Source organism: Semicossyphus pulcher, unplaced genomic scaffold (genome assembly GCF_022749685.1).
Source record: "Semicossyphus pulcher isolate SPU_LCO1_2020_fin unplaced genomic scaffold, fSemPul1.0.p SCAF_21, whole genome shotgun sequence".
In the NCBI taxonomy this organism is placed as follows: domain Eukaryota; kingdom Metazoa; phylum Chordata; class Actinopteri; order Labriformes; family Labridae; genus Semicossyphus; species Semicossyphus pulcher.
This window is the reverse complement of record NW_027211695.1, coordinates 3,129,131-3,269,725: the sequence shown is the minus strand read 5'-3', so window position 1 is coordinate 3,269,725 and position 140,595 is coordinate 3,129,131. Positions and strand designations below refer to the sequence as shown.

The window sequence follows — 140,595 nt, the reverse complement described above, 5'->3', positions numbered from 1 at the left end:
GGTTTGGGTGTTAATTAGGATGTGTTGTCATTTCTATTCTGGAAAGAGGAATATGTAAATCATCAGGGCGATGCAGCAATAGCAGTTTTGAGCAGACAGAAGGCCCGCTGTCGTAGGAGTGAAAATGCTGGGCTGCAGGTTTCTAAATGAACAAATAGAAGACTCATAATGATACATGTGTAGCATTTAGAAAGATTTACTTGTATGCAAACTCTCGACATGACTTTTTTAGATAAGTATCATGATTTTTGCAACTAAACTGTTGACAAGGCACAACTACAGAGAGTATTACTAATGTGAAAACACTGCTTTCAATACTTCAGCAAAATTGTTTATTCTGAAACTTTCCTATCGCAAAGAAAGCACAATCGGAAGGTCGGAGGTTCCCCAGCTCCCTCAGTCCACCTGTCGAAGTGTTGTTTGAGTGGTCGCAAAGACTAGAAAAGCGCTAGGCCTGAATGAATTAATTTGAATGATACCGATGGCGGGGCTGCGCCATGGTGCTGTTGTTAGCGCTGTCACAGCTAAAATGTTCCTGGTTCAAATCCCTGCTCAGACGTAGCGGGCCTTTCTGTGTGGAGTTTGCATGTTCTCCCTGTGCATGCGTGGGTTCCCTCCGGGTTCTCCCGCTTCCTCCCACAGTCCAAAGACACCGAGTGCGTGAAGGCTCTGATGCAGACTTTTCAACACCAAATTACGGACTTTCCGTGAGTCCGCATATCTGCATATTCCCGTGGGACTTACCCAGAGTTCAAAGCGAACTTGGTGACGTATACCAACGTGATTGTCCAGCCCCCAGCTACATGTAGACAAATGTTCGTACATTGAAGTAGTATTCAATAAAGTTTGAACCGTAAGTAATGAATGTAAACAACGGTGACGGAAACCGCAAATACGTAATATTCGCAAATGATTAACAATAATGCCTTTCTCACTTTTGATAGGTTGTTAAAATATGTAAACACTGTAATGTAGGACACACAAGTAATTGCGGGGGTCGGCTTTTTTTCTTATTACATTTAATAGCGCATCTTGTTTCCAGGCAACGGGTGATGCCATGATAGCGTCTCCCACTCCTGATTTTTATACAGTTCTCAAACCCTCACTGCACGCTAGACGCCATTAAAGTCCGTGAGAGTTCAGCGCTTATAGGCTTTAGGGTGGAGAGTGGGATTGGGCCAATGTGAGTGTAAAAGGTCGTCTGTCTCTATGTGTCAGATCTGTGATTGACTGGCGACCTGCCCAGTGTGTACCCCGCCTCTCGCCCAATGACAGCTGGGATAGGCTCCAGCCCCCTGTAACCCTGAACAGGATAAGCAGAATAGATAATGGATGGATGGATACATCAATAGAATCTTTCAAACATGTAATTATAATTCCTTTTAGCAGAGGAATGTCGGACAATCCACTGCGACTTTGCCACCTTTAAACGCCCCACCCACTTCAATCATAAGAGCCTGCTTACAAAACATCTTGTTTCAAGCCTCTAAGCTGTGATGAACAGAGAGCAGAATTGAATGGAAACCAATAAAGGGCTGTAAGGTATGTAATTAATCTTAAAGCTTATGCCGTAGAACACGGTCGGCAGTAAAGGGGAAGTACACACAATTAGCAGTTAATGGGGCAGAACATGATAAAACCCACATATACAGTAGTTCCCGTCTTGATATAAGTGAAGGATGAAAAAAAGATAAAGGGGCACAATGAAACAGAGAGATGTAGAGTGAGCGAGTAAAAGAGGGAGAGGAGGGCGGAGAGAGAGGACGCTGGCAGGACAGAGGGGGTGGAGGGAGCCCGAGATCAAGCGGGACGCGGGGAGCGCACGGACAGTGGGGGGAACAATGACATGAAAGGGCCGAGCTGCAGATCACACACCGCACTGGCACATCTGAGGAGGCACAAAATACCCTGACCTCTTCACACACACATAAACACACACAGGCCCAAACCTACATGCATGCATGCAAACGCATTCACATAAACACACAAACGACACACACACACACACACGCAGCGGGACGCCGTGAGCGCAGCCAGAGGCTCCACAACAAAGAGAAGTCAGTAACGAGGAGAACATCTAAACACAACTCTCATCACAGCTCTGCCTACACTGACTGACCTTTACTGCCTCTGGAACCTGAACAACACAATGCTCGACAAACAAGAGCTGCAAACACTCTGACTCGCTGTGTTCTTTGACTTTTACTCGGCTTTTTGAAGGATGTACTTCTGGCACTCGAATACGAGATTCTGATTGTTATTGTCAACTGCTGCTGCTGCTGCCAGCAGAACACATTAAATATTTAAGATGCACCCAGTGAAATATGTTTATATGATTACTAGTTTTTGAATCTGCAAGTTCTGTGTGATTAAATCAGAACTGGTGTAAATATATTTTCCAAGCAGTCTGTATTTAATAATAATTTTCTTACTTTAAAAGTTAATTTTAAATGAAGGGAAATAGTTCTTCAATTCTGTTAAAAGGCAATTCAGTAAATAACTTCTGTGCTGCACGTTGAGCAACGGCAAGTTCAGACCAATGACTGTATATATAGATGGACGACGCGTCTCCCTCTGCTGTCATTGTACGAAGTTGATGCCAGAATAGCCCCCGTGATAAGCGCGCCATCTTGCCATGGTCACGTCATTTGGAGCCAGAGTTGTGCAGTAGAGATCGACGGGTGGAGCCGCCGTAGCCACTTCCGCTAACCAAAACACACATTTAGCTTACCGAAAAAACAGCGAGAACAGCTTCTTTGTTGGTCTGAGGTTAACGTTCACAGATATGGAAACTTAAATGACTGTTTCCTCGCGCTGTTCGTCCTCCACTCTGCTAATCCTGATCGGCTGCAGGATCTGTATTTGTCAACAGAGCTGTCAATCATCCTTTTTACAGCATCAAATAACTAATTAAATATAAACTTGTAGAAAAATGAAAACTTGGATGTAAATCAGCATGATAAGAACTAACATTTATTTGGCGTGCATTTTGATTTTATAGTTTGACTCATGTCCCATCTGTTAACATGGAGGAGGCGGGCTTTATGAGCTATACTGCAGCCAGTCAGCAGGGGGCGATAGAGAGGGTTTGGCTTCACTTTTAGGGAGCTGTCATGTGGTCCATCTTTTTATACAGCCTATGGATCTGCAAAGTTATTTATATGTGACCAGGTAAGATTTGGATCTGTGTATCTCTGTGCTCTAATTATCATCAGGTATGTAACAGTCCCTCCAGGCATTTGCAGTGATTGATGTGTTCGAAAAAAAGCCTCAAAACCTCAACAGCAACAAACATCCACTGTGAGCGACTGTGATAAACACTCTAGTGAAGCCTCTCTATTGGCTGAGCGAGCTGTTTGTCTTCTGACGTCACATCCAGTCGATCTCAGTGTCAGGACTCCAAATGAAATGTGTAAAAATTGAATGATACTAAAGTCAATCGCCATGAAATGCTCATTTCTCGCTGCACATGCACATTCAATGCTATCAATACGCACAAGGGAGAATCTACACGTTATTTATTACATTCACGCTGCTCTACTCGATACTGCTGCTGCTGCGGCAGCATAAAACAATTGATAAGAGACAAGCTCCTAACTCCCTGTCCAATGACTATTTAATATCAGCGATAACACAAACACCAGTTACAAGTAAGTAAAACAGTAAAGGATTCCCTCAGATGTTTATACATCATTGCAGACATCAGGGGGTTAATATTTTGATTAACAAAGTGAGTCTGGTGACGTAAAAGACTTCCCCCACGCGCTGAAATCGGATGATTGGTCAGATTAGCAGAAAATTTGTCGGCACGTGGTTGAATTTGTATGAATTTGTATGAATTTGCATGAACGCAACTATGCAACTTCCTGGAGGGACTGATAGGATGCTTGGCCCATTGAAGACATATCTTGAGATAGAGGAAAAATGCCTGTGTTGTTGTGGTAATAATGCAGGCTACAGGCCTTCTGGTAAAACAGACAGCAGGGGTTAAAATCTGTTATATACACGAAATCTCCTCATAAATATTTGAAGAGTCCAGTCCACTTTTTATGCCTGCAAGGTCCTGCAAGGTGTGTGTAGGAGCTTCTTTTAGAGCATGAACAAAGATGATGTTGTTTTGCCTTTTATGCCTTTTTTACGTGAGAGGACAGCGGATAGTGTCAGAAACAGAGGAAGAGAGAATGGAGGATGACACACGCAGCAGAGGGCCGAGGGTGTAGCTTCTGTACATGGGCCACTGCTGGGCTTAACCAGCGCCCGTTCTGGCCCTTATTTTTGGTACACATTGTAATAATCGCAGGATAAAATGAAACCTGGTCCACAAAGTTTTGACTTCATTTAAAATAAACCGTCTGGAGAGGCTTTAGAAAATATCTTGCTCTATCTCTCTTAGTTATTTTCCTATTTTCCCTGTTCGATATGTGTTCATCTTGTTGTTTACAGCTCCATCATTAACCACATCTTTGCATGTTCATCTTCTAAAGAAATCTTTACCCCTGTTGAAACCACAGTTTCTTGTTCTTTCACTTACATTTGTGTTTATGAGGATCGCTGAGCTTCAGAGGGGAAATAGGCTATCTAACCCTGAGTGCGGGTTGTGGTTTCCCCCCTGATACCATAATGCTACTTACAGATATGAGAGTTGTAGTGATCTTTAAATAACAACAACGTTTCCCAAAAACTTTTCCTTTAATATCTTGTGATTGCTGGGGAAAGAAAGGTCACTGCAGTGTGTGAAAGACTCCTTAAAATTCCTCTTCCATGCTGAATGCGTTCCACAAAGAGGACTGGTTGAAAGGTTGAAAAATGTTGCAAAGAGAACATAAATTTCCGTCGTGCTCATCGTGAGCGGGACTGGAAGCAGGTTTTGTTTTGGCACACCCTCATCCACCGCCAAAATCTGCCACCCAGCAGGAAAAGGTCACTGAAACACGGCCATGGGAGGTTTCTGTTTCATACAGATGCTGGTCTGCTGTATGACCCTAAATGCACCAATCTATCTACTGTCTGCTTTTTTGTGAAGCATGCTTTCTGTAAGTTGAGTTAAAGGCTGCTTCTTCGTCTGATTCTATGAAGCTAAACTGTCAAAACCCCCAGAGACACGCTCATCACTCTCTGCAATCTGTCAAATAAAAGCGCTCTGAGCCTCCAGCTAAAAAAACGTGCTGTGCTCTCCTGAGATGCGCAAAAAAACAACTCACACTCCCGCTTTGTGCATTTAGTAAAACTCACCTGTGAGTCATTAATTAGGATGTACGGCGGCTGCAGGGAATACAGCATTAGATTGCAAGGATCCGTGTGAGGTGAGTGAACTCAGTGTTTACAGGAGGGCTCCTCCTCGGCTTGTACAACTTGTTTGAGACAAGTGCTGAAAAATGGGGCTGCTGGGAAAATATTGTTTTGGCGCAGGAGCCAAGAGGAAAGCACAAAGCAGGCAGAGGAGGAAGTGTCTCGTGTATCTACCTCTGCCACACACACATATTCAAAGGAAGAGGCGCGCTGCCAGAGCCCTTATCTCTCCCTGCTCTCTATTCTGAGTTTCCCCTCATGATGATTTAGCTTCCCCTGGAGAGTGTGTGTTTGTGTGTGTCCTAATGTGTGCTTCTTTTGAGTGTCTATGCAAATAATCTATGACACACTTCTCTTGTGAGCATTACACTTCCTCTCCAGCTTCTCTTTATATGCCATATACAGCAATAAATGGGTTGTCATTTCAGCGCTCAGTTCAATATGAGGGCCCTATTCCTGTTCTCATTACTGCTGAGTGCTGACTCACTGTCTGTGTCTAAACAACAGAGGCCCCTTCAGGGACTTTGGGGAATGTTAAGGGCCAGAGTACACACACGCACACACACACGCAAATACGCAATGCTTCCACGGAGGAGGGTTATCATCCCGCCCAATTACCTATCTCCCATATTTCCCAGAGTGCAACTTCAGCAGCGTGCGGCTGTAGCTCAAAGTAATTGGCATTGCCCTGACCTGACAGGAGGAGCCTCTGAGAGATGAGCCTATCACGAGCTGCTGGGACCAATAATGAAGTGCAGATAGTCTATATGGCTACATGGGTGTGGAACACATCTGACCTTCGACCTTTGTTTAAATAACCCACTACATGCGCCATTGACTGGGTCAGTGGGGGAATCAATGCATTTGGAAATTCCAAAGCAAACAACACAAAGATCAATATTTGTTTAAGACTCTTAAAGGAGCCTCAAGGGTTTTTAAAGTCCTACAGCTGTCTCGTATGAATTTTAAAAAGCCTAGACGATGCTTGTGAACCTTTTGAAGCCTGGGTTTGGCATTTTGAACGTCGCAGTCTTGTTTTTACGGAACCAGAAGTGACCATATTTGGGCAAAAGGGTGGATTCACATTGTTAAATCTCAATGCTTGGCTGACAGGCAGCCATAATAGAAACTTGTCTATCACAGGTAGCCCTGCAGTAAACACACGCCCTGCTTTATTGTCAATTTTACTCTAAATTGGAGGGGGCAATTAGCGCTGTTGCCTCACAGCTAGAAGGTCACTGGTTCAAACCCCGGTTTGGGCAAGGTGAGCCTTTCTGTGCGGAGTTTGCATGATCTCCTCGTGCATGCGTGGGTTCCCTCCGGGGTCTCCGGCTTCCTCCCACAGTCCAAAGACATGCTCGTTAGGTTAATTGGTGACTCTAAATTGCCCAAAGGTGTAGGTGTGAGTGTGAAAGGTTGTCTGTCTCTATGTGTCAGCCAGTAATACATTACCCTATTTAAAGCGATGAGAATTGTGCTTCACTCTCCATCATATGTAAGTGTTGCTTCCCTTGAGTTATTTTTCCGCTCACACCTCTGCTGTACCTGCACACAGCGTCTCTTTCTCCCTGATTGTATCTGCTCTGTTGACTCGCGTAACGTACAAAACCGACGTGGTTATTAACGTCACCGTAACTACAGTTCTTTTAAAAAAGAATAAGAAGGTCCATATTTAACACGGATATACAAGAAGTCCTCTCTCTCTCACTCTCTCTCTCTCTCTCTGTGTTTCTCTGACGACCATGAGTGGAGACGCCGACAGGGACAGCAGGTGCGCAGCGCAAGGGGAGAATTTTCAGGAACTATTCAATCGTGGATTAAGACCTTGAACAGATAAAACAAGAAAAGGGTGTTTCGTAGGTCATCGTTGTTGGGGGAAGTAAAATGTTTGTGTTTATCCCGGTAATGACGGTTTTGCAAAATCCATGTCGTGGCAGAAACTGGTATACCATCTACCCCTACTCTAAATGACATCATCATTTAGAAAATGAACCTTAGGGGGGGCATGTGGGACATGCTTCTCAAACGCTCTGTAGTTATGTGACAAATTTAATTCATAAACAGTTTCCTAGTAACTTTTTTGGACACAGTGTGACTCTTTTTTTCGTCGTATATCAGTTCGGCATACTTTTTTTGGACTTCGATTCAACAATGTCCTCCGCTTAGCAGAGAACCGATACATCGCGTGCAGGCCGCAACAAAGCCTCCCAGTTGACAGAACCACCGTCACCGCCAGGTGAAGCCACTAGCACTAGCATGGCTAACATCCCCGATCTACAGGCTCTACAGAAAATGAACCTCACACTATGTTTAAGACATGAAACTATCAATTGAGACCATAAACTCATTCGGAAAATGTTAACTAAGATACTAAATCCTCTGCTCTGCATTCATAAGGTTCTTTTTGCAACCAGTTGAGTCGCCCCCTGCTGGTCATTAAATAAATTCACGTTAAAGGCATCTTGCCCTTTTGAAACCAAAGGCTAGGTCCACTTCCTATATACAATCTGTGCTCTGGACTATTTCATAAGACTCTGAAGGTATGGCGGAGGACCTTTTGATTTGATTGCGTAGTTTTCTTTGACAAATATTCGAGCATAACCATGCCCATTTCAAACCAAATATGAGAAAATACAATTATGTACAACAGACCCTGACTTAGATAGTTAGAAGGCTATTGTATAAGTTTCAAGTGGTTTTAAATACAGTACAGTTTACAGGATCTTTGTGTAATGTAAGGATTAGCTGTGGTTGTAAGTCAGTTAATACACAAGCTCAAACAGCATTAGTGTCCACTTCTGAGTACTCACAAATCCGGCGCAGTGCTCGCAGAACGTGGGCTTAACGTAGGTGGCCTCAGTAAACGTGTGAATGAAGCCCATCTTGCAGTTGAGCAGAGAGCTGGCTTTCATAAAGTAGTCTATCATCTCCTCCCTGCTGATCTGCCCGTCTCTGTGAGCACAGAAGCAAAGAGAGGTGAGCATACGAGGAAGTTGGGTGGATTTCACACAACAGGGAATACATGTGCAAACACTCACTGGTTCTTGTCCAGTTCTCCAAACTTGCTGAGGTAAGGGAAGTTGTTCCTGATCGCTTCGAACTCGTCCCTGGAGATGTGGCCGTCGCCGTCTGTGTCGAAGTTCTTGAAGACCGACTGTGAACATGAGAGTTGTGCAGATTAGTTTTAGTATATTTAAATTCAAACAGATGAATATCTGGGGTAAGATTTTATTTGTGTCTAACGTGGAGGGGGCTACAACTTTGTGCATTGTCCTGTCTTGTACAATGACGATAAAGCTTGATAAATATACAATAACAAATAATACATTGCCTGTGTTTTTAAGGCATTCCTTACCAACTGATATATTTGTGACGATCACTTCAAGGAACCAACACTTTTAATTTTACTTTTTTCATATGTGACAAGCTAAAAGATAATATAACCATAGTACAAGAAGTTATGATTAATTAAAGACCCTCTCCAGTATAAATCCAGTGTTTAACCTTGTAAACATCTCCATGTGGTGTTCTTCATGTGCTACAAGACATATTAGGGACAACATCAGCATCATCTCCACGGCTGGGCCTGTCTGCTTTTAAACTGCAGTGTACCAAGGACAGGCTGAACAACACGTTTTCAGATTGGCAGGTTTGAGACGTCACAAACCTAAGGAACCAATCCTGTTAATGGACGGGGTGAAACTATGCATATCATTATGTGTAACCTATGGCAACTACTTCGGCAATTTGCTCACCACTGACAACTAACGTTTACGTACTACTACTAATTACTACATTTCAAGCTAGCTAAGTTTCAACAAGTTGCCACTTAAAGATGGCAGAGACGTGTTTTGTTTTTGCGACGGAGTGGGCGGTTGGAGATTCAGGAATTCTTAATGAGGGAGAAGGAGGAGATGCCTTGGGAGGATTTTTACAATTAAAAGTATTTTGCAGAAAAAAAACACAGTATCAGACAATTTATTATTTATAGCAGAGCTTATCTTTAAGTCCACAAACTTTATCAGTTGTGTCAGTTATACAGGATGTTTAGCAAGCTAGCAGTTAAGCTAAGATTAGCCAAATAAGCTACCGGTGATATCAGACAAAGTGAGCTGTAGCAGCAAAACACCTGAATGTATTTTAGGTGGGGTTAACATCTTAACAGATATACAAATTCTTCTTCTGTTGTTGTAATATAGTCAATAAAAAAACACGTGACAGTCGACCTGTACGTGGGAGCCCCAGGAGGGAAACACTTTGGACCAGTAACACATAAGAACAACATCCATAGTTCAATTTCAGCCCAGGACCTTTTGTTTCGTTTTATAACCACCTTTCTCTGCTCAAATATTTAAAATCAATAAGAAATCTTCACATTAATAAAAAGGAACTTCAGACCACAGTGAAGAATACTAAACTTTTTCTATTCCAGGGTAAACACATAAAAAAAAAGAGTTACAATAGTCTGGATGACCTCCCAGCCTTGGTAATTACGGTGAAAGATTACTCGCCATTCGGGCCAACAGCCCTTCACACTTATCGTGTCACGATGGCGGTGGTGCGGATAACAACAGATAATTCACCCTTCAACTGCCTCCCCATTGGACCCCACAGGTTATAATTAGCACTGCGAGAAGGGAACGTGTGAAGGCCGAGAAAACTCACCTCCACCATCTTCTCAATGTGCTTCTTGATGATGGTCGGGTCCGCGTTGGGCTTCACCGACACCGCCCACTCATCGATCATGGTGGGCTTGGGGTCAGGCGTGGGGGCAGGGCTGGAGTTCTGCTGTAAGCGGCGAGAAAGCAGAGAGCGTGAGATCAATATCAACACGGGGAAGCTGAAGCTGTCATTTTACAAAGGAGAGGAAGGAGAAGACAGCTGCAGCACAGAGCGGCAGTCAAGGGTTACTGCACCGATCAAAATGTCACGAGTGAAGGAAAACAAAGATTTCCAATATGCATTTGTGGCACTCAATATGGAGCTGTAGGGGAATCTATTACAGTATATGGGTTTTGAATATCTTAATATCTTTGATTTATTTCTTCCTACATAATTCAATACTCTGAGAGTTAAAGAATACATCATGGAGATCATCATGGGACACCAAATCTCTGTGAAATTGAGAAAGCTCGGGGATAGTAGCTTCATGAATTAGGGTGACAACTCTAAAGGTGCAGTGAAGATCAGACCATCCATCATATCCTGACAGGAGCAGACGGCGGGTGTATCACTGTCAAATATGGGATACATGAGAAGAGGCGAGTACGGGACATGAAGTGGATCAGTTCTGCTCACCGCCGGCTTGCGAGGTTCTCTCTGTAGAGACATCTGGTAGATCTCCTCCTCTGTGTGGTACTGGTCCAGAGATACCTGCACAGACACACAGGTCTTTTATTATCCATGCATTTTTACAGAGAGCTGTTTTTAATGTGGGTTAGCCTCGACTGCACGCAAGGGAAGGTCAGCAGTGTTCTGGTAAAATACTTTGTGACTACCGTTCTGATTCCCCTTACCTGATGTCACCTTCAGATGAGCTGCATAATATCTCTCAACGACTGAGGTAACACAATGGTGATTGAGCCTATGGCCCACTGATGAAAGCCTTTGCATTTGCAGTATTACAGACTGGGTATCAGTGGCGACTTTTGCGGAAAAAATCACAAGCGGCGCCCAGTTAGTGACGCGTTTTCCGTCAGCCAGCAGTGGTTTGTCTGCCAGAGAGGGTAGGCGGAGCTAAGCGGCTGCTTTTCCGCTCTCTGCAAGTGTTGTGAGTAAACAGTAATCTACTATGGCTGAACAAACAAAGAAAAGATGGATGACTACAGATACAACTTCAACAAGAAGTGAAAATCCAAAGAAGAAGAAACAAACTCGATGCTCAGATGAAGCAAACAGTCTGAAAAGGAAAGCGACCGTCAGCCAGGAAAATCAAGAGTTACAACCGGAGCCGACCGTGGACGTCACACATTCAACACTGTCTGGATATCTGGGAAATGTGCTCCAGCAATTACCGTTTATCGCCACAGGTGCCGCCAAAGAGAACCAAACTGAAATCCTCGAGATTAGCACTTTAAACTTTCACAATGCAAATATGCACTGGTTATAGTCTACCTATCTAACTTGTGAGATGTTTGGCTGTCAGTTGTACTTTAATTTTCTCGGTGATTTCTTGGGGACTGAGCTTATAACTTCTGCTGTGCATGAGACAGAAGCTCCAACTGTCACACCAAAGATGGGTGTTTGATTCCCTGACGGGGAGAACTGCACTGGTTTCAGACTGCACAGCAGCAGTGGATACCGCAGATACTTTGACACCCCCTCTCTAAACCAAACACACCTACTTTCCAAGGAGTCTGGCACTGTTTGGACAATCACACCACTCTTGATATTACGATATTAACCCTTTATTATATCCCATGCTGTACCATACTATACAGTATATTCCTTCATGCCATATCCAAACATGTAGCTTCTAACTGCAACTGTAATAGAAACTTTCAGACGCTCTACATTCTACATTCCTGCAGAGATTTCAGGCAGCATTCAGACCAAATGTAGTGACAAACTGAACAGTTACCAAATAAGGCTGTTGTGTATATCTTCACTAAAACAGCTGCCAACTATTTGTTTGTCTCTCTGCAGTTTGCTCACTCGGTACCACATGTTTTTCCGTTTGCACTGGAGGAGCAGGAGAGATTTCAGAGAGATCATTCTAACTTTCATGCATTTATTCAGTGAGTGAGTCTTTGTTCTCGTGTGGGTGACTTGACCCATTTAGAATAGAACAAAAGCAGTGTTTTTAGATGTCTGCATCTGCACCCAGCATGGGAAGAGCAATGGGAACAAGACGGCTAAAAAATGGTCTGACTGGAGGAAGCAGTCAGCTGTTGCACATCAGGTCGGATCCAAACAGACTTTAAGCTACAATGCTGCATTATTTTGAAGTCTTTATTTATTGTTTATTTTCAGTTGGGGGGGCTGTGGCTCAGCGGTAGAGTCGGTCATCTCCCAATCAGACGGTCGGCTGTTGGGTTCCTGACTGCTACAGTCGACATGTCAAGACACTGAACACCAAATCGTATGAATGTAGTAAGTTCCTCGTTGGAGATTGGCGCTTTGCAGTGAAGACTTTACCATAAGTGTGTGAAAGGTTGAATATATACATATCGTGTAATTGTGTGGTCTGAAGACTAGAAAACTGCAATATAAGTGCAGTCCATCTACCATTTGATTTGATTCTATTGAACTGATTAAATTGTTTTAAAGTGGGGCAGTCGTTCGCGCTGTCGACTTACAGCTAGAAGGTACCTGGTTCGAAACATAGTCAAAAGACTCCTTAGGTTAATTGGTGACTCTGAAATTGTCTAGCACTGTTGCTTCACAGCTAGAAAGTCACTGGTTCAAACCACGGTTTGGACAAAGTGGGCCTTTCTGTGTGGAGTTTGCATGTTCCCCCCAAGCATGCGTGGGTTCTCCGGCTTCCTCCTACAGGCCAAAGACATGCTCGTTAGATTCAGTGGTGACTCTAAATTGCCCGTAGGTGTGGGTGTGAATGCGAAAGTTTGTCTGTCTCTATGTGTCAGCTCTGTGATTGAGTGGCAACCAGTCCAGGGTGTACCCCACCTTTCACCCAATGACAGCTGGGATAGGCTCCAGCCGCCCCGCGAACCTAAACAGGATAAGCGGTATAGGTAATGGGTAGATGAAATTGTCTGTAGGTGCGAATGTGAGCGTCACTTTTTACACTGTGGTTCCGCCTCAGCGCTGCAACGAAGCTCCGCCGCTATGCCGACTTTGCCATTTTAGATTGAACAAAGCAACGCCGACGGAAAGCCATCTCAGTGTGTGTTTTTACATCACGTTCCGGCGTTGCAAAACCAAAACGTGCACGAGGTGTAAACAAACAGCTACACCTACACACACGACGCTGTCCCACCCTGCCAGCTTCTCCATATACACAGACGCAGTTACGTCTGTTACTACCTCTGATGCAGGCTCAGAGGCAGAACGGCTTCTCCCTGACCATTACGCCTCCGTGTGTTTTACATAGAAGGTGGAAAGTAGGAACAGCAGACTTTCGATAATGTACGTCATTCAGTCTTCACACATCTATCTGTTGTAGGTATTAAACATGAAGGCCACACAGACCTCTTCATTATATAAACTGTTAAGTAAAGCCATCTTTAACGTTAACCCTCTGAAACAGGTGTTTTTTGCTCCAGTTACTGCGGCAAACTGCCTCAAGCAATCATCCACTGCATCCATTGTCGGCCCCCCATTATTTCCCTCAGTTATTCTCTTACTGTAATTGTGTTTCCTGGCTTTCATTGAGTTAAAGGAAAAAGGCGCTTTTCTTCTTGTTTGCTCCTCTGATTTAGTGGTTAGCTGCAAAATGTTCGCCACATTCGAGATGATGAAATAGAGTCTCCGTCATTTGAAAAGTCGATGAATACGACTCAGGAAGAAAGTATTTTAACTTGTGATGTTTGCTTATGTGAGCGCTCCACACAGGCATGCTTTATTTTGGAGCATCTATTGACTTTCTTTCCATCTGCTTTGAGCCAAGCAGGACTCAACTTAGATCAGCTGCAATAAGCACTGGCATACGATAATTGGGTATTGACTACGTCCAGCAAACTTCCCCCGGTTGTCCCTCGGCTTCAGAAACCTGTCAAGTTGTTTTCTGTCATCTTCACGGAAAGAAAAAGAAGAACCAGCTGCAATCTCACATAAACACCTGACGCCGGATTGATCTCTGGGGGTTTCTTAGCTTCACTAAGCTTTCCTTCTCAAAGTCTTATCTGCATCTGCCAAAAAACTACTGACACACACTCTCAGGGGTTTAAGTGTGAAGTGTGAAAACACCACCTGAGCTTTCATGCTGGAGTGCAGGCGGCTACAAAGCTGAGATCAGTCTCACTAAGTATTCCCAGTTTAAGAGCTCGGAGTAAATAGAAGAGTCATCCTGTAATTCTGCCACATACGCCAACTTCCTGTTTGTCATTGAGAGGAGATTAATATGAAAAGTGAGAGAGCATATTTTGGAATTTTAAAACATATTATACCTTTATTTATGCACCAAAGTACTTTACAAAAGATAAGAAGAAAATCAGCATACCATTGTAATAGAACAATAGTTGTGTGAGTTTGTGTGAGAAACTGATTCTGATTCTTAGATCCTCTTTCAGGTCATTTCAAAGCGCCTTTAGTCTGTTTTTAGTCTTTGGTCAGGAAACAGGAACAGACGAGAGGTTTCAGATCAGGTTAAGAAAATAAAGTTCAGTAAAGTTCAATAGAGTGTCGTGAAATGGGGTCATGCTCATTTTCCCTGTATATCAGCATGTTTGGGGTGATACAAGACCTGTGGAAAGAGCTGCAGAATCTTTTCTGTGTCCCTGGTGAAGCTTCCATCCATCCGTTATCACAGGTCTGACACATTTTAAAAACTTTTCCATAATGTTTTGCCTCATTTTCATGACTTTAAGTAGTTTGAAAATGTGAAAGTTTGGCCTCACGTGTTAGGCCTAGGTTTTTTAACCTTCTCTGCACGCAGGGCTGTTTTTAATGAGCTAATGCAGCATGGAAGGGTTATCGAAAACACTAATAGCTGCACGAGGTTCTTGCATGCCCTAGGAACTCTGAGCCTACATACCGGGCCTTCACCTGCCCCCCAACCCGAATCAGGACACGCAGGTCCATCTGTTTGAGTTGGAGAACCAGTCTGCCTGGACACCTCTTTACTTAGCTCCACACAGAAAGGCAGCCTTTTGTCTGAGCCGGGATTTCCGTGAGGCGGCAGCACTAACCACTGCACCACCATGCAGCCCTGGAGGAGCTTTCAAACTAACATTTTAATTCATTATAATCCTACCTTCTTGTCTTCTATCTCTTTTTCAATAAAATCATCATCTCCAGCATCAGTTCTTTCTCAAAGGAGACGCACTGTCTGTTCTGAGCACATCTGCTGAAGATAATGGAACACTTTTGATCCTCATGCTTTGCATGCTTTCGTTACATTTAATCTCTGGCCTTTGCCTGCACACAGATTTTGTCCGAGCTTGCCAACGCGCACCAGCCAATCAACTCGCAGCAGAGCTAATTCTGTATATCACACAGCCTGCCTGTTACACTGGCAGAGAGGCACAAAATGTTCGTCCTTCTCAAAGTTTTTCCTCCTACTTCACTGCTGTCTGTGGGCTTAATTAGTGCTTTTAAATTCTGCTGCACTTCATGGTGAAAAACAAACTCGCAGCACCTGATCCAGGACCTGCGACTGGTTTTAACTCACGCCAAACACTCATGTTGGACGCTGCACACACACACACACACGTGTGGTCCAGACTTTTGCACTCACCGTGAGCAGGTTGAGCAGGTCCGTGTTGGCGTCGATGTTGGGCGGCGTGTTCTGGATCATGGCCAGCTCTTGGAGGATGGCGTGCAGCTGTTGGGTCTTAGTGAGGTTGACCCGTGTTTTCTCTTTGTCGGCCCAGTCTGGCAGCGCCACGTGCACGGCGATGAGGTCCTTCAGGTGCACGCCGAGGATGGGGAATCGAAAGCCCGAGCACTCGGAGAAACGTTTGCGATATTGACTGTAGTTTCCGCACGATGTCACCAGCTCGATGAGGTTGTTAAAAACCTGCAGGTTAAGGGGGTGCATTGGGGTGGCATTAATTTAAGAGGAAAGAGAGAGCGATTTGTTCAAAAGAGTCAGAAACATTCCAGAAAACTTTGCTCCAGATGGACTTTCATAACCGACGAGACACTGAAACTCCCCCAACTGTTGCTCTCAACTTTCAAGTTTTATGGCTCAAATTCATGCTTCTAAAAAGCCACTGAGTAGGAGTAATGGGCATGCATAACAAGGCTGGCAGCTCACAGAGGAAACGTGGATCACTGAATGAAGAGCCACTTGTTAACTAAGTGCAACAACATGCAGTCGACATTGAATTTTTGTAGTGCGGGAGCCAGAAATAGATCAGTGATGGTTGGGAGGACGGCAGCTATACAGCACCTTGTTGGTCTCTGCAGAGATGTGGGTCTGTGTGTCTTTGAGACGAGAGATGGAGCTGTTGCTGAGGCCGCCCACCACTGCCATCAGGGTGTTGAAGTTCTGCAACTGCAGCAGTTTCTGTGTACGAGAAGGAGGAGGAAATATCAGGAGAGGAGGAGGGTGAAAGAGAAACTTCACCAACACATCTAAAATAAAATAAGACACGTTCTTTATATATTTTCTGTGAAGCACAGCGGCGTGAGAACAGTGTTAACACTCCAGTGAAAACAGTGATGACACCGCTCAATAAGGATCTGCTGTTTATTTCAGTATATGGACATGTTGTTGCCTCCCTCCCCTGTTCAGAGGTTCGCAGAGATGTTGGGGAAAGAGGGGCCATCCCCAAACTTAATAATGCTGCAGCCCAATTAGAAATCTTAAAGAGCAGCTCCAGTCATGTTTTAAGACACATAAAATGCTCTGCTTGAAATAATAAATTGTGTCTGATATGCTTTTTCTGCAAAATAGGCATCTCCTCCTTCTTCCTCATTAAAAATCCAATCTGCATAGTCCCCGCCCACTATGCAAACAAAACACGTCTCTGCCATCGTTTAGAGGCAACTTGTTGAAATGTTAACGTTAGTGGTGAGTAGTGAGTTTGCAAAAATGATGATGGTTACAGCTGGCTCGCGCATCGCCGAAGTGGTTGCCATAGGTTACACATAACGATATGCATAGCATCACCCCGTCCATTAACGGGATTGGCTCCTCAGGTTTGTGACGTCTCAAACCTGCCAATCTGAAAACGTGTTGTTCAGCCTGTCCTTGGTACACTGCAGTTTGAAAGCAAACAGGCCCAGTCATGGAGATGACTGCTGATGTTGTCCCTGATGTGTCTTGTAGCACATAAAGAACACCACATGGAGATGTTTACAAGGTTAAACACTTGATTTTACCTGGAGTGGGGCTTTAAATATTCTGGGGCCTATCCAAACCTTCAATCACAGAACTGCGATCAAAACTTGATGAATTACTTCTTTCATATTTTTATTTCATTAACAGGAAAATGCAATAAAACAAGGTAACAATTTGTAAAGCAACAAGTGCAAAAGGTAAATTTAAGTTTTCTTTATATCGATTCATTGTAATTGACCTCTTGCGACCCACCTGCAGTACCTTCAGTGGCCACCAGTGGGTTGCGTCCCACACTTGACAGCACGTGTGCTATAGCTTTTTGGGCTAATTTTAACTTAATATTGAACTTGTTGAAGAAGGATTTATAGAGGTGTTTGGGCCTGGCAGAATTATTCTATCAGTGTTACTGAAAGAGCACTTTATTTATTTAGCATTTAGCATTAGCCACTTCGATTTTGTTACATATGATCGCATCCCCCATGTGTCCAAATGAGGAAAGATCAAGGCATAAGAAAATATTACACTTCCTGATCATTTAAACATCTAAACTAAAAGTAGATTAATATGTTCATGTTTGAGTCCTACATTTCTTTTTCAATAAAAATGTTGCTTTATTAGCTGCAAGAAAACGGCTCACAGCTCAGGTTTATAGGCCTAAAGGCCCAGCGTGTGAAAGGATTTTAGGGAGGGGCAAAAAAAGTAAAGGCCCAGGTTAAAATTAATAATAGTATAAGGTCTAAGAAAAAGCAGGAGAGAAAAGCTACAGAGGAGAAAGGAGAGGCTGTTGGATCGTCTGCAGCCCACATGCACATCCACACATGAATCTAATACCCAGATATTACTTAATGTTCTAACCTGTCTGCGTCAAAGCTAAGCTAACACTTTGTGAATGGCACTCTGCAGGGCTCCTTTCTGCCCTTCAGCCTGCCTGGCATCTCACTGAAAATCAATGCGGTCGCAGCTGTGTGGGAGGGCCGCCAGAGGGGATCATTTGATTCAGCTCAGACACCCTTTGCAATCAATCAGCAAAAGCAGTATGGAGGGCAGGCCGGCGTTTGAGGAGCAGCTTCAGTTAAACTGCACGTGCATGCGGCCGTGAGCGAGGCCTGGGAAAGGTTTCGCTGTCAACGTGCCAGAGCTTTCCGCCGAGCGTCGAATAAAGTGCTCATCCTCTCGTCGAACAACTGTTATCACACGGCCGATTGGGTGATGGGGTGTATTTGTCGACGCCAGAGGGCACAGACTCGCACACGGCACATATTGTGAAATGAATTGCGACAGAGCTTTGAATGCAGCCTGAAAGGGACATTTTTGCATTTTAAATTACAACCTAAATCTTTGCATTCAGTAAAGAGCTGTGTATATGAGTCATCTGTTCCCAACAGAGAAATGGGACGCAAATGTTTGTTTATTGTGTGTGAATGCAACAGTCTGGAATGACGTCTGTAAGCTCCATTTAGAGAGAACAACATTAAGTGGAGATACATAATCTCCCACTGAAGGCAGCTCAGACGAAGTAGAGGGAAAGTAATTAACAATATAAACACAATTAGGGATGCACGGTATTGAATTTTTGCTGATATCTGATATGCAGATGTTTAATTAATTCCGGCTGATTGCTGATGTCGATACTGATGTATGCACTTTTTTTAATCTAATTGGAGAACCTATTAAGTCTCATTTGTAGTGGAATTAAAATATTAACAGGCAGGCTTTTATTTTGAAGGCCCACAGGCAGATGCAAACATAAAATACAAAACAATTGACACCTCAGCTACGTCAACTTACATGTAGAAAATGCCTTTTTGTGCGTCGTGTGCAGCTCACATCCTTTGAGCATAATTAAAGTGACAACTTATCGACGTGTCTTATCAGCAGAACTGTCCCTCTGGGGCCAATCAAAGATGACATTTTAGAGCCTTTCTGGCCGATACTGATGTATTGCCCATATTGTTGTGACTCCCTGGACACAATGTGAATCATTCTTAGCGTGTCATGTTAACAGAACAAATAGCAGCTTTTAAATACTACTGTTATACTAGTTTTAAAGCTCCTGTGAGTTTTTATCTGGTTATGAAACAGACTGAAATTAATTCTGATGCCTCGATATGACCTACAAAAGCAAACCAGACCATCAGCGGCAACATTGATTATTTCTGTGTAGTTATTTTTAGGGGTAGGTGTCAGACAAAGCGATTAATGGCACGCTGCCTTTGTTTATATTTTCCAAGTGTAAAGTGAGCGATACATATGACTGTTTAAGAGAGATGAGAGGTACGGCTTTGTCCACAGGGGGCGCCAAAATCAACACAAACCGAAAGTTCCTCACAGGAGCTTTAAAGTAATAATCTCATTTAAATAAATGTCTGTTAAGTCTCTATCTATCGCCGAATGAGGTAACACAATGGTGATTGAGTCTATATGGCCTTTGCATTTGCAGTATTACAGATAGTATTAGATAGTATTGCAGACTGACCCAGCTGTGATTGGTCTGCCAGAGAGGGTAGGCGGAGCTAAGTGGATGCATTTCGGGTTTCTGTAAATGTTGCAGGTAAACGGTAATCTACCATAGATCCGTGACTACAGATACAACTTCAAAAATAAGTGAAATTCCAAAGAAAAAGACGTAGAGTCTCCAGCCATGTTAACTGTTTGTCACGAGCAAGATGTGTGATGTTGTGGCGTGTGGCGTCTGGCATCGTGGCCAAACCACAGTAAAGTGATCAAATACTGCCATGAAATGTGACACCAAAATCTTTAAAAACTATAGGATTATGGAAGAATGAAACTGCCGTTAATTAAATATAAATAAATTAATATGACATTAAACGCACCAAAAATATTAAAATAAGGCAAATTTTAGGCATTGATTAGTAATAAAGTGTGACTTAAATTGAATACAACTCATGTCAATCATATCTGTTTTCTACCATAAAATGACAGCTTGTTTGGTGTTCAACGTCCCGCAAAATGTTGACAGAAGCTGCCCAAAATTCAGCCCAACGCTACTTTCCCCAGCCCAAGGTCATCAAAAGAAGCCCAATTGGGCAACACTGGTTACATAGGAAGTAACGGTTAAAGTAGAAGATTGCTCACTTCTTAGGACAGCTTGACGCCACCACGGTGATGGTCATCTTATTTATATGTTTATGTTTAAGCGTCTGTTAGTTCTACAATGTAATGCATCCTCAAAGCCTCCTGTGCAAAGTGATTACAATGGTCGAATGATAGCAAATTCTCTATGTGTTTTATTAACCCAGATCCCAACACTATTCCAAAGTACAAAACTTTTCTAGGATGTCTCGATCCATAATAACAAAACATCATTTGATTGGATGTTCCACATCGTCTAAAATGGACTGCACTAGAGCTACACCTGCTCTTTCATCGGGCTGACTGTTGGGGAAGGAGGAAGCATATGGCACATTTGAATTTGTTGATATTTTCAAAATGCATCATTGGTGTTTAATCTGTTACATGTAAATTGGTTCTTAACAGGTGTGAACCAAAAGGTGATACTTTAGGAGATACCTTAGACGCTCATTTCCGTTGTGTTTGAAATTAAGGACCAGAGCTGCACAGAGAGTGATCTGGACCTCTGTACAGCATCTACAGTAAATAAACAATCTGAAGCTGATTCTGGGCACCGACAGTCAGAGGTTAGAAGGATGCTTATCTGCCATAACCATCATCCCAGCCATCACGGCTGGTCAGAGTCGGCATCTGTCTTCACTGCTACACTGTCGAAGCTGCAGGAAACAAGTACATACCAAGTAGAGTGAAACGCTTAGAAGATGCTCTGCCGGGCTCCCCAGACAAGAGCCCTGCTGAGGTGTAGGAGCTCTGGTGTATGAAGACGGAGGGAGGTGGTGAAACCTCGCTAAATAAATGATGAGGAGCAGAAGTTTGGTCTGCAGATAAAGAACACGGAGGATGGAAAGTTGGGAGAGAAATCAGACTCACAATGAGCATGAACATGAGGAAATTTCTCTCTCTGAGCTGTCTATGGTTTGCCGGACACTCCTTGAATGCATCGTCACATGGAGGCAGAACTCAAACGATAACATCAAAGTGAAATGACATCAATTATAGGGAGGTCCCGGGCGCCATTTAAAGGGATGTCTCTGCGGTGAAATAATGACATCACTGCAGACATATGGGCCTTATAAGGCAGCGAGCTGGCAGGAATCTGTGGGCAGAGGCCAGATTAAATTAAGATTAGGATTAGAGGCATCTTGACCAGTAGATGCTTGTTGATGATTTCAGGTCTCTGAGCGTATAATGAAAGAAAGGTTCATTTTAACTAGGCAGTGTTTCTATTTAAATACACTGTGGGTAAATCTTTGCAACAGTGTGCAACAGGCCAATGTGAGTAAGCGCTCAGTATCCTGCTGAGGGCTGAACTTGCAGGGAGAAGAGCTTGCAGCACAGCTCAGTCACTCTGGTCCAGACTGAAATATCTCAACATCTGCTGGACTGACTGGAATAAAATCTTGCACAGACGTGAACAGTTCTCAGCGGACAAATCTTTCTGATACACTTATTCTTTCTTTCCCTTATAAGGGCCGTTTATATTTATAGTTTATGATTCAACATTTACATAACTGCACAATGAAAGAGGTTCCAATATGTTAAATGTTCACCAAAAGATTAATTTGAAATATTTAACATGTTAAAAAAAATAACGCATTTAAAGCAGCTGTGTTTACCTTCTGTGGCAATTCCTGTGAGTGTTGCCAAGTTAGCGACTCTCTCTCTCCCTCTTGGCGACTTTTTTCTAAAAGCGACTCGCGACAAATTTAGCGTCTTTTCAGACCAGTGAAATATATCATATGTGATTCATCCCCATGTATGCTGCTCAGAGTAATCGCAGTTCACGGCTCCTCTGCCAACAGCTCCGAGTTGCTCGGCGGGGCCGGCCTGGGGCAGCGGGCAGGAAGAGGACAACGGTCAATCGGGCAGCTCGCTCGCCACGACAGTGCTGTGACAACCGCCACACCAAACCATCCTGGCTAAAGATGTTTAAGGACCATGATGGTTTTGAATTCAACTGGCAAATCACAGCAAATTGTGCGATTAAGTAGTTAATGTTTTTTAATCGATTGACAGCCCTAATAGACTTACAACTTAAATGCTTCTGCAGCTATTAAATGCAATAAAATATCTGATTCATCTCTTATTAAGGGCTGCACGGTGGTGTAATGGTTAGCGCTGTTGACCCACAGCTAGAAGGTTCCTGATTCAAATCCTAGTTCTTACGTAGGGGCCTCTCTGTGTGGAGTTTGCAAGCTCTTCCCGTGCATGTGTGGGTTCTCTCCGGGTACTCCAGCTTCCTCCCACAGTCCAAAGCCCTGAGTTAATTTTTCACTTTAATTTTTGCTTTTTGCTTTTATTAGAAAGGACAGCTAAAGAGAGACAGGAAATGTGGGGAGGAGAGAGTGGGGGATGACATGCACCATATGATCGGCAGACTAGTCAAACCTGCGATCAGTGCGTCGAGGACTGTAGCCTCTGCACGTGGGGCGCCTGCTCTACCAGCTGAGGTAAATCAGCACACTACACAACCGGCTGCATCGTGAACGTAACTGTTTACATTCTAGGGCTATGCGCTACCCGTGTTACTGGAGGACACCTCTAGAGGGGACTCCGTTTCTCCAACGTTTTCCTCCGTGCATGGAGCGGTAACGGTCCCGGACACGATTTCTAAAATCTATTCTGACAGGCATGTTTGTCGTTGTGCAGTGGCAATGACACATCCAAACAGATGCAGGGAACATGCTGCAGCCATCATGCGCACACGGACACATATCTCTGGCCTAAAATTGCCTGTAGGTCTCTATGTGTCAGCCCCCTGTCCAGGGTACACAGCCTCTCGTCCAATGACAGCTGGGATAGGCTCCAGCCAACTGTGAACCTGAAGATATAGATAATGGATAGTGGATGGATGGATTCGTCTCTCATATGGGCCTGGTGTCAATCTTTTTTTCCAAGTTAATACCGTAATTAAGTTAATTTCAAAATAGGTGAGTTGTGAGCCTTTTTAAACTTCATTCATTTTATCAGTTAATTATTCTTCATGTTTGTGGCCCTGGCCTTCATTTGCAAAAGAAGCACCGGAGCAAAAGAAAGCAGAGAATCCGTCCACCAAAGATTATCTGCACCAAAAAAAGACTATGTAGGTTGTGTTTTTATTGGTTTATATGTCACTAAAAATGCATCTCTTTTTAATGCAGCTGTGAGTCACGCCATCTTCAGACACTCACTGATTCCTCTGTTGTAGTTTGCATCATCTGTCTTCATTTCATAGTCTTTTCTCCTCAGTAAGTCGCCCATTCTCTCTCAGGAAGAGTTCCATTTTATTGTCTTGCTGTGAAAATCTCAGATTGAGTTGATTTTCATTATTCCGAATAAATTGAAGTTTTACATGCTCCTCCATTACTTAAGACAATTTTACAACCCCCGAGGCCGTAAAAGCCTGTGAGCAACGCCAAATATGCATCATCACCGAGCTGAAAAAAAGACCTTCCCCGGAGCAGCATTATCTTAGAGAGCTCTCAGCAGACATCATTAAATGCTAATACCGCTAAAGCTTTTTAAAATTAAATTCGCTCTTTCTCTCAATTTGTGCCACCTTATGTGTGTGTATGAATTCATCAAGGCTCCAGTGTGAGGTTTAATATCTAATTCTGCACACATCCCGAGCCCAACAACAAACTCTAACCACTGCTTTTAAACCTGAGCGGCCGGGCGGACAGACCTGAGCCACTCGGATGAAGTGGGAGATGACGGCAGCTCTCTGCGGGGCGGTCGGCTTGCTGAGCACCATGAGCTGGATCCACTGGGACACACTGTTGAAGAGGGTGATGAAGCGCTCCAGGATGGGGTTATCCACTGTGCAGCCGTGCATCACAAAGCTGTGGTAGTCCTGGAACTGAAGATGAAAGGAGCATTTGCACACTTTGTTTTATTTATTTGAACTGACATTTAAAAAATCAGACATTTTGCTCTTTACTTTTCACCAGGTGACCAGGAAAGGCGATGCATTTTGCTTATTTTATGATGCAAGTAAAAATGTGACATCAGCTTGCAGGCAGGTCAGAAGAGCAAGACAAGCACTTCAATCCAACCTTAAATGTTTTATGAAGAGCCACTCACATGTCCTCAAAGGCTTTTACTGAGCGTTTATTGTCTTCTGTGAGACTTGATTTTGGGTGTGAGCTGGTGAAACATTTACCAGGCAGGAAACAAACTTTAGACACTTTAGTTGCATTTGGGGAAAAGAAGGATTTAGTGTTTTAGGGCTTGACCTTTCAGACTAAATTACTGCTTTGAGGATTTTCTTAACATTGCTCTTGTTTTTTTCCCCAGTTATTTTGAGGTGCAACAAAACATTGTTTTAGTGCCCCTTGAAGGCCATAGTCACACGACTATGTGGCTGGAGCCAGCAGCTATTTAGCTTAGCTTAGCATAAAGACTAGAAACAGATGAAAACAACTAGCCTGGCTCTGTAAAAAAAAAAGAAAAATCGACTAAATCCACAATCCTATGCGACAATGATTTGAAGAAAAAATCACAAGCGGTGCCCAGTTAGTGACGCGTTTTCCATCAGTCTGCCAGAGAGGGTAGGCAGAGCTAATCGGCTGCTTTTCCGCTCTCTGCGAGTGTTGCGAGTAAACAGTAATCTACTCTGGCTGAACAAACAAAGAAAAGATTGATGACTACAGATACAACTTCAAAAATAAGTGAAAATCCAAAGAAAAAGAAACAAACTCGACGCTCAGATGAAGGCAAACTGTCTAAAGAGGAAAGCGACCGTCAGCGAGGAAAATCAAGAGTTACAACCGGAGCCAACTGTGGACGTCACACATGCAATACTGTCTGGATATCTGGGAAGTGCGCTCCCGCTTATGCCCCGTTTTCACCCGTTTATCGCCATAGGTCCCGCAAAACTTTGATCTTCGAGATTACAACTTTTAAGTAACAAAATTTGCCATAACTGAGACTTGCAAGCATCATTATTTCTTAGCTCTGTCCAAAGGATTTTTACCTTCATATTAAGTTTGTTTCCAAAAGTACTGAACATTTTTTTCGGCAGAAATGTAGATAAATCATTCAGCTGGCTTGTGTGAGTACAGAAAAGTATCATTAGTGCACATTTGGACCAGTGGGCTGGGCACTCTATATATCTATGTCTATTTTTTGAGGATATGATTTAGAAGAGAAGCAAAGCCAAGACAATTATAATCACCACTGCCCCCATCTCGCCACCGACGACATAACACTTGAAAAAATAGACTAAAAAATCTACCATTTAAGTCCAAGTCATTGTCCCAAAATAACACTCAAAGAGCTAAATGCTTCAAGACAACAAATATAATTACTGCCAGTAAATGTCGATTTTAAGTGCTATTGCTTAGCAACTACTACGAGCCTGCAGCATCATAAATTACTGACAATTTAAAGAATTCAGGAGCAGTAAACACACTTGATAAAACCGTTTGATATAGTGGGACTGCAGTTAGACTAACCAGGATCTTGCAGAAGGATTTGTACTCCAGGTAGGTCAGGTGTTCAGCCAGTTCACAGGAGTCCAGGTGGTCAAACAGCAGGGACATTTTCCTCTTTTTGGACACTGATGGGACACGCTGAGTCACCTGACGCTTCCACTGATACGATGGGCTGAGAGGGACAATAAAACACATGAAAATACAGAATCAATCCAGCTGTCATTGGGGCGAGAGGCGACGTTACACCTGGACGGGTCGCCAGTCAATCACAAGGCTGAAACATATACCCCTTTCCCACCAAAATTAGCATGTTGACGTTTTTCAGACCCAGGAAGAACAAATACCGATTGTCTCTTTTCCCATTGCCAGTGGAGTATACTCCTTTCGGTCTCTTTTCTGCTGCGTCACCGTCTGATGTCGCAAACGTGCCGGAAACAGAATTAGTTAGCTGCATGGAGGCCAGTAAAGATGTTACATGGTTAGGTCTTTATTGTATCTATTACGCATTCAGTCTGTTTATCAAACTCGGCAACGACAAATTTGGAACGATGTTCGAGCGCTGCTCGGACAGAGACGGGCGGAATTTGTAGCTGAGATGATAAACAAAACGGGTGTTAGCGGGTATTTTGAGAAAGGAGCTTTAGAGACAGACAACCAATCACGCCAACATTTACACCTACGGGCTATTTAGAGTCGCCAATGAACCTAACGAACATGTCTTTGGACTGTGCGAGGAAGCCAGCTGGAGAGAACCCACGCATGCGCAGGGAGAACATGAAAACTCCTCAGAGAAAGGACCCCTACGGCCGAACCGGGATTTGAACTAGGAACTTTCTAGCTGTGAGGCGACAGCGCTAACCACTGCACCACCATGCAGCCCGAAATGCTGAATATTTTAAGCTAACTAACGATTACTTTTACTAATCAATTCATCTGCCGATTATTTTTACCATTATTTGTTTCGTGTATAAAATGCCAAAAAATGTAAAAGTGCTCATCACAATTTCCCTTAACCCGAGGTGAAGGTTTCAAATAGCTTCCTTTTTCAAACCAACAGATCAAAGCTCAAGGACTTAATAAAAAAAGCAGAAATCCTCATAATAAAGAAGCTGGAACCAACAAATGTTTGACATTTTTGCGTGGAAAATCGCTTTGCATCAATGAGTCATTACAGCTCTACAAACTACAATCATCTATGCCTTCTACGAATGCAGACTTTTCATAGAAAGTCATTTCGCCATTTGCAAAATGTTCAGTTGAGCAAGTTAAAAATGTGCCTCACAAAGCCTGCTTACAGAGCACTAAAGGGAAGTTGAGGCCACACAGAAATGTCTTTTATGGGGAAAGGAGAAGTCACTGACCTCAGAATACCACAGCTCAGCAAAGTCTGAGAACAGGCAATAAAAAGGGTACTCTGACCTAAACACCCACACGCGGAGACATTCATTCACACTGTCAATAACACGCACAGCTTTCAGCAACCAGTCCACTCACACACTGTCGAGGTCAATGAGCTGACTCTGTCTCTCGTTGCCCTCGGTGGTCAGGAGGTCTTTAAAGCCTTTGATCTGGTCGGCCAGCTCCGGGTTCAGATTGAACTCTGCTGGAAACTCAGAGATCCAGTACCTGGAGGGCAGAACAAAGGGATGGAAAGAGAGGAAGATGATGAAAAATGCTGGAGGAAGAAAGACTTGTTTACATCCGCACAATGATGTGACTGTAGGCGGAAAAGTTTAAAAGCAGGTCATGATTTAGTTGGCTTACATGTTAAAAAGCAAGACAATCATAAGAGATGTTCCATTACCGATACATTAAAGCAGATACAGCTTAATGTAGGCGAAAATGGCAAGTACAGCATAGCACTAATATGAATTTATTAACCCCCAAAAACCAAACTATTTCCTCTTCTCTTAAATCATAGCCTTCACAGCAATATTATAACTTATGGATGCTACTAGCAACTACTGTTTTAGAGCTGCAAAGAGCAGTGCACTGCTAGCTAACGTAAGTCTAAGCTAGCAGAATGTCAACAATCACTTTTTTTCCAAACACACATTTTGAGGCTGTTTTTTGTTTCTGTTGTATTTAAAGTTAAGATAATCTTAAACGGTGAAAAGACAAAAGGAAGCAGTTACATGTTAAGAAAAAGAAAGAAAAAAAAACAACATTCAAGGGACACAAGAAGTCAAAAGAAGCAGCTAGCCGAGCTGCAGCTAGCGTTAGCTCAGCATTTTTCTAGTAGCTCAGCTTGTTTTATTAGGATTCCTTCAGCGTACTGAGCCAAGTAATTTGCAATCATGTCTCATCCAAAAAGGTTTAAGCTTGAGATATACTTGCTTTTCACTTCGCGTTCGCGCAATTAACGTTATGCCTACTCATGCAGTATGCACATGAACAGTAGGAGGAGTGTCGGGCAGAGGGGATGTGACAGGTTCAACACAGCAGCAGGGACAACAATGGCAGAAAGCTCTGAAGACAAACTGGAAGACCAAGTCCAGAATTATCCACATCTGTACGATGTGTCATTGCCACTGCACAGCAACAAACATGCCTGTCAAACAGCTGGCGATAGATAAGTTCTGTTTTAGAAGTCGATGTGGAAACCTAAATAGAGACAAGTCCAGGGCCGTTACGTCCTTGCACGGAGGAACATGTTGGAAAAAGCAAAGCTGTTTCTGCTGTGATCTCAGAATTAACATGATAGTGACCTCCTCAGGTGTCGCCATGTCTGTTCGGTTGTTGCATACAGCCTCGGCACGTTTGTGAACATGTTACGCTCACGACGCAGCCGGTTGTGTACGCGAACGGAAGGTTAAAAGCACGTATATATCTCCAGCTTTAGTTGTACGTCTGTTAAATGATGATGACAACATTTTTTTCACAACCTATAGTATCGAAGAGGAACTCAGTATAGCCAGTATTCAAGTATAGGGGTCAGAAAGGTATCGCGAAAGAAAGGAGTAACAGAAAAGTAGTACATTTTTAAATATCATTAATAAAGTTTATTACTTGACAAGATGGCATATTTTTGTTCGGCGCTCAGCAGAGCAGCTCTCCTCTTGAGATCTTATCCAAAAGTCAAGGTGCAAATATGTGGAAAATTTCTGCAAAACTATAATTGTTTCCACTCTGGCAGATTTAGGAAACATAAAAAAAAGACAGATACAAGACTAAAAGCTGCTCTTAGTCAAGGTCCATTATTTTTTGTGCACTCCAGAGCCCTACAAAAGGCTTCGATTCTTTCGCTCTGTGTAAGAGATAATTGCAGACAAACACTGAAGAATACATAATACATCTCTGAGCTCCCAGCAAACAAAGGAAAAGGATACTTGAGCACCAGATTCTTCATCATGTCAGTTGAGGGGATGTACCAAGGTTGCATCATGAGGAACATGCGGACCAAGTTGGTATCCTTCAAAGTGCCCTTTTCATCTAGAAGAAGAAAACAGCATGTCACTCATTATATAACAGCTACAGCGCAAGCAAGACATTTTCCTCATTTCAAAAAGTATACAGTAAAGAAATAGTGTTTAAATGACCAACCGAAGGCTTGGATGCACGCCTCCACCAGCTCGTCCACAGTGGCCGACTGCTCCGATAGTATGGACTCCATCCTTCCTTTCCTCTCAGTTTGTCCCTTCGTTTTTCTCTCTCTCTGGTTGGACTCTCGTGCCTCTTACTAAACACAAAAGAAGATGATATTCAAAGGCGAGTAATTATAAATATACCAGAGAGAAAATTAAATTCTTAGTGGCCGTGGCTGGATGTTTGGAATAGTTGTGTGGTCAGAAATGTTGCATCCTTCTCCGAGCTGCGCTGAGCGAGAAACTAAGTGGCTTTTCACACTCGCATTTAGAGGCTGCAAAAGTTAATTGGGATATCTGCCTGTCAGTGTCATCACCTGCTGATATGGTGGTTTAACCCAACAAATTCAAGGTGTCAAAAACCTGCACTGCAACTCGTTCTACTTGAAGGAGCAAGATTTAATTGGTCCAGCTTCCAGTTGAGAGTTTATAATGCCTTATTATGGACTGAAAAAGCTGAGAGGCTTTGTATTTATATTTGGTGAGCTGAAGGTCTGGAACTTTCTTAGAAAACTAAAACATAGACATAGTTTATAAAGAGAGTAACTTTTCAGCTTCCTGACGTTTACACAAGGCATTCAGAATAAACTGGCAAAGTTATGATTAGTTGGAAATATCTGATCAAACACAAATAAGTGAGGATGTTTTCATAGCTGTGATGCCTCTTTTTGACCTACAAATACAGACCAGACCATCAGCGATAAGACTGACTATTTCTTTTACTTACTTTTACTTTTATTTTCTGTCATCGCTGCGACTGGGTCAGACTCTGACAAAGCAATTTACAGAAAGCCCGCTGTGGACAAATTCCTACCCTGGACAATGTGAACAAAGGCAGCGTGCCGTTAATCGCTTCGTCTGACACCTACCCTGTGAAAAACAACTGCATAGAAATAATCAATCTTGTCGCTGATGGTCTGCTTTAGTTTTGTAGGACATAAACCACATTTTCACTTTTGATATGTATACTTTGCTGATAATGCATGCATACCTACTTTCACTTATAAGCTAAATTGTGAATGCGCTTTTATTTTAGCATTTACAAGTACAGGAGCTGTTGACTTCTTCTACCACTGAAGAAAGTAGTTTAAAAAAAAGAAAAATACCTTATGTAATACTGACCTACAATTTAACCTCAAGTTAAACTGTGTTCCTTAGGTCTTAAAAATGAAATACCGACTTTAAAGAAGTCTCCATTTTGACATCCCTTCTTTATGACTGTAAACCCAAATATGGTAATGGTTAACATGTGGCGTGCAGAATTAGCATGAAAGAGGGTCACTATGATGACAGAATTTGACAGCACGTGTACAGTTCGGCCTTTGACCTCAATGTGGCTTGTAAGAAACCCTGATAAAAAGCCACAAACGCTATAAACAGGAAACCACCATTTATTATCTACTGTTGACCGGCCTTCTATGCCTTCGTGTGAAAGGCATAGAACGAGACGAGGTTGCATTTCGTTCTGTCTCAGATGTGTGCAGAAATAAGTTGTGCAACCAATACTGGTATATAGGTGATAGAGGAAGTACTTGCAGCAGGGAACCATGACAACAACGTCTTATAACCCAGTCAATATTTCACAACATACACGCACCTCTGCACACAATGCAGATGCACAAAATGCATGTTTTCACAGCGAGAAGAAAGGTATAAGAGTAGCCTGAGGGGGTCTATTTTTATGCAATAATCCTTAATGCAGTTATTGTCTCTGCAGAGGCAAAATACACTAATCCTATCCTCTACACAGGCTGCGTCTCGATGTGGTGCTGAAGTAAGAGATAAAAGGAGCCACTGGATATTTTGGTTCATTGCTGATAAGCGTGACGGTAATGCTGAGGTTATGCTTGAGGAACAAAGTTAGGCCAAAAAAACCACAACAGCACACCCTGCTAATTGCTCCTGAATGTTGTGGTTCTTTCACAGAGAGCGTGAGACGGGTGTGATGATGAGTATGTGTACGCATCTTTTGTCCCCGACACAATGAAGCCTTCCACTGCGCTGTCTCTGCTGCAGCGCGGTGGGCGGACACACTCAATTACAGGCTTCGCGAGCTGTCTCAGGCACACACATACACATATACACATACACGTTTGTGCAAGGACAGAGGGAAATATAAACCTACAGCTTCAATAATACGGTGAGAGTGAGTGAAAGCGACTATGATAATGAGTAGGAAAGAGCACGAGTGGCAAATGTACACCCATTCATACTCAAGTGGAAGAACAAATACTTAAAATAGCCTCTGGTAAAAGCAGAAGTACGAATACTTCTTAAAAAACAGCCCACAAAAGGACTTTTCTGTTGACTGTTTCAGACCCGTTTGTCTTACGTCTTTGGAAGGTCATGCACAATAATGTTCAAAATAATTTAGGCAAGAGTTGAATAGTAATCTTGTGTACTTTTTATAAGCAATGTCAGAGATAAAGTGCAAAAAAGACCCGCAGACGGACCACAGCCAAAATGATGTGCTGTAGCTAAAGATAGACATGAAAGTTCCTGTGAGGGGTGCTAAGGTCACCACAGGAAACAAGTTTGAGCTACCTGCACAGAGCAGTGCTGTAAGTCTGCAACCTCAAAGAAACAGGGGAATAAATGTACAAAAATACCATGAAGCAAGTGGGTGGTACGTTTGTATTCGTCCAAGATAGAGACAACATCCAACACAGATTTCACACTAGATCTTTGAGGATTCCCAAATTTGGATTCCCAGCCGTGACATGTACATATAATAACCTAAAATTGTATCCACTTTAATCTGCAGATATTTTTATATGATCTTTTTATATAATAAGTGCTTCTGATGTGCATGATGATGTTTGGTACAGTTATTCCAAAATAATACCAGTATCTGTATCGGCTGCCAATGAAGCCAAAAAAGCAGTATCAGATATCGGGTACTGGGTATCAGGTATTAGGTATCAAGTTTCAGGCATCGGCCATCAGGTATTGGTTATCAGGTGGAAGGTATTGGGTATTGGTTATCAGGTATCGTATCGGTATCAGTTATTGGGTATTGGGTATCGGTCTCAGGTTTCAGGTATCAGGTATTGGTATCAGGTATTGGGTATCAAGTGGTAGGTATCAGGTACTGGTTATTGGATATCAGGTATCGAGTATCAAGCATTAGGTATCAGGTATTAAGTATTAGGTATCAGGTATCAGATATGTGGTATCAAGTATCGGATATTACGTATTAGGTATCAGGTATCAATTATTCAGCATTAGGTATCGGTATTGGGTGTTAGAGTACACCAGTCAGTGTACCAATCCCCTAAAATAATATATTAGCTCTGATAAAAATTAACTGGTTTCAGGTAAATGATGTTGTATTAGCAACATATTATGCAACAAACTAACAGTGTTATGTTGCCTTCTCTGACCTCTGAACTAGATCGGTCTTTTAAAGGTCTGCCAAATCAGTATTGACGGGCAGTGAGAATTTATTTTTATCAGTCATGATATGCAGTTGCAAATCCAGCCTGTGATGTTTTGTATTTCCACTTTTTATTGTAGATTCTCCCCAAATAAATACCACCGCTCACATCTCATGAATATCAGAGAAAGCAAAGTGGCTTTGGAGTCAGTCGTTGCCACACAACAAGAGTCATTATTACTGATGAGAGTCATCCAGACCTGAGCTGAATGGATGTCTCTCTCTGACAAAAGGGGCTTCAGTTTCACTTCAGCATTTTTTGCCAAAGAGTTCAGAACAGCCTGTCCTTAAGTTCCAAAAGAGGAAAAACAAAACTCTCTCAGGGGATGCAAGCACCTGCTGTATCTATCCCTCAGAGGCCTTAACAGTGCACCAAAAAAGAAAGACAGTGGGGTTTCGTTGCCACCTATGCAAAGGCCTGGCTGAGCCCGTTCTTGATGATGATACCATCTTGCCATCATCATTCATCATCCTGCCGACAGGAGCTCTTAGAGAAGAATTCTCTCTCTGCTTTCAGACTGATTCATACTTAACAAGCCCCCCCCCCCTCTGTCCTCTTTAAGTATTTCCCTCACTGTCTGATTTATAATACTGTTTCTTTGGCTGTGAAGCGGTAGATTGATTGTCAGGTAGCGCATGCTGTGAGAGCTTTGGTGTCATCCTTGGTTGCCTGGTGACGACGATCCAGGGCCATCGATCAGGCAGCTGAGGGGTGGGGTCGGGGCGCAGCGGGGATAAAGAGAAGCTGACGGGTGCCTGGTCAATCCTGGCTCGGCAGAATCTGCAGTGGGCACTGAAAATGTCACATCCTCTGGCAAGATACAGATGGTCACCTTCACGCTCCTGTCCTAATGCACCTGTTGCTTACTTGTGAAGAGTCATAGAGGCTGTCTATGCATTTTAACATAGAGCTGCAAATAACTACAGCTTCCATGGTAATTGATATGTTGCTTATTTTCCAGGATATTATTTAATTTCTCGATTTGTTTTGACAATATCAGGAAAAAAAAGTTTCACTGAGCTTGTTGAATATCTTCATAGCCTCATTTCCACCAAAAGTACCCAGAACCTTATTTTCAAAGAACTACAAGATTCCTCCAGCTAATTATCAAAGATCTAAGGACCTGTGAAGATTAGGCAAATTAGTCTGTTGAAAACCTCTTCGAAATGCTCCAAGTAATCAGTGTTGCAGACTGAAAATACGGCAATATCGTGCTGCATCTTTAAAATTATCGTACATATTAGAGATGCACCGATACCACTTTTTTTCAGACTAAGTACAGGTACTTACATTTGGGTATATGCCGATACCAAGTATCAATATGAGTACTAATATCATTACAGTTCTCATAATGACTTTAAAAACATGTTTAATTTTCATCAGATGTTCCTCACTTTCTGACTGTAACAAAGTAAATACAAATAATAATGCAACTGCAACTGTTGCTGACATTTTAACACTCAACTTTGCTTCACTCAACCTGCTTAACTTACAGGAGGCTAGCATCAAGCTGTAAAGTGGTATTCAAATGCGGTACTCATCGTAGTTTTACGAGTACGAGTACGAAACGAGAAAGGGTCAAAATACCAGACTGAATTGCAAAACTAGGCCCTGTGCACCATATTAATAATGTGACAACACGGAGGTCCCGTCCTTTGAACGAGACGGCAGCTGTATGCTTCACACAAGAGTCAGTTGCAGCCCATTACACAATCATTCCTTCCGTTATTACCCTTCAAAATAAAAGCACCATATCTACCCTGGTAGGTGAAGAACATCCTCGCACTTTCAGGGAAGCTGCTTGCAAACCGCACTCGCGCAGAGATGCTATGAGTGATAGATGCATCGCTGAACTGTTAACTGCATTATCGTAACAAATCAGATAGTTATCATACATCTGGCAACACTGCAAGTAATTGACCAATAAGTGTTCAGCAAGCAAGTCCCAACCCAACAGTCCCTGTACTTTCAGAAAGTACTACCCCCCTTGCAGGGACCTTTTGGGGTTAAAATCAAGTTCATGGGCCGATATTAGGACCTCGGTCCCCACACTGGAAAGCCACTGACTTCCTCCTAAAGTCCCAAGTCCCTGGGGAAAGTTCTTACACTGGGAAGGAAGGATTAAAATAACAAACCTACTTAATTAACTCTCTTATTTGACAATTAAAGCAGCTAATTTTCACGTGTAGAGTGAGGAGCAGCATTTTTTGGGAAGTTGAAGTTGGGAAGTAATAGAAAAGAAGTTCAGATTTAAGCTAGCACATTGAATACATATATTAGCATTTACTAGCACTAGCAAAGACAAACAAATTCAGGGCTTGATTGGCTTGTTGTCTGAAGTGAGTATACGTTTTCTGATTCTTTCGCTGATCGAAATCACATCAGACGATGCTAAGAAGGCCGTCGCACAAAGCCCACACGTTAGCAGGAACCTGGCGGTATAAATCTTTAACACCTTTTCATGTCTTAAAGTTGCCACCAGCCCTTATTGATGATGAGACAATGACAAACACACAGACAATGATATCCATCCTGCTATCGATATTCCCCTAATGAGCTCATTTCCATGCTAGAAAATCCCACGAGCTAATGCACAGTCTCCATACAGCCATTGATTTAGTGTTGTTCCCTCCCCGCTGGCATTTGAGTAAAACGCGTCTGATTGATGTTTTCACGGATAACGGTCATGAGTAAAAGATGTGGATGCATTAATTCACTCTGATTAGCTGACACATCGTCCAGTCATCCTGCTTTACACAAACATGTTAAAAGCTTCCATCTCCTAATGGCAGTGCTCGAGGCATGGGTGGTCAGCCTGGACCAAAGCGATGGACTGTACATGGTCACAGGGATACGTCTAATGATGATTATCTGACAGGAAAAGTCAGTAAAATGTCAGAGCAGAGTCACCACGAGGTCAAAACCATTTGTCTAAAGCTGCTTTATTGTCACTGTGACTGTGTTTGCATTAAGAAATTAGCATTCAGCTTAAGCACGACTCAGCTGAAGTCCTATGTAAGGCGCTACATCCAGATCCCAGAGGCGTACTTTTATTCATGACATTAAATGGTAAATGAATTGCACTTACATAGCGCTTTTCTAGTCTGTTTCACACTACATGTCACATTCACCGTTTCACACACACATTCATAAAAGCAAAGTGCCAATCTCCAATCAGGAGCTAACTCCAGTATTGGTCTGAATATAAGACACACATCAGACTGTGAAACACCCACAGAGGCTGCAGTGTGTGGGCGCACAGACAGACTCAGCTTTTATCTACCTCATCCTCACAGCACAATAAAGTTATATTCTCTGTATTCTATTTTTATAATGCTGCTTTATATTCTATATTTAAGTATATACTTTGTATTTTATTGGGGAGTTGCCAAAGTAACTTTACAAGACTCATTTTTTTGACCTTTTGAAGATCAGATGTTGTTTTTATGAAGACAATTTTATTTCACCTTTTGAATAAAATCATGTTTTCAATGTCTTTAAGATTAAATTGTCACGTTTAAATTAAATAAAATGGCTTTAGAATTTAAATAAATCATAACCATCACTCACACACTGTCCTGTTCGAAGCGGTCGCTTTAAGGACCGTGGTACAATTCTCTCTGTTATCATCAGTTTGGGTTGTACTCGAATCAGGAGTCTTTGAGTCGAATCGCATCTGGCCGTTCAATACGAAGATTTAACTATTCATTGATTTTTTTTTTCTTCCATATAGCTGTGTTGGGGGGAGTCTTAGGCCCTGTGAACACACAAGGAGCCTCGTTACCTTCATTAGACCTTAAAAAACATCGTATAATAAAAAGTGTGACGCAGACTCCCGGGTCTGGGTGATCATTTCATTCTGATTTAATCTTACTTTTATTAAGGCTCACATAACAATACCAACGTTATGAGAACATTTTAATTAGTTTGAGATTTTTAAACTATGTTTTTTTCAATCAGGCTGTATTTCTTTTTTAATTCATTCATCAAACTAAAAACAAACTCATTACTGTTTTAAACAGTAAAATAATGTTTGCTCGGAACAAGAAGATTTTTCTTGTGTATGTATTTAATGCAATGTCTAAAAAAATCCTCTTTTAACACAAGAGAATGATGTTGACTTGGTTTATGGTCCCTTTTAGTACCTTTTAAAACAAAGACCACTTTACCTGTAAAAGTCTCCGCTTCTTGAAACAAGGACTTCTTCCCTCTTATCTCTTATTCGCTGCTGTAACTCCACTTTCCTTGGATCACTTACGCTAAGAGTAAACTTAACCTTCTTTCATCATGTGCCACAAGTAGAAACTCTAAAAGCTTTTTATGTCCAACAACAAATCCAAACTTGTGGCGACTTTTAAAACCAAATTTATGCTAATTTATCGACTGTAACTTTCACCGAAGTTGCCAAAGCGAGGGCCTTCTCCGTCTCATCTTTCTGTCCTTGAGAGGTCATGTGGATAGAATTACAAGAATGCAAAAACACATACAAACACCACTTCTTCACATTACACTGACACCACCCTTATCTCTTGCTCAACACCCAAGAGTTTGTTTCAGGAAGTTGTAGCATGGGTGTTGTACGATGGGACAGATATAGTTCTCCAGAGGGGCCTACAGAGCGGCTGGTGGCAGGCTCTATTTACAGACTGCAGGGTACTGAGAGCAGGAAGGGGAACATTTCCTTTTCCCTGGACACGCAGAATGCCACATCGGTGGGGGGGCGCCGGCTGCAAGCGGAGATTAGCGGCTACAGTTGCTCCTCGGGGAGGGAGGTGGGGGTGCGGATGGAGGATAGGAGAATGGGAGATAAAGAGAGAGAGACTCTATCCTGCTTCAGCCCAGTCAAACATGGAAAGAGATTGTAGGCAAGGGAAGGAAAATGATCAAACAGGGAGGGGTAGCAATGATGGAAAACACAGGAAAAAAATGTGAGTTACATTTCTTGCGAAATCAAACAGAAGCCCTCCTACAAATATAAAACGCAAAGGGCAAGCAGCGCTTCTTCATAATGTTGACATAAGAGAAGAATGTCAAGGAGAAAAATATGCTGATTTCACGACGTCTCGCAGGGGCAGAGCAGCTGCCAGCGTCTAATGTTTTATTACGTCCTCCAAAGCGAAAAGAAAGTCACGCATCCTGTTCCACATCTGGCACACTCTCACATCTCGCATCTCCACTTTCTGACTTCAAATGAAAAGCGTAATGTGCGAGACAGAAAAGGGCATCGCTGCGGATCCCATGTGCTGCTGTAATATCTGCCTCCTGCCCCCACAGAAACAACAATGTATCATTGTGTCAGCCTGTTTTCACTGCTTTGTTTTCAGGCTTCCTGCTCAAACTTCTGTCCTTTTTACCAGATGTGAAAGTTTGCTACATAACAAATACCGGAAGGGTGTGTTGGTATGCGTGTGCGAAATGTGGCGAGCGTTTGTGTGCGTGTCCACACTTTTTTCTCACATGCAGCAGGATTAATTTGTCACATAATCTGTTCTTAAAATAATTTCTTTCTCACATTTTTCAGCTATCTCCCTGACACATAACTTCCTTCTCAAATTCTGGCTGTGTGATGAGTGAGAGACGGAGCCACATGGCACATTGTGTAAAGGAGAAAACGTGATCCATCATCTTTTGCAACAGAGCGTTACTCTGTCTTTCACGCGGCGAACACCCAGGCCATTCCTGCCAACCGTCATTTGTTACAGAGCATGCCGCAGTCAGGATTCAGTGTGTGCTTTCTCTGCAGTTCTCAAGTCAGGAGTCTCACTTCCTGTTGTGACCGAATGTTTCATCTCAGTGAGCAAATTCCATGTGAAGTCACACACTTTGTCTTTGTAAGATCAATGCATTTAGCAGATTGAAAATTTATGGTGAAAGTTTATTATTTATGAATAGCTGATTTTTATTGCTGCAAATTTAACAGTAGTTTGACAATTTGGGAAATACACTTATTTGCATTTTTGATCACTCTCTTAGATGGACAATAAATATGTCGCTAAAGCCAGCAGTTAGTTAGCTTACTTAATCTTGTGTGCTTTATCGGTACAAAAAGTGTTAATAACATTTCTTTAGCTGCTTAGGACCAGTTGATTGCTAAGCTAAGCTAGCTGTAGCTTCATATGAAGATGGCATACGTCTTTTCTTCTTGGCTCATCTCTCGGAATGAAAGTCAAAAGGTATGTTTTACCAACATGTTTAACATTTCCTTTAAAGTTGTAATCTCGAAGATCTCAGTTTCGTTCTGTTTGGCGGCATCTATGGCGATAAACGGTAATTGCAGGAGCACACTTCCCAGATATCCAGACAGTGTTTCCTTTTTAGACGGTTTGCCTTCATCTGAGCGTCGAGTTTGTTTCTTTTTCTTTGGATTTTCACTTATTTTTGAAGTTGTATCTGTAGTCATCCATCTTTTCTTTGTTTGTTCAGCCATAGTAGATTACTGTTTACTCGCAACACTTGCAGAGATCGGAAAAGCAGCCGCTTAGCTCCGCCTACCCTCTCTGGCAGACCAACCACTGCTGGCTGATGGAAAACGCGTCACTAACCGGGCCGGCTTGTGATTTTTTTCCACTAAAATTTCTTTAGCTACCTGGGACCAGTAACTTCCTTGAGGCTACAATGGTAAAGTAACAAATTTGTTTCTCCATGCTAAGCTAAGCTAGCTGTAGCTAGGCATACGTGTTTAATTTTCCGCTCATCTCTCGGAAAGAAAGTCAAGAAGCATTTTACCAGAATTAAAGTTTGAGGTTTCTGGTTTGATGATTACAGCAAATCATCCAAGAAGAAATAAAAAAAAAAGATAAAATTTGAGTCATTAAAACAAAACACTTAAGATTCCTTTCCCATGAATTTCAGCTAATGTCATTGCCCGTAAGCACAATCCTGCATGCAGAAACACCAGCGCTGCATGCAGAAACATAGAAGTACAGCTGTGTTGCTGCAAACATCCTCCTAAAAACAGAAACTGTTTCGACACGGACGCAAAGTAATGCTGAATCTCCAAAACTGCAGGTTTTCTATGAAACGCCTGTGGTTTGCAGAACAGTGCACATACTGTACATCTGGAGACTAATTTGTTCTTTGCAGTGCTTATCTGCTTCATTTCCTCCTGCCTGTCAGGGCTGTGCTCACTGAGCTACACAGTGGTTTCATTGTGAACTAGTTTCATGTTGTGTGTAAATGCTGGGAGTTTCACATTCACCCAGCCAGCCTCTTCCTTACCCCCCTGCAGGCTCGTTTTAACAGCGTTAGCTCTGGCTAGTTCCTGTTTATGTATTCCTCCCTAAAACTGCTCGCATCCCTGAGCCGACCACGAACCCCACAATTTCCTGTAGTCATAATACCCTATTCATTATGCACCTTCAGATAAAGAGCGTGCAAGATCACAGACTGCAAACTGATAGAAAACAAAGGTGGAGAAATGAATCTTTTGAAGCAGGTGCAGGACAACACAGGCATTATTCTTTTCGATTCCCTCTCTGAAAGTGAGGCACGCCTAACATGTGTAGCACAGAAGGATGTCAGTCAACTGAAACTTTAATTAATCACAGCGCTGCTATCAGCACCACAGCTAATTCACTGGCTTTAGTAATCACTACACTGGCTAAGATACAGCAGCCAGAGTTTCGATCCAGCCTCCCACCAGGCTAACACACCGCCGTGTTTGGCCCTGACTGATTTAATTCCAGCCACAGCCTGATTTATAGCTCTTCAGGACCAACACTTTCGCTCAGCAGCTCCTTTCCCCTCCTATGCATCCCACTCTTCTGCTTCTGGCTCTCTCGCCTGTGTTCCAGTCATACCTTTAAAGGTGAACAGAGCAGAGTGCATTGACAGACGGAGATTTTACAGGGTCTGTGCCCTTTCATGGGAACGGAACAATCCCAGCAGGGACAGAGAGAGATGAGAGGGGACTGTATTTCCGGACTAAACCATTTGGGAAACATTCAGTTTTTGCATTTTTTCAGTTAGATTCTAAAAGTCTGTGCAGAATTGGAAGTGACCCGTTTTTGAATATTTCAGTTGTTGCAGAAAATGAGAAAAGACTGAATCAGTAAAGAAGGAAGAGGAGGTAGCCCGCCTCATTCCATCGCCCCTTACTCGAGGAAAAAATTAAATAAAACATATCAATTTAAAATACTGAAAGATAAAAAAAAATGTAATTAAACAAATGGTCAAAGGAAAAAAGAAAAAAAGGAGGGTTTTTATGCTAATAAAAAACATGAGATGAATAAAGTAGATCCTTTTGTCATCGTTTTAGAATCACTGTTGTCCTGCAAAGTCTGTGGGAGTCAAACTGAACCTGAGTTACATTTCTGGTGTTGAGCAAGAGTTAATTATACTCCGGACGGACTCAAATGCATTATGTTTTACTCTCAGTTGACAAATAGTTGGTGTGAAAACGAACTGTACGTGTCAATGCAGCAACATTAACTCAGAAGGTTTTACTCTAAACTCCGAACCTGGCCGTGACACCCCGCCTACGTCGTCGCACATCACCGCCTGAAGCCTCGGAGTATCTCATGACGAGTGCAGAGCGAGCTTTTGACCCTGAAATTGTTCTGTAAGTAAATGAGCTACTTTCTGTTAACATTATGTTTTGAAATTAACAATCCTCTTCTGGAACCGTAGCTTACTCATACATTTAAGTTAGCTAAAACTTAAAGACTGTTGCTATGATAAAAGACAGTTTTCCTATTGAGCTGTTGACTAAGCTACGTAGCTAAGCTAACGCTAACTGAAGCCGTGTTTCAGTTGTTGGCTATTAGCATGTTGTTGTATGTTTTAAAAAGTGTTTGTTTATGTGGTGCACGTTTTAAAAAGAACGTGGCCTCTTTATTTTACCAAACTTTATTTTCCAAGTGATTTTTAGTAATTCAGAAGAGCTTTTTTACACCTTAGAGTGTTTATATGGCTTTAACACTTCACTGGCGCTGTGAACTTTCCTGCCGAAGCATGGTCTTTAAATTCTCTCTACTGATGTTTGGAATAATGCATAATTCAGGCATTTAATTGAATACTAATATTGTCGCTTGCACGTGATCCAAAGTAAGCACCCGGTTTTTAACGCCTTAATGAACCTGCTTGGTCTGAAAGCGATCTACGAGGTACAAAATAGAAAGGTAATAAGGAGTACAGCGCAGGGGCTGTGCGGGAATAAATGGGATTAGCTAATTAAAAGTGATAAAGGGAGGGCACTGGACCGTACACTCCAATGATGGCCAACATCCAGCACACGTGTCTGGCAGAGCTGCGTCTCTGTAATTATTGAGTTTTGCTTCACTCTTCCTCGCTACGTTCTGCCTCCCTTTGATTCCTTTCCTCTTGTTCTCCTCCTCCTCCCAGATTTTACATTTTGCTGTTGGGGCTTTTGGCATAGAGCAGCAGCTCTGCACAACAGATCCAATTATGGCTGGCTTCGCTGATAAGTGCAACGCTGCTGCAGGTGGAGGTGGAGGAGGTGATGCTAAATATCAAGGGTGGCCGCTCCAGAGGCCTGGAGTAATTGCACTGCGGCAGTGCAGGAGAGAAGGGAGGAACAGATGCAGAGGCTTTTCTAAAAAAATGTCTCCTACTTGATTTTACCTCTCTTCTGGAGGCGCCTTTAGTCCTTGAAATGCTTCCTTTTTATATCTAAGTCAAGCACCACTTCACTTGTTCGGCATGAGAGATCACAGAGGCCATGGCGTACTTTGAAGTGATCAAACAGAGTACACAGTCTGATAAAATGGACTTTGGACTAATTGTTTTATTGATTGGTGACAGATTTGTCTGTGTGGGGGCATGTGCATGATGACTTATGTTGAAGGCTGCCTTATTTGCATCCTCTGAATCAGATGCTGAGTGCACACAAAGCGAGCTTCTCCGGTATTCAAAATAGGAGCGGTTAATCAGCAACATGCAGCCAAATCAGCAACACTGAAAAATAGTAGTGAAGTGAAGTTTGTGCCCGACAAATACAGCCGCTAAGACCTCCAAATGTCCAAAGAGGCAGCATATCAGAGCTTACAAGTCAAATCCCACTGCTCTGACGCCAAAACATGGGTGGATAAGGCAGAGGGGGGGGGGTCTGCAAAGACGCAGCAGAGCGAGTAATCAGCAACCCCGGCACTCAAAGATGCCTCCTATAATCCCCGCTGCTCCGAGGGAGAAAATCACCTCGAATCACTGAAGTCAGACAGCAGCAGCCGCTATAAGAGGACAGGTAATGAGGGGGCTGATTGAATGGAAATAAAGTGGGCAGGGTAAGTCTGACCTCTCGCCTGTTTAATTCAGCAGCCGAGGCTTTCACACAATGCACCGGGATGTGGCCTTCAGTGTCATTCTCTTCCCTTATGGAGAGCTCTCATCACCATTCACCGTATGCACAAGGCCGCCATTTGCCTCTGATGTCATCGTCATGGTGGGAAGTTCAAAAGCTGTAGCTAAGTATGTTGTGCTGCTGTATTCAATGTTTGCAAATCATATAAGTGCTTTAATATCAGCACTTCTCAATTGATTAGCATCTCTAATGAGGGACATTGGGCCATATTACAAGGTAAACCAACATATTTAACAACCCATTACCGACAGCTAAGTCACAAACGCATTCAACTACCATCCTCCTAGCTAACATAACTGTTAGCTACCCTACATTTCCGTTAGCGAGGAATTGACGTCTTTCCTAATATATTTTGTAACACTTTGATAGGTAACGTTAGCTAGTAAGTGATTTAAAGCTAACATTAGTTGTTGTCTAATTGTAGCTAAATCAACTATGCTGTTTTAACTTGAAACATGGCCCAGTGTCAATTGAAAAATGAATCCATCAATTTTAGCTAACAGTTCTGTTAGCTTACTTACATCATGGTTAACTCGGAATTTACACCTTTTCTGTTGTATCTTGTAACACAACAGCTATGTCACAATCCACGGGCTGCAGCCTTCGAAGGACGCGGTCAACTGAGGAAGCGCCATTCATAGCCTGCGTAGACTGCTAAAGCCAACATGTAGCTAGTGGGCTAACTAGCTAGCATAACTAACTTAACCTATTATTTTCAAAGTAATTTGTTCGATTGAGTTGAAACCAAAAACTTTTACATTTAAAAGTTTATTCTTTCGGCCGCATAAGAGTCCGTCATCTCTTGTGCCGCGAAGGATGCACCTGATGGATCCTTCATGGCCCGGGAAAAAGAGGACGCATTTCTCGGCCGCGTCTGAAGAAACCTTCGAAATGGGACAGCCTTCCACGCAATCGGCCTTCAAATACATCCTTCGAAGGGTGCACAATACAGCTACAAAATGGTCATGTCAGCTAGGAAATGGTTAAATGCTAATGTTCGCTGTTGTCTAACGGTACCTAATGGATTTAACCAGAAATATAGCCTCCATATTTCACTATCCACTGCATCTTCAGATGCTCATCAATCAAGAAGCTGTGATTGATAACGATTTTTCAGACAACCTACATACTGTATGATTTGCAAACTTGGAACACAGCACTTCCACAATATAAAAGCTTTCCACCCTGAGGCTGATGTAAGAGGAAAATTGCCTCCATGTGAATATGGTAAATGCTGGTGTTAATGGGTTATTAGCAGTGCAGCCAGGGGTCTTTGAACATTTTATTCCTCCCCCATAAAATCTGTATTGCACAAGTTCAAATTACTGCATCTTCCCTCCTTCCCTCCTCTTCACAGATTCCATTACTCTGCAACAGGCTTTTGTTTACCATCATTCTCACATCATTCAAAGCAGGATAAAGAGCCTGCCTCTCCCAAATCTAATTTTAGGAACAGGCGTCCCTCCCTCCGCCTCCACTGTGCGCAGGGATGCTCCTCTGCTTAAAAATTGACTTCACACAGCCTCGTTATAATTCCCTTAGTTCAACTAGTACATATCTGTCAGCCACCACGAGTCAGAGCACAACAGCTGTGAGCATTCTTTCCAACACAAAGTAGTCACTAATGAGTCAACATGGAACCCTCTGGCTGGCATTGCTGCGGTTGATGGTGCAAGAAGACAAGTCCACGCCTGAGCTTATACTGTTGCAAAACAATGGCTAACATTCTTACTGATATTAACTAATCAGTGATCACCACAATTAACACTTCAATATAAGTGTGAGAAGACTAGACATCTAAAACCCGCCATGCGTAAAAACGTGCAAATGCGCAAGTTATGGCATATTTCCTACCTTTAGAGTTTGAAGGGTCCCATGCTCTGCAAGAGGAGGCTACAGTTGTAACAGTTTTGGAGTAAGCACTGAGATGAAACGCGTTACATCACCAGGACCACCAAAAGTCAAAACGCTTGCTTGGCGATGAAGAGGGGACAGCAGGTCACGCAGAGAGATGAACTCATCAGAAGACGCTCAGATCCTTCTTCAGAGTTGCTGCAGACGGTCCTCAGAAAGAGCAATGCGGGTATTTTTTTTCACGGCACATTAACCCCACAAGTCCCCCTCCCTCCTGGCGCACTTAGGCAGCAAGTTGTGGATGAGATGCGTGTTGGTGTTGCAGTTCGCAGCTGAGCTCAGTCATCTGGTCGCAGCTGGACCGCGTGCCAGCCTTCTGCTCAGGTTCCAGCTGTGCAGCTCACAGCCACACTGCAGATCCACAGTCCCGCCTATTGGTAGTATCACAGCAACACCACAGTCTGTGCACATGCTTGTTGTGTGCGAGCGGCTACGCACCGTTACGCACCGGAACAATCTGTCATGTTGTTGGCTGCTATGCGACATCAATGCGACATGTCAATCAAAATCGCTTCCTTAAACTCTGAGCACTTTTAGTGATGCCTTCAAATACACCTCTTGAACCTGAGTACCGGTAGCAGTGCAGCAAGTGCTCAAATGCTTTAGGCTGCATTACCTGGTGTTTTTTATCTTTATTTTTTCGGTAAACAAGAACTGCTGCAGAGGTGGAATGGGGGGAAATGCACTCATTCATTAAAATGTATTTTTTACGCTTTTTGATGAGAAGAGACGATAAAAGCTGTGTTACTGTTTTTAGGTTATGTTCATCAAAGGAGTTTCACATTGAATGCATCCTCTGTCATTGTCACACGCTGATCACACACATTGCACATACCTGTTGCTGCAGGACTGAGGTTCAACCCCCCTTCATTACGTCACATGTTGCATTTAGGTCATGCGGGATTAAGTAGGAGAAGAGATAAACCTTTAACAAATAGAATGTAGGTAATTTATCAGGATCAGAATCAGCTTTATTGGCCGGGTATGTACACAAACAAGGAGTTTAACTTTGCTCTATATGTACACTTAAGCATTAAATATTAAACTACTATGCATAAGCCTATGAACGACAATAGTGCAAATATGCTGAAATATATTTTTATTATTAAAATTATATTATATACTTTTTTTTCATATATTCATGCCAGATGACGAATGCTATTTATTTCTGGTAATATAAGCATGAAAATGATGCTAATCTTTTTTTTTTTATTCCTAACAAAAATCGGAAAATAATTAACAAGGTGTTTTTTATCTCTTGGTTATGCACGAACAAAAGTTCACCCTGTTATACATAAATCACTAAATAATGTACAGGTATCAATGACTTTCCTTACTCACATTATAATGGTAGTTTAAAATAAGCGAAACTTTTTAAGAACTTATTTGATTAAACCTGTAAAACAAATTTTAGTCACCTGGTGGGCACTCTCTTCTGATCATAAACCAATTATCCTGCTCAGGCTGATCGTTTAGTCGGACTTCCTTTGCTTTCTCTTGTTTAACTGCTGGGATTCGCGCGTCATGCGCGCTCAAGTTGTAATTGCAAAATTTCCGTCTGTACTTGAAAGCAGCATCGTATTGCACTCCCCTAACAGGAAGACGAAGGGAACTTCAGGACACGGTGGGTGCTGTTAAAATACAGTTTTATGATTGGACTTTGTAGCCAAAGAGACAGTCTTTTATAAGACTTCATCTCTTGTTCACTTATTCCTGGGGTTTGATTTTCATTGCCAAATCGTTGTACATTCTGTGTTTGGCATAACATCTGCCAATCTGTGGAGTAAATATAGCGAGCAGCACACTCATACTTGTGATAGCGTGTGTTCAGTCTAATGTCACTTGTTTTGCAAGTTGTTTTTAGACTTAGAGTAAGTTTATGAATTAAAAGTCATGGGCAAATTTGAAGGATACGTAAACGTCTTAAAGGAACATAACCCTATTGTTCGTTAGGTGGGAAATTCCTCACTGGTAACACACAGGCACATCTGCAAAGGTGTATTACCATGTGTATTACCAGTTACCAATAGTGTATTACTAATATTTCATAACGTGAAAATAGATTTTTATACAAAAAGAAAAATAAAGCCTATTAGTTGGATCTTCCTTGTTTTGAAATTACATCTGATTGTGCAATCCTTCCTCAACAGCAGCCTGGCCATTCAATGGGATTTCCCATCGTGAATCACTCTGATAAGAGAACACGGGGGAAGAGGCCAAGAAAGGAAGGTACTCCCCTCATCCCAGGGGACAGCTAAAACATCTGTTTACCAGAATGGACAGCCATGAGGTGGGGGATTTACTGGAGGAGTGTCTCAAAGTGGCAGCAGATTCAGAAGCCCAGCGGTCCAAGCAGCCCACGGAGGCAGAGAGGCTGAGCTACTGTAGCTGCAGAGGTCAGACACAAGATGGTGCTGTTTAGTCAGTTTTCATGTGGGCATGAAAGGAATTCAGATTAAGATTTGTGAGAAGAGATTTTGGGGAGGAGGATAATACATTTTACAAATTCTCTCCTGCTAAAAAGTTTACCAAGTATTTCCAGTTTTATTCATTTACAATGTTTCCAAGCTCATGTTTGAATCAATAATACTTTTCTTTGATAAAGGAGATACGGTTATTTCTTTGTAGACTCGCTGTGCGAGGAGCTGGCGTCGCTCCTGCAGGAGGCGATGGAAATGAAGTGGCCCTTTGTGCCGGAGAAGTGGCAGTATAAGCAGTCTGTCCTCGCCAATGACAAGACCAACCTCAGTGACCTCATCAGCAAGCACCTGTCCCAGCTCCTGGTAATAATCACTCAGCTAAGTGATGGTTTCCTTGTGGTGAAAACATGTTACATCTATTTCTCAATATGTTTGCCAGGCTGTTCTAAAGGCTTCCATCGTGGCTCAAGAGGCATGTACGGCACTGGCAGTCATTTTCTTAGTGGACCGCTTCCTCTACTGGACCGACGAGTCCAGCAGGCTGCTGAAGATCACCAGGCTGCTCCACAGACGCCACCCCGAGACCCCTGTGGCCCCCCAGCTGGTCATACGACAGGCCAGAGTCTACCTTAACTCTGGTACAGTGTAATGGAGGAGGTTCTGTTTGTGATAATTACTCATGTTTTGTGGGGAGCCATTTGTGCAGAATAAATGTAGATGGATTGGTAATACCTCATGCATCACCCTAATTGTTGTTCTGGGAAATAAATAGTGATTGATGCCGAGCCATAAAATGAAAATTATACATGAAAATGCTGTCATTACTTTGTCATAATTACACATTTTAATTAGAACGTTATTTGGTTTTGCTATACCGAGCTGGATAAATGTTAACATAATTAACTGTGTTCCCAACAGGCAAACTACAGAAGGCAGAATACATACTGAGCAGCCTCATTAACAGTAGTGGGGCCACAGGTACTGTAGGTTCCTTGCTACGTGGTTTTAACGGCATTTTAATGATGTGTAATGTTGTTTTTCACGAGCTAGATGGAAAGCTAATCTTTGTTTTATTGTACAGGTTGTTGGGCGTACCACTCTGAAAGTGAGCAGGCTCTTGTGCAGGCCGTTAGTGTTCAAGTGCGAGGAATGATTTTGCAGAAGCTTGGTAAGATTTGTTTCCTTCCTGGGAAAAAAAAAGTACTACCCGGATATATTGATATAAAGACGGCTTTTTCCTGATTTGTTTCAGGCCTGTGGTTGGGGGCTGCAGAGCTAATCTGGGCTTCTCTGGTTGGCTACTACGCACTCCCTCAACCTGACAAAAAGGTAGCACAGCCACTAGTACAACATTGTCACCTCTGCCACATCATGAGCTTGTAAACAAGCACACCCCTGTTTAACCACAGTTATAAACCTTTGTACATGTCCGTATGTTTTATAGGGCATTGGAACCTCTCTTGGCATACTGGCCAACATATTGGTGTCAATAAATGATGAGGATTTCATAACCTTTAGGTCTAACCCGGATATAGATTTGGTAAGGCGAAATGAGTGAAATTGTTTTGTTTTGTATATTATTGGCTTTGTATGATTTATTGTTTCTGTCCGTCTGATTGTTTGGAGCAGTCCTTACTCGGGGACAGAAGTCATCGTCTTCTGTCAGCAGCCCAGGCAGCCAAGATGGCGGTGGTGTACAGCCAGTACACGTCACTCTATGTGTTGACCAATGTGGTAAGTTCTTCTATTGGGACAACTGCGCCCTCCAAACATGCCCTTTAAGTTTGGCAGGTGTAAAAAGAAAGTTTAATGTTGCCATGGAGTCTGTAAATTAATGAGCTGCAACTTCAGCCTCTATTTCTTCACGTTTTGTCAAATTCACATTAATTATATTTGCAGTTCTTGTTTGCACAAAATACAAAATCCAGTCCCCTTGTACCACACCAGTCCAGTTGTTGGGGGTAATGCACCTATAAGCCATAGGCTGTATAAAAAGATGGACGACATGACAGCTCCCTAAAAGTGAAGCCAAACCCTCTCTGTCGCCCCCTGCTGACTGGCTGCAGTATAGGTCATAAAGCCCGCCTCCTCCATGTTAACAGATGGGACATGAGTCAAACTATAAAATCAAAATACACGCCAAATACATTTTTCTCAAACATGGTTTCTGTCATTATAGTTAGTTCTTATCATGCTGATTTATGTCTAAGTGTTCATTTTTATGACAAGTTTATTTTTAATTAGTTATTTGATGCTGTAAAAAGGATGATTGACAGCTCTGTTGACAAATCGGGCTCCTGCTGCCGATCTGTTCTGGATTAGCAGAGTAGAGGAGGAACAGCGAGAGGAGATGTAACTTAAACAATCACTACAGTCATTGAAGTTCACATATCTCTGAATGTCTGCTCTTTTGCTGTTGAATATGTTGCGTTTGTGATCTTTTTTTCCGTAAGTTAAGTGTGTGTTTTGGTTAGTGGAAGTACAATGACAGCAGATAGAGACAAGTCGTCCATCTATATATACAGTCATTGCTCTAAGCGGCTTTGCAAACTGCAAATAAACTCAAGGAGAAGAAGATGAAATCCATGCCCCTTCAATTTATGTTTACAAGTAAGAACCTGCCAGTCACAAGATGTGGACGTATTTGGGAAAACAATAGTTGCTCAACTTCTTATGAAAAGAAAAAATAACATTAAACAGCTCACAAAGCAACAGAGCCATAAAAATCAGCTCCTTTCTAAGAGCCCATCGCTGGTTATGACTCAAACTTTGAAAAAATATTGATGCGGTTTGTGTCGTCATGTCTTTCCCTCTTTGCATCACTTTGGAACGACAAGCTTCACAATGTCAAACCTCTGACAGAAACGAATAAACTCATGGTCTCACAGCAGGGACAAGTAAGGTAGCTTGTGAGCGATCATAAATCTTAATTATCCTGTAATTGTCTCTCTACCTTACTCTGACCTCTCTTCCCTTAGGTAACTCAAGGGACCTGCTTGTTATCGTACAGTTTCTCAATGCAGTGCCCAGCCACTCAGAGGCAGTCTTATCTCCAGCAAGCTTTGGAGGCATTTGAGATTGGTCTGCTCACCAAAGCAGAGGGCGAGTTGGTCACAAGCAAGCAGGAGCTTCACACCTTCATTAAGGCTGCCTATTCCCTCACTGTCACTCACAAATGGCTTGGCACTCCTCAGGAAGTTGTGGCGCAGGCTTCTCAAACTTGTCAAAAAGCTTTAGCAACTTTCTATGAATACTGCCAGGCAGGAACTCAAGACAAAGACGGCCTCTGTGTTGAAATCATGCATCTGGTCGCCCAAGTCAAGCTTCTGTTGCGAGTGGAGCCTTTCCTTAATTCAGACAAGGGCTCTTTTATCCCTGACAGCTACAGAAACCTCAAGGACACATCGGTTAATTTTTCTCTAGATGGTTTTGCTAAGGTGATGCAGAGATTCAAAAAGTATCATGCATCGCTGTGTGAGGCAACCAACACAAACTGTAAGCAGACTAATGACAAGATAGATGGGGCGAGGACGGGGATCTGTATTACTGCACTGGGGACAACTGTTGGTGTGCTAAACACAGAATGTAGCACTGAGGCCTGCAAAGTGTCAAAAGGTTTACCGACAAGAGAGGAACCACAACCAAGAGGTTCAAATACATCTACCATGCACCCACCTCCAAAGTCTGACCTGGCTACCACTCTAGAAAGCACAGAAAACCTCGGCTCCTCGTGGCAGAACTTCTCCTTGAGTAGTTCGGGGTCTCCCAGGCCTAGCAACAGCGGCTACACAGGAAGTGTTGCTGTTGAACGTGGTGCAAAAGCAAGCGATAAAAACTGTCTGACCACTGAGGTTGATGATGATAGCTTTGACAACGTGCTCCAGTCCGCGGATAAAAACAGGAAGCGAGACTTTCAGGGTTGTAACTCTGGTATCGGTTCCCGTACGGTTCCAATATCTACTTCCTCTTCTAATGCTAGGAGTAATCAAGAGAAGTTTGAAGTGATACAAGCTGAAATAGAGACACTTTGCACTGAAGAGGATTGGATGACCGATGTTGGTGGTGTGCCGCTGAAAAAATCAGCAGCTGAAGCAGCAGTACAATCCTTATCTCAGCTAGCTCTCAGAACCACCTCGAGCTCCCTCGGTGACAGTTTCGGTTCCCAGTCGTCATGGGAGAAAATCTCACTTGACTCGAAATCCCCGACAAACATACAACCTCAGCCATGTAGCCTATCAAAAGCAGGAACCAGCCAAGTCAGTAAGTCACCAGAGTCCGATGGGAGTATTTTTTATTTGGAAACACTTGATTCTGAAACATCTGATTTAGCACATAATTCGACACACAAAAACAACACATCTTTAGTGGAAGCCTTGTCCACGCCAAGACCTCTGCAGAGCCTTCATGTTGACACAAATATGGACACCGAGGTTGACTCTGTATCTTCAATACCTGCTAACGAGAACTCCTTAGCAAATCCAAAACATTCCCAATTTGTTCCAGAACAATGTGCGTCCACTGAAACCTCCACAGAGAGTTCATTTGAGATGCTGGAGAGTGGACACCAAAGCAGTGAAGTCACAGAAAATCTGAAGGTCCTGCAGAGCAAGAACCCCTTGTGCTACAGCTGCGTTCAGCACAGCCATGGCCTTGTCCCTGAGAGACAGTACTCGTTGTCGCAGCAGGACTACCAAGCCCTGCTGGCTGGAGTGTGCCATGAATGTTTGCTGAAGAGATTGCAAAGTGACAAGACTCTATTCAAGCTGAAGAAACACAACACTGCCTACAGTAAGTTTGGATACCAATTATCTTCCTAATCATATCATCTTTTTCGGCATTCTCTGTTCGTCCAACACAATTTGGTTTTACTGGTTTGAATTTTAATGGTTCAATTGAACTGACTTTGGTGACATTCTGACTTTTGATCTAGCTCAACACAAAACTAAGATAGCAAACATGTTTAAAGTTGTTATCTCGAAGATCTCCGTTTCCTTCTCTTTGGCGGCACCTTTGGCGAATATTAAGAATGACTGTAATGCTGTACTGAAGAAGACTCTAAACTAGCACTTCAGTTCATATACCTATTCCAAAAATCTTTGCAGAGGTAGTAAATCATCTGAAGAGAAGGGTCATTTTCTCATAAGCTACATACAATGTGACTGCTTTTTGGCACCTGGGCTAATCTCTGAATGTAACCTTTATTAGGTGCTCTTCATTTAAAGTTCTCCAAAGCCACAGGGCTGTGGACAGCCAGGGAGACCTGCATTTACATCGGGAAACCGATGGGGATGGAGGGCAAGCAGAGGACGGCAATATGGGTACAGTTTCTACACCAGGAGGAAAGGTTAAGCAGGTAATGCAGATACTCAATCCATGCATAATCCCAACATAATTTTAAGTTTCATAGTCTGTGAATTTATGTTTTTAGTTATGTTGGGAAAGATTACTTGAAGCCAAAGGAGATCCAGTTTCACCTGAAAGACGTGGAGAGACAGATGACAGCCCAGCACTACGTGACTGAGTTCAACAAGAGTCTTTACGACAGAGAAGTCATGGCTCAGATCTTCTTCATTCCCTCCGAAGCTCTGTTGGTGAGGACAAATCATAAAGATGAAATGAACCAAACACAAAATATAATGTTTACTTCAGTCGGGGAAAGCAGAGACAGCAGATGTTTATTGAAATTATAATTACATCATAAATAAAACTCACTTTAATAGGACCCCCTACACATGTTCTATATAGACAGCAGAGCGTAGGATAGCCTGCAGCAGCCTGGGAGTGTTTTTAGAGATATTCAAATATAATTCCTCAGCTCCCTCCCCCCCAAATACCCTCCAGCTGTCAGATTACAGTTAGAAATATACTCTCATGATAGTAGTAAAGCCAATATTATGTTGGTTATAAGTCCAGAATGTAATAAGGGATGTTACAGAGGGAAATTACGGAGCAAATAATACCTTTGTGGTGAGTATTCTTTTATTGTATCTGCTTTTTCCTGTTAAACTAAACAATAAAAAGAACTTGTATTCTGTTTTTAGTTTACAAGCCTATATTAGCTTTATTTAGCTAAAACCACAATACTGGAAACACCACATTTAATTACATGTAGAAACATGATAAAGTGCAAAAGTAAATGATTCTCCACCAGTACTAATGATGGTAATGCTTTATATTAAGGTCCTTGTAATAAGCGTTAGTTAATAGGTAATAAGACTCTTATAAGAGGCTTATTAACATTAAATATATGGTAATAAGACTGTATAAGTGTTAATAATAGTATCATAATCATGTTTATAGTTATAAGACATTTGTTAGTACTTATAAGAAACTTGTAAACAATTTATAGACTGCTTAAGAGCGTTAATAAATGCCTTATAATATAACCGGATCATGCAAAGATAAAGAAAAAGAATTGCGGCCAATCAAAAGTCTGAAAAAGTCTATCCCGATGCCTTTGTTCCTCAATATAATAGACGAGTAACATAAATGTGTAAACATGTAAAAAGTCCTGTTCACAGTATTTGTCAAGTCTGTCATTTTGCGAGGAATGTCGCCTCATTGGTGACGCATCACTATGGAGATAACGTCGCACAGCCTGACGTCACGAGCCAAAAATGCCGTTTATCATGTCTACACCTCTCCACAGAAATGGGGTTTCTAAAAGTCTTCTCCGTGGCTGGAGTTTTACAAAAGGCAGAGAAAAAGCTATGTTTGACAAATACCTGTGCGTGTGGACATGGCCTTACTCAAGTACCTATTGTGCTTTTGTTAAGCCTTTACTGAGCTTAATACATAGTTTATTATGCAGTAATTAGCAATCAACTATGCACTTGTTAACAGTTAATTAGGCTTTTTTGCGGCTACTGAATCTAAAGTGAGAACAGTGTCCTTATTAAGGTTAATAAATCATTTGATATGCACTTATTAACAGTCGAAGTGTTTCCCCCCCATAATGGTGTTTTCTTTAGCGGCTGCCTCAGTGGTGGGAAGCTTAAGCTGTCTTGTTTACAGTTGCAAGTGCTTATAAATGTCTTATAATATAAAAATAAACATGATTATGATACTATTATTAACACTTATATAGTGTCATTAACTTGTATTTAATGTCTTATTACCCATTACAAGGACCTTAATATAAGCGTTAGCCAAATAACTGTATTTTTGCAGCCGTATTACTGACTTATACACAAACAGGTTTGTAATAATGTCCCTGTTGTTTTTCTGTTCTTTTAAATAGATTTTAAACGGCAATGAGATCGTGGGCTGCGTAACAGTGGAGCCCTACATGCTCGGAGACTTTGTCAAACTGACCAACAACGCTGGCAAGAAGGACAAGAGTTTCCAGGCTACAGAATATGGCCTCGCCTTCGGACACTTTACCTACCTGTTTTCTGACTGCCAGGAGGTTGTTGTAGACCTACAAGGTGTGTATGAGTCACTGATAAATGAAATCACCGATAGTGATAGTGCTTTATTCTTGCGATAAGGGGAAATTAACAACCTGTGTCACATTATATACACTGTATGAGCTTTTTCTTTCTTTTTCTTAGGATGGGTGACAGCCAATGGCAAAGGGCTGACCTATCTCACTGACCCCCAGATTCACTCCACCAAGACCCCCAAAGGCCCCTCCAACTTTGCTGCCAGAGGCCTCAGATACTTCCTAGAAGAGCAACATGGAGCGGAGTGCAATGTCATCTGCCAGCTGCTCGAGCTACCTCCTGTGGTCAGACAGCCACATGGTCTGCTTTAGAAACTTTGACAGCATCGAGTGTATTTTCAGCATGTTGTTATACAATATGCCTTTCCCTATAACTCTCGTGTGGTTTTGTTCTTCGGGTTGAACCCCAGTTCGTTTAATCAAAACCATGAGCCAGATGAACAGACAAAAAATCTGAAACTGGAAAAAAGTTCATAATCTGTTTAATTCATAAAATTATTAATATTGTGTTGACTGCTGTGTGTTGGTCATGTTAAATAAAAAGTACATGATGTTACTTCTTTAGGGTTAATTCTTATTGTAAACATTTTAATACTACAGCAGGTTAGAGGTGTGTTGATATTGTGACTGAAATACCCCGTACAAAAATCAATATCAAATCAAATCGAAACAGGACCTTGTGAATCGGAATCGAATTGAGAAATCCTTATAGATACCCAGCCCTAGTCATAACGTGGTGTTTTAGCAAGTTTTTAAGACTTACAGGTTTATATTATTCAGTGTAGTGATCAAGTCTTGAGTCATTTTTTCTTGGGCAAGTCAAGTGACAGGTTATGTCCCTTTTTTTCCACCCAACATCCAGCACTCTTACCTGTAGTATCCGGTCTTTATAAAGAGAAAAGACAAGGTATTAGTACTGTCTCCTCACTATGTGACTGGATTGCTGTCTAGCTGGATCAGCAATACAGGAATCACCTGACATGGTCACAAATAATGAGTGTAAAGGTTGTCCTTGAAAAGTTTAGGTCACAGTTCAAGCTCTGCTTACAGTGACCTATTTTTATTTTCTTTTTTACATAAGTCATTTTGATTTTGTTTTCATATAAATGTACATTTTTATAAATGTATATATATATTTTTTTTATCCATTCTTATTTTTTATACTTTATTTACTTGCTTCCTATTTGTCTTTGAGCTGCTTCCCTATCGGGGATCAATAAAGGATTATTTTATCTCATCTTTTAAAAGATTTTTTCAACTGCAGGTAGAAAAAATATTTGTAGACATGTCAGCTTTCAAAATCTATGTGGAATAAAATGTAGGCATCTTTATACAGCACAAACATAATGGGGTTATAACTGATGAGGTGTGAGTCAACAGCAAAAATTAAAGCAGTTCGTGACAATATTTACTTAAAGCTTCTGATCACTCTATATGATCTACAAAAGCAAACCAGACCATCAGCGACAACATTGATTATTTCTGTATAGGTATTTTTAATGCCTGAAACCGCTGGCAGTGGGGGGTAGGGGGGTAGGTGTCAGACGAAGCGATTAACTGCACGCTGCCTTTGTTTACATTTTCCAGGGCAAAAATGTAAAGTGATTGACACATATGACTGAGATTTGTTGTTAAAAACCACCACTTAAGCATGTACAGGACAAAATCAGCAAAGAAATAAGAGTTACAGCTTTGTCCACAGGTGGCGCCAAAATCAAAACAAACCAAAAGTTCCACACAGGAGCTTTAAAGATTTAGTCTTGAAGAATTTAGTTTCGTTCTCCCATGGCGATAAAAGGTAATTGCGGGAGCACACTTCCCAGATATCCAGACAGTGCTGCATGTGTGACGTCCACGGTTGGCTCCGGTTGTAACTCTTGATTTTCCTGGCTGACGGTCGCTTTCCTTTTCAGACTGTTTGCTTCATCTGAGCGTCGAGTTTGTTTCTTCTTCTTTGGGTTTTCACTTCTTGTTGAAGTTGTATCTGTAGTCATCCATCTTTTCTTTGTTTGTTCAGCCATAGTAGATTACTGTTTACTCGCAACACTTGCAGAGAGCGGAAAAGCAGCCGCTTAGCTCCGCCTACCCTCTCTGGCAGACCAACCACTGCTGGCTGATGGGAAACGCGTCACTAACTGGGCGCCGCTTGTGATTTTTTCCGCGAAAGTCGCACCAGACACCCAGTCTGTAATACTGCAAATGCAAAGGCTTTCATCAGTGGGCCATAGGCTCAATCACCATTGTGTTACCTCATTCGGCGATAGATAGAGACTTAACAGACGTTTATTTAAATGAAAATCTTCAAGATTATTACGTTAGGCTAAAGTATTCAGCTCGTCAGGTGATTGTTGCACACCTTAATGTTATCTAACCTTGTTTATTTCAATGTTACATCATTGTTAATGGTTGAAAACCTCACATGATGTTCCTCTCGATAACAAAGAATCTGCTCTCTCTCTCCCCCCATCACACCTGTCACATGATACATGACTGAGCAAGAATCGGGACACATGTCAAAATCAGTCTCTTTTACTGAGTGACAATAATGAAGGAAAAAACTTTTACAGTGATGCAAACTTCAAAGTTTTAACACTCAATCACAAGAAAATAAACTTGTTGAAGTAAAGGTATAAATACATAAAGTTTGCAGGATAATCAGGTGACCTTATGACAGCAGGTACACACCTCCACATCATATGACAGTGATGTCATTCACAGAGCTCCGACCACATGTGAGCCTCCTCTCCAGCCGTCCTGAATCCACTTCTGGGTTTATGAGCCTCAGTCACCTATGAACACAAACAACATTCTTTACCCCTGCCCCACTGAGCACAATGAATCACGCGCGTCTTCTGTCATCTTCATGAAGAAACATTAACCAGGATTTGATGTGCGCAAAGTGCGACGCTAGAGGAGATATTGCCTGTTATTGCCTTTTATCTTCAGCTTGATAACAGAACTGTTGACTTTTGTGACACGCACAGGGTTGCGAATAAAACCAGGAAGCAGGACTCGCTCCTGGAGGGATGGGGTCTGTATATAAGGAAGTAGCTCGGCAGTATAGGGTTCATTGCCGTCTGAGAACAGTAGCTTGGAAACAGGAAACATGAGACTCTTGGTGGCGTTAACATGCTTTGTGGCAGGCTGCCTGGCCCAGGAGCCTCACCCATGCAGTAAGTAAACAGAGACAGAGAGAGGAAGCTGATTTTGTTTTTATTTTTTATGCAGAACGTGTTTCCTGTTTTCTACAGCGATCAGGTGCATCTAATGTCAAATGCAGTGTTGTAATTTCCGTTATTTATTTCCACATTACAGCAAGTCCTCCTCTGCTGACCGGGGGGCTCAGTGTGGTGAGTGTTTCAAAGTGTCTTTCATGCAACATGAGAGCGTGATGAAAAAGACGTATGTGAAAGAGGGAGACTTTATACTCACCTGGCTCTTCTTTCTCCAGTCCACACAGAATGAAAAGCTGTTTTTCTACGCCGGATACATGTACGATGCCATCGGACAGCGGATACGTCTCTATGAGATGGGCACCATGGACAACCAGACCTTCACCTATGACGTTCTTCTGCACTTTAGAGAGGTGACCAAACAATCACGAGAGCGTCCCAAATGTTTGCAGTTTAGTCTCATTTGGTTATCTTCTCTAATGTCAGTGAAAGCTTCTTTATGCAAATGCAACAAACAGGTTTCACTAGCAAAACAGGAGCAATAATAAGTTCCAGTGCAAAGGTGCTCGATAGGGACTTCTTTTATTGCATCCTCATCCGTCTCTCCAAACGTAATGTGCGCACAAATATACTGTGGTAAATCATTTACATGCTCATCACATCAACAAAACTCAAATTTTAATCTATCACTATCTATCGCCGAATGAGGTAACACAATGGCGATTGAGCCTATGGCACAGACTGGGTGTCTGGTAGTGTTGTGTCATTGGCGATTCTTTTGAACGGCTCTTTGGTGCGAACGACGGGAGCTGAGAGCCTTTCTTTTTAAAGCTGTCCCCAAATTTCACTTCCCCTCCTACAGGCCGCTTTTTCCAGATGCATACGTGCAGCAGAATCACATGCTGCCGACGGTGAGCGACCTTATAACCCTCCACCAAGTTTTTTTGATGACATCTCTGTCGTCATGCAGAGTTGTAATCATAATTTATTGGCAAATCAGTGAAGTTGATTATTCTGCTGTTTCCTTTTAAAATGTAAAAGCGCTTAATTTTAAATATGCATGCGTTGACGCGGGAGAATATAGTGCAGGCGGCAACGATGAGCCGCTCACGGAAAGGAACGGAGCCATACAATCCGGCTCCCTTCAAAGAGCCGTAAAACTTAAGCGGAAAAAAATCACAAATGGCGTCCAGTTAGTGACGCGTTTCCCATCAGCCAGCAGTGGTTGGTCTGCCAGAGAGGGTAGGCGGAGCTAAGCAGCTGCTTTTCCGCTCTCTGCAAGTGTTGCGAGTAAACAGTAATCTACTATGGCTGAACAAACAAAGAAAAGATGGATGACTACAGATACAACTTCAACAAGAAGTGAAAGTCCAAAGAAGAAGAAACAAACTCGACGCTCAGATGAAGCAAACAGTCTGAAAAGGAAAGCGACCGTCAGCCAGGAAAATCAAGAGTTACAACCGGAGCCAACCGTGGACGTCACACATGCAGCACTGTCTGGATATCTGGGAAGTGTGCTCCTGCAATTACCGTTTATCGCCACAGGTGCCGCCAAAGAGAACGAAACTGAGATCTTCAAGATTATAACTTTAACTGCATAAATCCATCTGGATACAAGAAATTCTTTAACTCAAATCCAGATGTAAGGCCTTAGATTAAAGCTATTATACAGTCATGTGTGAAGCTTTTAACCCCTAGCTTTTCCACAGTTTGTGTTGTTGCATGAATTTACATCCTGGATGGATTAAATGTGTATTTAATCTATAAACAACAAACTTTTATACTTCACAAGTTGCAATGAATCAAAATGAGTTATAGTTGACCTAATCCAACAACTTCCCTCCATCAGCATGTCATGTATGAGATCAACGACAAGGACAAGACCTGCAAGAAAAGCCCTCTGAAGGCCGACTTCATGCCTCTGGCCATCCCAAAAGACGCCTCTCTGCTGGGCCAGTTTGTCCTCGGCAGCTCGTCTGGACCCGGAGAAGGACTCCTGGTTAACACTTGGGCCGCAGACATGCCCGACAAAGCAGGTCAGAGAGCATGTAATGGTTGGACTTATCTCAACAGTTTTTTGTGTTGTTCAAAATATTCATTTTCATCTTATTTCTATCTGTGACCCTACAGGAAAATATCTTAGCACAGTGACTGAATTTGGATGCATCCCTGTCAGCGTTTTGTACCACACGGACAAGTTTGGATGGACGGTTACAAGGTTAGTTTACATTTACATCAACAACAAAAAAGACCTCTGTGAGTGACTCATAAACTGTGGAAAGATGCTGAGGTAGCCACAGTGACCCTGGTTGACAGTCTGCCTTGGTAGGGACATGTCAGTCACAGGTACCCCGCCCTAAGGCATTTTACCCTAATACCCAAATGGGACCATCATTTACTAAATGATCATAATATTGTATTGCGGAGATACTCAAAAGTCGGCTTGTTTTCCCGTCTGGTTTTACGCGGATTTATGTGTGAGGCAAGTGGGGTCGTCCCCTGCTGGCCGTTAGAAAGAAGGCAGGTTAAAGGCGCTCAAGCATTGGCTACCAGAGGCTATGTCCACATCTTTCGTACGAACGGGCCAGATATTTTTCACATTTTTCAGAACATTCAAATGAACATTGTGTCTTTCTGTTCACCAGCTACTTCAACAACGTCATCGGGCTTTCAGACCCCAGTCTGCTCAACCCTCCGTCCTTCTGCCTGGGTGAAGACACCATGATTGAGGAGGAGCCGGTTGACTTCCTCAGCCTGTTCCAACGAAAGCCTTAAGAGCCTCCCTCAATTAATCAGATGAAGTTCCTGAATTATAGCTTTGTTATGTGAAATAAATCTTTTTAACTGCTGCTTAGAGTGTGTGCAATTCCAAGCAGCTTGAGTTCAGCATTTACAGAGTTTTACTTTTCATATTTTACTCAGATAATTTTCAAATTAAAAGCTGGAATATTTCCTTACTCCAGACTGCATGCCCCGGACCCCAAATGAATGCTGATGTTACCGTCTGCAAGAATGTTTTAAATGTTTAAATATAATTCACAATAAAATTACATATAATAACATGCACTTTTTATGAATAAAAGAATATTTTACATTGTGTCTAAGTTTAATGACAACAAACAGTCTGATCATGTTAGCACGAAAGCGAAGCACGAGAGGAATTAAACCGCTTATAGAAAAGAAATAACATCATCACCACATCAGTACAAAACCAGGTTTTGAAAATGTCATTGTGATGAATCTCGCTCTTTTTGGATAAAAAGTTAAGAAATAAACGTTGAACCAAAAAGTACGACTTGTGCAAAATATCATATTTCATGCATAAGGAGTTTATCTCTGGTTATCTTAGTAAATGCAATTGAATCAGTGCTTCATCGGTGATTCCTGCATCACTGATTCCAGCTGTCATTAGGCGAGAGGCAGGGTTGCATCCTGGACAGGTTGCCGTCAATCACACGCTGATAGACCAAGTCCCCAATGATCCACATCTGTACGATGTGTCATTGCCACTGCACAGCGACAAACATGCCTGTCAAAACAACTGGAGAAAGTTTCATTTTAGGAGTCGACATGGAAACCTGCAAAACCAAATGGAAACAAATCCGGGGCACGGGGAGAACATGCAAACTCCCCACAGAAAGGCCCACTACGTTGCAAGTTTCAAGTCTTCTTCAATACAGCATTTTGTACATTATGGTCCCATTTATAGTAAAGCAGGTCACGCTTAAGAGTTTGGCTACCAGTGATTGACAAGTCACAGCCACAGCTGCGTGTCAACCAGGGTAGAGGTGGAACAATGTGTGTTTACTGGTCGTCCAAAATCTGGCCATTCTGTGCTGCTGGTTGGCCCAAGGATTGAAATAATGTTAGTTGCATGGAAGCCAAATGATTAAAGATTAACATATGGATTTGAGTTTACAGCCTATATTTCACTTTGATGCCAAAAGACATAAGCACACACTTGAGTATTAGGGTTGAAACCAACCTTTATTTTGAAACCAGCCTTTATTTTGTTACGCCACTGAGGACTCAGAGAAAACCTGGCAGCGGATGCAGACTGGGAGCCTCACCAGCTTTGTTTATAAGGAAGTGAGCTCTCTGAAGCAACAGCATATTTGCCTCCCTGTGCAGACGGAAGAGTCACCACCATCAGGCAGCATGAGAGCCCTCGTCCTGTTTGTGTGCCTGTCAGCCGGCTGCCTGGCTCAGAGACCACAGCAATGCAGTAAGTACAACAACGCGCGTTAATATGCCTCGGCGATCCCCCTTGATGTGTTAAAGCTGGAAATGTGTTGCAAGCTTAGCAGAGATGTGATGTGATGCTCTTTAACGATAGTCTAACTTCCTTTGGCAGCATCCCCACCACTGCTGACTGGAAGCATGTCTTTGGTAAGGTTTGTCTTTGTACACAAGTAACTATGCACCTCACGTGATATTAAAAAGGTTTATTTGCAATACTAATTTGGAGAAATTAGGTCAAGTTTTTCTCGCTAAATTGAGACATTTTTGTTACTCTTCAAGTCGACTGCAAATGAGAAGCTGCAGGTCTTTGCCAAGTACAGCTACGATGCGCTGGGGAAGCGCATCCGCCTCAGAGAGATTGGAATATATGGCAATAAGACCTTCATAATTGATTGGCTTCTGCTCTACAGACAGGTAATAACAACTCATAGGGAGATCTTCATCAGGAGGAGTTATGTACAACACAGTAGCCGTGTAATGCTATCTTGTCTTCCAGGGTGTTGTGTATAAGATCAACTCCAGGAACCGCACATGTATCAAGAAGCCACTGAGTGTCGACTTCCATCCGCTGGAGGTCCCAAAGAACGCCACCCTGCTGGCGCAGGTGGTGTTGGGCAGCTCCTCCGGCCCAGGACAGGGGGTCCTGGTCAACACCTGGGCAGGAGAGAAGCAGATGAAGATAGGAAAAGGTAAAAGGAAACGGAGACAGTAAAACTGCTAGTCATGTGGTGTCTGCAGCACATGACATTCTGTGATTCCTTTGTTCTCATGCCTTTAAACCTGCTCGTCTGGTTGTGTTGCCTCAACTCACTTGTGACCAACTTCTTTGTTTTTTTGTAGCAAAGTACATGAGCACTGTCACCGAGTTTGGATGCATTCCAGTCAGCAGTCTGCTTCATACAGACAAAACTGGATGGATGGTGACCAGGTCAGTGCATTCACATGACAACTCACAAACAGGAAGTTTGAGATTTCATTTTTTTTCAGGAAGCTTTTTTGAAAAAAGAATCAAGAGAATGGAGTCAAAGATAACACAGGAGAACTAACAACACTAGTAATAACCACATTTCATTTACTTGGCTCTAGAGCAGAATTATTAAAGCTACAGTACACAACATGATTTAATAAGAATGTGGTTAAAATAACTCATTTTGATAATAGCATTTCCCTTACAACATTAAATTGAGATGTTGATTGCTGATCTGTGACTGTAAGCGCTCGCCCCTTTGTTTTTAGTTTGTTAAAAAATTCTTCCGGCCTGAATCAAACTACCAATCAGTTTCCACGTAACTGGCCAACCACAGCGACTCTGTTCAAACTCTTCCGGCTTCCACGTGAGGAACTATGGCAACAAAGAGAGCCCTAAATAAAAAGACGGATCAGACGAGTGTAAGGGGCAGAAGAGCCATGCAGAGTCTGCCTTGTTCCTTCTTGACCGGTAACGGTAGCTCTTACGATAACAGCTAACAGTAGCATTAAGCTCCAACACCTAGAGGTACAAAGGTGGTCCACACCAAGAATCATAATGAGAACTTTAGTTGTATTTGAACATTTTGCGCGTGCATGTTAGGTGTAGACGAGTGATACAGAGAGGCATCAGAATGTTCATGTTGCTTACCGCTGCTTTGATCTGTTTTCTTACTCTTAGCTTCTTCAACAACGTGATCGGACTCTTGGACCCCCAGCAGCTCCTCCCTCCACCCTTCTGCAGAGGTGCCAGGCTGGAGACAGAGGACGGAGAAGATCCGGTGGACTTCTACAGCTTGTTTTCCGAAATGTAGTGCACTGTGATGATGACCACTGTAGGCTATATGACTCTTTGCACTAACTATAACTGTTTTAGGGGCAGATGATTTGTCTTTGGGTTAACTTCCTGTCCATTTGTTTTGGGTTTAAAGTCTTTCTTTCTGTATGTGTGTGTAGACAAGTGATTATGTCAAATCAAGGTGAAGACAGAGACGATATGCACTGTAAAATTTAACTTGCAACACTACAAAACATACAATCACATGTCAAATGTTTCAGGTTTCAAGCTGTTTTAAACGTTTTTCCATCGTTCAGCTCGACTGAACATCAACTTCACCTTTTTAGATCGCATTTGCATGCTGACATTACACAAAGCACAGCTGTGGCTGGCGGTGATGTCATCAGTTGTGCCTGTATTTGGTCATAAATCAAAGTATTGAGTTGACTGGGAAGCGAGCTGTTGCAGCTGCTAGTACACTTACTGTGTGTGGGTCTCTGTGGGTGTTACACAAAACAAGCAATGTGCTGATGTGCTGAATAAACATTTTTTTCTCATATTTTTTTCATTTTTGCAAGACTAATATGGGAAGTTGTGCAACCTTTTTATCAGTCTTTCTGCAACATTCCTGACCTCTCTATTCTGGCTAACCACCAAGGTAATCATCTAAGTTTGTAGACTTTTATCGAATCAAAAGTTGCCTTGAACTTTTCAATCTGTAGTAGAAGCTGTAAACAACATATCGCGCCTCATATCCTTCAGCTGTGTGGGCTAACAAAGAGCTAGCTAAAAAATAAATATGAGCTGCGTCCCAATCCAGGGGTGAAGCCTTCGAAGGCCGTATTTGAAGGCTGATTGTGTCACTGAAGCGCGTTGAAGGCTGTCCCAATTCGAAGGCTCCTTCAGATGCGGGCAACAAAAGCTGGAGGAGGTTCTTCAAAATAATACAGAGGAGCCAAAAACCCTGGAGACATGTGTTGCTCAACAGAGTTTAAACAGAGGTTGCACTGAACCAGGCGGAGGAGGCCTTGACTGGAGGAAAGGTCCTGTATCTGTGAGTCTTTAAATCACAACCAGCAGGCCCTCGCGAAGGAGGACAAATGAGCAAGAGGCAGGCGACTTATGAATCTAGATCATCAGATGAAGGCGATCCACAAACTCTTAACTATCCCCTTATACTTTATACTAGTTAGCCTAGCTTAGCATTAAAATTGGAAAAGATTAGCCTGACTCTGTCCACATTCACCCATTCACACACACATTCATACACTGATGGCAATCTCCAGTCATATCTATGCCCATTCATACCCGAGGGCTATGCCACCTGGAGCAATTTGAGGTTCAGTGTCTTGCCCAAGGACACTTTGACATGAGACTGTAGCAGTCAGGGATCGAACCTCCAACCATCCGATTGAGAGACGACCAACTCTACCACTGAACCGCAGCCGCCCTGTTCCTTTACTGAAGTTTTTGGCTTTCAAAGAGTTCTGTGCTGCGACTATTTGGAGGCAACCGGTGGTCATATTGTCTGTCTACAGTCCACGTGTGCCTGGACTCCTCGTGGTTATCTGAATTCTTTATGCTTTTTGCTGTTTTCAGGGGGTTGGAATAAGTAAGCTGTATAGCAGGAATATACACACCGATCAGCCACTGACAGGTAGAGTGAATAACATTGATTATCTCATTACTACGGCCCCTGTCAGTGGGTGGGATGTGTTAGTTGTCCTCAAAGTTGATGTGTTGGAAGCAGGAAAAATGGGCAAGTTTAAGGATGTGAGCGACTTTGACAAGGGCCAAATTGTGATGGCTAGACGACTGGGTCAGAGCATGTCCTGTTGCCATGACATCAGCACACCTTCAGAGGACTAGTGGAGTCCATGCCTCGATGGGTCAGGGCTGTTTTGGCGGCTACACACAATTAGGCAGGTGCTCATAATGTTATTGGCAGGTGTGTGCTTCATGTTTGTGTTGAATAGACTTTCTGTAAACAATGGCACAGCATACTTATAATCCCACAGGTATTTGATAAGTATAAACTCTCTGCCTGCTGAGGGTCGTTTCACAGCACACGTGGTGTACAGGAAATGCAAAAACAGCAAGGTCCAGAAGACACAAAATAAACACATTAGTAATAAGAAGAAGGGTAACTGTAGGTGAATCTAATCTCCAATAACACTTGAACTGCCCCTACTTCTTGATGGATGGAAGTAATTTGATAGTGTTTCTTTTGGCTTGTGCTTTCTGTTTTGCACGGCATTAAGGTATGGTGCATTTGTGTTGTAAAAATAATTTATGTATTTCTCAATGTGCTTGTTTTACCTTAGTATTTAAATTATTTAACTCGTTACATATTGTGTTGTCAAAATGGTAATGTTTTCTTTATATGCTTCTTTTGAATCCATTTGCTCATGTTTTTCTTAATGAGTTCTACCTCCTTTAAAATTATTCACAGGTGATGTTTTACCTCTCTGTAACAGAACAAATCTACAATCAGTAATTTAACTCATTCCTTCTGATTCCTTCCTATAAAAAAACAAAAACCTTGTGGTTGGACTCTGTACCCACTTTTGACTTGTGGTTGGGAGAAATGGCCAACACTTGGAGTCTCAAATGGAGACTGAGATTTTATAATGAGGACTGAGGAAAAGTGTTTGATAAGATCCGGGACCTTTTACTAAAATATTTGTATGGTAAGGATTAAAGTATGGCCGGTGTAAACCATTCTGCTGCGTATATCCGCCCTTCATTTTACACACTGTCTTTTAGTATTATTTTTTTAACGCTGCTTTACTCCTAGTTTAAGTTTGGACATGACTCTTGATATCAGGGACTTAACCTGTGTTTCTTTTGGGGTGGGGTGGCTGGGAGATTCTTGGTTGTGTTGTCTGTGTTTTTCTATATGCAAAAAACAATAAATATATTTTAAAAATATATTCAAAGGTGCAAGTGAATGGTGGTGAAGTACTTCCTATTATAATTTGGCATGCCTCATACAGATAAGACAGCCTGCCGGCCACTAGATGGCAGTGGAGGACAAGTAATAATACAAAGAGAGAAACGACCAGATCATCAAACTTTTACTAAAAATAGATTTATAGTAAATGGAAATTATATCACACAAGTATAATAAAACAGTTGTACTGTGTGTATGTGTGCCTCATTAATTACTGAGACTTTTAGACAATTAAATGCATCACATCCCAGGTACAGACAAAATGAATCTTGCAGTATGATTGAGTCGAGACCGCAAAACAAATTACGGTCCTGTTTAATTTAATAATAATTTATTCATTTGGTATTACGACCGTCAAGAAAGGCAGAAAGGATCTGCTATACAACAGGGCGAGGAGTCACTTGGTAGCAGTAGTAACACACTCCCCTCAGCTCCCCGACTTCCTGCACCCCAATATCTGCTGCCTTCACCCCCTGCTCCTGTGCTACAGTCTCCAGCCACACTAGCCTGGCATCAGGGTCCTCATCAGAGAACTGGAGCAGAGATCCTGAGCTCCGCAACACCTTCAAACACTGCTTCAGCACCTGACCTGCCTTCCCTTTCCCTTCCTTAGACCTCAACAAGGCGTCCGTGGTACCCTTGTCGACAATAAGGTCCACACTGCTGGATCCAAAGTGCTTGTGAAGCTGTGTGCAGTCCAGTTCTACAAACTCAAGCTGAGAGGAAAGATTGGAAGGTTCAATGGCTTTGGCTTGGACGTGTTCCTGCATCAGTCGCACAGCTATGGGGGAGATGTCAGCACAAGTGACCCGGACTGGGAGAGAAGAGTGTCTGTAAATACAGGGCCCGAGAGCAGAGGTGCCACAGCCCATATCCAGGATTTGGAGCAGAGCTTCTGGACGGGGCTCGCTCTGCAAGAGAGGCATAATGAAGTCTCGGACAGAGTTGAAGCCGAAGAACCACTCAAAGTTTTTGAAGGTCTTGCTGCTGTTCTCGGTGTAGAAGCGGTCCCAGGTGGCTTTTTTATCCATGTTCTCAATCAGTTCAGCTAGGAAGACACAAAGACAGAATAGTTAGAAAGCTAGTAGTTGAACATGAGCAGTAAACATAGATACAACAAACCTTAGTGAATTCATGCAGAGATCTGTCACATAAAGAGGGACTTTATTCTTGAAACTTTCTTAAAAACTTAATTTGCCAATCAATTAATTTGTGATATTTTTCTTATCTTGTAACATGGGATTTCTTTAGAAGCTGCTGCCAATATCTATATGATTAAAATTAGGGATGAACAGTATTGAATCTGCCGATGGCAAAATGACATTTTCATGACGATAATATCGTGCATCCCTTATAGAAATCTACTACATTAAAGATATGTGTGTTTTTACTATTACTACTTCTACTATTATACTAATGCAGACTTATAAGAACACTGCATTGATTCTACATTTATAAAAGTTATACCAGTTATTCTGTTCTCTTCTTTAGGGTTTAGTTTTTATAATTTTGTCCACCCTGTTTTTATCAATAACATTATGCTAAATAACAGACGTGACTTCAGTATAATGTATAACTAAGTCCTCTAAAATGGTCATAAAATCAACCAACACCTCTCTTACATAGTTGAAGCTGTATTTTAAAAAATAAAGCTCTTGGATGAATGTTTAAGATTTAACCTTAAGGGATCTATCCCACTGAAGTCACTCATAACGTAAAGCTAACCCAATGTAGCTAGCATACTAGCTAGCTCACAGCAGTAGCACTGACATGTGTTCTTGCAGTCACAACACCGATACAGACAATGTAAGGTCAACATAGCTCTCTTTAACCAGATAACAATTCTTGGTTTAAACGTACTTGTAAGAGACGAGTGCTGTCGTGCACATGCTGCAATTATTCTTCTTCCTGACAACCTCAGCGACTTTGAAAACGGAGACATTTTCCCTCTGCTACTTTACCGTAGGTCGAAAGACAGAGGTCTCACTCTGCCAGTATTTCTTGATACCTGCAGCGAAGTTGTCGTATTCGAAAGCGGTCTTGAGAGAGTATCTGCTGTTTTACATGACGATCTTTGATGAGTTCAGTCGCTCCTGCGCATGTGTAAGAGCAGGTGTAAACAAAGTGGAGCAACTACCGTGTTATACTTGGACTGGAAAGTAGGCATTCAGTTGAGTGTCTTATTTTTAAAGTGGATTTCTTCCTTTTATCCGTTTGTGTGTAGCTACAGCATAATGTCAAAATACAACTAAGGTTTATGAGGTATATTTCTTTGCTATTCTTGCACTTAACATAGCCATTGTTTATTAGTTTAAGTCTCCTTTAATATATAGCAGGTACTATGTGAAGGATGTTTTAACTGCTCAAAGTGTTCTGAAAAACGATCAGTTTAAAATACATGAAATTAAAATCTTTAAAAACTATTACTCAGTTATTAAACACAAATGAAAGCAATCAGAAATGCAAATAATCGTTTTAATGTAGCCCAAAATTCAACTTATCTGTAAAAAAAACAAACATGACAAGAAATAAGATGTAAATCCCTTTAATAAAACTCAATGAAACGCAGTGTAACAAAGGAAAAGAATCCAACATAAAGCAAGTAGATAACATTTACAACCACAAAAGAAAAAAAAAAACCTGTACAACTCTAAATGCCTGGAGTCACTTCTATTTTTCCAAAGAGTTTTTTTAATTAACCATGTCGTGATGACTGAGGGTAAACTGGGGGGGGAGATGGGGAAGGGAGGCATGTAATGTGATTTTATCTTTTATTTTTTCAAATACATGAGTGTAATCTCATACACAGATGTACGTTTCATCCACGTGGCTGCTGAAGTTATTTTTTTAAATCCACCACTGTAGCGTTCAGCAGGAGGAGGATGAGGCGGGCTGTGGGCCGGGAGTGTTATTTGTACAAGATGTCGTAATGGCCGGGTCTATAGAGGAGGAAGATGCGTGGGTCGCCGCCTTCGGGGAAGACGTGGTGATTGACTGTTCCTCCCTCTCCTCTGTCCATGTACTCCACCAGGATGGATACGTCTAGGGCCTGGGCTAAGGCGATGATGTGAATGTGGTCACTTTCTTTAGACATTGGCTCTACCTCCTAAAGAGGAAAAGAAAAAACAAGCACATTAAGCGTGGAGTTTGACAATGGAATTTCAAGTGTAAGACATTAAAAACTCATCATACATTATTATAATTAAAACTTAATTCGTATTTACCCAGGCATAGCTGATTGACTAGAAACGTTCATATGCATACAAAAACGAGCATTATCTATGTTTGTAGAGCTGTTATGTGAAACTCTTTGAACATTAAACAGCCATTAGCTTAAATCAAGCAGCTACTTTGTGTACAGAGTTTAAGGATACAATATGTAGCTGGGGACATTTTTTTAACTAAAGATGTTCCCAAACAGTCAAAGCACTGGCCAGGGAGGGAATGAGAGTGGGACTATGTTACTCTATATGACCTACAAAAGCAAACCAGACCATCAGCAACAAGACTGATTATTTCTGTAGTTATTTTTAATGCCTGAAACCGCTGGTGGGGGTTAGGTGTCAGACCACACTCCCTTTGTTTTGTGACAGAAAGCAGGATGAGATTTTTTTGTTAAAAAACACCACAAAAGCATGTACAGGACAAAATCAGCAAAGGAATAGAAGCACAGATTTGTCCACAGGGGGCGCCAAAGTCAACACAAATGGAAAGTTCCTCACAGGAGCTTTAATCTGTGCTCTGTACAGATCAAACCCTACTGTTCGGCAGACATTTGATTAATTACACAACTTAAAATATTGCTGTCAAATACAGTTTTACTGATGCTAAATTTCGATGCAGAGTTACAGTGAAAAAGTAAAGACAAAGTGTTGTGCCTGACTCTGAAGTGTTGACATTTCTCATGCTGGATTATAAAGTAAAACAGAACTTTATTAATCCCGAAGGAAATCACAGTGCCAGATAGCTCCAGAAATACAGTACAAATTAGAGAAATGCAAATAACTCAAATATAAGTGAAAATATAAAAGTGTATGGGTTGGTGCAAAAGAGACAGCCTGATAGAAAAACAATATAACAATAGTAATTTACAGAAGTAGGCAGTAAGTGATGGTGGTAGTTATTAGTAGTAAGAACTTTTATTGCACAAGATTATGAATTTAAAGATACTGCATGATGTAGCATGTAACTTCAAATAATTAAGAAAGATTATACCGCTCCTGATACTGCACATGGTACTAATAAATAAGCGGAAGTACATGATAAAGCATGTTGTGTTATCTTACGGACGAACAATCCTGCATTGATTCAGTGACAGAACAAAAACAGAAACACATTCCCCAGCTGCTTCTGCAACACTTGGTGCTGCAGTTTTAGGTTGCATGACTTTTTCACACCTGTCTTTCGAATAAGCGACCTGGAATTGATTTCTTTGCAGTGCTACAACAGGCTTGAAGGAAGTGAGCAAGCAATGCGTATGTGTGCACCACAGAGACCACATCTAGAAATCTACGGCCACAGAAATGGGTTAGACGGTGTCAATATTTCATTGTATATTTGCTGCTTTGTATCAAACAGGGCTTTCACTTTGATCGCTGTGTCGGCATGTATTTTGCCAGAAGCTGCAGGACGTTGCTCTCGATAACAAAAAGTTTGCTCAACGATAGTAACCTAGTCTGCTGTAGTTTGTGGATGTTAATTTAACCATGCTGCATAAAATTCAGTATCACAGCGCTGTGTTTGTGGCTTTGCCTGAGTCACACAACACGAGCCCTGCAGGTGTAACCAGTACAAAGACGCACATAAATCCACTTTGGGAACAGTCCACATTGATTCAATGTGGCAAAAGCAGCGAGTATTTTTGTGGAGTAAAACACTTGTAATGCACAGCAGAAGGATTTATGTTTGGCCATACAGATACTAGTATTGAAAAGACGCAGCTTTTTAAATGATATACTTTTTTGTCTAGTTATTGCAACAATTTCTAAATGAAACAGAACCTCAGATTTCTCCAAAACCTTGTATTAAATGACGATAAAGTCTAACGGAAAAAACACTAAAAAAAAAAGAACAAATCAAGCTGCAAGGAAATTAAATCTGGCAGGCAGGAAGCACAGCCTCCTGAAACGCTCTCTATGAGGTTTTAAGCCACGTGGCGGTCAAATCAAAGACATGTTGCAGACCCAAAGGCATGCAGATGTCAACAACAACAACAGCACAACAATTTCTGATCAAATGTGGGCCATCATGTTGCATTGTGAGTAATGTAGATGTCATGTTTTGACGTGGAAGAATGCATTAAATTAAGAAGATAACTATTAAAAAGCTTTATCTTAAGAAATGTGATGATACTTAGGAAGGAGACGTTCATTAAAAGTCCATCAAACTGTAAATTCAACAAACCCACCTGCTGACAGAATTCCTTGACAGAGCGCCCTCCCTCTATGAAGTGCTGAAAAAAGCCGTGCTCTCGCTGCAGGTAGCCCGAGGTGAGCAGCCGAAGGTACACGACCACGTAGTCTGAAACGTTCTGGTCGTTGAAGGAGTTCAGCACCTCCTGCAGGGTCGGCTGTTTCTCACAGAGTTCGATCAGGTCCATGAACTTGGAGTAAAGACATTAACATCATTAGATCCACGTTTACATTAACAGCTTGCCAACTTAGTATCCAACTGGCCAAGTGTAGTGTGTCTGGCTGCTCCAGCTGACCAAATACATCATGAACTTTGGCAGACCACTTAGAGTTGGCAGGATAACAAGCAATTTACTGCCACTTCTGATAACATAATTTAAATAGCATCACATATTTAATACTACGAGATACGCGATACACAGTGTGTTTTTTTATGATCAGAATGAGACATCAATAAAATAAATCATAGATTTGGTTCACTTTAACAGACAAAACAATTTTCTCACACAATTTGCTACTACAGTTATATCCTCATTTACCATTAAACAATGTACATTTAAGGGATGCATAACATTACCTTTGCATCACTGGAATTATTATTGGTCCCAAATCAACAATAACAGTAGGCAGAGTAATATGTGAATTTACTACAAGAAAGACTTGGGGGGAATTCACTAAAGGATTGAGCTGCTTTTGCGCCCGCTAAATGTGCAAATGACACGAATGACACAAAAAGACTCCTCAATCGCCAAGCACACGCAGAGGGTTAAATGCACCCCAAAGTGCGCTGCAGAGCAAACAGCGTCTCTGTGCTCCGGTGCCGTTTGCAGTATTATAATGGCTGTCACGCTCTGAGTTTCCAGTGATCATGACGACAACTCCGCCTTTTCTGTGATCAAAAAATGTATCGGTCCGTCAAAACAATCTGTTAATAATATATTGTCATTATCATTATAATCGGGAGACCAATCAGTCCGGGGCTGTGCGAGGCTCAACCCCAGCACACGGGCACACTTTGTACACGTGTGGAGCCGTTACGCATGACGGGGATTATTATATGGACGAGCTGCTGTTGCGCGCTCGTTAAAAAAAATGCAGCTGCGTTACAGAGAGAGAAACTAGTAAACACCTGTCGAGTCTGGACTTTACAATAAACTGTTAAAAGAGCTGCCCCCTCCTCTCCCTGCTCATCATCGATCTGTGCATGGAGTTGAGATCCGTCAGTGTGGATCTCAGTTAATACCTGACAGCAGAGACAGCACAGACAGCTTCTCTCCACACAAAACCAAACTTTATGGCCGTGTTTGTGCTTGAATATCATTACTGCAATTTGGGAATTGGACCTTGAGACGGCACAGATAGCGGGGGCAATTCATTCTTAGTGAATTCCCCCCTAAATGGTCTCTGCCAAACTGAGTTGGACAATGACAGTGTATGCAACAGGCAGGAAACTTACAGTATTATGGAAGTCTTCAATGGTAAACTCAGTGAAACCCTCGTTAACCAAGTCCAGTTTACTTTTGGATGCAACTGCTTTGAACCTAATGGGACAAAAAAAATATGTTAAACTTCAACTATACTGTAAAACAGTGAAAGGACGAGACAAACTGAAAGAGAACGGAGACCAACAGCTTCTGCGGTAACGCAGTAGCCACGGTGGTACTCACTTCTGAAGCTCTTTGCTGTCATCTAGCAGGGATTCGAGATGTGCGAAGCCAAAAGCTCTGTAGAAACAGTTCCCATCGGGTCGCGTCTTACGAATGTATGAGTATTTTTTATATAGGTCCTGCAAAAATAAATAAATAAATAAATGACCATACAGCAAAATCAATTTTGGCTCATTTTGTGGCTGTGGATAAAATTACACCCTGGACCGTGGAGGAAATGCACCCTGATGTGGCTGCAGAAATGTGATAGCAGGTGATGCGGTTTGACTGACCTTGATCTTGAGCTGATAAACTGTGTCATCATCAGCGTACTCCCTCTGCAGCACTGACAGGTCCTGTCTGTCCGACACTAAAGGGTTACTGTTGGCTATCTAAACACCCACACAGAAACATAGTTAAAATTAGTACATGCACCAAAAGCAAGTTAACTCATTGATGACCTTTATGTGTTGGGGCAACAGTTGACAAACAAAAGAAGGTTCACATATATACTTTCGTTATTCAAAACTTCCCCTGTCATTTTCGAGCTGTCTACACATCGACACTATCCTGGATGTTTTAATTGTATAACATATGTCTAAAACCTGGAAACGTCCTGATGTTATTGTACAGAGGCAGAATAAAAAAATGCATCTTTGTTTGTGTTAACCAACACAATGATAATTGCCATTTCCAATTAAAAGTGATATCTCACCTCCTGCTGAATTCTGTCCTGTTGAGCAATTATGGCCTCGTCATATGCGAGGCAGTTCACTCCTGTAAAAGAAGGGGGAATTAATATGAAGGCTGCAGGAGTACATAGTCTGGCATCTGGATTTAAAAGTGTGCATCAAATCAGGACATGCGGTTATAAAGGGAAAATTGATAAGGTTAAAATTTGCATCCCTTAGTGTAATGTTTAACATGCAGTAAATAAGTAGAGACAATGCTTTAGTGCTGTTTCGTTGAGATGTTAGACGTCTTCTACAAATTTACAAAGAAGCAATTAAAGTAGCAAATGGCAAAACGTACACAATTTAAAAGGATACTATTAACAAAACTAAGAAATTAATTTAGCTGAATAAAGTTAGTGGTGCAAGTGTTCAAAAGGAAAACTGGGTTGCAGGAGCCACTTGCTGTGTGTGTACGCAGGTGTTAAATGTAGGGATGCACAATATTATCGGCACATTATCTGTATCTGCAGATTATTGCTTGAAAATGACATATCGGCATAGGCCAGGTTAGGGTTAGGGGTGTGCCTTTTTTTTTGACCGGTTATTCGACAACATTAAAATGAGAACAAAAACAGATGAAATGAAAACACACGTTGAATACTTTTCTCCCTGTGAAAAAAAAAAAAGCGATTGAGAAACTTGTGCTGGACCCGCCAGTCGGGATGCTCGTGGATGTTTGCTTCGCATGTGGTATTGCATGTATTTAAGTACTGCATTGCACAATTTACTTGTAACATTGTCGTCGTCTTGGGTGAAATAGTCCCACACGCTGCTTTTCATTTTGCTCTCCTCTCAGGCTCAGCTCAGCTAACAACAACAAAACATGTGTTTCCCAAATATATATGTATATTAAATAAAAAAAGACAACATTTTATTTAACCGTGTAACTGGTAGTATTAACTGGTTAGAATTCTTAACAGTCGGTAAACGGTTAATCGGTTAAAGTGCACATCCCTAATAAGGGTACAAAAAGGTCCTTGGAAAACGTAGTTGCAGGAGCCAGTTTGCTGTGTGTATGCAGGTGTTAAATGCACCTGTGCGACCTTTAACAGCTGGATTATCCTAAACGTTAGACTAAATTTAACACAGAAGAATATGATCTTATTTAGGTTGCATATAACGCATCTCTTGGGACTACTTTGTGTTCAGGAAAGCCCCAACAATTGATGCAAGCACACTTTGTATGCAAAGTAGGCCTACATCTGGCTGTATTGTTTGGGTGTAGAGATGAGGTAGTCGAATAACCTGAACGGTAATGATGAAGTTCCCACAGAAATATAATGTCACTTTATTAAAGTAAGATACACAATTTTGGAAATCGACGTTTCATTTATTGATAAAACTTCTTCACGTAAAAAAAATGGCAAGACAATTGTTCTGGTTGGTAAAACCATTGCACCCATGTAAATAAAAAAATAACAAGAGGAGTTTTGTGTTAAAATGTTATAAAAACTATGACAAGAATAAAACATTCACGAAGTCAGCTCTATTTTCCTTTACTATTATCAAAAGCTGCTGTCACCATAAGCCAACCACGGACACACTCAGCTCATAGTCACCAGTTAACATGAAAGCAAGTTAATCCACAACACCAGCTAACGTCAGTCAGCTAAACTTGGCTAGCTCGAGCTGTGCGAAAACAAAACAAATTCTGGTCACGACGTTGTTTTAGCAATAAAAGGGGTGTTCCGGTCTTTAATACTAAGCCTATACTGTCAATATATCCTTCTGTCAAATGCCCTATGACTGTCAATTACTGTTGCCCTGTTAATAACAAAACAACCGTTTTTTCTTTGTGTAGCAATTGTTAGCTAGCTGTCGTTAGCCAACAAGCTGTGGCCTCTGTCTCCCCCTCATCGATGCATGTCAACCGCTTTCACCACGAAGAGGACAACGTCTACAACAGCGAGAGGACACTCTTACAGACGTGGGTTTATTTTCAAGAGAAATAACCGCGCTGTTTCTTTAATTTTGTGTTATAACGGTTTCTCTCACCCTCCACCTCTCCCTGTGATGATTCCTGCTGCTCCTCCGCCATCTTAGCTGTCGAGATCTGTTTCCTCCTTCTGCCTGACCTCATTCATTACACACTTCCGGGCGGAGTCAAAGTAGTTTTGTTTGGGTTTATGTATTTACTTTTATTTTGACAGCAATTTCATACATTTACATATCAAGGACCCTATTACAAAGTGGGTCTTTTTAGACGATAAATTGTACTTTCTCACCTTGTGACAAATTGGTATGGAGCCATAAATTGGCCCATGGAAAAGTGTAAAGGTGTGCTCAGACAGGAAGAAAATGTATTTTTTGTCTTGCATTACTTGCAACAGTTTGACTGTGGGATCATTAGTGTTCATAGGCTGCATGTTGGTTTATCATGACCCTTGAATATGCACTTTTCCTGGCATGTCGGTAAACCAAACACTATCATTGGTTCATAACACCACCTGGAGGCAATACAGCTCCATTAATTTCCCTGCATTTTCCAGGGACTGTATGTGAATGAACTTTACTATGAGGCTGACAAGTGCCCAGTATGATATCCTCTTAGCTAAGTCAGGCTTGGGACTGTATCAGAATTTTTGCAATGGTAACCAACCACTTGCGGTCTGTTCAGCTGCAGAGCACCTGTCTATTACCTACAGTAGCAGAGAGATGTGATAAAAGGGGCCCAGAGCTAATTTTGCCCTCAGCAGTTTAATCCGGCCCCGCCGAAGACACTTTGTGCATAGTCATTTAAAAGTAACGTTAAATATTTTTCCTGTAGTGCGTTATAGTGGTGTTGGGGTTAGCAGTGTCGCCTCACAGCAACAAGGCTCCAGGTGAGAATCTTCCGGCCGGCAGTGGCCTATCTGTGTTGAGTTTGCACACTCTCTCCGAGCATGTGTGGGTTAGTTCCAGTTACTCCGGCTTCCTCCCACAGTCCAAAGACATGCTCTTTAGGTTATTTGGTGACTCTAAATTTCCCCACAGTTTTTTTGTGAGCGTGAAAGGTTTGTGATTGGAAAAAGCCACCGTCAGTCCAAACTGGTGTTCTCTGTAATCGATAGAAGCAATAATATTTGAAATTGGTGCCATAGCTGTGGAGAAAGTTGTACAAACAGCTCGTGGTTTGACCCATTCTACATTCCTACAACACCCAGCATGCATTGCGCCCCTCCCTCTGAAAGCGAGAGACGCTGGAGTGAAATACTAAAGTTTTCCAGTCAAGGATATTGATCGCTGCAGGCAAGCGGATACCGTCCTCCAAAGGCACAGAGACATTTTTTTCCTACCATAATGGCATTAGCTCCCCATAATAGCATGATAGGACTGAGGTTGAAAATCGACGAACTGGCCTTTAACAGGATAAGAGGTACAGATAATTGATGGATGATGGACCTTCTTACAATTAGTAAAGGTTTCGGAGTAAACCTCCCAAAGTTTCCACAAAAGCTTGTTAGCAGATACATTTTGCTGTACATTTAGGAAACACATGCACATTTATTTCAACCCATCAACATAACATGACATCCCACACAGCCCTCAAATTATACAAAAATCCAGACACGTGAAGCAGGAAGATAATTTTCCAAAATCACAGTGAACTCAGTGGAGTGGAGTCTTTCATAGTTTGGCAGTTTGTAGGCTCATTCTGGTCCCTGCACTATCCAGCAGTATACATCAGGGGGCACAGTCTACAACAAATACAAACTACATTCACACACAATGCCAATCATCCGCTGCTCTTATCTGTTACTGGCGAATAGTATTAAGCACGTTTCCTTTGCCAAAAAAATCTAGATGTCTTTTTACATTTGGGGTGGAAAAAGTAATAATTACAGACGGTACATCAGAAACAAAATAATACTTCATATTTGCCTAAACAGCAAAAGATTTTTTTTTTCCCTTTGGCACACTGCTTCCCAAATCAGGGCTGTAACACAATCCACCAATACTTAAACACATATAAACAAAGACATAAGAACAGCGGTTCAGATAAAAAAATACATACTTGGTTTTGCCTCAATGTTATAAAATCTGTAACAGTTCATGCCCTTTTGGAAAGGCATCCTGCGGTCTTGAAGTTTAAAAAATAAAAGGTCTATGGTTGTGGCAGTTTTTTCGGTCTAACGGTCTCTGGTGTGAGAGTCCAGCTGTACTCCATAAAGCAGCCTTATCAAGCAATACTATAACATAATCCAAAACAATAAAAAGGTATGAAATTAAAATCTATTGTACAGGTATTTGGCAGCTTGCATTCACAACATGCTGTAAATGCACCCCAGTTTATTTAGTAAACTTTTCATCAGCGTTTTCCATCAGCCAGCAGTGGTTGGTCTGCCAGAGAGGGTAGGCGGAGCTAAGTGGCTGCTTTACGTTCCGACTGTTTTTCCTGCATAGGCCGCAGCCTGCTGATACCTGTCAATATTACTGGGACTACAAGCGGACTACAAACGGAAACCAGAACACTTGCCGTCCCTAAAATCCACGTCCCTGCCTACAGATTCTACATATTTACGTAGAATCTGTAAATAGATACAACTGTGTGTGTGAATAAAGTTATGGATGTGAGGTTGGTGGGGAAAAAAGTTAATTGACTGTATCATTGATTATTAAGATTTAAGTCATCAAAAACAACTTGAAAGAAGTTTAAAAGGAAATTATTTGCACATTTGTACAGATTCACACAGCCTAATCGCTACATGTTAAGGACACATCGGTCATGCTTTGGCTGTTTGATGTCTTTATCTGATCCCAACTGTCTTAGTGCTTAAGTCAAAGGAATGAGGACAGTAAGACAATGTGGAGGTATGCAAGTTTCAGGTGTGGCTAAAGAGGAACCAGCCCATGGCTTGGATTAGATCCCAAACTGTTGTGTAAGTTAGAAAACCTAACACAGTTACTAATATATTGAATACCACTTGAACACAAATCCAGCCCCAGTACTGAGGTTTTGCAATCTAGTTTTCTGATGTACCAACGTCCACAGCTCTCTCAGCCTTGAATGCCATTCCTGCATTTCCTGGTTTGCTGTCCCTGAGTCCCCAACAAAAGGTATGTGAACTGGTGTCACTGCAGTCTGTTATGTACAGCTGGTAAGAGCAACAAGTACTGTGTTGTGAAAGATGAGCAGGAAATTAAACATTGTAGTAGCTGCACGGAAAATACTGCAACATTGTCTTTTTTATGTACAGATACAGAAGTGTCCAGAAGATGCTTTGGAGTAGATTCTTTCCTCTTAAGACTTTGTTCTATTGCACCATGTTCCCACACAATAAAGAAGATGCATCACTGTAGTAAAGGAGGAGATTTTAACTGACGACAAACTGGTTTCTTGGTTGTGTCCAGACCTCGCCAGTGTATCCACATTTGAACCCCCTCCAAGCTCAGAGCTGGTGACTCTTAAAGTTTGTTCTTTTCCAGCTGCCTGCTAAACTATCTGGGCCTTGTGGATGAGGGAGGCATGGGGACTGACCCCAGTGGTGCTCAGCCGGGATTTGGGTCTGAGCGTGCCGTTAGTCTGCTGATAGCGCGCGCTATGGGCCTCAGAAACCTGGGAGCTGTTTGTCTCGCTGTCCTGGTCATCAGGATGCTCCTGACTGGCAGGACCCCCCAAGCCTTCATCCACTTCATCCTCATCATCTGTAACAGGTGGGTAGGTGCAGCTAGGAGGAGGGTGCTGGAGGGTCTTGTTGACGCTTCCCGGTCTTGAGCCCCCTTCCGCTGGGATAACGACGCTGCCATTTAGCTGTCTGACAATCTCAGTGGACTGCACAATGGGGTAAGGTGATGGCGTGAGAGGAGGGTGGAAACGGGTTTCCTGCTGCAAAGACAAAGGGCAGACACACTTGTTAATTGCATCATCATCAGGTAAGTATGCAGAGGTTAATACGTCAAGCTTGGACTTGCCCAGAAAGAAGCATGCTTTCAGACACTCTTACCAAAGATATAGTGCTGTTTCTCACATATGTTTCGACTCTGAGTCGGTTCTCCTCGTCTCTATCCAGAATCCTTTCTCTCCCCCGCCGCGAGTTGTTGTGCAAGACTGGTCTGCCCAGGTAGTCAAACGCTCCCCCTCCCCCTCCTCCTCCACGCCCACCCGAGATAGTAGATCGGCTGTCACGGCAGTAAGCTTGCTCCTGTCAGCGCAGGAAAGGACACTGATCAGTATACACACATCCACCGATTAGCTGCAGAGATAGTGGCTTTTGTGGCTTTATCTGAAACAGAAGTGACTCTAGTGATAGAACCTCTTTTGTAAAGCAGGCTAAGTCATGCTTAACTTTACTTACTTGTATTGCAAGTTAATGTCTCAAAGCAAATGGAACATTTTTGGAAATATGTTTATTTCCAAAAAGGACAGGGGGAAACAGCTAGCTAGCTAACTATTGCAAGTGTTGACCTCTTTTTCGAGTTTCAAGGGATTAAATAAACAAGGTCTTTATCTGTTTGCTTCATCACTGCTAACAGCCCTCGGCTCAGCTTAGCTTAGCGTAAAGACTGTCAACAGGGGGAAGCAGCAAGGAAGTTAACAGCTAGCTATTAAACAAGTCTTATCAACACTTTCAGACCTTGTGTAAAACAATTACCTTTAGATTACACCCTTTTTAATTAACATGTTAGTAAGTTAGCTTTAGAGGTGCTGAGTGGACAGAGCCATGCTAGCTGTCTCATCCTGTTTCCACTCTTCATGCTAACTTCATATTTAACGGACAAGAATATTTCCCAAATCCCAAACTATGTAAGATGAGAAGACTGATTCCACTCTAATGTTTGTTGAGATCTTGTGAGAGCTGCTGCTAGATAAATACTGTTAGTCTTTGGCAGGGCCAGGCTAGCTGTTATGCTCCTTTTATTCTTTATGCTAAGCTAAGCGTATTGGATAATTGCTCTAGCATCATATTTAACAGTAGTGATTCGAAACGAACAACTCTTTTTACTGACTCTTTTTTACTCTCAAATAACTTGTTTACTGATTCGCCCCTCCTACTAGCCACTGCAAACTGTGAATATGAGGTGAGACCACCGTGTGAGCCTCGCCCTGTGAGAAAAACAACCACTTTGGTGCTTGTTTCAACTCAGTACTCACTCCCATCTTCAGCTCACTCCCTGCCCTGAGCTGAAGAGCTGAGTCGAGTTAAACAAATCACTCACTGAATCACTCACTCACTCACACAGTGCACACTCTCCTAACACGGCAGGGCACAAAATGCACTTTTTCCGCACACAATCATGGGAAATAAGGTCCAAAAACAGAAGGTCTAGAAGAGCTACATGATTAAATGTAATCTCCGTTAATGTTAGCAGAGTGCTGAAGCAGAAGTTAGCCCAATTGGGCGACGGAAGTCTTGAGCGGCATGCTCTATGGGTGCTTGGGCAGGTGGGGGATCAAGCTCTGGCTAACTTAAGTGACTCGAAAACCCGACTCTCTTTAGTGACTCGTACAAAATTAAGTGAGTAAAAAGAGTCGAACCTCCTGTCTCTATTCAACAGACAGACATGAGAGTGGTATCAATCTTCTCATCTCACTCTCGGCAAGAAAGCAAGTCAGTGAGCATCCCCAAAAGTCAAGCAATGCCTTTGAGCACCAATTAGGATCCACACAGAGGCCAAACTTTAGAAACAAGAAGTCCCAAGAGAAAAGGAACAAAGAAGTAGCTCAAAGGTCAATATCTGAGGCGCAGGTTAGCCATCTGGCATCTGGACAGTAAAGCCTCAGTCCCTGGCCCTGGCCCTGCATGCAGAGTTAGATAGATACGTAGACTGACCCCGAGGGAAGACAGGCTGGTCCTCATGGTTCCCTCCACCCTCAGAGGGATGCTTTCTTCTGTCTGCAATGAAAAGAAACAAATTGAATGCGGGACAAACTCTCAAACTTTGCTATAATCCTAAAAAAACTTCCCAACCCACTCTGACATTTATAGAGCATGGTATTAGGTATTCATCACAGTACGATTTCAAAATCCTTGAATGTGCAAAACGTTTGGGACCAGCATGAATTTGATCAATGGTGTCAAAGTCTCGCAGCCTGAATCAGGTCGTGCAGACTGAGGAGAAAAGATAATATGATGCTGCGGTAAGGCGGCGTGAAAATAATAATTTAGTGATCATACCACTCCTCTGACATCTGTGCTGACGGAGTTCATCCTCCTGAAAGAAGCCTGCCTGGAGAGAGTGCTTATTTCCTCCCTATGAGAGACAAGAGACAGAGAGGAGATTTTAATGTGATGTAAACGACAGAGTTCCACTGTGAATCATGCGCTTTAAGTTTTAATATAGTTCATACTGCGTGCTGCATGTTCTTTTTAGTTTCCTTGCCTTTGCTTACACATCCCACACGATCATTTATCAACTGAATTTTACACTTGCTCCTTTAATTCTACTAAACACACTCCACACTTGTAACTGTCAGCTGTAATCTGCTTAATAGCCCTGAATTGCTTCATTCTTAGTTATGCTGTTTGGCTCGATCTCGCCTGCAGGGATCATTAAAGTTTCATCTCATCTTATCTCATCTTAATTAAACGTCATGTTATCTCAGCGTACTTCCTCTCAGTCAGCTCCCTCTGCAGCTTCTTGTTCTTGCTCTTGTGGTGGCAAGTGACGGAGATGACGATGATGAGCATGAGGATGAGCAGCCCGCCGGCCGCGCCCCCGACGATGAGCATCAGCATGTTTTCAAGCGATGACCGCGGCTCGGGAGCCTCTGTAAGGCAGAGCGTCAGAGGGTTAAATTGGCGGGATTAGATGGATATGATCTCAGTAAGTGATGTTGATGACAGTGCTGTCATCTACCTGTCATGGCGATCACCACCTCTGCCTTCCCTACTCCTACTTCATTCTTCGCCACACACTGGTAGGTGCCTCCGTCTGACAGGCTCAGGGGTCGCCCAAAAAGTAGTGTTCCATTAGAGTGGGGGATCACGCCTTCTGGCAGCTCTCCACCAATTCTGCAAACAGAGCAAAAACATGAACATAAGTAACAGCCTGCTTTTGCTTTTAAAACTTTAACTACATTTTGCAGATTACTACGGAAGCCCTAAGCGGACATGCATCCATACATCTTATTTACTAAGTTTTCCGGGCTGTTTTCTCGAGATCTCGACTGTTTTCTCGTGATATTGGGATAATTTTCTGCCGATCTAAAAAACAGAACAACAGGTTGGTCACTGTGTGCAGGACATGCCATGGTGCCACACTAATGAGGTAAATTAGACCTGTTTCTATGTTTGTTTGCAATCCTGGGGAGTTCTGATCCTCTGACGTTACGTTACAGTGGTGCAGCATTGTTATCTCGAGCAAGATAAATAAGTCGAGATTACGAGGAAACAGCCGGAAATGACTCACAGGAAACAGAGTACATAACATAGATTATACTACTTTACTTAAAGGTATACTAAGTAGGATTTTCCTAGAAAAATAAAATACAGATTTTATAAATATAATATAAATAACTTCTGGGCCTCTGTACATGTGTGTTGGTGAGTGTGTGTGCAGACCCTTGCGAGGCCCTTGCAGGCCCCTCTGCATCTATTCTGTTGTTTGGCTTTGCACGGGACGTTTTCAGGATGGGCGCTGTTGTGGTTCCCTGAGCCAATCACAGGTGAGTGTGGGAGTGGTTCAAATTAGCAACTGGGCTCCATTCAGACCGGCGAACATGGCAAAAGAGCGATGCAGATTTGGCTTTCTTTCTGTTGGACAGGTAGGTGCCCCAAACTGGGTAGGACAAGCTAACCGGTAGTTAGCATGCTAGCTGCAAAGGTAACCGTGATGCTGTTGGTGTGAGAGTGAGAGTGAGCTTCTGGTGACGAAGAGCTCAGGAGGAGGGGCCCAGTTTAAATGTGCTGTTGACAAAATGCAAGGAAAATCCTACTGATTATACCTTTAAGAAAGATTTTGGTTGCAGGAGTATATAAGTGTGGTCTTAGTACTTTTACTCTAGTGAAGCCTTGGAAAAATTCTGTGACCACTAACTTTAACATCTTTTTCTGTTATAGTAACATGCAGAAAAAAATTGAAGCAGGTAGTGACGGATGGCATGCTCTCTGGAGAGATCAACCAGTGTCTGTAGGTGGTGCAGTTTGTTCAGGCATGTTGCCTACGACTGCTCATGCTGACCATCCATTTCTGCTTTTTTTATTCAGACTAACCGTACACATTAAAAAAGATCTTCCCTCTTGAACATCTTGGAGGGCGGTTACTTTTGTTACACGGGATAAATCGGTGAAATAAAGCAAATCCATTGAACATACATGTTTACGGCCATGCACTTCCTGGCAGCGTGACTCAGGGAAAACGTGTTACAAACTTTGATGAGCACACAGAACAGGGTGTTGCCACAGTGTTGTTGTTTTGACTGTTTGATGAAATCAGTCGTAACCGACCTGATGCCAGCCTTTTGCTGTAAACATGACCATTGCCCTGGAATTACCTGGTGTGTTTACATTATTACAGGGACGTATGCATGTAAACAACAGTGTTTGGCTGCACTGACCTCCATTTATTGCGTACAGGGCACTTTTTTCGTCATGAGCAGGAAAGGGGAACTGTCTGTTTTCACATATGCAGCAGACACACCTCTGAGATAACATCTTACACAAATCCACACATTAAGCTTCCTCTTCCTCCTCTCGCCGCCCCCTTACCTCAGCCCAGCCCCCTCTGCCGACCTGCTCCCACCGGTTCGCCTCCCTCCCCCGTGCGGACGGCTCATCCCTTTCCCTTTCTCCTCTCATCCCCCTCTTCCTCCCTCCTTCGTGTGAAACTGTCTCATCTGTCTGATTTCTGCACAAGCCGCAACACGACACTGTGACACCAGCTATTACTTCACCTGCCGCCTTTTATTGACAGAGCCAACAGGTTCGCCCGCTCGCTGCTGCTACAGCCGCTGCAAATGTGTGTGTGCGTTGGTGTTAAAAGTGTGCACGAGTAAGGAGAGGTTGATTGTAACTAGAGATTTTGAGTGCTGACTCTTGTGCGTGTTGCTTGTATGCATGGGGGGTGTCTGGTAGGCCTGATTTCCCAAGGTGTGTTCCTGTGACTAACAGCAAGTAATAAGTACATCATCATCTGGCGTAAACATGCTCAAATCACACGAAACACCCCCAAACGTTTAACTTATATTCTCTTTACATTTAGGATGAACTTTTGCCCCGTCTAAGCGAGAGGAATTTCTCCCTCTGGGTCTAACTGTCGCTTGTCATAATTTGGACAGGCAGACATTCCTCTTCCCGTCAAATTTCAAGGCTCATGTTTTTTATTTTCTCCACGCCACACCCTGAGAGTATGTTAATGCCAAAGGAAATGGCTTAGAGATGACACCAGGTGACTGAAGCAGAAGAAGTCAAGCCCACGTCTGGGATTAAAGCCGGGCAGCGGTGTGCCGCGTTTTAAAACAACACACAAAACATTTTCGAGCCGTCGGTTTCCATTAAGGCAGCAGAATCGGGAGGCGACAGTGCCAGGACATGTTTGGTTAAGTCATGTGAGATGGGTGGAGCGCCACACTCACGATGGCAGGAATGGTAGGAAGTTTATAAGAGACGAAGCGACAATAAAACTAACACTGAAAAGGTTTATTTGTTGTTCTAGATGAAAAGATAACTTAGGATAAACTTTCAATATTAAAAGGTGCCATGTTGAGTTTTCTTGTAAATAAACAAATGTCATGTTTTGGTTTGTTTTTCTCAGGAAGACGCTTCCTGTCGTTCCTTGCGGTCCAACAAAAACATACTGACTGAATTCTCTTCCTCATTCAAGATTTCACATTTGTTTATCTTTTCACATCCATGTTTCCTTCTTGCACAGCCATTTAAGGGTGCATTTCGAAGTGTCTCTCACAGATATTCACTGCTATATTGTTACATATTGTCACTCAAATATAAACACTTAACTCTGCTTGCTTTATATTCAATTGCAAATACACTCCCGTGTTTGTTCTTTACTTACATGCAGGCTCATTTTAGTTTGAGTAAGCTGAAAACCTACTCTGGGCTTCTGTATATTCTTGAAATTATGAGTATTAATTGCATGCTAGTCTTCATCATGTTTACTGTCTCGACACGGCGTAATTTGTTCAAAACAGACACATGTCTGGTATCCGTTTTAACCCAAATACAATGCTACGCTAGTAAGCTAACGCGTTTCTTAACATGCACTGTAAAAACAATTAGCCTAGTCATGTTACCTTATTAGTCATTGTCAGTTTAACTAGAAGTTTGTGTGACTCGTGCCCTCATGATAAGGATAAGCGCTCACTGAAGAAAACCCCTCCCCTTCCCTTATCCCAATTAACCTAACCTACCACCGCAACCCAAGCCGCATGGCCGACAGACTCATGCAAGCTCCAGGTATTGGCAACGCCGATGCTACCTACCCTACCGCATTACTTCTACTGGCCCCCACATTTTAATTAAACACACAAGAGAGAAACAGAGAGAGAAGAGTTTGTAGAGAGAGGCGAAGATGGAGAAGGCAGAGCCAGGGTGAGGTGCCCTGTCTGGGGGTAGCACTCACCCCCGCCGGGCTAGGCTGTACGCTCTACTTCCCTCCTTGTGTAAATGTTGTGATACCGGGAGTCGAGATCGCGTCTAGTCTTTTAAATTCATGCGCCCATGAATGAATTTAAAAGACTGTGTCGACGAAACAAGACAATTCTATGGCAGCTGAATTCAATTTAAAGCCCCCCTCCAGTGAAAATCGAGTGTTTAACCTTGTAAACATCTCCATGTGGTGTTCTTCATGTGCTACAAGACATATCAGGGACAACATCAACAGTCATCTCCATGGCTGGGCTTGTCTGCTTTTAAACTGCAGTGTACCAAGGACAGGCTGAACAACACGTTTTCAGATTGGCAGGTTTATGACGTCACAAACCTGAGGAGCCAATCCCGTTAATGCATATCATTATGTGCAACCTATGGCAACCACTTGGGCGATGCACGAGCCAGCTGTAACCGTCATTTTCACAAACTCACTACTGACTACTAACGTTAACGTTTCGACTGCTAATTACTACATTTCAAGCTAGCTAAGCTTCAACAAGATGGCAGAGACGTGTTTTCTTTTCACGGCGGAGGGGGCGGTTGGAAATGTGCACAATGGGAGGGGCCTATGCAGATTCAGGAATTTTTAATGAGGAAGAAGGAGGAGATGCCTTGGGAGGATTTTAACAAGGTAATTAAACTTATTTTGCACAATTTATTATATCAAGCAGAGCATTTTATATGTCTAAAACATGACTGGAGCTGCTGTTTAAAGTTGAGTAAATTAGAGGATTTAAGTACAACTTAAATAATGTCAAGTTTATTTGACTTGGACAGTCTCAAACTTAGTCAACTTAAAATTTTAAGGCAGCCCGGCAGGCAACACTAACTTTTTTTTTTAGTTCAAACAACAGAGTCAAATAAGTCATCTGAACTTTCATTCATTCATTTGGGATTTTAAGTCACAGGTTGGAAAATTCTCTTTAAATTGAGTTAGTATTAAATGATAAGTAAGTTCACATAAGAGACGATCATGTCAATATTGCTTTGAATTACATCCCAAGTCTCAAGCACAGGATACATAATGAAAACGCCCTCGTCACATGGAGGCATTTTCAATTCAAACTGATTTTTCTACCGTAAGTGACAGAGTTAATATGATGTGTTACTTTGGTCCTCATGTTTGACCTGAGCTCAACACCACTGAACATCCCGTTTGCATTCTTAACCCGTGAAATCAGAGCAAAATAATTGGGTTAATAACCCTCAAAGTTACACCGTCCAGACAAATCAGACAGTTAGTCACCTGAGTACCAGACAGCCAGAGAGGGAGGGAGGAGGGGCCTACTGTACCTGATCCAGGTGAAACTCTGTGGTTTGGGGTTTCCTCCACTCACACACCTCAGGGCAGCATTCTCCATACCCACGGACCAGTCTCCACCGTAGCCAGACACCTCTGCGTGTGGAGGGACTGAGAGGAACACAAGAACAAAAGGTTAACAGCTTTGTTTGATTGTAACACACAGAAGGAAAGACTGGTATCGAATACAGCTGATTTTCAATGTAGTTATGAAGGACGGCTTTCAATCAATGCAACTTTATGAGAAGCAGCTTTAACAAAGCTGAAGTTCAGAGTCATAGAACCCTGGTAATACAGACAGAGAACCACATGTCCCCTCTTGAATTTGATATGGTAAAGACTGAGTAACAGGCTATAGGAGGAGTGTTTATTAATATAGATGCAGTGCGTGCAGAACAGTGATGAAAACAGGAAGTGAAGCTGTGAGGTTTGACCAAAGTTAGGACAAGTTTTTATCTTGTTCTTCACAAATTGGCAAATACCTTTTGTTTTCATAACCGTCTGAGACTTAAGTACTTAAGTAAAAAGCTATGCTAATCTTTGAACAAGAGGTAGTTTCATTGGACATTGTGCGATCTTCATCGGGCAAACCCGACGGTCGAGTACCGAAACGTTGCAAGCAAATACATTTTCTGCACGTTGGACAGTGTGCAAGAGTATACTTGCAAAGAAAATTATGGTTAATGGAATTATTTTACTGTATTATAATAAAGTCAATAATGCAAAGCAATACAATACCCCACATCAGAGACTTCTCTTTATATTGCATTCAGCAATCTTTCTGCTTTTACAAAGGAAAATGCCCTGAAATACATAAAATAACAGTAAAAAAGAATGAAACTCAATGTAGACTAATCAGTTCCACCTGCAAAACTATGTATTCAGCGGTTAAAGTTATAATCTCGAAGATCTCTGGTTCATTCTCTTTGGCAGCGCCTATGGCGATAATCGGTAATTGCAGGAGCACACTTCCCAGATATCCAGACAGTGCTGCATGTGTGACGTCCACGGTTGTCTCCGGTTGTATTTTCCTGGCTGACGGTCGCTTTCCTTTTCAGACTGTTTGCTTCATCTGAGCGTCGAGTTTGTTTCTTCTTCTTTGGATTTTCACTTCTTGTTGAAGTTGTATCTGTAGTCATCCATCTTTTCTTTGTTTGTTCAGCCATAGTAGATTACTGTTTACTCGCAACACTTGCAGAGAGCGGAAAAGCAGCCGCTTAGCTCCGCCTACCCTCTCTGGCAGACCAACCACTGCTGGCTGATGGGAAACGCGTCACTAACTGGGCGCCGCTTGTGAGTTTTTCTGTGAAAGTCGCACCAGACACTTTCATCAGTGGGCCATCGGCTCAATCACCATTGTGTGACCTCATTCGGCGATAGATACTGACTTAACAGACGTTTACTTACATGAAAATCTTCAAGATTATTATTCTAAATCGAGCTCCCAGTGAGCAGAGGCCACATTGAAGTACTATACAACATTATTAAACATAAATAAACTCAGGTAGGGCTTTAGAATGACTAACTTTACACTGATTACTTTTCTTACTATTCTTTTGCTTGCACTCATTAACACAAACAAGGTCCAATCCAGCAGAATGAAGTATAAGTTGGAGTTTATACACATGTAACGAGACATTGTGTCTGTATGATTCGATGAATACTCACAGTGAACCACCAGGTTGTTTCGGATCCTGCGGGGGCCCTGTAAAGTCGGATGCCACACCAGACAGTCCAGCTTCTTGCCGTTCATGCTTCTAAGCGGGTGCAGGGAGTAATGCGAGGAGACCGCCCTGTTGTCCGCCGAGCGGTTGATGGACTGGCCGTTCAGGTCTGTGTCCCATGAGAGGTGGGGAGGCGGGCGGGCGACAGAGCGACAGGAAGCGGCCTGCCGGTAAGACTGGCCCTCCACCAGAATCACAGGGTCGAGGGAGGAGATGGGAATGGCTGGAGGAGATATACAATGTTTGATCAGAGAGAGGATAATGAGGAAAGGTCTGTTGATTGTTTAAAGGCACACTTAACATATTTTCTTATATTCAGCGTCCTAATAAGAGCGACTTAAGATTCTGTCCCGCTCTGAGCCGTTGCCTGCAGAGAAACGGTCGTATTTCACTCCAGCGTCTCTCGCTGGGCTGTTCCTTTCAGAGGGGAGGGTGCAATGCACGCTGGGTGTTGTAGGAATGTAGAATGGGCCTAAGTACGAGCTGTTTGTACAACTTTCTCCACAGCTATGGCGCCAATTTCAAATATTATTGCTTCTATCGTTTACAGAGAACACAGGGGCGAATTTCTCCTATCTGTCTGACAATTTGACACCATGGAAATTTTGCAAGTGAACCTCTATGACATGTTTTTATGACGTTACCAATAACGTCGTCGTTACAAAAAAATGTTAAGCAGGGAGGAGGAACATGCCTTGCTAGCGTTCTGCTAGCTCTTATTGCTAACGATGCCAATGTTTCAACCATTGCTATAACTCAAACAACTGCACACACAAGAACAGCTGTGTGTCTAGTTGGCTGACCTGACAAGGTACGCAAAATCTTATAGACTTTCTGCTTACTTTTTAGATAACTTTTTGTCATATTATTATTCTATTAGGTACTGTCCCTTTTGGATTAACCCATGCACATTTGATTTTATATTTCACTTATATTTGGAGTTTGCATGTTCTCCCTGTGCGTGTGTAGGTTCTCTATGGGTACTCCGGCTTCTTCCCAGAGTCCAAAGACATGCTTCTTATTTTGTACTGTAATTTTGGAGCAATCTGCTTTGGGATGAATAAAGTTCTATCTTATCTTATCTTGTAAATGTCTTCACACTTGACTGTAGCAGAACCATGAGGTTGAAACTCACTCCATACGATGAGGGAGACCTCTCTGTCAAAGTTGCCCGAGGGGAAGGTGCTGATGCGACACATGTACGTCCCCTCGTCAGAGACCTCTGTGCTCATGATGAGCAGAGATGAGTCCAGGGTGGGGTCGCTGCTTTTAAAGCGCACATGTCGAGACCACGTCCCAAAGGCTGCAGAGGCAGAAAGAAGAAGGAGGGAGAGAGTTCGTGTGAAAAAATTAAGTCTAGCCAGTTCAAGATAAACCTCAGGGTTTCTTTAGTCACTTTCAGTTCCCTACACATGCCTGCTTGAAAATACATTTACATTCTGGGCATTTAGCTCACAGTCTTACCCTGCATGTCTCACACTCACAATGGGTGTAAGGTTCAAGACCTACATCACCATAAATTAGCATCCTTGAATATTTTGTCTGATAATTCCCAGTGTGTCTCTCACACAGTTCATTAGACACTCTTAGATGGCTGTGAAGACTCGCCTTAAAGGAGAAAAAAAGGCCTCCAACCAACACTTGTTAACTGTAGCTGACAAAATGAGAAATACCACAAGAAAATGTGCTGAAAGAAGAAACAGGAAGATATTAAGCGTGGGGTTTCTGTTGCATGTGAAAGAGGATGTAAAACGGGACCAGCTGACCTGTCTGTCCATTCGTATGGTGTGCGGTGATGATCTGCTCCTTGGTGGTATCGGGGTTCTCCTTATACCAGGTGACCTGCACCACCACATCATCACTTGTTGGCTTGTACTTACAGGGCAGGAGGGTCTCCTCTTCAGCTAGGGAGCGTATGGGATCGTTTGAAGGGAGAGGCACAAAGCCCCCCTGTATCACTGGAGACGAGGAGAAAAGCAGTTTGATTAGTACATTGTTTCAGTGTGCAAGACTATCAGCATCCTTACACAAGTCATGCAACTAGCTTCATAAATTATGATACAATATGAACTGCAGTGCAACTGTGTTAACCCCTTCCAGCTTACGGGCCCTTGGAGTTGACTGTGACCTTTGACTTGCAACCTGAGCCTGCAGTTAATTACAATCACCATAGCTTCAGGAGAACAAGCAGGTCAGGAGAGCATTGTTTGCTAATTTTAAGGATTTTGACTGACTTAAAAAGCAAGTGGCTTCACTAAGAAGAAGCTTATATTACAAGCGTTGTGACCTCTCCACAAAAGAATGTGGTCTAGCCCTGCATATTTTTTTTCTTTGCTGACCTTCGAGGTTCAAAATTATAGCCTAAAGCTACTTATGTTGCTATTTAAAGGCTGGTTGTAGAGAACACAAAGGTTCAAGCATCTTCTTTGTCATACAAACCACACTGTCTGACTTGAATCTGAATAACAGCCTACGTGATTATCTATTTCCCAGAACATAATAGCCTTACTAATACAAACTGTCATTGTTTCTCAATTTAAAACTGATGGATGCTTGTTTTCTCTTCATTATTAAAGAGTTACTGCGCACTTAAACATGTTTTTTGAGCTGTAATTTAAATCATATTACTGACACATCATTCACTACACTATTTTTGCTGGCGCATTGTACATTAGCCTTCTAGATAATGTTACGTTTCTACTGAGAGACTTAGAATCAGAAATAACTGTAACAGGTAGCACGTGCGGTCGCCGCATGCGCACTTGCATTGCCTCGGCTCCAAAAGCTCCGGCTTCAGGCCTTAGTTGGGCTGGAGCCAACAGCTCGAACTGATAGGGCTCGGGACCAACACGGCTCGGGACCACCACGGTCCTCCACCACACTAAAGTGCTCTTCAGGGGACTCTGGAGGGGAGAAGTCCTCCAGCCCTCTGTGGCATATGTGCCTTGTGACTCTGTGTCACTCTCCATTTTTCCCCCTCTCAGCCCCTTGCCCACTTTGACCATTTTTCAAAATAGTGCAGTGGGTGGAGTTGCGGTCAGACCTGGGGGTGCAGGTACACTTTAATGAAGAATGTTACAACATAAACATAGCCTTGAAGTTACAGATGTGGTTATGAAAAGCAGCTAACAGAAGGCTTAGCTAGCTAACCACAAAGGGCTAGGGTAGGGTGACCATACGTCCACCTATAAAACACTAATATGTCCCGGTTTTGACCAATTGAAATACCAAAACAATGCACCATGCTTGCAACACTGATTTGTCTTCATATGTCAATCAATGTCGTCGTCAAGGCTGTTGCTGTTTTAACCAATAGAAAAGCATCACTAATGCACTGCAAGTCAAAGTTTTAATACTGATTTGTCTGTACGTGTCAAACAATCTTGCCGTGCGGCTGTTGCTTAGCTAGCCCAGCTTATCATACTGACAGGACCTGCCGGCGTAACGTCAGGTAGGCTAGCTGTCATGCCGAAAAGGAAGTCAGCGTTTTCCAAGGCGCTCCAGGAGAGTTACAGCTTCTTTCGCAGAGAACCAGGCAATGAATATGCTGCGTTCTGCGCACAATGCAAGTGTCCATTTTCAGTCGCCTACAGTGGAAATGCCGACATGCAAAGCATTATTAAAATGAGCAAACACAAAACAGGGATACAGGCTCAGACATGAGTGGGTTTTTTTCAGGGTGCTATGTGCCAAACCTTTTGTTAGCTTGGCTCAGGAAGCTATGCTAGCTGTTTCCCTCTGTTTTTAGTCTTTTTGCTAAGCTAACTTGCTGCTGTGTGAAATGATTATAGGTATTGTTCTTCTCAGCAAAGCAGATAAAACTTTTTAAAATGTCTATTCCTTTGACACAGGTTTGTACAAAGTGTTTGTCCAGGACTATGATTTATGAGCTTCAGTTGCACGGTTTTCCTGGCCGTGGATCAAGGAGAAAATACAAACTCAAGTTTTGGAGCGCTGATGGGGTTTAAAGAGTCCACACAGAGTGAAGACAGAAAGAGGGAGGAGAGAGGTTGTCTATCAGAGGAGCTAAAAACAAGTGAAGCTATGTCGCTTAACTAGTTGCTCGAGATAAACTTTCAAAGGAAACAGAGGTTTACCTGAGTGTCTGGACTGTTCGAGACATTCAACAAGGCCTCAGGAAACACCTGGGACACAAAATACACTCTACACGTCACGTGTACTGTCTCACTGCAAACCACAAACACTGCCATAAATATCGCTCATTGTTTGCACTATTCTGTCCTCCTGGCCGTCTGTTTAAAGATTTAAATTGTTGATCTGTTTGATGTAGACAGACTAAGACACCTGTCACCTGTAGTCCTCCAGCAATTTAATAAAGTACACACACACTTACTGCTGGGACTAGACAGTCTAAGGATGTTGACTCCTGCAACCTGCATTGAATGGTTAGTTAGAAACTGCAAAAGTAAAAGTTTGTTTAATCTCTCACAGGGATATTTTACCAAGCACGCAGCTACAATAGTGTTGTGTGCTGCTAATACATAGCTATGAGTGTAATGTTTGACTATGTCGCTTAAAAGCCTGGACAAAGTGATTCACGGTCTGTGTATTATTATATTGTTGCTCTTGGCTTGAGGCGTGTGTCGCTGATGACTGATTTACTCTCAGGAGGAGCAGCCTTAAGATAACCGTGACCATGTTTACACTGAGTAAAAGAAGCTAGCATGGGAAATGAATTTTAGCACTCCCAAACACTAACGATATATCAATGCACAACATGGCAGACCATATAAGCTGAAGTACAACACAGCCGATCTTATAATCATTGAACCACTCAAATATTATACCCTCATAATTGAGCTAAAGCATGTTATTTTGCTTACCTGTTGCCTCCTGGGGTCAACTTCCTGTTTGATGCTAACCACATCCCCCGTAAGTGACTTGAGATAAAGGTGCTTTGATTCACAGCTTTCAGGGTATAATTGCAATGCTACTTTCTTATACTTCCACATTTTCATCACCCTACTTAGAAGGATAGCATTGCTTTGAGCTAAATGCTAATGTCAGCATGCTGTCAAGCAGGTTTAATGTTTGCTATATTCACCTTCTTAGCTAAGCATGTTAGCATGCTAACGCTTGCTAATTAGAACTTAACACTAAGTTGAGCTGAGTTGATGGGAATTTCATTAGTGTTCATGAACTAAAGTATTAGTTATAGGCATTAAATATTTGGATTGCCAATAATTTGAACAGTCAATCCAATAGTTTAGAAATGAATGTACTAAAAAGATAAAGATGGTGCTAGCATGGTTAATAAAAAATAGAAACACAACGCCAGGACATAAACCATCAAGTTGTTTCCAATGAAAGCACGAACACGTTGTTGATGCAGTTCGCATATTAAATATCTCTGATTCATGTGAGAACAGGATGTAACACTAAGAGCATTAGCTAACTGTCACACCTGATTTGTTATTTCTCATATCTATTACCTCTTGGGGTCGCCTTCCTGTGTGATACTAACCACATCCCTCTTAAGTAATTTCGCTGCTATTATTGATGAGACTGCGATCATGTACAGCAAGGTCTGAGCAATATTTCCTATGTGAACATCTTTAAAATATAATGGAAGATTACAGCAGTAGGAGTCTGGGAATTCTAAAAACGAATTAATTAATTAATTAATTAATTAATTTAAGCAGAGAAAAGTTCAGGGAACTACCTTAAGATTTCTAACACCATTGTATGAGTACTGGGTAATATTTACAGCGTTATAAGTGTTGAGAATTAAAGGAGTCTGGGACCCATGAGACAGAAAAATTATAACTGACGAGTTGCATTGTTCTGACCGGACCTGTTTTTATCCATTCACCCATCCATTATCTATACCGCTTATCCTGTTCAGGGTCGCGGGGGGGCTGGAGCCTATCCCAGCTGTCATTGGGCTGGAGTGGTCGCCAGTCAATCACAAGGCTGACACACAGAGACAGACAACCTTTCACACTCACACCCACAGCTATGGACAATTTAGAGTCACCACTTAACCTTACAAGCATGTCTTTGGACTGTGGGACACACAGCGCTAGCCACTGCACCACCGTGCAGCCTACCAGTTTTTATATTTTACTATATTCTGTATTTTCTGTCTGTCATAATGCTCTGTTGTTAACTGTGTAAAGCACTCTGAATTGCTCCATGTATGTATGAATGGTGCTTTATGAATAAACTTGCCTTGCCTTAATTGAATTCACAATACTTAAAGGTAAAGCATTGCTTTGAGCTAAATGCTAATGTCAGGATTCTGTCAAGCAGGTTTCGTGTTTGCTATAGCCTATTCACCTTCTTTGATAAAAGAAAACTTACTTAAAACTAAGTCAAGGTGAGTTGATAGTAGTTTAAGTTGTTTGGTCATGATTCAATTAGGACTCATCCTTTGAATACAATATATATCATTACGCAATGTCATGAAAAGATGGAAAGGAGAGCTATGATGCTAACAGCGCTAACATGAAAAAGAAAGAGGGTCAGAAGGCCGGAACATGAAATAACTTCCTGCTAAAGTACTTTCCCATGATACCACTAACAAGTTGTTGATCTCTGTCTCTGGTTCATGTGAGAACAGAATGTACACTACACTTGAAATACTATCTTGTAGAGTTATGCTACACTGACTTCCATTAAGAAATTGTCAAATAGTTACCCTTGAATGGTAGATTTGATTGGGACCATTGTATTAGTTTCACCTTTTCAGGCGTGTGTGTGTGTGTGTGTGTCAGTCAGTTTCACTTGAGCAGCTCTTACAGGTGTTGCTTCAGTACCTGCTGTGGGAGAATCTGTTCAGATATGTCAGCGAGATGTGATTCATGCATTTACCATCAGGCTGGATGAGTGTACGCTGCAGACAGGTGTGTTTTTCCATGTATGTGTGTGTGTGTTTGTCACCCTGAGGTTTAAGCCGCGTACTGTGGAATCTGCCTGTTCTGCATTACTGGCATAACACTTAGGCTCTCCTGCCTCTTCTGTATGGGAATGAAGAAACTTTGATGCCACGCTCTTCTTTATCACGTCTGTCTTTGTGTAGGTATTAAAAGTATTTGCATTTTGGCAGTTAGCTGCATCCATGACTTAATCTATTAAGAAGTTAAATTACGTTGCGTAATATTGCGGAACATTACAGGAGAAAGACTTTCTGAAGCAACACAAACACACGCTAGGAGGGTCCACGCGTCTCCTCTGAATCAGACAGGAGTGGGATTCAAAAACAGCCGCAACAGCAACCTGTTTTTCCAGAAATATAACACAGCGCTTCAAGGGTTTTCTTGAACAGCCCTTTCCCAGCTAAGGCAATTCCTCAGAAAAGCTGGTCACCTGCTCAGAGTGAACAGAACTTAGCTTATGAATATGTATGAGATCTCTGTAGGCCAGCTTTATTAACACCTTCTTCAAAACTAGACAATCATAGGAGTAGGACTTTAATAGGGTTCTAAAATAAATCAGATATACACACAAAGGATCCTACAATAAGGTAACTATAGGCCACTGAAGGTACAGTAGCCTATGACCCTGAAGGCATCTCATAGAAAACACAGACACAGACATACTGTACAGTCTTGGAATAATGACTTTGGACACAATTTTTAAGCCTTCTTACCACAGATCTGTAGCACACAGAGACACAGAGAGAGTGTGTTCAGCAGAGATGTCATCCTCCTCAGTTACTTTAAACTGTGCGCAAGTTGGGACAATTTCAGCGCTGGAATAACGCTCATCAGTCCAGGTAGTAGATCCTTAATGACGGGCATGCATGAAGCAATGAGGCGGACTCATGCCTCCTGCTGCCGGATCATCCTTGATGGTGTTTTGTCTTTTAAAAAATTGTCGCTGTATTAACTCAACAAGTCCTTTAAAAGCGTAAATCCTTTCGGTTTAGTTTCGTGTTGCTTCGTCAAAAACACGCAATCATGTTTGCCATTTAGAAAAAAACGGAGACGCAGCTCTACCTGTTTGGGTTACACCTGTTTGTGTGCTACACCTCTCTTGCTGTCGCACCTTCTCATACACACACACACACACAACTCCCTACGCGCGCACGCGGATACGCACACATTTGCTTCAAAAGTCACCTTTCCGGTTTGGTAAAGGCAACATGACAGTTATTTTCGCGTCTTTACTTGCTCTATTCAGAAGGGAGGCAGGTGAAAAGCACGCACGAAGAGCCAGTTTAAAGTGAGTGTTACAATAGGCAGCTCCACCAGGTTAATGCCAAAATAAAAGGCGCCTCCTCCCATTTGGGGAAAACAAATTAATCCTTTAATTTCTAAAGGGATGATCACAACAAAAACACCAAAAACGCTCAATGAAAAAAAGTTTAACAATACATTTAATCTGTTAATACTTAATCAACACATGTAATGGTTTATTCCAAATGAAATGTCAACATACAACCACCTCTTCAATCAATCAGGGTGTAGCCAATGTCGTGTCCTTATTTTCCCCCTTTAATGGTTTCATGTTCAACACGTTATTCTATCAGTGGGATCTGATTATAATGCATGACCCATCTATGAGAAGCCAAACCACTGTCAGATAATTAGTATTATCATTTCTTGTCTTGCTGTTTACCTTACAGGACTGGAGGTTCACCACTCCCTTTGTAATATCTTGGGAGGCAGGATTGAACTAATTTACCTCGGCAATTAAATAAAAGGCTAATTTTAATTAATGGTTTTGTGTTACAGCTCTATGCCTCTTATGGAGGTAGTTTACCCATAACAGCAGTCTGTGTTGTTTCTTTAAGGCTCTTCCTGCTGGGAGTATAAAGGTAGGAATCCCACCAAAGACCCCGTGACTGCCATCCTGTGGCGTGTAGGAAACACTGCTCGGGCTTTACCTATTAGGGTGGCTATGGGCTTTTTTCCACAGCAGATATTTTGACTTCTAACAGGAGGAAAAGCACAGGTGTCAATAATAACTTGAACAATGCGTCTGTTCTATTCAGGTGTCTGAGAAAGCCGTGACAGGCAGTCAGCATGCACACAACCAGGACCATTACATTCATCATCCACCATCTTACGCAAAACTGCAACAAACTCTGATTGACATGAGACTCTTTCAAATGGCCTAAAAGAGGAAGTACAATTTTAAGCAATTGAGGTATGAAGGAAGAAATATGAGATGTATTTTATTTTAAGTATTACAATGCAATATGTCTCGGAAGCATTAACGTTATCGCAAAATGTTTTCATAACATTAAATATGTGCTTTTTTTAGAACCAGAAATCACCTCATCTTTCCTCTCTCTCTCTCTCTCTCTCTCTCTCTCTCTCTCTCACGTCCTCTTTAACTTCCTATAAGTTTCTACAAAAGCAAAATGAACACTGGTGCATGCAATTTCACATCCTCTCAAAATGAAAGCAGGTTATAATATGCAATATTTAAATACAAAAATAAAAAGTATTTAAAGGAAAACATCCGTCGGACTTTGGCTCATCCCGTCACTTCTTCATGCCAATAGTTTCGTAAGTGTCCTGAGCGTGAGGGGTCAAACCCTGGGAGGAAAACAGAGAGGGGAGATTAATATCACTGCATTTAATAATAGAATAATTTAACATGAGCTGTCTTCCATCTTTTTTACATCATTAACAGCATCAAAACTCACCGCATAGATGCCCTCGCCAGCGCTCTGTCAGGAGTACAAAAGAAAAATATTAGATACAGTGTAACCATGAGAAAACAAACACACTAATAATGCAAGACACTGTGTGAAGAGGAAGTGATTCAAGCCAAGGCTAAGCTGTGAGCAGCTTGTGGCTGCTAATAGGAAATAAAAGACTAAATAAGGCAAAGCATGTGTAACAGCGGGTGAAGCGCTCTGAGGAACGTGCATAACGTGATCATGAATGAGAGAACAACAAAGCAAAGTAAAACTTGCAAGAAAGGTGAATGCATGTCATTTAAATTCAGCAATTAAAGAGGGTCGTGAGCAATTTAGTGGCAGGTGGTGAGCATGGCAAAACACCCCTGAGGCGTTGCACTGGTGACATTTTTTATAGCACAGGATAAAAGACAAAATTAAGACTATTGAGAGGCCGAAGGAGGCTATATCCTTGCCGAAGCCAGCTACTTATCTGGCCAATGATAAGCCAGCGCTGGTAAATGAGAAGCCGTCTATTCATTTGACCAGGGCGGAAAGTCATGCGTGTAACACAGCAACCCACTGGATCGGCTACTGGCTAGGCTGATTATTGGCTTCTGAGGCTAGCGACTAGCATGAGATCTTGTCGGTGATCTTATTGGTGTGACGCGTTTCCCATCAGCCAGCAGTGGTTGGTCTGCCAGAGAGGGTAGGCGGAGCTAAGTGGCTGCTTTTCCGCTCTCTGCAAGTGTTGCGAGTAAACAGTAATCTACTATGGCTGAACAAACAAAGAAAAGATGGATGACTACAGATACAACTTCAACAAGAAGTGAAAATCCAAAGAAGAAGAAACAAACTCGACGCTCAGATGAAGCAAACAGTCTGAAAAGGAAAGCGACCGTCAGCCAGGAAAATCAAGAGTTACAAGCGGCGCCCACCGTGGACGTCACACATGCAGCACTGTGTGGATATCTGGGAAGTGTGCTCCCGCAATTACCGTTTATCGCCACAAGATGCCGCCAAAGAGAACGAACCAGAAATCTTCAAGTTTACAACTTTAAGATATTGTGAAACAGGTAGTCAGCACGCTAAGAGTATTGCAACATAAAACACATGCCAAAACATTTTATTTTCCCCTCATTTTGTATGATATTATAAAAAAAATTAAGAAAGAAAAGTTTTTGTTTTTTTGTCTGGAAAACGGGGGGGGGGGATCCGAAACCGAGATGGATTATTATTATGGGAAAACACAGGACAGAAATCACTTTAGATCAGACTTAAACAGTGGACCATCATATATTTTTCGCCTGTTACTGTTCAGATCATGGTTTGCCTCTATCTCTGGTTTTCTCACCCTGTGGCGAACAGTAAGCGTGTGTCTGCGACGTTACGACCTATTTGCAAGCATGTTCGACCACAAGTTGTGCCTCATGTGTTTATTCTCACCTTCTTGCCCTTTGGTTTCCCAGCCTCTGCCTCCTTTGCATTGTAGATCTGCAGAAGACAGACTCAGATGAGTGAAAGGCCAACGTTTGAGTCTTACTGCAGTTTTGCAACCCCCATGGTCATTCAGTCCAGTTTACCGGCCATGAGAAAATGTTGGCTCTCCATGCTCTAGGTACATTAATTCTTCTAAAACAAACTCTCACTCATCGAAGCTGATAGCACCAACAATACACAAAATCCTCGTTACAAATATGCAATGAATATTTAGAAATGCAGTGCACAATGATATCAATGTTTTCTATGCTTTTCCGCCCCTTTCTGATTGTGCAACATGCTTTATTTTGCAGACGACACCCAATTTTCCAATCGAGCATTAACAATGCACCAGTTTAAATTTTAACATGTCTTTACGGCTTTAAATGAATTCTGTGTGAGCTCTTGTAGTTGTGTGTGCTCTTAAAGGAAGCATGCAAACCTTGATTCTGCAGTAGAGCGCTGTCAGGATGATGCCGTACAGAAACAGGATACCATCCAGGACGTAACAAATCTCTGGCTCTGACAGAGCAGCTGAGGAAACACGGGAGGAGACTGTTACAAGCGAAACTAACATTTTTACATCTTATTATTTAAAAGGGATTACTTCAAATAATTAAGGCAATGTAATAACATCAATACATTTTATTGGGCCCAGATTAACTCTTTAAATATTGCATGCATTTATCCGCTAATTCAAAATATATTCTCATGGGAGACTTCCCCTTTCGGTGGCAGGTGTGAAGAAACAGCTGCTATTGCACAATAAACCAAAGTGCAGAGGGCAAACCAAACATACTGTATGTGTTGGAGCTATTTACAGTGTTTGATTATTTTACATTTATTCAGTAAAAGGAAGATATAAGAAGTTTAATTCCATTTGTGTTATTAATATATTTCAGTATTTATTTAGGCTTCTATTCTGAGGTGGTAGTTTGCACCAGGTGACGTAGGCTATAGGTATGGGCAGGTAGGATAGGATATGCGGGCACTGTTTGCTATTATATAATATAAATAATGAATAAATATCATTATTATTATATTATTCTATCATATATTATAGTAAGTATTTGTGCCTGGACTCTGGAGGTTTTGATCGTGCGTACCTGCAGTGTCTGGTTTCGTTTTGAGTTTTGTTGTTGTTGGTTGACGAGACCAAACCACCACTACAGTATGTCTGATCTTACACAGTTCATGGAGGAAGATTTAAGAATAGGAAAGGAGTAAGAGTATAACATTAACTTTGGTATAAGTGTAACTAAATGATACGGAAAATTACAATGGAACAAAATTAAAGTTACAGGATATTCTAAAGGGGGGTTGACACACTGACAAACCACCATTCCTAATCTGAGTGCATAAGCATACAGACATCCGGCCAGTAATGACACAGAGGTGGTGCTGTTAAGTAAGGACACACGCAGAGCTGCGTGTAGGATATGGTGCATAAAGGGTTGATTATCGTTGTGTTGAAATCAGCTGTATTTGGGGCATAGTGCTTGTAGAAGAAGCGTGCAGGCTGACCTGATCAACTTATGTAAATGCAAACACATTAAAAAGGCTTAAAGAGAGGCGAGCTGTATTTGATGTTAAATATTATTAGGGTCAGTTTGCGTACATACGACTAACTTTGAGTTTTGCTTTGATAAAATTCTGACCTCTGGATGGGTTCGAAATGATCACAAATTGATTCAGTTTTAAGGATAAAAAATGGATGCAAAACATAATGTTAAAGAATTAGTTCCTACATCGTGTTACCTGTGTCCATATTTATTTTATTATTACACATTTTTAAAAACAAACTATAGACCTACATTTTCAGTCTGAATTTTACTTACTACTAACTGTATTTATTTACTTAACTTTTGCATCTTAGTCTGCTTTAGTGATTCTGGATTATTTATTTATAAGAGTTTTATCATCTTATTTAGTGTTTTATTATTTTATTCTAGTGTATTTTTTGGATAACCTTTAAGTGTTTTATTGTCTAATTTATGTCCTCCACTTTTTGCTTTTTTTTTGTCTTAACATTTTAATCGTCGAGCTCTCTGTTTACATGTTTTTATTTAGCCTTGTGCATGAATTGGGGGGTGGGGATGCTGATTGTTTTTATTTGTTTGCAGTCTATGTAAAGCACGTTGTGCTTCATTTTAGATGTATGAAAAGAGCTATACAAATAAAAGTCGGATCGATTGATTGGTTAATTTTATTAAGTCCTTATTCTTCATTACTGCATGAATGTACAAGACGATGTCATAAGATTCAGGCTGTGGAATTACTTGGCTTTACGTTCCTTCTACTCCTCCTCTTCAACCAGAAGAAACATAAAAGTAATTTTAATAACTTAAAGTCTAATTTAAGTGCGTCGCTTAACATCACTTAATTATCAGGCTAATAATATATGTAACACAGTCGGGTTGCTGGTTCAGCTCACTTGGTAGAGCAGGTGCCCCATACGCAGAGGCTACAGTCCTCGTCACAGCCTCGACTCCCAGCTGTCAATCATCTGGTGCATGTCATCCCCCACTCTCTACTCCCCACACTTCCTGTCTCTCTTCAGCTGTCCGATCAATAAGGGCACAAAGGCCCAAAAAAATAAGCTAAGATGATCAAACACTTAAAAGTATTTAAAACCTTTCCCCAATACTTTTTATGACGACATTTAATCAATCACATTTTAAGTTCATTTAATTGACTGAGTGGCTGAGTCTGGACCCTGTACAGAGATATGAGTTATACTGTACGTTTGCTTTTTGCCCATGCCCATTTGGATATATATTTCTGTATATATTTCTAGTAAATTTGGGCTTTAATACTAGCTTTTTTTCTTTTTTTACCAACAACACATTGACAACAAAAAGACGAGAGACACACGTCTCTTACATCAAATCAACTCACAACTGAGTCCCACGACTTCAATCATGCAAGACTAGAATGGCAGTAACATGAAAAAATAAAAGAATAATAATTAAATAACATTTGCCAGATCAAGAGGCAGAATATATGAGTAAATAACAAAGTAGAATGGTCATGGTGGTCCTTCCTCTCCCTTATACAGTCATGTCAAGTAATTTTCCACTGGAGCCCATGTTCCTCCTTGCTTTTCTAACTTTATATAATGTACGTATATGTTTCATAGCAGTTTTATATCATTTAAATCCCAGCATAACCTATGAATATGACCAAATTAAAATCTAAAAGTCTCACGTTGTTTATTTACAAGTAGATACAAGAGCCATGACAACACCTGTGACGAAATCCCCAAAATACACACGTCAGTTTTTGTCCTGTCGCCATCACTACTTCCCACTTTCTTTCACATCACAAATTCAAGGAAATGAATCACTTCTCTTAAATCTGTGAACACATGATTGTTTTAACCCGTAAGAGAATCACTTCTAAATAAAGTCCCCCTCTCAGAGTAAGAGTAAAATCAGGCAGGGTATGGAAAAATCCACTCCATTTCTCACACACCTGATGTTATTGTCGGTACGTGGTGGCTTGTGGGTTAAGGATTGATGGACAGCCCTCGTGTGGAGCCGGCAGAGACGCAGGTAAAGGTTTAACTCAAACTCAGCTCAGAGAGATGTGGTGCGATGATCTGCTTCGACATCTTTGGTTTCCGCAAAGGAAACAGCAAAGCGCCCCAAACAACATCAAGCTGATAATACAGTGTGACTAATATGTCAGGACGTTTCCCAACATGCACCTGAAGCTCGACACATATTTTAGCTAACTTATAAGCATGTCAATCAACCACGGCCTTTTGTATGTATTACAACAAATGAACTAGTTTGTAACCTTGCTTTTTTTTAAGCTGTAGGCCACACACAAAGGAAGTAGGCCGTATTTAGCTGTGGCTTGAAGTTCGTGTGAAAGTGAAATATCTCAGGTGCTAGTCCGATATCATGCAGCCCCTCAGTCACTTAACATTTCACAAATGACTCTAAATGAGACGTTGCATTAACGCACACTGGACTTTTACATCATCTGTACATTGCACTTAATTGTATAATGATATACTGTATATGCGTTTTTAATTTCATCCTGTAAGCTTTTTTGCACTCACAATATCCTGCACATCTGAACAGTTTTAAATGACACCTGTTGTACATATTTGTTTAATATTTATTCTTATCGCCCTTTTTCTTTATGTTGTTCTTTTACTTATTTTTATTGTGTGTCTGTTATAATTGTTCTGCACCAAAACACCAACACAAATTCCCTGTTTATGACCCCATCCCATTCTTATTGTGATTTTATTGACAGCTGAAGGAATTTTCTTAATAAATTATTAATTTCAAATACTTTGTGGTCTTTAAAACATCAGAAAATAAGTTCAAAGTTAAGTTCTTTAAATTACTTTATGTAATGTACGTCTAAAACCGAAACATTTGAGTTTCCTATAATGTAAAAAATATTTGAGACGTTGGAACCAGTAAATATTGACATGTTCAGTTGAATAAATTAGTATTTATTTCAATGGTTTTTAAACTCTCATCAACTTAATGCTTTAAATATGCTGTACATATCCTGCTTTCAAGTCTTCTTGGCCTTATATTATCTTATCTTTTAAGGCTAAATGTGTTAACCAATAGTTCATAGTATCAGTAAGCATTTAAAGTTACTTATTTATCTTAAAATTAGAGGCTGTTTTACTACAGATTAATTATTGAAGCCATGTGACAAACATGTATGGGGCAGAGTTGAAAACTGGTGGATTGATCCCTAGTGAGTCTTTAGGCAAGACACAACATACAAAATATTTGCTGTAAAATATTATAATATAATAATACATTATAAGGAACTTGGCAGAAATGTAATAAACAGTTTTTGTCCGAGGCAGAGTGTGTGTGTGTGTGCGGTAGTTGAAAAAGCGGCGTCGCACACCAGCCTCTGTGCCCCTCACCACAAGTAACAAGAATCAACAGGGTCAGCTTCCCTTTTCACAGGAACTGTAATGTGTGACTACACTTCTGCCGCCTGAGTAGCACTGAGAGGAATAGGGCCAAAAGACAGAAAACCTCACACTCGCAATAAAACATGTTCCAATCTGACATCAACTAGTCGTATTTTTCTCATTCCGTGTGGGTGTTTAGACGGACCTTAAAAATCTGTCTCCTCTCAGTGGTTTACTGAAACACAACAGCTTCTTCAAGTCAACAGAATTAGGTTGTTCCTAATAGAAATAATGATTGCCGTGAGGTCTTAAGACACTCACCCGCCTTTACAACCCAGATCAAATATAAAAACACATCTCTAATTTGTCGCCACAACTCACCAGCTCTCCCGAAACTCATCCACAGAGGAACGGCCAGCAGCAGCGGGCTCCTGCCCCACACAGCCATCGCAGCACAGGCTCAACACGGACAACTGGGCTCCTTAATCGCCCAGAAAACAGCAAACACGACGACTTCGGGGTGTGTGTTTTTTGTTTTTTTTACCTCTGATGAAAACTGTTGCATACCTCATAGCCTAGAGGGGAAGTTGTGGTCTGTGCTTTGGTCCATTTGTCTGAGCAGACCACTCCCCTTTTAACACCAAACCAGAGGAAGGACATGCGATCGAGGGTTTGGCCTCTGCTGTCATGTTTAATACTTTTATTTTTGGCACGTTTTCACACAAGCGGAGGAAATGAAGCATTTGAGAAACAACAAGTGTGAGGGTAAAAAAAAACACACATTTTCTGTTCTGGTCATAAAATATTTATTAGGTTTATTTTGGACATTGTACATCACTGATTATAAGCAGAGTCATCTTTCAAAAAGTCTCACTGCAAGCGGATAGTGAACAGGAAGAGAACCTGACTAACACATGTGAGACGGAGAGAATGAATCCTACGCTTCAAGGAACCAACAGGTTAGCAGCATCAAGTTAACGGTCGACCTCGCCGAACACGATGTCCTGTGTACCTGTCAGGAAGAGAAGAAGAGACTCAGTACAACTTCGACAACGATTACTAAACCAGGAATGATAACTGATAACCAACCTGACACCAGTGCGATTAAAACATATTCCTGTAACCTTTCACTCAAATCTGATTTCTCTTCTGTTTCAAATCTTTTTATCTGTTTTCTTTCCTCTGTGAGGTCATCTTTTATTTTCTTCTTTTATTTATTTTATTGTCTTTTATGCATCTCTTTACTTGTATTGCTTTAACTGCCTTTACGATCTTATTCCTTTTATTTGCTTTTATTGGTGTTGACCTTTTGCGCTTGCATCCTGTTCTTTCCTCTTGTTGAATTTTCTCGACGACTGTTTGGCCTGACTGTTGACTGATTACTCTGTTGTCTTCCTGAATTCCTGCCTTTGCTTTGTCTGACAAAGCACTTTGTAAACATCTGTTTTTAAAGGCGCTATATAAATAAAGTTAGTCCTATTATTTCTTTGAGCATCTCTCTGTCTGACTTCTGTCCTTGGTGTACAGCGAAGCTTGTGTCGCCTGAAGAGCATCAAAGACGCACTTCATTTTAATATAAAGCTGCTTGGTTCTGGAGTTAAAGGGCCAGTTCGCCGATTCTCAACCTCAGTCCTGTCGTGCTATTATGGGGAGCTAATGCCATTATGGTAGAGACAAAAAGCCATTTGGCTCTGCGCCTTTGGAGGACGCTATCCGCTTCTCTAATGGGCCCTGGATAACCTCCACCCGACTACGTTAAACGCTTCATCTGTAATGTAGACTTCAGACCTGAAGATATTTTAGACAATCCACCGGTATATTCTCGTCGTATTTCAGGCGAAAAATATAACGTGAATGATAGATAAGAGAGCTGTCAATCATCATTTTGACAGTATCAAATAACTAATTAAAAATAAACTTGTCAGAAAAATGAACACTTGGACGTAAATCAGCATGATAATAACTAGCTATAATGACAGAAACCATGTTTGAGAAAAATGTATTTGGCGTATATTTTGATTTTATAGTTTGACCCATGTCCCATCTGTTAACATGGAGGAGGCGGGCTTTATGACCTATACTGCAGCCAGTCAGCAGGGGGCGCTTGAAATGTTTTGGCTTCACTTTTAGGGAGCTGTCAGGTCGTCCATCTTTTTTTACAGTACATATGTTAAGAACCATCACTTAAACACGTACAGGACAAAATCAGCAAAGACATAAGAGGAACAGCTTTGTCCACAGGGGGCGCCAAAGTCAACACAAACTGAAGGTTCCTCACAGGAGCTTTAATATAAAGCTGCTTAATTCTGTGTTTATTTTAATTACAGAGTCCATTTGTTTTGGACGAGGAGTCCTCTGTGAATGCTTCGGCTTCCAGGTGAAAAACTTTGAGCATGATGAACACTTGGAAATCAACAAACAAAAGCAAACTGAGCACTAAACAACAAGGTAAGCTAACGTTAGCTCCCCTCGCAGGTACTCCTGCCCCCTTAAAAGCATCCAAAAGATGGGGATTTTAAAGGAAAGCATTTTAATCTTTTATTATCTTCAGTTTAAAAACACACAACAGTAAAAACACTGAAACCTAACCATTAGCTAGCGCTGACAAACGCCACACTCTCTGCTAGGACTTCACTGTTGTTTGCTATCGTAATGTGATACATGACATAAAGCTGGATTTTGAACAAGAGTCAATTTCTTACCAATAATGGCGACCACGTCAGCGAGCATGTGTCCTTTGGCCATTTTATCCAGACCAGCCTGGAAAGAACAAAACAGTTATTATTCAGTTGAGCGCATATAAAAGTGAATATTCATAATTCCTGGGATGACAGCCTCCAGTCGATGCACTTACAACTCTAATAGTTTGTTTGTGCGACTTTAAAAGACATTTGTAGCCTCACAGACCAAAATTCAACTGACTTTGTTCAACGTTCATAAACCACAAGCAACGAGATGAACAGGAAGCGGGGATGTGAGAGAGAGAGGGGGCTAAAAATGGTTCTATAGTGCTTTATAAACTACACTTAATGAAGTAAAAGTAGCCTTAAGGACGAGCCGTTAAACACGCTGAATAATTGATACCTGGTGTGTTTAATATTTTACAGTGTTTTGTGAAGTTTGGAGCGCTTACCAAGTGAGCGAATCCAGGAGCTTTGATCTTGCAGCGATAGGGTCTGCTGGAGCCGTCGGATACCAAATAAACACCAAACTCTCCCTGCAAGGCGCGCACACACACAGACACACACACACAAACACACAAATACACTCGAGTAAGCATATTACATCACAACAAGTCCCTACAGGCCTACAGCGGCTTCCTAATTAATTAGAAGTGGAGAAACCTCTTGTATACTTAGGATCAACAGAGTACTTACAAAAGCAGGATTGTTATTTGTAAGAATTAAATGGTAACTATGAGGAGTCTATTAAGGCACTTTTAGATTATTTACTTTGCAAATCGTCCAAATAAATTACACATTATGAGTGCGCTCACCTTGGGTGCCTCCACAGCTGTGTATGTGGCCCCTGGGGGGACCTGGTAGCCCTCTGTGTACAGCTTAAAGTGGTGGATCAGGGACTCCATGGACATCTAGGACAATATCAAATGTTACATCTCAGCAGCTGTTATCATAATGTCTGTCTGCACATTTTATCCTTTCAATAGTCAAGACATGATTGATGACTGATGTATAAGAGTCTGTCTGACAATGCAAGTGCAGCCATTCACCAGAGCACAAAGCTGATCTGTTTACACCTGCCTGTAAACACGCACGCGTTGCGGCTGCTGTTACAGATCGTGTTCAGTTACAAGATTCGGCTTCGAGCGTGTGCATTCCCAGCAGCACCTCGTCCCGGATGTGCCACAAAATGTATGTATGCTTTGGTTTCTAAAAGGTTTCTGGTCCAGGCTATGATGTAAGAACTGCTTCACACACACAGAACTCGCAGTCTCCAGATCTATCTGTACATCTTGTGGTGTGTAGATAATTCTGTTGCTGCTTGAGATTGAGAGTTATACATCCTCAGTCCCTCACGGAGGCCTCTTTTACTTCCTCCACGCAGAATAAAAATACATTTTGAACATATCTAAAAATGGTGGTAACTTGCAGAACTTTGACAAACAAGTCCATATGTGATGTTAATTAGGAAACATGTTATTTACAGATTCTACATAGCAATAGCTTCCACCAGCGGCTATCTGATGATGATTAAGCTTCTTATTAATCTCTATAAAACAGACATCTGCATGCTAACAGCTAACAATCTGTCCTAGATCTAAAACTCGACTTGATAAATGACGCTGCGGCATGAAAGCCGTTCAGCGTTCAGATTTCCCGACTTCCTCGAATGCATCAGAAATGATGTCTAATGATGTCTTATTGTTGCTATCAAAGCTTCTGGAAGAGGACTGAACCAAAGGTGATAAAAGTAGGAGAGGGTTTTATTTTGTTTGACTTTTAAACTAACAAAATCATTTTTAAAATTATATATTATATTATATTTATTATATATTATATAATATTGGAAAAGATTGCGCACATAAAGATGTAATGTCAGATTCTGTCACTATCCTGAAGCTTTATAACGATGCACAAAGTTTCAGGGAGAAGAAAATGTTGACCTAAATGTAACACACTTCCATCTCTGAGGTGAACTAAAGGTGATCAGAAGCCTCGGGCGCAGTCAAATTAAAGTTAGCTTTACTCCAGAGCAGGCCTAAATCTGTAAAGAGGGTACTGTGAAGACAAATTAGTGACACTGCTGGAATTTAATTAAAAAGCCAAAGTGATAAAGCGCAGAGGAAAACCCAGCCGAGGAAAAGGGTTCAACATTTTCATCAAGCTTCATAAAACCATCCGACAGAATCAAAGCGTCTGAGCTCACCTTCATCTCAGACCTCTTGGGCGGGGCCACCTTGGCGTCATCCACCTTAATCTCCCCTTCTGGCATCTTGTTTAGCGCCTGGTGCATGATCCTCAGGGACTGCCTCATCTCCTCCACCCTGCACAGATACCTGCACCAGAACACACACACAGAGTGAGCTGCAGATGCTGATCATTAAATCAGCCACTAATCATTGAATAGAGATTACAGGTGAGGAGTTTGTCACTGGTGAGTTCAAGTTAGTCACAAGTAAAGTAAGTTCTTAAGAAACTAGAAACTGTTTCCCGGATGATGTCACCCATACATCAATGACCCATGACATGAATCACCCTCACATGTCATCACACATGACAAATTCATGTTCTGGCATAATCATGTCTGGGCTGCAACTGTGTTGTTTCCCCTGATAAAATATGTCAAAATTAATCAGAGGAAATGATCTCATATCTCAGTCGCAAGAGGGGAGTTAGTAAATGCATCTTAAAATCTCTCACCTGTCGTAGCAGTCGCCCCTGCTTCCGATGGGGACGTCGAACTCGACTTCGTCATACTTGTCGTATGGCTGAGACTTCCTCAGGTCCCACTTGATGCCCGACCCTCGCAGCATCACTCCACTGGTGGGGAGATGAGGAGAGAGGTGAGAAATTGTACAGTTTATGCACATTTACCAGAAGAAGAAGGAGGCCCAAAATACAGACATGCACTAATGGAGACAGTGCCCAGAAAAGGACCTGGCACCACCTCAGCTACCAGCTCCAATTCCATGCTTGCTCCGTACTGTGACTTGAACCAGCCACCCTCCGTTTCCCAAGCCATTTCCCTACAGACTAAGCTCAGGCCAATAAACAGGAAGAACTAGCTACTGTAGTTTTATTATTTACACCCTTAATATTAAAACTATGCTTTAATCTGAGTATTAACTTGTATTTTCAGTGTTTTAGAAGCCCGGAAACATTTGTTAATGTCATAAAAAGGGTCTTTTAGCTTCTACTAGAGGGTTACCTGAAGCCATAGTTAAGCGCCTCCTCTGCAGTTACCACGCCGATGTCCACAGTACGATTCTTCCAGATACGATTATTGGTCAACATCTGCAAGAAAAACCAACATAATCCAAAGTTCACAAACAGATCTTCTCACATGCTTATCCAAGCTTGTTGAAAGTAACTCGCCTCTTCTACTTCATCGATTCTGATGGAGAAATTCTTGCACCACTCATAGATGTCGTCCATCAGGCCCAGGGGCAAATCCTGGAACACATTTAAGTCATCGGTTTATCCATCGAGCTCCTTTTTTTTTTGTTATCAATCTCACAGCTTCCTGCCTCATCAAACAATACAAACTTGATAAGAGCATTGTTCAGTAAATTCTCCCACCTGATGAACACCACCAGGTCGGACGTATGCGGCGTGCATTCTGGCTCCGGACACTCGTTCGTAAAACTCAAACATCTGAGAGGAGACAAGGGTCACACAGTTACTTTAGACTTTAAAGTATTACTTCACTGTTGTGTAAGTGTTTTGTATGTTCTCTCACTTTATAGGGTTCGTATTCAGGCCTTTAATCTAAGTGCAACTGAGTGTGTACTGAGTGCACACTTATGTCAAAAACTGTAGAGTATTCAGCAATCTTGGGAATGTTTCTGAGGAGCTGTGAGTCTAAAAACAGACATTTCCCAAGATAAATATAGTTTAAAAGAGAATAAAATGACACACTGGTTGTGGGGCTGCAACATAAAAACACTCCCGACCTTCTCTCTCTCCTCAAACATCCAGAAGAAGGGGGTCATGGCACCGATGTCGAGGGCGTGGGTGGTGACGGCCATGATGTGGTTCAGGATACGAGTCAACTCTCCATACAGAACTACAAACACAACACAGAACAAATCCAATCATTTAAAGCTGAAATTATGTGTTCCTAGTTTGTGCCTGTATGTTCTGCTCTGTTTAACATATTTAAATAAGAGAAAGCCTTAAATCAGTGTCGAGGCATTTTAAGGCCTTCAATCATTTGACTTTACGGCCACTTTCTACACTGTACCTCTGATCCACTGTGCACGGGGCGGAGCTTCAATGTTGAGCAGCTTCTCCACAGCCAGTGAGTAGGCCTCCTCATTGCACATCATGGAAACATAGTCCAGACGGTCAAAGTAGGGCAAAGCCTGTAACATTAAAGAGAGGAACTGAAGAACTGCGTAAGGGATTTCCAAAAATGATGCAACAAGCTAAATTATTTCTGATCAAATCTGTTGAATTACAAGCAAATTTTTAAGAGTGAAGGTCAGGTGTTGTTAGCTCTTGCACAATTTGCTTTTACACATATTCAGATCTTGCAGATTTACAGTAAGTTGAACACAAAAAGTGTTTTGCAATAAGTGGTGTTGCAATTGTGTCTGAGTTAAAACCAAGAGGACCACTGAGTCTTAACTTCCTGATTTCACATGCTTCTATTCAAATTGGTACTAATAATCAGTACCTGCAAGTAGGTCTTGTACTCAATGAGCTTCTCTGTGCCTCGGTGAAGCAGCCCGATGTGGGGGTCGCATTTCTTGACGGACTCTCCGCTGAGCTCCAGGACGAGACGCAGCACGCCGTGAGCTGCGGGGTGCTGGGGACCAAAGTTAATGGTCAGGTTGGACACCTCTTTCTCTGCATCAGGGTCCTTGTCTGCAGGAAGACAACAAAACAATACAGGCAGGGTGGGTTACGGCAAAGGGGATTAGTTTTCATTGATGTGTTTTCAATGACAACAAAACCTGTGATGCAAAAATAATTCCCAATAAAAATTTGAAAATAATCACAATATTTTCTTTCCATTTCATACAGGCCTATCTTGATACATTTCTTATGATCAAGCCTGCAAGTATAAACCCATAGAGAGAAGTCACCCAATATATTGATTAACACCAACAATTCAATCCAGTGTGCTTTGTACATTTAAACAGTCCCAAATGAAGTTAAAAGTGAGTAGTTAGCTGAGACTTAGCTTTAAATGGTAGCCCTAAACATGTGACTGTGTGTGAATGTTACCATTCCATGGAGGTGGCTTCCATTTCTCATTAAAGGCAGTTGGGTACATCACTGCCCCGGCAAACTGCTCGGTCCACTCCACATCCGGCTGCCATTGTTTCTGCCTGCAAACAAACATTGAAAAGATTCTTAACATGAGGTAACACTGTTTTGGTAGAATCTCAAGTTTCACAACACAAACATTCCAGAGATAGGTAGGTGGCACTTCTCACGCTACCTGGATCGTACCACAGAAGCTTTGATCTCATTTGTTAAGGCTGTCATTTGGGTACTGGGCTGCACTTTGCTTGCAAACTTGACAACAGATAATCAGAGCTGGCTGGTTAGGGAAACACGCAGATCTCAGATATAGCCTAGGCCATGGGAGAAGTTGTATGGAATATTAGTGCATGAAATGTAGAATTTCTAATAAATAAAAAGAACAACTGGTAGTTTGGAAAAAGACGTGCTTACATTAGATTGAATATTATGAATTTAGCTAGAATGCTTGTAAACAGATAGTTTACTCCTCGCACATTAGTCCACTTTTTGCTGCTGTGCACTGGCTTCCCATGAGATCTCGAATTGATTTTAAGGTCCTCCTCCTCATATATAGAGCCCTTAATGGACAAGGACCAAGATATATTTCCAACTCCCTTGTCCAATATTTGCCTTCAAGACCACTGCAATCACCTGCTGTTGGTCTGTTAGAGGGGAAAATTGGGGATGCAGCCTTTTTCAATTATGGCCCAAAACTGTGGAATACAGTACCCAGAGACGTCGGGAAAGCCAGTTCACTAAAACAGTTTGAAACCACCAACATCTCATTACACTGGCTATGATTTTCCTTCTTTAAATATGTTGCTGCACAGATTTAGTTCTCTTTCAACGGTGTCTTGATCTTACTGTAAAGCACTTTGAGCTCCGTTTCATGTATGAAAGTTGCGTTATAATTAAAGTTATTATTATTATCATCATTATAATTTGGAACGCACTTTGACCTTACATGGTGCATGAAAGATGCATAGAAACAGTGTGGTGAACACTGACACACGGCGGCTAATATGGATGCTAACCGTTACAGCTTAAGGACTAGCGTCAGCAGCAGGAGAGCTAATCTATCCTGACACATACGGGAGCTGTAGGGATGACAATGCTATTATAGTTTTATGCATGCTCATTAAAACGTTTCACATTCAGAAGAAGAGAACAATTAGACTCGAATTATATTAAAAACACCTAGCCGGCAATAGTTAGCATTATGTTAACATTAGCCTTTCAGTGTGCTTATTTATGTTAGCCTTAAGCTAATACCACTGGCACCATAATGGGGATACAAAGCGTCGCGTTTAGCCTCTTTGTTGTCTTACCTGTTTTGCAGAACAGAGCAGCTAGGGCTCAGCAAATTATTATTTAATATAAGTTTTGTTGAAGGACGTCCTAGCTTGGCGACCGACCTCAACATCGTGGCCGCCATCTTGGCTGTTAGACAACCTCTGGCCAATGACGTAAAGGAGCGTCTTACTTTGTTGTTACGCATGAGGTCTAAAGCGTGAGTGCTGCCACCTATCGGTAAGAGCCAACTTGTTCATGTGCAGTGCAGTTAATAAGATAAGTGTTCAAATAAGCATTTGACAAGTTGCAGGGTGTTTTAAGTAATAATAATAATAATAATAATACATTTAGTTTTTTCTCTTTTTGTATTATATATTTTTATTTGTTTATTGTCACTTGTAATGTTTCTGTTTTAGTTGGCCTGTTGAGAGACTACAGATATAAACTAGCATTCTTGCTGACATGGTAATATTTGCATCCTGTATTTTTATACTGATGTTAATTTATGTGCTTTGTCCCTATCACATGAACTGATACATGAAATATGAATAAATAATCTTACTGTACATACACTGGACTATAGAGCAATAATTCAACTGTGCAATCTGTTCACAGAAATACTGCCTCTAACTGTTCATTTGTAAATAACTCTTATTTGTATATAACATTATTCTGGTAATTATATTTAATCTTTATTTTTTATTTTTTGTCTGACATATGTCTTACTTATTTTTATGCCATATATTTCTCCATGCTTCTCTCTGCATCAGAACAGCTGTAACGCCCAAATTTCCTCCCCGGGGATAAATAAAGTATTTCTGATTGTGATATGTATATGATACATTATCTTTAAATCTGTCTGCTGATTATACATAATTAATTATAATTATAGATATTGAGTATATTTGACATTAAGTCTCCATTCACCTTGAGTTTGTGCCCCACTGCCAACAAATAATGAACATGTCCGTTTGAATCTGCCCAAAGACGACAAATGTTTCTTTTGTATAAAAAACAGTGCTTTTATTTATGTAATACTGTGGAAAAATAATTACATACCATTTTTAAAAAATATTGAAGATAATGAAATTAAAAAATGAGAGTTTGATAACGTTCGTTGTACATCTTTTGAACAGTTTTCTCTGCTACGAAGAACAGTACAATAAGATAAACATTGGATTTTCCTAAATTCAAAGACACAATAATACAGGATACAGTCCTACCAGAGGTATAAAAGTACTGTAACAGGATTGTGAGAGAAATGATATGGACATATACTGAAACACACACCCGCACACTTGGACACAGACATGCACACATACTGTATACGCACCCGGATGCATACAACAGTCACACACAGGTGAGCCGGGCGCTGCGTGTTTACAGTATGCTTCCCATACACACGCAGCCATTCACACATCTATACAAACACACTGTACAAATCGATGTGCGCGCCAACGCCCACACACTCCCTCTTGAACTCTCTCTCTCTCACACACACACACTCGCACACCCACACACGCGCAGTCATACACTACTACATGTCAATATTGTGGACAAGCCTTCATTGAACCTCTCCATACACATTCTCCTCTGGCCGTTTTGGCAGACAGACGATGAGGAATGATTCGAAATGGAAATGTACGACATGTTCCCCTATAAGGCCACTCAGTTCTAAACCCAACATCTGTGTTTTTCTCTCTGTCTGCACCAGGCGTGTAGTTAAGAGCTCAGAGAAAAAGGCTCCAGCCCACGAAAATGTCTGGGAATGACTCAAGGCCCCGGAGCCTGGTTTGTAAAGCAACAGTCACCAATAGAAGGAGCTTCTACTGCATATACATGGTCTAAGGTGAAGAACAACATGAACACTTGGCACTAGGTTTTCTTTTTTACACTGATATACCCTTCTGATGTGAAACAAGTCCTGAATTCAGGAGCTTCTGTTGGCACAACTCGTCACCCTGTCTCAGTGGAACCACCCAGGCAAACTCCCAAGTTATGTGCGCTCACGTTCAAACTTTTGGTCCATACATACACATTTACATGTTTTACATTGACAAAAATAATTCTGTAATGTTAAAAAATAGAATACAAAGCTCTAGTCAAGTGTGCAAATAAAAAGAAGACATTACACAGATATAGATAAGGGACGTCTAAGCATGAATACTGTAGATGAAGTGCAAAATGATGACGACCACCTCAAGCCCACCCCGCTTCCACGCAGCCTCACAGGTATGATGACACGTACCGACGTACAGAAGGGCATTATGGGAGACTATATATATGTGCTCTATGATCATGGATAAGACAACCAGCAAAACAAGTTTAAAAATGGCGGCCAGAAATGACTTCCACGAGTTGAGGTTTCTTCCGATCCGCGTGTACCATATTCGACAGTCAGTTTTGCCTTAAGACGTTCTCGCTCATCATTTACAAAGTCTGTTCATAGCAAAAGCTATGGGGCTCCAAAGATCTGTGATCTCTCGTCTCCTCTCCGGTTCTCGCTCTCTTTCCCGGTCTTGATTGTGACTTGCGCCGTCCGCTCTTTCAGAGCTCAGATATACAAACACATTGGGAGTTAGGGAATTCAAAATTGTGTGGAATTTCCCTTCCCTGTCTCGCTAAAACTCCTTCTTTTCCACTTTTCTCTCTCCTTGCCTCTGTGTTTCCCACACCCTCCCTGTCTCATGGGCATGGTCTTCTGACTCTGTGCGTGTGTGATGTTTTTTTGTGTTCTGTAGGGCGTGTTAGTGTGTGAAAATGTGTGCGTGTAACTCTATGATTGTGTGTGTTTTTTAAGGTGTGACACTATTTATAAGATGCGTCCTCATGCTCTGCTAAGACTGTGAGGTGTTTATGCGTTGCGTTGTCTCACACGTGAGTCTGCATCCTCTGTGTGTGTCGGCTGTGAGAGTAGTCAGAGTGTTGCGAGGTGTAGGAGAAGCGAGTGGAGCTGCCGTACTTCCCTAGTCCAGTCTCTGAGCCCGGGGGAGCAGGACCCCCGGGACTCACGCTGACGCCTGGGCCCTGTACCCCAGGTGCCACCCCGTACATTTCATAGGATGGTCCGGCCTCCAGAGGGGCCAGGCTGGACGGGGCGAAGCCCATGCGGTACGTCTGGTAATGCGAGGGGTATCCGTAGTTGTCGTATGCCAGCTGGGAAGTGGAGTCCATGAGGCTGCAGTCCCCTGGGAAGTCGCCGGCCACCGGGGCGGGGTTAGCCGGGGGTTGCTGGCTTTGCCCCCCACGAGTGAAGGTGTTGAACTGGGCGTAGCTGATGTGGGAGAGTCTGGAGGGGGGCCGGGGGTCGTAGCAGGCCTGGGGGCGACCAGGAGAAGTGAGGGGGCCAGGGGGACCAGGGGCTCCTCCGCTGGCCGTGGCTCCTGAGCCGCCGGCACTGCTGCTGATGGATGCAGCTCCCCCTGGTGTTCCTGTAGGGGAACGGTAGTCGGAGTAGTGCATGGTGGAGCGGGACGCAGGGCGGCCTTCGTCATGGGTGGAGGCTCGCACGTTGTAATAGCCATTGGTGGGGTCCTATAGAGAGAGGCAGAGATAAACAGCAAGAACAATTAAGATATAATGATGTTATTGTCTATACGCAGTGTGGAGATTCTTAAGGTCAAAAGGCTCCATAATGATGATGTTACACTCCTCCCCGAGCCCCAAAGAGCAGCTCTCTTTGTTTATGAAGGTCAGGGTGAACTGTGTGTGTAAAGTTGGTCAGCATCCAGGCAAAGATTCATTAAGATTGTGCTGTGAGGGCAGTTTGCACTCTTCTTTGTGACTCAGCTGCTTGGGATCAGAGTCCCTTTTCACAAATGTATGCAAATTAATGTATGGAGAAAACAAGTCCTCAACTGGAATTACCACATCGCGGCTTTATGCCTCCGCCAACGAGCCAGGTTGCACTTTACATTCATCAGTGTTTCGCACAGAATGACAGTGACCGGGACGGGCAATGGAGAATATGCTTCTATATTTTTACATTTAAAAAAATATATATATAACTCTTAAAACTAAAACATCAGAGACATTTTGTTGTTGTGCAGAAGATGTTATTGCCAGGAAGTAAAGAGCCCCTTAAGGCCTTGCTGAGACATCATGTTCACCACAATGGGATGGCTTTGAGGTCACAGTATAGTGAACTTGACCTTTGACCTCGCTCGACCGACAGGATTTTTGAGAGATTTTAGAGTAGACAGATTCACAGATAAGTGATACGTTATGTGGATTGTGCACCAATATGATTATTCAGGCAACTTTCCTAAACACATAACTTTATTTAAAGGGGGGGTATTATGCTAATTTCAAGCTTCATATTTCTCTCAGTGATACCTGTGGAGTAGCTTAGCATAATTTACAGTTAAGAAAACTCCCAATTGTTCTCACACTTGTCCCTCAGTCAGCTCTGTCCCTTTAAGAAACTCCGCCCCTACAAGCCCGTTCTCTTCTGATTGGCCAGCTGAGTGCGTGTAGAAAAAACAGTGTGAAACCTGGCGTTCACAGCAGCCTTGCAGACTGAGCTGAGAAGCCTGGGGATTACTCCAACATACTTTTACCTGCAGATCTGAAACTTCACCCACGTTTAGTCTGGACATCCAACATTATATATATATGTCTAAACATGTGAAACAGCATCATACCCCCTCTTTAAGAATACTATGGAGTATCGAAAGGCACCCTGCTGGACAAACTACATGATGACACCAAACATTTCTTCTAATTCAATTAAAGCATTTTTTCCTACTGTAGTATTCAGTGTTTTATGTTTTAAGTTCTTAACTTGAGATAGCAGTAGTAGCAGATTTTTGATGAGAATTTGTCAATCGTTTTTTTGTCTTTTTGAAAATGTTGTGGGTAATTTCCCAAAACACAACAGCAGCAAGCCCCTAAATCTTATTTAGTTACTTTCCCATACATTTCAGGATATTCCCTGACAAATTTCAGACCTGTAAGACTATTTATGCGATTGCAGAACCTGAATATGTGCATTGACATCATGTAGCCAAAAAGCATCTTTCAAAAAAGAGACCAAATGTCGTCGTTATCATCTTGTGATAGCCGTCTTGTAAACCGCTATACTAATATATCAGCACCAATTTTTAGGTAAAGCTTTAAGATGCTGTGAGAATGTTTCCAGTGTGAGCACGCCACATACTCAAAACCTGCTTTGAAACATTACAGTGTGTTTTATGGACTTTGAGCTTTCTCTTCTCTGAACAGTAAAAATCTGCAATTCTGATTTCCTAATTTTTCCTCAAAGCTTTTATTGAGTGTAAACATCATCGTTTAACTCTCCAGCAGGGTGGACTCATGCCAACACGCAGCGCTGATCCCAGAGTGTCCGGGTGCAGGAAGCGCGGTCTTACCGTTCACTGCAACCCCTGCTGAATACTCTTACTATTACTTCTGACATGATTCTGCCATCTCATTGTCTCTCGCATACCCGACTTCACCCCCAACCCCACTCTAACTCTGTATCACTGCGTTGGAGCTTCAGGCAGCGGGGAGAGGAGTGAAGAAAAAAAAAACAGTCTGGCTGAGGCTGTTGTCGGGGTGATCTAACCACCTCCTGGGGTGGATTCATGTCTGTGTTTCTTCAAAGTGATCCGAGGCAGCACTCCAGCTAGAGGGGTGGTGTGTTTGCCCTCACAAAATATTCATGGGGGGAGGTTCAGCGGAACATTTTGGCAGCTTTACGCGTGAAAATTCATGCATCACCTAAGCCCTGCCCCCCGGTGTCAAAATGTATAAATGATTCATGCCGGCTGAATGGGCAGGGTACGCCTAAACGTCCTTTATCTGTTTAACATTTCTGAACAGTTTGAGTTGGGTTTTTTTCCCTTCTTTGTCTTTACAAATCTCCATGACGAGTGAGCCAACTTTGTAAGTAATCAGAGAAGCAAGTTGAGTAATGTTTGGACTGAGAGTGAAGGGCAGAGACGAGCAGATTTGTTCTGAAATACTCCGCTCTAATATTCTCACAGATCTAGAGCGCAGCACTAATAGTAACTTTAAAGCCCCCCCAACGGAAAACCCGTGCATAAGTAGATCACACTGACGTTGAACTGAATTGTTTTCGCTGAAAAAAAAACAGCTGATGCCAAGAATGCATCAGCACACACCTAACACTAGAGGACAGATAGAGGTCTAAACATTCTCCAGGCCTGAGACAGCTGCACTCAGAGGATTTTAGAGTGATGCAGAGGGGGAGCTGTTTGAACTGGACTGTAGTCATATTTGTGAGCCAGAAGTGATATGTCATACTCGCTGTCTAGCAATGGTTAAATAAACAGAAACCTTGTTGACGGTTGTGCTCTTAAACGATACAAAAGAACTGGGTTTGATTAGGGTCGACTTTTACGACAAGCAGGATCGCAATAATACAGACGGAAAGCGTTCTCACTAACTGACCTGTGCCTGCTTCCTGTTTCTACACATATAAGCCCGCCTTACTCCTTACCTCCTGTTTCTCTCTGTTCTCAAACCCCTCCCCCCACCAAACCCCATTCCTCTCCTCTCTCCTCTCTCAACACAGGAACCACTTGGGGATGCTGAATCAGAAAGCGCATCGAGACGTGCCCCCACCCCGCGTCTCGACCCTCGGGTTCCTGACGGCTCCAGCTGACCCCATTCGACCCCCTCTCATCCCACCGTACCTCGAGCCTTTAGCACATTCAAACTACTTTTACGCTGTAACGACTGTCTTGCTAGTGAAAGGGTTTTAGGGCCACGCATAAGACAAAATGAGTCCAGCTTTTTTAGCTTCACAACACATACACGATGCTGTGTGTGTTGTTTGTGTGTTGCTCTACTCTGTGTCACTCTGTAATATGCGTCAAATGTTGTGTCGTTTGTGCAGCGTTGTTCTTACACTGTGTGGATATTTTAATTGTTGCCAGCCAAGGGGACGCAGATGCAAATTAGCTTTAAGCTAAACACCAGTACAGTACATAAAATGGTAACACATACAGCTCTGGAAGAAATTAAGAGCCCACTCCAAATGTTCCTTGAATCAGCATCTCCCTCTACATGTCATGTGCAGCCCAATCCAGATCTGAAAAGCTCCTGGGGCGCTGGTTTAGCTCAGCTGGTAGAGCAGGCGCCCCATGTACAGAGGCTCTCGTCGCACAGGTTCGACTACTGATCTGCCGATCCATTTGGTGCATGTCATTCCCCACTCTTTACTCCTCATGAATGTGCTCAAGAGGAAGACATCGAACAAAGAGCTACCTAACGTCACCCAACAGCACTGTGACAGTGAAAGCATGCAGAGATGCATGAGAGCTGTGATTATAAAGTCCACCACATGTTGACCTCTGAACTCTTTCTGCGTTAAAGTATTCTGTTGTTTGAACATGAACTTCTTTGCTTTATTTGAGCTCTGAAAAACATCTTTTGGTTTTCTTAACCAGTCGTCATTTTATCTGGAAGTAGAGCAAATGTTTACAACAAAACTAATTTTATACAAATACAAACCTTTAAATAGTAGAACCAGAGAAAAACATATGTTTGCAGTGGCCTCTTATTATTTTACACAGCTGCATGTTAAATATTTTAGATGGTCCCTTGTAAAATCAAATGCATAGAAGAGAAAGGTTTTTATTCCTTCATTTGCTTTATGAGGAGAAGGTTGAAATGGCGAGAGTGAAGTCGAAATGTTTGGCATAAAGTTGCTGAAAATTAAATCTTCCTCCTCCGACTTACTTTTTTCATACGCAAACTTCAACTATTTTACAGACCTTTTGACTTTATCCTCCACAGTTTTATACTCGCAAAATAAGACAAAACATCTTCCTCCTCCTCCGTCTTTTTTAATGCCTGGTCCAAATAATCTTCTGCAACAAGGAGAGTTAGGCAGTCTTGTCAGAACCCTCTTCTTTGTCATCCTCTGGCTACTTCAGGTGCACATGAACACCCTCTAATTAATCACTCAGGGCAACATCTGCAATCTTAGTTTAGTACACCTACTTTTAATTTCTGCCTGGTAGATACTCGTAGTGTCATCCTGGGTGACATCACTTCCATGAGAAATGAGTCACCATGTCAGTAAAGATCAGGATGTATGAGGTATTATTAGACACCTGGCGCCAAAATTAAGTCACCACTGACTCTGGCATCACTGTATTATGGAAGTACTGTTGATTTTAGCTTTATATTGAATATATCAGTTTTTCTGTCTATCTCAGTGCCTGTGATTGTAACACATCTTAGCATGGAAAAAGTTAGTCTGCATCCCAGTTGTGACAATGAAGGTTTCCTGCATTCGTGAGCGCTCACCTTTAGGTCGTACTCCTGGCGGGTGTCCAGGGTGTCGCTGCGCAGGTCAGACTTGAGCTCTATGTCATCTTTAAAGGGCTGATTGGAAGGAGAGAAGGACACAGAGGGGAGAAACTAAACCATCAAACAACAAAACAAAAACAAAAAGGAGGAGAGAAGGTGCCGCAACAAAACAGAAGAGGGAAGGAGGCAACAGAGTATGACAGGAGAGAGAAAACGGCGTTAAAAGAGTTAAAAGGATCGGTTACAGGGGAAAGCATAGTTTGTTTTTAGTCAAAATGTACAGTGCAGCGTAGGGAGAGGTTACTGAGTTAATCTGAGGTTTCTTCTACGACTACAGGCTGTGTAAACAGTGATCTGCCCAAGCACACATATCCCGCTGCTGCTCACCGAGTACATGGCCTTGACCATGCGCGAAGCTGTGGACACGCTGCCGGAGTCCTCCTCTAAGCTGTGGGTCTCCTTGTTTATCGTCTCCACCTTGATGTCGGGCTTACCCAGAGTGACCCCACGCCGACCTGGAAGCAAAACAAGGTGAGGTTGAATACAGCTGGACACGCGTGGCTTAGCCGGTGTGTTTTCACGAGCCGGAGGAGTGAGTTCAGAGGGGACCTACGTCCATATGTCGAAGAGGAAGTTGTAGGTGTGTGATTTTCTTAGGTTTAGCGAGGAGGATTTAAACCATAATCCTTAAAAAAAAACATGAACATTTGTACTGTACATGCAGATTGGCTCTTATTATGTATGTGTTAGGCACATGGAGAGTATGACTCACTGCCTTTGCGCTGCCTGTAGAAGATAAGAACGAGGACGAGCAGGAAGATGAATAGGAGGATGGTGGAGCCCACCGTCCCACCAGCTATTATCCCCACTGGGACTTCCTCTGAAGTGGGTGAGAGAGAAAAAGAGAGAGGCGCAGAGAGAGTTAGGGATGCCAAATATGCAGCTGCATAAACAAGATTCCAGTGTAAGAAAAATACATCTTATAAACCTAATGTGTATTTGTTTTATGTGTCCAAATGAAAGGACATTTATGGAGTTCCAGTTCGGGATGTAAAATGTCGACAGCAGGCTAATAATTGCTCCTATTTTCCAAAACTACAAAGCATCATGAATTTACTGATGAACGAGAAAGGTATAATGTACAGCTGTAGGGATTTATTTCCTCTGTAACGAACAGCTAGCTGTACAGTATTCTGATTATTACACGGCTACTTACAGAGGAAACAATTTAACAGAATACTGAGCTGAAAATGTTTGAATTTCTTCCTCTAAAAACATATTCAGTTAGATTCCACGGTTGGAAATGCATCTTTAAAGACCCCCTCAAGTGAAAATCCAGTGTTTAACCTTGTAAAAATCTCCATGTGGTGTTTCTCATGTGCTACAAGACACATCAGGGACAACATGAGCAGTCATCTCCACGGCTGGGCCTGTCTGCCAATCCCGTTAATGGACGGGGTGACGCTATGCGTATCATTACGTGTGACCTATGGCAACCACTTTGGCGATGCGCGAGCCAGCTGTAACCGTCATCGTCATCACATTTCCAGCTAGCTAAGTTTCAACAGTTTGCCACTGAACGATGGCAGAGACTTGTTTTGTTTTCCGCTGTAACTTTACGAAAGTTCAAACGTAGCACAAAGTGGGCGGGGCCTGTGCAGATTCAGGAATTTTTAATGCGGGAGAAGGAGGAGATGCCTTCAGAGTCACATGACACAAATAAGTATACGTAGTTGTTGTAATTTATATTAAACTGAACATTTCCATTGTTGGTGAACTGAGACATGGTGAACGGGAAGGTTGTCTGACCCGTATCTGTCAGTCTGTTGACATTTTCTTTTCACATAGCCTCATGCTGTTGTGCATTTAGTGTTTACTTTATATGTCATCCAGTTCTTTGTTTCTTAAACCTCTGTTGGTTTTTCTTCTTCTGCTTTTCATCTATATCGTCCCTATATTGTGAGAGCCCCACTCACTTCTCATACATTCTATATATGTACACAGATAGTTATTTTTTATGTATTTCTTCTATGCATGCTGTCTTGTTTCTATCTCATGAAAAATAATGACTTCTCATCACTAAACCCACCAGTCTCCTCCAGCGAGATGATCATGGTCCCCGGGCCGAAAGCGTTCCAGGCCGTGCAGTTGTAGGAGGACATGAAGTCCGACTCCATCACGTTGTTGATGGTGAGCGTGGAGAGGACGCCGCCGCCCTCGGCTGACGGTTTGCTCTGCTCCACCGTGTACCTCTCAAGCAGCGTCCCTTTCTCCTTCTCCCACACGTTCTCCTTCCACGCCCACACCTGCAGCACAAAGGAGGCCGTATAGGATTAGAATTTGGTTAAAACAACATATTTATAGTTATCTTTCTTGCTGTGGACGTCAGTTAGCTGCAAGCTAGTACATTGCTAGCTATCTCATGCTGGGCGTTGTGTTACGCTCCTGTGGCAGTTTAAGTGTGTGTTCATGTTGCTTACTTAATGTTACTTCTCCAGGGTATAAACACAACAGAAAAAACCACTGACATCCAACACTTGGCACTATACTGTATGTTGCTACTCAAATTGTTGTCTACTACTATAGGTGGACATGAGGTCAGTTAACTAGTTACTGTACGATACAGGTAGCCATCAAAGGCCTTCTGTTCAGTACGAGTGGCCGGGTGACATACAGTATACGGGCGGGCAGGTATGATTGGCGCACACCGGGATGGTGAACCTTTTTTTTACCAGGGCAAACCAGAACACGTGAGAGAAGGTATCGTCTGATTTTAAGTAAAAGTTGTTCAATAAATATAAAAGAAAACGTAGTTTTGCTGAACTAGAAAAAGAGGGATACCAGGTGCTCACGGTAGCAGGTTTGTTAAACTCCAGGTGAATGCTCTTGAAGGCAAAAAAACTAACTGTTGGAGGGGGGAAGCCACTGGGCTTTCTTCCGGCACACTCGCACTGAGACGGGGATTTAGTTTAAAAAAAAGATAAAAATTTGCCTGGACCTTGAAAGTTTGTTTTGATCCTGTGTACGATCCACTCTCCCCTAAACGCCAAACACGAGCTAATGTTCTGCTGCCGCAATAAACATTTCAAACTATTACAAACGTAAGTTGTCTGACTGAAATGACTTCTATAAATTTGCACAAACTGTGCGCGAAATCGTGATCTGCTTTTCCTGTGTGTAACTGGTTGAGGATTGTTTTTGTTTCGAGTGCAATTATTTACAATTTGATTCAGTTGTGTTTCTGTCGTCTGGTGTAAAGTCAATATAAATACCTGTTAAGGAAAGTGGTGTTACTGTCCCTTGAAAATGTTTTATTGCAGGTTTGATATATGTCATCAGAAGAAGTGACTGGCTCAGATAAGTAATGTAGAAAGGCACGACACGAATAAAACAGATTTAAAGTAAACACACGCATTGCATGACTTGTCAGGACCGGCAACAGTTAGTATGTTTCCGCAGACAGAGGTGGAGGTTGGCGGGGTGACTGAGCCGGTGTGAATCTTGCACATTCTCCGACTCTAAAGCCACTAAAAGCAACTGTATTATTCAGCATAGAAGTACTGTACCAAAGCGAGTTAATTATGCATAAGCCCACATGTTCCCATAATCTGCCCACTTATTCCAGAGAAGGATAATCTCCTGGCTGTGGCGTTTACAGGGACAACTGTTCCTCTCCAGTCCTTTATATTTCATAAATCTTTTTCTGTCCCAACCTTTCCGCCACTTGCATTAGGAGCGCACACTGCGAGTCAGGACGGATCAGTCACAGAGGCCGGGGAGCCAGGAACTACTACTACTGCCTCTCTGTGATACACGAGAGCGGAGAGAGCATCCAGGCTGAATTCTGACGCAGGAGCTAAAAGCGGACCGGCTTAGTGTTAGTGTTGGTTTGTTTATGTGATGGGATGGAGGAGAATTCTGGGAGAGTTTAAGGGTGAGTCACCACTCAAAAGGAAAAAAAAGGGACAGTGCCTAAAAGCATTACCGTGCAGGAGTGGAGCCATTTAGGAGCAGGACGGTACAGTAAAATACAAATCGCTGTCAGACTCCAGCTCTGAAGCTCTTCCTTGTTTAGCATTTCTCCGTCTCTATAATTGATGCCGGGTTTAAATGTGGACATTTCATTGAAGGTTCTGCGCCAGAAATATGTCATAGCATAGATTTGTTCTTTACTTACAATCTTATCTGGCGGAGGTGTACTAGCTATGTAGCATTTCACCTCTCCTCTCTCCCCTCGCACTGCATACTGGACTGAATCACTGGAGATGATGGGAGGACCTGCAAAAGAGAGAGCGCAAACATGAGTCAAAGAAAGAAATAACGCTTAATATAAAGCAAACATCCTATTCGAGCATGGTTCTTTAAAGACACTGACCTTACCCGGCCTGCTCAAGAGGAATTGTATGATTTTAAAAATAACCGGCTCCCACTTTGGACATTTTTTTTTTTCAATTACTGACAAGCTGACCTTTTAGAAAGTACAAGCTTTCTATCTACGAGCAGCGAAACAGTAAATTGTGTGGATGTTTTCTGACCGTTCACAGTGAGTGTGACCTCAGTCTCTCCTACTCCAATCCGTGGGACGATGGCCTTGCATACATACTGGCCGGCATCAGCTTGGCTCACCGACTTCAGATACAGCTGGTTGCTGTTACTCAGAACCTGTGGGGGAGTTAGCAGAACGGACACAAATATAAACAAGGCAAATCTGCTAAACCGCAGGAGGGGATCAACAAAATAAAAGCCCACATGTAGAAAAGTAGAAGAGAGGCTAATGTACTGTGATACCTCCACCTGTAGACCTTATTGTCGTAATAAATCATGTTGTATATTTGCATGTCTGGCATGTGTTCAATTACTCTGACCCTAACTGGGCTAACAATGCAAACTTGCACATCCGCTTTTAACCCGTCACAGAGGTTTTACAGTTGCCTAGCAACCTCATCCATTGGAAAATTAGCTGTGGGAAAATTATGGCTAAATATGTAACCACCTAGAGAGACAGAAGCACCTGAAAAAGACTGATTATATAGACGTAGGTGTAGGCCAAGTCAGTCCATTGTTTGCTGGGGCAGACTTGTAATAAGGCAGATTTCTTTCCTGTGCTGGAACTGATGTGTCCTCACACCAAAACACTTGAGGTGGTCAAGGTAACAATATTAATATTTACCGACCGTGTACCAGCAATCTCTGTAGTTACACAGTGGTTAAAGACTGAGGGGGGGATTCACTAAAGGAATGAGCGACTTCTGCGCCGGCTAAACCTGTGCAAATGACGCAAAAAGACTCCGCCTCATTCTCGAAGCACACGCAGAAAGTTAAATGCACCCCAAAGTGCTGTTTGAGAGTATTTAAATGAGTTATTCTGCAGACATTTGGCCCCTTTCTGCACCTAATTCACAAACGGCAGCGCTAACAGCACCGCGCAGTCAGAGCGGAATTATTGCCGTCGTATTATAAGTGCTGTCACGCTCTAAGTTTACACTGATCATGACGACAACTCCACCTTTTGTGTGATCAAAGAATGTATTTGTCTGTAAAAACAATCTGATAATAATATCTTATTATGATCGAGAGATAAATCGGTCCGGGGTTGTGCAAGGCTCAACCACGGCACACAGCTGCTGTTGCGCGCTCGTTTAAAAAAAAATGAAGCTGCGTTACAGAGGGAGAAACTAGTAAACACCTGTCGAGGCTGGACTTTACAAAAAATTGTTAAAAGAGCTGCCCCCTCCTCTCCCTGCTCATCATCGATCTGTGCATGGAGTTGAGATCCATCAGTGTGGAGCTCAGTGCATGCCTGAGACCGCAGCACCGTGCAGCAGAGAGTGGAGGTGCAGACAGCTCCTCTCCACAATCAGACACAAAACACGAGCAAACTGCACGGATCTGTGAAACTTTATGGGCGTGTTTGTGCTTCAATATCATCAGTGGAATTTGCTTTGTGAATCGGACCTTGTGACGGAGCAGATAGCGGGGGCAAATGATGCGCAATTTATGGAGCCGTCAGCGGCCGCAATTCATTCTAAATGAATTCCCCCTTTTTTTCCCCTCCCTTTCATCTCCTGACCAGGCTAGCTGTTTCCCTTATGCTAAGCTAAGCTAAGCTAACCTACTGTTGACTCTAGTTTTATTTACTCTTAAGACAGGAGAGTTCTATAAATCTCTCCCTTTGTTTCCCAAATGTGCATTCTTTTTTGTGAAATGCTCCATAATCTAACAAGAAGCTTCCAAAGCCAAAGTTTTTTAGACCTGCAATATGGTTGCCAGACGTGTATCGTCCACGCTTTCTGCGACAACATTTATCGGGACTATAAATGTATTTCAGACGATAAATTAAAAAGATGTAATGATTTAACGGGGCACAAAATATATTACACAAAAGAAAAGGTGGAATTAAGAAAAAGAGGTCATGAAAGCAAGCGAGGGAGAGAGGAGAGAAAGGCATCTTTGTGTACAGACAAGAGAATGCCCATGAATGACAGGCTGCTTTGTAAACACAGAAGAAGAAGAAGAAGTGTGAACAGTAAAAATAGTGTGAGTACAAAAGCAGAGAAGAAATGTGAAAAGCGTGGGCTTTGAGCTTCTCACCATGTTTGAACCCTTTTTGAACCAGGTGAGTGTGAGAGGAGGGTTTCCAGCCCATTTACAGTTGAGAGTGACATCAGAGTCAACATCCACGGTTTTTGGCTGCGGCTCCACCAACAGGATCGGACCGACTGGAGACACAGAAACACAGAAAGAGATGTTTTCTTTGTTGTGCTTGAGTAATAATGCAGTAGGACCAAAGAGGAGAAGCCGCACAGAGGAAAAAGAAACACAACAATAGTGTGTTTCATCCCTCTGACTGCAGACTGAAGTGAGTGAAGTAGGCCACAAGTGACTGAACAAGGTGAGATGAGCAGCGTGTGACTCACAGTGAACATCCACCAGGATGCTGACGTTGGTCTTTCCCACAGCGTTGAATACCAGACAGGAGACAGGCTCGGTGAAGAAGGAGTGGTCCGCCTTGGTGGTAAACACGCTCTCCCTGGCACCCTGCAGCACCACACCTCCCTTAGCCCACCTGGGGTTAAAGCACACCATGTTATAAACAAGGAAACCATGTATGCACACAACCAGGACTAAAATATCTGACACAAATGGAAACTAGAGCCTGCCTCATACATGGGCTGGCAGATAGCAGATAAATCGGTGCACCAGGCAGGTAGCTGCGTACCAGCAGAAGGTAAAAACAGCTCTGTAAGTGTGCATGTGTAGCTAGCTAACTCGAGATGGCAGAGAGGGCAGCGTTTACTTTGTGGAAATATTCTCATTATTCTGAATGTTTGGTCGAAAGGGACGAGAACAACTGCGAAGAGCTCGACTTCAAATGTGAAGAAACGTCTGCAGCTAAACACAGCTCCACAACAGTGGTGGGACTAAGAGCCTGTGTTGTATTGTTGTCATGGAAAACGGCTGTGTGTCTTTTCAGGCCGGGGGGGGGCGATTGACGTGCCAAGTCATTAATTTTCAATGAGAGGCGAGCGGGCAGGTAAGGAGGCGTGGGCAATCTGACAGGCGGAGCGACAAGCGGGCGCAACCCTGAGAAATTGTCGCGGTCGTGCTTGTCTTGCGCACACACACAAGTTCTTCAACTTTTTCTACGCGACCCGCAGTAGTAACCACAATAATCGCAATGTATGAGAGACTGATCCTTGCTGTATGTGAGGTCCCAGTCATACATAACGGCTTTGTAAACAGTTACCGGGTCATAAACAGGAGGGCCTTTGCATAGCAGAGCATCAGCGCAAGACTGGATGTATCAGGTAATGTAACGTTAGTTTTAACTTAAGCCAGGCTATACGCTACATTAGTTTGTAACAGTTTAGTTACAAGCATGCTAATTTAGCTAGCTATAGCCTATAGAGAAAATACAGTTATACCAGCAGGGATGCACAGAAGCCCTTTCCATGGTTAACACACCTAGGGCGCATAGTGTTTTCTCGCAGAGTGCTTGTGTGCCTGTACGTCTGAAAAGACCTTAATACTCTACGCCTCTTCCCAGTTCACTGTCACATTGTTAGCATAATAAAGAGCTGTTTTTTCCTGATATGCTCTCAATAGAGTGACATGCATTTCCTTTAACAGGCCTCTTACAGTGCATTTAAGAATAAAAACTCCCAAGTAAGACGTACTAAATGTCTATCATACGTCTGGCCTGGTAACTGCTTCTTTAAGAGGCCCACTGAAAATGAGAGTGTGCTTGCTTGTGGATGCAGACCTGTAGCCCATAATAGGAGGGTTGGCGGAAGCCTGGCAGGTGAAGGTGACTCTGTCCCCCTCCAGGACAGAACGAGGCTCAATGGACAAGGTCACTGTCGGTGGATCTGGACGAGAGAGAGAGAGAGAGAGAGGGAGGGAATCGCATATCAACAGCCTTACTACATCTGAAATTATGCTGCAAGCTGGAGGACAGTTGGATGCAAAATGGCTTCCATGCATTACTTAATAATGGCTATGAAATGTTAAGCTGCTGGCAGATGTTTTATGTTACAAAATAAGACGCTTTTAATAAGTCTAGAATGTAAAAAATGCTCTTTTATGTTGCAGTTAGCCAGATAGCGTGACAAAAAAAGGAATATTTCAATGGTAAATGTATTCGTATTATTTCTGACTGCTTACGGTGTACGTTGAGGGTGACAGTTGTGCTTTTGCCGCTGGGAACAGCCAGGTTGGTGGCCACGCAGCTGAAGTTCCTCCCTGTGTCGGTGTCGACGGGCTGGATGGGCAGGTAGCTGCGTGTGGTCACCCTCTTCCTGTCTGGAAGCACCTCCTGATGACGGAGGGGGTTACAAGATTTACAACACGGATAACAAACTGTAACTGTAAAAACACACATCATGAATTTGTGTTTCTTTCTATTTTAGACTTACAGTGGTGCTGGCAGCCCCCTCCACAGGCAGTCCGTCTTTAAGCCACTCGATCATGGAAGGAGGTTTTGCCCCTCGAGACACGCAACTAAGGTTGTACGACTCCCCCGCATTCAGCAACACCTCCGGACCCCCATCGATCACCGGTTCATCTGGGGGGACTGGAGCGGGCGAGAGGAGTGTTAGAAACATTTCACATGCTTTAAATAGCCTCATGCACTCACACACATGCACACAGACGTACTGAGGACGGTGAGCTTGGCTCTCCTGGACCTCAGGGCCGCATCAGGCGCCTGGCACTCGTACAGGGAGTCATCAGACAGATCAGCTGACAGGATCTCCAGGTTGTACTGGCCCAACTCCTGAAGAAGCAGCACGCGGTACCTGGGCCAGGCTGGAACACACAAAGACACAGTATATCAGAATTATTAGAAGATCTGATTTGGTTTTGTGAACCATGTTAATTTCAATTTGGATGAGGTTGCTAGGACTGTCCGTATGAGGCCGATGACGACGTGTTTGAAAGCAGGAGTGCGCTGCAGACGTAGGCGGACGAGTAGCGGAGGAGCAGCCCCGCCTACTCCACGAACAAACTATCCAGAGCCGTATGGACGGAGAGTCGCGTCAGTGTCGCAACTCTCTCTACAGCTCTGAAAGTACCGTCACTCACTCGCTCAGTCAGTTACTCAGTCAGTTAGTCAGTTTTATTATTGCTTTATTATAAAAAAAGGAATTCAACTACACTGGTGTTCAATCTGTGATAGTCCAATATCAGCCCGACAAATATACGTATCGTACTGGTTCCAATGCAAAGACAGTTTTTAACTTATACAGGCAAACGTAGTCCTTTGTTCACAAAAGTGGAGCTATTATAATAGCTATGATAATGCAGCCAATCAAAATAATTCATGAAAGAACTATGAACAGCTGCGCTTTCATTACACTAGATGGCAGTATCGCCTTCCCCAAACCACTCCCTACTCCCTCTCCCTACGCACTTCCACTCCGTTTGCACGCTCGCGTGGAGGCTCCGCCGCATTGCGTGCCGTCCAAAACCTCTGAGTGTGGAGTGGGTTGTTCAACCCTCTACCAGCGAGTCTGCACCGACGCTGACTTACCGACCAGGTGCAACGCTGTGTTACGTTCGTCACGAGATGAGAGACGTAAATTAAAGTTACGTGTTATCACCCGTACGAACAAGAGCGGCTTTAATTAAGATAAACATGACGTCAGCGTCTTAAAGTTGACGTTACGTTCAGGATTTAGTAGCTGAAGTGTTTTCTTGTCTAGGAACGATGCAAGTGAACAGTTTAAAGTGTTTTATGTTTACAGGGAGGGGAGGGGAGTTTTTCCTCAAAGCTCAGTGCTGTATTTAATCCCTTCACCTAAACGAAGGATGTTCCATTCAGTTGTGAGTGTGATGTCAGAGAGATTTCACTCCACGGTGGAGTGGGAGTGGGGAGGGTCAGGTTTGGGAAAGGCCCCTACTCTACATTGCAGTTTTGGCGGCCTTCTGCAAGGGCAGCAACAGTCTGGCTATTTCATCATCTCATGCTAGCTAGCTCTGGTACACGGACGACTCAAATGGAACGATTTCTTATCAAACAAAGTCCCAAACCAGATGGACAGAAATAAAGTGCTGCTGGAAATGAGGAAAATGAAGACTCGGAGCACGCAACAACCAACAAGAGACATTTAACATTTCTTAACCTTCTGCTTTGATTGGAGCTTCAAATTTCCGATAATGCTAACATGGTTTTATATCTTCTTCCCTCTCCTTCCTGTTGTCCTCTGTGCTAACTGCTGCTTACTGAAGGGGAATTTATGCCACTACATCTTTAATATCTGAACTTTAAAAAACAAACTGCTAGCTTCATGTTCCCCACACACCCTTGTGGATTGTGTCAGAATTTGAAAAGCTGCTACAGCGCACAGCTTGTTGCAGCTCCCGCTAATAAGAAAACATCAGATCTGTGTCATGCATGAAGAGAAAATATCTGCTCAGGTTTAAATGGCCCCAGAGACACGTGTGGCCCCTAATGTGCGAGATATGCACAAACACAAACGCATGACCAAACAGACACACTCGCACACAAACACACGTACAACACGGCCTCTCCAGTCCTCCCCTTCCCCCATCCGACACACAGCCCAGCTGTGTCACTGCCTTACATTCTCACCATTAGGTGGCATCCATGCTCTCTCTCGCTCACCAGCAGGGGGAAAGACGAATGCATTATGACAGCAACGTTTTAGAGGACTCAAATCGACTCCGGTCTATGGTGCAGAATTCATGTTTGCTGCCCAGACGTAGATTGCATGTGAAATCCTCTGTGCAGCTTCCATGTGCAGCCTCCAAACTGAGCTGTGCTGCCTGCCTAACCTTGCGTGTCCTTGTTTCTGCATGCATGTGTGCATGTGTGTGTGTGTGCATTGTATATACGTGCATTTGCATGTGAAATGTCGAGAGCGAGAAAGCGTATGAAAAGCCCAGAGAATAGGGGAGGGGGGGACACAGAGGGACAGAGCCTCATACACAAACACACACACATAGCACTGTGTGTGTGTGTGCATGAAGCAGCCAGTGTTCATTCACATGTTTTTATTTAAAAGCTTTGGCTTGAAGCACTGGACCATTACAGTAACAATTTGATTAAAAGAAAAGGAGAGAAGGAGAGACAGGAAGAATGGAGGAGGGACAGACGAGGACAGAAAAGAGGAGAGGAAGAAGGGCTGAGAGAAAGAGGAGAGTGTGAGCTGAGAGTGTGTCAAGCAAGGTGAATGTAAGGAGAGAGAAGGAAGAGACAAGGTAGGGAAGTTAAATGGAGACTGGGAGAGAGGGCTCGGCACAACAGAGGCAGCTGAAAGAAGGAGAGCAGGAGGGAGAGAGAGGAACAAGGGAGTTTAGATGGGGAGGTCGCAGAGGAATAGCATGACAGACAGCGGAGGAGAGGAGAGGTGAGGAGGGGAGCGGAGAGAGTCATTACAGAGGCCACAGAACTAAAAAAATAAGCTCATAGCGTGCAGCGTATGACAGGAAAAGAAAGGAGAGGAAACAAATGATGAAAGGTAAGCAAAGCAAAAGAACATGTTTGGAACAATATGAAGCACAAATATGAGGAGAACAACAGCAACATCAACCAAAGCAAGACAACAGCATGTCACGAATGATACATCCTCCCTCTGGACCAATCAGTTAAAAATATGCCCACTTGTTTTGACCAGTAATTGCACAGCCCCCTCTGGGCTAATCAGTGCAATTCTGAAAATGCTGCAACACAGCTATGAGATGCATCATTCCCTCCAGTTTTGTCAAAGTCAGACGAGCTGTGTCTTACATTGTTGTTGTTTACAAACCGACAAGCGGGAGACTTAATACATCTAAACTAAAAGCTGCACGGCTGAAAAGAAGATATCAGTCGATGGATTCAATAAAAATCCGATATTAGACAGTCTGTGTCACCCACTGCTCATGTGACAGATCCAATGATGTCATGCTTCTCAGCCGAGTTGAAGGGTGTCAGTAAAATGTGCCCGAGGGAGCGTAGAACTTCCCATGAAACACGGGATGATTTCTGCAGAAGGTGGCCAAAGTTAACATCAACCTAAATCAGTGTGTGTCACAACATGGTGTGAGGGGGAAGCTGCTGTGGTAGACGAACACTGCTCTGCTTGCCAAGGCTTAAAGAGGGGGTATTATGCTGCTTCATATTTTAAGACATAATGTTACATTGTTGGATGTTCAGACTAAACGTGGGTGAAGTTTCAAATCTGTTGGTAAAAGTATGTTGGAGTAATCCCCAGGCTTCTCAGCTCAGTCTGCAGGCTGCTGTGAACGCCAGGTTTCACACTGTTTTTTCTACACGCTGTTCTTTGTGACGTCAGCAGGCTTCGGAGAGCTGGCCAATCAGAAGAAAGCTGGCTTGTAGGGGCGGGGTTTCTTAAAGGGACAGAGTCGTTTCAGCTACTCCACAGGTATCACAGAGTGAAATATGAAGCTTTAAACATTCAGCTAGATATTTTGTCAGCATATGTTCGCCAGTATAGTTACATACACGCAATGTATCATTAAAATTGATAGAGTTGTGCTTTGTTAGCATGAGAGAAAACCCAATTCAACATCTGTATCATAAGAAATAGAACAGTTAGCTTAGGCTAAAGTTAGCTCAATTGTTTGCTGTTAAAAGAAAAATTGTCCATTCCAAGAATTCAGCGTAGGGAGGGCAGCAGAGGGCCATGGGTCGAGCTTGAACCCATGGCCACTGGACCCCCCATGTTCCATATTTTAAATGGCTTCCACTGTGATGACTGAATTTTCAGCATTTTCTTTTGCATGTCTTTCTGTGTTTCTGTGTTTGCAGCTTGTTTGATGTTAATTGTTTCCGTCTGTAACGTCTTCAATCTTTTGCTACTAGCTTTCACATACTTTAAATTGCAGTCATGGTGTCAGGTTGGTGGGGGCTGTGTTCTGTTCAGTCAGCCTGTTGTAGCTGGTAGTTTAGTGATAAATGTGACAAATACAGTACATGTTAGCCTGTCATTCAAAGTATCACTAAAGACAGTACAGCCTGACAGAGCTGCTTGCATGTCTTTAGACTCTCCCTTGTGTTGGAGTGCCCTAAACTTGGGAATGGTCCTTTAGAATGGTGCAACCTGATTTGGTCAAATTTTACAGCCTCATACATGGGACATGGAATTAAAAACTGCACTGTTTTTTCTGAAGTCCTCAATTAGAATCATCGAATTACATCTTTGCACCTATATTAAAACATAGCGGTACTCAAATGGGGGGCGATCAGATAGCTCAATGGACACGACCACTGATTCAAAGGGTGTGCTCAGACGCTGGTTCGAAATCAAACACTTCCAAGTCAGCCTCTTGGCCAATGACAGCTCGGCTAGGCTCCAGCCGCCGCGACCCTGAACAGGAGACGCGGTATAGAAAATAGATGGATGGATGGTACTCCAAGGGATGTCATTTTAGCATGATTGTTATGGGCCTCCATCCCCACACAGGTAGCCCTGTTCCATGTTACACTGCCCTCGGTTTAAAGGGCAAGATGACCACTACCCCTCAATGTCCTGAAAGAAATGGGACATCCTATCCTACAGCAGGCAAATCAGAGAGGTATGGCCAGAGTGACATTGCCAGAGGGGGCAGGGATTGGGCCTTAGTCTGGTTTCTTATTTAGTTACTCCATAATGTCCTCCAGTTTCAACATGTTTAATCCATCATCAGTCAGGTACAGCTGTGGTGCTTTGGCCCCGAGAGTTGACGTAACAATTACACAATTTTTAAGATCTCCTTGAAAGTGAAATGTGAAATTCTATGCAAGAGTTTATGAATGTGATGTGGTTGTACACAGTTGTGACCCTCTGCAAACACTGCAGGCGCCACTGTAAGTATAAAACAGGCTTTAAACATTTAACATGTATTCCCCCCGCACTCTGAAATGTGGTACAACAGGGTAAGCGAGTAAATGGCGGCGCCAGGAAGAACTCAAAAGACTTCTACTTTTATAAAAATGCAGCATAATATTTCGCCGCTCAGCAGCTCCAATCCAAAAGTATCAGAGTCAGCTTTGAATCAACCCATCTTAGTCACATGCTGCACAGAGCAGAGGAAGCCTGAGGAGGCTGTGTGATGTCTCACCCTGGAGGTCCTCTCCGATTCCCAGAGCCAGGCCATCCTTGGTCCACTGAACAATGCCTGAGTAGTTGAAGACAACACAGGACAGGATCACCCTCTGGCCCCGCACCACCGACTGGTCTGCCGGCTCCTGAGAGAACCTCGCTGTCCACACTGGAGAGACAGATCGGGAGGAAGAGAGGAGTAAGTTAGGGACTTTTTCATTTTCACTGTGTACACACTTCAGGCAGGCAAGCCACTGTGAAATCCCCGCGACCACATATATAGCATATTTTTCTGTCTGTGGTTTTATAGTTAATTGATTGGAAACTGCATTCCCCCAGCAGAAATGGAATGCCACGATTGCCATCTTTGATCACACGCTGGCTCGCGGCCATTAACGGAGCGTCAGCGAGGAGTTAAGAGCAGCACGGAAAGACGGAGGTGTCAAAGAGAAAAATCTGAACAGAGTTAGAGAAGAGGAAAGACAAAGAGGGTGGTTAACGCTGACTCAGGAGCGAGGAGATCAAACGGAGAAACTTCAGCTATAGGGTATCTCACACCCCTTTTCTGCTCACTCCTGACTTTTTATTTCTTCAAAACTCTCCAGCCCTCCCTCTCGTCTCTCTCTGTTTCTTCATTCCTCCCTATGAGTCATCTCCCAGGCTTCCACTCCCCAACCAAAACTACAGTGGCTGTCATTGTCTACTAGACTCTCTCCCTCTAGTCTGTAGTCCACTACCACAGCGGATAGACCCTCGCTGCCGTGCCGGGCCCACCGACCGACTCTCTGAAACGACGGGAAAAACAAGAAAAAAACGCTCTGCTATTGTTCCACACTGTATGATGACAAGTTGTAATTAGCCATCCCTTGAAGATATGACACCCGCACAATAGAAGAGAGGCAATCAGCGTGGAGGATTTAGATTTTCATTCTTCCAATGTTGTCTCTCGTTTTTTCCCCCCTCTCCCATTTATTTCAAAGAATCTTGTACGGCAGATCATTAACCCGATGCTGCATTGTGCATCCCCTCCATCCCTCTCTTCTTTTATTCTCCCTCTGTAATGTTGTATGTCCTTTACCGAAATTGCTTTGCTTCTCTCTCTGCTTTCCCCTCTATAATATGTATGCATCCCCACTCGCCTCCTTCACTTTGTACATCCATAATGCTGTCTATGAATGTCCTTTTGCCTGCACTGATTTCTCTCTACCTCTCCTGCTCTACAGTATGTACGCGCCTCCTTCCTTCTATATACATACATAATGCTGTATATGTTCTTTTACCCATAATGCTTTCTATTTCTGTGTTCCTCCTCCTCGCTGGTTGGAAGGGGGTTAGAGGCGGACTGTCACAACTCATTTATCACATTAAATATCAGCCCTCCAGCATTTTTTCTCTCCCTCTCTTTCTCATCCCCTCGTTCACCCGTCTCTCTCTTCTCTCACTTTTTTTCCCTCGCTCCCTTTTTCTTCACCTCGCACCATTTACATCTCTCCTTCTCTCACTTGCCGTCTCCACTTTTTTTAGCACTCTTTCCTTTACACTCCCTCTCTCGTTCCCTCACACTCTTCCCTCTGAGCCCGCCAGCGCTTTTTCCAAAGGTTCCCATCTCTCTCACTTTTTTTAACAACTGCCATATGCCTCCGCACCCAACCTCACTCGAACCCCCCAATCGTGACCCCTCAGTCCCTATCTCTCACATTACCCCGCCCTTTCATATACTCAGGCATGCACTCTCCCCCTATCATGTCAGATTTGGTGTGATTTGCAGAGATACAATATGCCTCATAATACAAAAGAACCCAGTCATGCAAAAAGATTTCCTTACCAATCAGAACAATGGCTTCTGACAGTGCAGTGCATTAATATGCGGAAGATAAAGGAGATGTGCGAGGACACAAAAGGGAATCAGATGCAGATGGAGCTTTGCAGCATGCATACCTAGAATAATTTAGCAATGAACCGAAAAAAAATAGCGGCCCTTAATTTGCTCCCTGAGGAACACCCAGATTAACTGGATTAATGAGTGAAGATAAAAGAAGCAAACAACATACAAACAACAATTCTTCACGAACAGTTGGGATGACGAACAAAGCCTTCAACTCTAAACATAAAGAAAGTGCACCACAAGAAAGCACGCTTTCAGCAGCCAGGAAGACTGAGTCAGTGCAGACTGCCTCAATTAAGTGATTCTTTGACCGGCCACTAAATGCTGGCTTACAGAAAACGATGACTGTGTTAGGGTAAATAAGAAACGAGTAACTGAAGTCTGTAACTATGTATTATCACTACA

The 140,595-nt window shown here is 42.4% G+C and overlaps 10 protein-coding genes across 15 annotated transcripts in view; 3 read left to right on the top strand and 7 right to left on the bottom strand.

Moving 5' to 3' along the window:
* LOC138600904 (RAS guanyl-releasing protein 2) overlaps positions 1-45,811 on the bottom strand; it is a 55,437-nt gene extending 9,626 nt beyond the window's left edge. Inside the window, exons 1-13 of one of the 4 annotated variants that reach the window (XM_069672443.1) lie at positions 45,793-45,811; positions 29,248-29,383; positions 29,034-29,136; positions 28,714-28,770; positions 27,199-27,330; positions 25,726-25,876; positions 23,955-24,128; positions 16,304-16,420; positions 15,647-15,928; positions 10,588-10,662; positions 9,955-10,077; positions 8,328-8,443; positions 8,100-8,241 (exon numbers count right to left, since the gene is read on the bottom strand). In XM_069672443.1, coding sequence (XP_069528544.1) covers positions 8,100-8,241; positions 8,328-8,443; positions 9,955-10,077; positions 10,588-10,662; positions 15,647-15,928; positions 16,304-16,420; positions 23,955-24,128; positions 25,726-25,876; positions 27,199-27,330; positions 28,714-28,770; positions 29,034-29,136; positions 29,248-29,317 — 1,542 coding nt within the window. In that variant the 5' untranslated portion in view covers positions 29,318-29,383; positions 45,793-45,811. Of the gene's footprint in view, positions 1-8,099; positions 8,242-8,327; positions 8,444-9,954; positions 10,078-10,587; positions 10,663-15,646; positions 15,929-16,303; positions 16,421-23,954; positions 24,129-25,725; positions 25,877-27,198; positions 27,331-28,713; positions 28,771-29,033; positions 29,137-29,247; positions 29,384-36,894; positions 36,954-44,897; positions 45,302-45,792 lie in introns of those variants that run through there. The other 3 variants (XM_069672442.1, XM_069672445.1, XM_069672444.1) reach the window with 3 other exon arrangements.
* Positions 45,812-46,550: 739 nt separating this feature from the next.
* Positions 46,551-55,699, top strand: alpk1 (alpha-kinase 1). Its single transcript, XM_069671789.1, has 14 exons — positions 46,551-46,581; positions 47,108-47,353; positions 47,586-47,740; positions 47,817-48,015; positions 48,296-48,355; positions 48,459-48,545; positions 48,630-48,706; positions 48,822-48,917; positions 49,007-49,111; positions 50,356-52,165; positions 52,583-52,730; positions 52,806-52,968; positions 54,618-54,804; positions 54,931-55,699. Exons 2-14 carry the CDS (start codon positions 47,233-47,235, stop codon positions 55,131-55,133), a joined length of 3,411 nt encoding a protein of 1,136 aa, XP_069527890.1. The 5' UTR covers positions 46,551-46,581; positions 47,108-47,232; the 3' UTR covers positions 55,134-55,699.
* Positions 55,700-57,681: 1,982 nt separating this feature from the next.
* Positions 57,682-61,088, top strand: LOC138600388 (ependymin-like). Its single transcript, XM_069671788.1, has 6 exons — positions 57,682-57,994; positions 58,137-58,171; positions 58,273-58,407; positions 59,844-60,030; positions 60,125-60,212; positions 60,640-61,088. Exons 1-6 carry the CDS (start codon positions 57,928-57,930, stop codon positions 60,767-60,769), a joined length of 642 nt encoding a protein of 213 aa, XP_069527889.1. The 5' UTR covers positions 57,682-57,927; the 3' UTR covers positions 60,770-61,088.
* Positions 61,089-62,110: 1,022 nt separating this feature from the next.
* Positions 62,111-64,537, top strand: LOC138600387 (ependymin-2-like). The gene is made up of 6 exons (XM_069671787.1): positions 62,111-62,219; positions 62,349-62,383; positions 62,516-62,650; positions 62,733-62,925; positions 63,077-63,164; positions 63,885-64,537. The coding sequence occupies exons 1-6, from the start codon at positions 62,153-62,155 to the stop codon at positions 64,015-64,017; spliced, it is 651 nt and encodes a 216-aa protein (XP_069527888.1). The 5' UTR covers positions 62,111-62,152; the 3' UTR covers positions 64,018-64,537.
* A 2,564-nt stretch (positions 64,538-67,101) lies between these two features.
* Positions 67,102-68,875, bottom strand: cskmt (citrate synthase lysine methyltransferase). The gene is made up of 2 exons (XM_069672756.1): positions 68,794-68,875; positions 67,102-67,981 (listed from the first exon to the last, which is right to left on the bottom strand). The coding sequence occupies exons 1-2, from the start codon at positions 68,873-68,875 to the stop codon at positions 67,311-67,313; spliced, it is 753 nt and encodes a 250-aa protein (XP_069528857.1). The 3' UTR covers positions 67,102-67,310.
* Positions 68,876-69,462: 587 nt separating this feature from the next.
* On the bottom strand, positions 69,463-76,804 carry LOC138601217 (ubiquitin thioesterase OTUB1-like). The gene is made up of 7 exons (XM_069672795.1): positions 76,720-76,804; positions 74,706-74,767; positions 74,284-74,382; positions 74,012-74,130; positions 73,801-73,885; positions 72,341-72,535; positions 69,463-70,039 (listed from the first exon to the last, which is right to left on the bottom strand). Exons 1-7 carry the CDS (start codon positions 76,802-76,804, stop codon positions 69,842-69,844), a joined length of 843 nt encoding a protein of 280 aa, XP_069528896.1. The 3' UTR covers positions 69,463-69,841.
* Positions 76,805-76,855: 51 nt separating this feature from the next.
* nectin4a (nectin cell adhesion molecule 4a) lies at positions 76,856-98,518 on the bottom strand. Of its 3 annotated transcripts, none has more exons than XM_069672121.1 (11): positions 97,888-98,518; positions 92,042-92,233; positions 91,411-91,578; positions 90,220-90,498; positions 88,545-88,662; positions 83,503-83,657; positions 83,254-83,413; positions 82,821-82,896; positions 82,476-82,538; positions 80,649-80,846; positions 76,856-80,530 (listed from the first exon to the last, which is right to left on the bottom strand). In XM_069672121.1, exons 1-11 carry the CDS (start codon positions 97,940-97,942, stop codon positions 80,138-80,140), a joined length of 1,857 nt encoding a protein of 618 aa, XP_069528222.1. In that variant the 5' UTR covers positions 97,943-98,518; the 3' UTR covers positions 76,856-80,137. The 3 variants fall into 3 exon arrangements, with proteins under 3 accessions (XP_069528222.1, XP_069528223.1, XP_069528224.1); XM_069672122.1 differs by having other exon boundaries at positions 80,673-80,846; XM_069672123.1 differs by lacking the exon at positions 80,649-80,846.
* A 1,028-nt stretch (positions 98,519-99,546) lies between these two features.
* Positions 99,547-106,809, bottom strand: fcer1g (Fc epsilon receptor IgFc epsilon receptor Ig). The gene is made up of 5 exons (XM_069672124.1): positions 106,631-106,809; positions 101,792-101,883; positions 101,317-101,364; positions 99,895-99,918; positions 99,547-99,784 (listed from the first exon to the last, which is right to left on the bottom strand). Exons 1-5 carry the CDS (start codon positions 106,695-106,697, stop codon positions 99,731-99,733), a joined length of 285 nt encoding a protein of 94 aa, XP_069528225.1. The 5' UTR covers positions 106,698-106,809; the 3' UTR covers positions 99,547-99,730.
* Positions 106,810-107,031: 222 nt separating this feature from the next.
* On the bottom strand, positions 107,032-115,629 carry ndufs2 (NADH:ubiquinone oxidoreductase core subunit S2). Its single transcript, XM_069672196.1, has 14 exons — positions 115,512-115,629; positions 114,163-114,266; positions 113,609-113,799; positions 113,174-113,294; positions 112,884-112,996; positions 112,510-112,584; positions 112,306-112,383; positions 112,139-112,224; positions 111,631-111,750; positions 111,137-111,266; positions 109,746-109,841; positions 109,383-109,466; positions 108,952-109,009; positions 107,032-107,261 (listed from the first exon to the last, which is right to left on the bottom strand). Exons 1-14 carry the CDS (start codon positions 115,616-115,618, stop codon positions 107,224-107,226), a joined length of 1,401 nt encoding a protein of 466 aa, XP_069528297.1. The 5' UTR covers positions 115,619-115,629; the 3' UTR covers positions 107,032-107,223.
* Positions 115,630-116,483: 854 nt separating this feature from the next.
* On the bottom strand, positions 116,484-140,037 carry kirrel1a (kirre like nephrin family adhesion molecule 1a). The gene is made up of 15 exons (XM_069672348.1): positions 139,586-140,037; positions 138,325-138,474; positions 132,916-133,065; positions 132,675-132,832; positions 132,424-132,574; positions 132,023-132,128; positions 130,677-130,825; positions 130,351-130,478; positions 128,295-128,421; positions 127,937-128,037; positions 125,849-126,065; positions 124,532-124,639; positions 124,147-124,274; positions 123,757-123,834; positions 116,484-119,010 (listed from the first exon to the last, which is right to left on the bottom strand). Exons 1-15 carry the CDS (start codon positions 139,659-139,661, stop codon positions 118,348-118,350), a joined length of 2,490 nt encoding a protein of 829 aa, XP_069528449.1. The 5' UTR covers positions 139,662-140,037; the 3' UTR covers positions 116,484-118,347.
* Positions 140,038-140,595: the final 558 nt, after the last annotated feature.

What these genes read in the sequence shown, in the direction of transcription:
- alpk1 (XM_069671789.1), top strand. Translation starts at nt 47,233, where the DNA reads ATGGACAGCCATGAGGTGGGGGATTTACTGGAGGAGTGTCTCAAAGTG. An exon ending in CTAACCCGGATATAGATTTG is followed by an intron (nt 48,918 to 49,006) that starts GTAAGGCGAAAT and finishes TGTTTGGAGCAG; the next exon opens with TCCTTACTCGGGGACAGAAG. An exon ending in TCTATGTGTTGACCAATGTG is followed by an intron (nt 49,112 to 50,355) that starts GTAAGTTCTTCT and finishes CTCTTCCCTTAG; the next exon opens with GTAACTCAAGGGACCTGCTT.
- LOC138600388 (XM_069671788.1), top strand. Translation starts at nt 57,928, where the DNA reads ATGAGACTCTTGGTGGCGTTAACATGCTTTGTGGCAGGCTGCCTGGCC. An exon ending in TTCTTCTGCACTTTAGAGAG is followed by an intron (nt 58,408 to 59,843) that starts GTGACCAAACAA and finishes TCCCTCCATCAG; the next exon opens with CATGTCATGTATGAGATCAA. An exon ending in AGACATGCCCGACAAAGCAG is followed by an intron (nt 60,031 to 60,124) that starts GTCAGAGAGCAT and finishes GTGACCCTACAG; the next exon opens with GAAAATATCTTAGCACAGTG.
- LOC138600387 (XM_069671787.1), top strand. Translation starts at nt 62,153, where the DNA reads ATGAGAGCCCTCGTCCTGTTTGTGTGCCTGTCAGCCGGCTGCCTGGCT. An exon ending in TGACTGGAAGCATGTCTTTG is followed by an intron (nt 62,384 to 62,515) that starts GTAAGGTTTGTC and finishes TTACTCTTCAAG; the next exon opens with TCGACTGCAAATGAGAAGCT. An exon ending in ACTGGATGGATGGTGACCAG is followed by an intron (nt 63,165 to 63,884) that starts GTCAGTGCATTC and finishes TCTTACTCTTAG; the next exon opens with CTTCTTCAACAACGTGATCG.
- cskmt (XM_069672756.1), bottom strand. Translation starts at nt 68,875, where the DNA reads ATGTCTCCGTTTTCAAAGTCGCTGAGGTTGTCAGGAAGAAGAATAATT. An exon ending in ACAGCACTCGTCTCTTACAA is followed by an intron (nt 67,982 to 68,793) that starts GTACGTTTAAAC and finishes GTGTCTTCCTAG; the next exon opens with CTGAACTGATTGAGAACATG.
- LOC138601217 (XM_069672795.1), bottom strand. Translation starts at nt 76,804, where the DNA reads ATGAGGTCAGGCAGAAGGAGGAAACAGATCTCGACAGCTAAGATGGCG. An exon ending in TTGAAGACTTCCATAATACT is followed by an intron (nt 72,536 to 73,800) that starts GTAAGTTTCCTG and finishes CTTTACTCCAAG; the next exon opens with TTCATGGACCTGATCGAACT. An exon ending in TCAAGGAATTCTGTCAGCAG is followed by an intron (nt 70,040 to 72,340) that starts GTGGGTTTGTTG and finishes TTTCCTCTTTAG; the next exon opens with GAGGTAGAGCCAATGTCTAA.
- nectin4a (XM_069672121.1), bottom strand. Translation starts at nt 97,942, where the DNA reads ATGACATCTCTGCTGAACACACTCTCTCTGTGTCTCTGTGTGCTACAG. An exon ending in CTGTGTGCTACAGATCTGTG is followed by an intron (nt 92,234 to 97,887) that starts GTAAGAAGGCTT and finishes CCTCGTCTCCAG; the next exon opens with TGATACAGGGGGGCTTTGTG. An exon ending in CCATACGAATGGACAGACAG is followed by an intron (nt 91,579 to 92,041) that starts GTCAGCTGGTCC and finishes CTGCCTCTGCAG; the next exon opens with CCTTTGGGACGTGGTCTCGA.
- fcer1g (XM_069672124.1), bottom strand. Translation starts at nt 106,697, where the DNA reads ATGGCTGTGTGGGGCAGGAGCCCGCTGCTGCTGGCCGTTCCTCTGTGG. An exon ending in CGCTCTACTGCAGAATCAAG is followed by an intron (nt 101,365 to 101,791) that starts GTTTGCATGCTT and finishes TGTCTTCTGCAG; the next exon opens with ATCTACAATGCAAAGGAGGC. An exon ending in CTGGCGAGGGCATCTATGCG is followed by an intron (nt 99,785 to 99,894) that starts GTGAGTTTTGAT and finishes TTTTCCTCCCAG; the next exon opens with GGTTTGACCCCTCACGCTCA.
- ndufs2 (XM_069672196.1), bottom strand. Translation starts at nt 115,618, where the DNA reads ATGGCGGCCACGATGTTGAGGTCGGTCGCCAAGCTAGGACGTCCTTCA. An exon ending in GAATCGATGAAGTAGAAGAG is followed by an intron (nt 112,225 to 112,305) that starts GCGAGTTACTTT and finishes TTTTTCTTGCAG; the next exon opens with ATGTTGACCAATAATCGTAT. An exon ending in GCGCTTAACTATGGCTTCAG is followed by an intron (nt 111,751 to 112,138) that starts GTAACCCTCTAG and finishes TCTCCCCACCAG; the next exon opens with TGGAGTGATGCTGCGAGGGT.
- kirrel1a (XM_069672348.1), bottom strand. Translation starts at nt 139,661, where the DNA reads ATGAGTTGTGACAGTCCGCCTCTAACCCCCTTCCAACCAGCGAGGAGG. An exon ending in AGGGGGCTGCCAGCACCACT is followed by an intron (nt 132,575 to 132,674) that starts GTAAGTCTAAAA and finishes CTCCGTCATCAG; the next exon opens with GAGGTGCTTCCAGACAGGAA. An exon ending in GCCAGGAGTACGACCTAAAG is followed by an intron (nt 119,011 to 123,756) that starts GTGAGCGCTCAC and finishes CTCTCTCTATAG; the next exon opens with GACCCCACCAATGGCTATTA.